We start from the raw sequence: 114,720 nt of genomic DNA, 5'->3' as shown, positions 1-114,720 counted from the left end.
CCTTCTTCTACTATTTCCCGCACAAAGTGAAATTATACTCCAATGTGTTTAGTCCTGGAATGAAAGGCTGGATTCCTTGCGATGTGCAAGGCACTCTGACTGTCACAAAACAAAGGAATATTCTCTTGTTTGTGCCCGATCTCCTCCAACAACCTTTTAATCCATATTGCCTCCTTGCAAGCTTGAGTAGCTGCCATATATTCTGCCTCCGTTGTAGATAACGCCACAACTGTCTGCAGTTTTGAAACCCAGTTTACTGCTCCTCCTGCAAGTGTAAACACATAGCCAGTAGTAGATTTCCTCTTATCAGGATCACCTGCATAATCTGAATCGACATAGCCCATGAGTGTAAAATCCGATCCTCCATAACATAATGCAGCATTCGAGGTACCCTTAATGTATCTAAGGATCCTCTTAACAGTGCTCCAATGCTCTCGTCCAGGATTCGCCATATACTGACTAACTGCTCCCACTGCTTGAGCAATGTCCGGTCTTGTACATATCATGGCGAACATCAAACTTCCCACTGCTGATGCATAGGGTACTCGAGACATCTCCATCCTCTTTGCTTCACTGCTAGGACACATCTCGGAGGATAACTTGAAGTTAACAGGAAGAGGGGTCGAAATTGGCTTACTATCTTGCATGTTGAAGCGTTGCAAGATTTTCTTCAAATAATTTTTCTGAGAAAGCCAAATCTTTCTGTTACTTCTATCTCGGTGAACTTGCATCCCTAGAATCTTGTTTGCTGGTCCCAAGTCCTTCATATCAAATTCCCTAGCCAACTGTGCCTTCAATCCTTGGACCTGATCTTTGTTGGGGCCTGCTACCAACATGTCGTCCACATACAACAGCAAAATGATATAATCATCACCAGACCTCTTGAAATACGTACAAGGGTCTGCACTCAGTCTGTTGTATCCAAGGCTCATGATATAGGAATCAAATCTCTTGTACCAACACCTCGGCGCCTGTTTGAGACCGTACAGAGATTTCTTCAACCTGCAAACCAAGTTCTCTTTGCCTTTTTCCGCAAAACCTTCTGGCTGGAGCATATAGATTTCTTCTTCAAGATCTCCATGAAGAAATGTCGTTTTCACATTTAGCTGTTCTAGATGTAGGTCAAACACCGCACACAATGCCAACACCACTCTGACTGTTGTAAGCCGAACCATAGGAGAAAATATCTCATTGAAGTCAATGCCTTCTTTCTGAGCATATCCTTTTACCACCAATCTAGCACGATACCGCTCCACTTGGTTGTTGCTATCACGCTTGATCTTATAGACCCATCTGTTTCCAATGGCTTTCCTTCCTCGTGGTAGTGTAACAAGATCCCAAGTTTTATTCCTGTCTAAAGCCTCCAACTCTTCTTGCATTGCTATCATCCATAAGGATACATCCGAGCTTTGAGTAGCCTCGTGGAAACTCGATGGCTCACCATCTTCTGATAATAGACAATATGCAATGTTGCTTTCAGTGACATAATCTGAAAGCCAACCTGGTGGTCTTTTGTCTCGAGTTGACTGCCTCACATTGGAAACCTCAGACTCAACATGTTCTTGTTCTTCGTGCTCTGGTACTGCTTCACAAGAAACTTGACCTTCGTCCGTCTTATTTTCCACTTGAAAAATAGTAGTTTCTGAATTCGGTGTGCCTTTGTCTCCCTTTACTTTATCTTCCTCGAAGATAACATCCCTGCTGATGACAAGCTTGTGAACAGTAGGATCCCACAAGCGAAACCCCTTTACTCCATCAGCATAACCCAAGAAGATACATTTTCTGGATTTCGAATCCAACTTCGATCTATCTTGCTCATTGTACAGAACGTACACCGGACTTCCAAATGTATGCAAATGAGAATAATCTGTCGGCTTCCCGGTCCACATCTCCATCGGAGTCTTCAGATCAATCGCCATTGAAGGAGAACGATTGATAATATAACAAGCGGTTTTGACTGCTTCCGCCCAAAATGATTTTTCTAGACCCGCAGTCCTCAACATAGCTCTTGTTCTATCCAACAAGGTCCTGTTCATCCGCTCCGCCACTCCATTCTGTTGAGGTGTGTAAGCCGTCGTGAACTGTCTCTTGATGCCCTCATGTTGACAAAATGCATCAAACTCGTCACTGGTATATTCTCCTCCATTGTTAGTCCTCAGACACTTGATTTTCTTTTCTGAATCAAGTTCAACCCGCGCTTTGAAATCTTTGAAGATCTGGAAAAAGTCTGATTTTTTCTTGATTGGATACACCCAACATCTCCTAGAGAAATCATCAATGAACGAGACAAAGTATCTCGCTCCTCCTAGGGATACAACCGGTGCTTGCCAAACATCCGAATGAATCAGCTCCAATATACTTTTGCTCCTGGCAGTAGAAATGCCAAACTTTAATCTGTGTTGTTTACTGGTAACACAGTGCTCACAAAAGGGTAGTGACACTTTTGTAAGTCCCGGCAGCAGCTTCCGTTCTGAGAGAATTTTCAACCCCCGTTCTGACATATGCCCGAGCTTTCTATGCCATAACACTGTTAATTCTTCTCTTGAACCAATTGTTGCAACAGCTAGTTCTGCCTCTTTGTGTGTTTCTCCCAAAAGTACATACAGATTTGAAGAAACCTTTTCCGCCTTCATAACCACAAGCGCGCCTTTTACGATTTTCATGATCCCGTTCTCGATACGAGTTTTGCACCCGATGTCATCCAATTGCCCCAAGGACAAAATATTTTTCGTCAGTCCTTTCACATGTCGTACCTCCTGTATGGTGCGAATGGTGCCATCAAACATTTTAATTTTGATAGTGCCGACCCCAGCGATTTCCAAGGCATGATCATTTCCCATGAATACAGATCCTCCTGAGATTGGTTCATAATGATCGAACCATTCTCTCCGAGACGTCATGTGCCACGTCGCTCCTGAATCCATAATCCATGTGTCACAAAATTTGTGTCTGCCTTCCGCAACAGTTGCTGCTTCGCTGAATAATATTTCACCACTGCCTGAAGTACTTGCCACATTTCCTTGAGAGCTTTTATCGATACTCGTACACTCTCTCTTGAAGTGATCTTTACCGCCACATTTGAAGCAGTAAATATTTTTCTTCTTACTTCTGGACTTTGATCTACCTCGTCTTTGGCTCCCACTGGAGTCACGGTCCACAAATCTTCCTCTTATCATCGGTAACGCCTCTGCCTGCTTCGAGGATACCAACCTATCTTCCTTATTCTTGCGCCGGCTTTCTTCTCCGAGAACCGCAGTTAAGACATCGTCGAATCTTAGAAAGCCCATAAGAATATTGTTGGTAATGTTGATGATAAGTTGATCATATGAATCTGGTAGACTTTGAAGTAGAAGCTCCGCACGTTCATTTTCCCCTATTTTATGCCCCATGGAAGTGAGTTGGGCAAATAGAGTATTTAGTGTATTGATATGGTCGGTCATCGATGAGGATTCCGCCATCCGAAGAGTATAAAGCCTTCTCTTTAGGAAAATCATATTGTGTAGCGACTTGACCTCGTACATCTTTGTCAGAGTATCCCAGATAACTTTTGCTGTTTTTATCTCAGAGATACTTGACAAAACTTCGTCTGCTATTGCCAAGTGTAAATTGGCAACGGCATTGTCATTCATCTTGTTCCACTTTCCATCATCTGTAATCTCCACCGGTCTATCTCCAATAGCCGCCAAGCAATTTTCTTTTCTTAAAACTGCTTGTAACTTTATTTTCCACAGCATAAAATTGTTTCCATTGAACTTTGCTATCTCGTATCTTTCCGTCATTATGTCTACAACAATTTTAGTAGACCGGACAAAATAATCCCGCCTTAAATAAAAAATCTCGAAAAATCTTTTCTGATGTGGAAGATCAGTCTAGGCTGCAACCACAGAGCATACTCAGAATTTTAAGAAATTTTAAACCAATGCTCTGATACCACTTGTTGGTCCCACGTGCGGAATTTGAGATAATAAAACCCGAAAATAAAGAATAAACTGGACACCGAGATTTACGTGGAAAACCCCTAAAAATTATTAGGGTAAAAATCACGGGCAAGATGAAAAGAATTTCCACTATAATATTTTGTGGTGTACAACTCACTCACTGTGTTTCCAAAGAGAACACACACTCTCTTAATACAGGAGAACAAAACACCTCATAAATATTATAATACTCATATGAGAGAAGAAAGAACTCAAGATGCTACTTGAGATTGGGATGCTTCTGAATTGCAAAATAAGCACCTATTTATAGGTGCATGGCTATGTGTGAACCTCAGCTGCCGTGTTCTAATTTTCTTCAAAGAAGGCTGCCCCAATTGCATCAAACGTTTTTTAAAACGTTTCTTATAATTGGTCCCCCCGACATGCATTTATTGCATGTCGGCTACCTACAGCCCATCCCCAGACCCACCGGTCGCTCTACCACCATATCAAAATTGAAAGGAAGGTGGATGGGTCGAGCGAGCTTGTGAGTTTCTCGAGCCACCTCGATTATTTTTGGCCGTAGTTCAAACTTTTCAGTGATAACCTTCCAGTGCCTCGTACACGTCAGATCTTGTAACTACTATTATTAAATAAATTAAAACCACCACAAAAATATTATTTTCCAGTTCATTGTCTGATCATATCGGATTTGAATGGATACTTTTTTCTAGCAATTTTATTCTAAAACAAATGTTTCTCTTAAATAAAGAAACTTTTGCACTGAAATCATCTTAAGATTTATAATGAAGTATATTAGTTTTCGAACAGAATTACGTATTTTTGGTTGTTTTATTGTCACCACAAGAATCTAGACAATACGTGCACATCGGGGCCAAGCGGACGTGGAATGGAAGGAAAATCGGAATGGGAAGAAGTGAATATGGGGATGAAGCAGCTGCGCGAAAGCCCTGGAATTAAGCCCTTGAGACAAAGCGAATCGCGCTCCCGCATGGGAGACAACAAAGAGAATCGAGACAGTTGACGCCCGAGCATGTTTTTTCATTCGCTTCATTGTTTTCCTTAATTTATTAATGACCAACATGTTTCGTCTTGAATATTAATGTTTCGTTGTGAGCTAATTCTAGTTTTAGATAACAGTGTAGCTTGGTCGAAACTATGTTTTTGAATTATTGAGACACATGAATTAATTCATTGTCGTTTATTTGTGTTTGCCTATTATTAGTTCTTTCGAATTACTGTCAATTATTTGATTGAACAAATAATTGATATCTGAAAGTTCTGTTTCCACAGTGTATGTGTGAGTTGAGGGTGATTGTTGTGTGTATCAGAAAGTAGGTGTTGTGCGTGGATGTTGTAACACTCACGACAACATGCAGCGGAAGTTTCAGTTTAAGAAGTTAACACACAACTTGAATTATAATAAAAATAAGAGAGACGAGATATAAATTATGCACAAGTATCAAATACTTGTGTGGTGCCTCAGGGCAAAATAATTCACTAGAAAAACTTGTAAGTTTACAAAAAAAACCAATACTAGTGAAAGAATCAAACAACTCCCTTATAAAGGCGAGTAACAAATTGCATCCTACACCTCTAACAAACCGTATAACAAAACTATATCGGATGTATCAACCGAGAAGTGACAAAAATCTTCAACACTCAACACACTAATCAACACCGTGATTAGGTGTTGTCTTCGGATGTTGGCAGCACTTCACAGCAACACGTTATCAATCACGAGATGGCTACAGTCTCGAAAAGCTCTTCAAACTCCTTCGTATGTCGCACACTCCTCTTTTACTCCCTTGCCCTATTAAAACACCCACAGAGTTTTATTAGAAAAAAACTCCTTAAAAAATAAAGATCTCATATCTTAAAGATATAAGATTCCATATATTAAAGATATTATGGCTCCCAAATCTACACGAGATCGCATCATAAATTAGAGATTATTCTCAAGTCTAGAAAGGCAAAACATTAGAGATATTAATAAGGAAATTATATCAAGGAATTTAATTCCTTTCAATATCCATCACTTTGGAGGGGAGATATAAATTAATATTGTTCGGAATGCGTATATCCCTATTGAAATCTTGATAAAAACATCACGTTGATTTATTATTTGATATTATAGAAAATCAGTAGTAAACAACACACTTCTATGTGTTTACTGATTAATAAACGAATTTGGTTTTAATCACATAATTATTAATAATAATTTCATATAATGGAGACCGAGTAAAATCATATCTCTAGATTCATTCTCTCATTGAATTTAATTGTTGTGCACCTAGAATTATTTTATTTAATATGTTCATAATCGACATCTCTTTTTTTTTATTTTTTTTTAAAAATAAAGTGAGATTGTTTTAATTACGGTATATAGTATAACATTAAATATACACTGTTTGTGGAAATAATATCTTTAGTCAATCATATAATAAAACTGGACATCATATACTTTCGATAAGAAAAAGTGTAACATGGTTTGACTTATTTTTTTTAAAAATATATATATTTGTTTTAGTTAGTCTCAATTTGAAATAAAAAAATTGTTTTTACTATTACATACAAGCATAAAATTGTCTTTAGTAAGTACCTAAGAAGCCATTTTTGTTCAATTTTTACCAATAAAAAACACAAGCCCATTCTGCAAATAGAAAATTCATCCAACGAATGTCAAATTTAACTTATATATTATACAAAAAAATTTGTATCTTTGGTCTTACATATTTTTATACGATTTTATTATTCTATATTATCAAATTTAAATTTTAGTTAAGCATATTTCAATTTGGGAAAATTTTAGTTATTTTTTATTTAGAGTGTTGATATGATATTACACACGTCAGTGTCATATTGATATTGCATTAATATCACAATATAGAAGAATAAAATTACAATTAATTAGTCAATTATACATGATTAAAAATGCAAAGTTTTAAATGATTATTGATTGTATACTATAGTTTTTTGATGATTTTGTAAATTTTCAAAGTAGTGGTAAATATGATGTGTCGTCCACTCACGGGTCATTGCAATGAGATGGAATTTCTTGTGAATCTTGAATTTATGTTGAAAACGAGAATCTGAACAAAAACAAATCTTAAAAGAAATCCCAAGTAGGAAAATTCCAAACAAAATAACCTATAATGGACAGATTACTAGGTTTCTTTCAAAGATTCACAAAAGATCTACTTCTACAAAATATTTCACATTATTAATTTAGTACAAAGTACGATTTTAAATATTTGTCATAATTGTGTCATATATATTAACTCGTTTGCTAATATTATATTATATTATTTGATCAATATTTTCTCTTATATTTCATCTAATTTTTTTACAAAACAGAAAGGAAAAATTTATCTAAACCTAACCTAACTAACTAATTAAACATCTTCTTGTCTACTTCTTCTATACTTCATGAATGCTTAACATTCCAACTTTTATCAGTATTTAGTAATATCCTTAGCTAGCTAGCTGGAACTCTTAAAAATAGTAGGTCTTTTGTGAGACGATCTCACGAATCTTTATCTGTGACACGGGTCAACTCTATCGATATTCACAATAAAAAGTATACTCTTAGCATAAAAAGTAATATTTTTTCATAGATGACCCAAATAAGAGATCTGTCTCACAAAATACGACTCGTGAAACCGTCTCACGTACGTTTTTGCCCTTATAAAACTGGGGCACAAGAACTTTTGGCAGCCGTTAATAACCGCGCTCTTGACGCTAAAACCGCCGATGGACGTTGCTAGCTAGAACCTTGTTTCCTTTGAGGTGGTATCAAATTGCATTGTATCATATGTTGAACGAACCTGCTGGTGTATATAATACAAACTAATGTTGGGAACAAACGTACAATCTTAAATGATTGAAGCAAGGATTGCAGGAAGACGTACTCAATTAAAAGAATTAAAAAAGGTTCTTGCATGGCACGATACCAACACATACGCAACAAATGGAGAGAACTGTGCATGGCAGTAGTGAGAATATTATTCATATATACTAGCTGTCAATAATCATTCTACCAACGAAATTCTCTTGTAACTTTAAATCTCCAGGTGGGGACTGGTTCCTTGCGAGTCGCACGTGGTCCTCAGCTTTCATAATTCATTTGAAGAATATATATGCATAGGATCTACAATCTGCAGCAGCACTGCTTCAAGAGTGGGATCGATTGATCGACCGGATCGTCCGTGAATAGCTAACTAGCTAGTTTCTGTGTTTTTTACCCCAACATGTAACATGATTCTCATTGATTAGTGTTTCGATTTCGAGAGTCTATTGTTTTATTAAATTCTTAAGTAAATTTTCGAATTGATCGATTTATTATATCAAGGGCCGTAACCAGAAGTTAACTTAATTATATTCGGTTTAAATCATTTACTGTCAATGGGGTGTTTTACTAAAAAAGGGAAGACTTCATCCTACTTTGTGGGGCACTTGCCCCATGAAAAGATCAAATGCCCAGATTTATACACATATATGGGGTCTACTAATTTCTTTAAAATCAATGGCCCAGATCCTAGGACAATTCTATCCTACTCCGGGAGATTTACTCCCTGTCACTAAATAATATATACATGTGTAGCATTTAAAAATAGCTACAATAATTTTATTAGCGTTTGTAAATGGGTAGAACATAGAATTTCTTATAATAATTAAATTTTAAAATATTGATTTTTTTACATTTCATATGATTCTACCACAAAAATAAGAATAATAAAAATGAAAATTTCAAACCCAAACCTAAAAGTTTTACTATCAAACAAAAATTTCACGTAATTTTTAAATATAAAATATTAAATTTTAAATTTAGAGAATAATAATATAATGATATAACACATGTTATATACATTAAACGAAATTAGTTTAATGATTAGTTTGGTTGATTTTGGTTAAAGTAGTGTGAAATGTAATAATAATAATAAAAAAAAAGACACGCGTAAGAAAAAAAGTAAAGAGGAATACCTCACCTGGTGTAGGATAGCATTGGCCCAGATCCTATCGGGGTGTCGAACCTTCCCTAAAAAAGCTGCAATAAAGACATCCAAGTTGCAAGAGCTTAACAGAAAAATTCATGTATACATTTTATTGTGAACTTTTCGATCATTCATCACTCAACAAATATTCACACTAAAATAAAAATCCTTTTAAACCAATCGATTTAACCACATTCAAGATAAAAATAAAATAAAAAAAGCTACAAAATCAAATATTATCTATCAAGATCAAATTCAAAATTACAAAAATTAAAAGCATGCATGAAAATGAAATATATCACCAAGAAAAGGAGGGAAGACTGCTTGAAATTGAAAAATAATTAAAAATACCAACATGTTTGTTAGGGCATCTCCAACCCCTTTTGGCACAGGGGCCTTCAATCTCTCCAATAGTAGCGCAGCTTCAATTCCCTCATTATTTTATAATTAAATATTTAACACACAAATTTATTGAATAATATTTATACATTCAAGCATATAGTTAAAATAAAAATACGAATTCGAATTCAGATAATTTAAATGTAAATATAATAAAGATTGATAAACATTTTAATAATATTATCGCAATTATTAATAATATAATAATACTTATATCAAATATAAAATTAAATTATATCACTAAATTTAAAAAATACACATTTAATATCTAATAAGAAAAAAGTTAAATAAATCAAATAAAAAAGAATATTTCGAAAATATTCTTTTTTTGGAGTAAGATTTGAAATAGATGGGTTGCAGATGAATATTCTATTTGGTGCAGAAACTGTACTATTTTAAAATAGAGTTGTTTTAAAATAGAGTTTTGGGTTAAAGATGACCTTATTAGATTAGAATTTTATAATTCCTACTTGGATATATTTTTGTTTGGCTAGACTACCTAAATATTTTGGTCAAAATTCCTTCCGGGAAATTGTCTACCTTTGCCCATACTTCTCTTCCGCCACTGATTATATTTCAAGTGTGCATAAGCACAATCTGTTCATCAATGGATAATAATGATGGATTGATGAAGAATGCAATTGATTTTTGTTCCAATATTTCTTGGCAAATCCGAAACTTGTCTTGCCTACGTTGTTACAAGCTTTATTGAACAGAAAATCGAGCAACTCAACTATTTCAATTTGATAGAGTCTATTCATCAGCGTGATTGAACAAAGCTATTCGAGAAGAAAATATCAACTCGAAGACCATTCTCTCAACATTTTCTCAAGAAAATTACCTGACCATCTCCGAGTTTATAATAAAGTTGTCAGTAAGAACAAAATAAAAGATATGTTGGTCACCCTTTCAGCTAGTGTACATGAAATTGGAATTGTCCATTACTATATTCGGCAACACGATAAGGACACGTGGTAATGTTTGCATAATTATCGGCTACCACATCTGTGAGTACAATATATATTTATTAATGTTGGGGACCAACACCTATAAATAAGAAATGCATCAAGACTGAAGACCTCTCTCGCAACTGCTATTGTTTTATCAATCTACATCAAGCATCCAAATCACATAACATCTCTCAAAATATTCATCTTTAAGCTATTCTCGCACACCACTAATTTTTCATCAGATCGATTAAGGATCAATATTGTGCACTTCATATTCTCATTTATTTTTTATACATGAGAGGTGTTGCATTTTGATAACCAATTGTAACTATTAGAAACATGTTTCTAAATATATAAAGTTGAAGTAGAGAGTGCTAGAAGTTTCAGCTCATTAGGGTTGTTGAACAGAGCTGAAGTGAGTTCGGATAAGTTGTTGTAAAGATCAAATCTTCTAGTGGAATCATTTTGGCAACGGAATAATGAGAGACGTAGAAGCTTACCCTCGAACATCCATAAACAAATTTTTGCTTCCTTACTTACTTTTACTTGTGGTGTTATTTACTGTTACTTGTGGTGTTGATATTGTTATATGTGGCGATAAGTCAACTCAGATAAACTGAGTTGTTGGAAACTCGTCACCAATTAAGGAGAAGGCTAGAACTTGTTGGAAACTCGTCACAGCTCCATGCCAAGGTGGTTTCCAATGTATCCGCTCGATTGGCAACACACTCATTCACCAACAGTTACGCATGCACCAGCCACTCGGTCGCCAACTCCCCCCCTTCTAATTTTTTCTCATTTCTCTAGAAAATTCGAATGTGTAACACCCGTCGTAGAATTCGATATTTGTAATTCGAATATCTCGAAACGCCGGTCGTTACGTCTTGTCAAGATCCACAAGCACTATAGCAAGGCCAAAGAAATTCAAACTCATGTCTTGAATCTTGATTAATGAAGTAAATTGCGAGTCCATCCATTATCGGAGGGGGTCACTTCACTCTTGACCACTCTCAACTCTTTCCAATACAAATTCTAGTATTTGAAATTAAAAAGGGGTTCGAAATCAACTATTTGTCAACATCAGGCACGGTACAACTGCAGGGCGCAGCCGTTTGATCAACTCTAGATTCCATGGGATGTGATCCCCGATGTCATCCTACGGCTGAGATTCGCCCAAGACTACGACCAGCATTGATGTTGGACCCCCACAGTCAAAATTTTCCAAAACGGGAAACTAATCAGCAATATGGTTTTCGACACGTGTCCCTTTCTTCACCTAAAAACGCACGCGACTGTCCAATCTTTTTTCACTCGAGCCATGTTTTGTACAAAGGAAATTTGCAAGAGATCACCACCAAATTCATGTAATAATTCCGGTTAAATTTGTTTCTCTACACATTGGCGGAGTCAGAAATATGACTCTATCCGAGATAAAATTTTAAACTGTAACATTTTTTAATATTTTAAATTGATTTACTCGGACTAATATCATATTAATTCAAAATTATACAAAATGTACATATAAATTTTTTAAAAAAATTTGGACCACTCGAGCTAAAACCTGAGTATAATTGCATGTATCTCCGCCTCTGTCTCTACATATACATTTTGCATGATTATATACAATAAAATGTCTTATTGCATATACTAAATTTAGGCAGAGACGGTCTCTTGTGAGGCGGTCTCACGGATCTTTATTTGTGAGATGGGTCAACCCTACCCATATTCACAATAAAAAGTAATACTTGTAGCATAAAATGTAATACTTTTTCATAAATGAACCAAATAGATTATCCGTCTCACAAAATATGACCCGTGAGATCGTCTCACGCAAGTTTTTGTCATTTAGACAAATATGTTCATACCAATCAAATCCTTCCATTAAAAACAAACTTAATTTTATATTATACATTTATCACATAAATTATATTAAAATTTTACCCTTGCAAAAAAAAAAAAATTAAAATATGATATGATAGGGCTTGAAATCCAATGGAATAGGTAATAGGTGGAGTGGAAGAGAATCTTGAAATGGAAAATGGTAGATTCTGAAGTCAGAGAGTGGGCACGTGACTTGCAGTGTGGGTGACGGCAGGATGATGTCACGTGACATAAATTTGGAATTCCAACTCCAACTTCGTGTGCGTCCAAACTGACGCTAACTTCACTTCGCCTTAATTCTCCCCCAACCCCCCACCCTACACAACTTCTCTGCATGCCTAATCTATCTCTCTCACTGTACTCTCTCTACTTAAATATTGATTGATTTCTTGTCCAATCTTTCTGTTTTGCAATATCCAAGTAGTTAAATTATTTTTTTGTTAAACATGGATGCAGTTGAAAATATGTCATGAAAAAAGATTCATTAATATTGATATTCACAAGAAATTTAGGGTTCGATTTCAACAATTGTCACTAGTCCAGACACAGATTTCGAAATTGTCCTGAGCCTGAAATTACGAATAAGACCGTTAGTAGAGGGCCAGGAGGATGTCCCAACGTAGCCCCTCCGACGTTCAAGTCAGAGACTGAGGATAAAGTGGAGAACAACTAGGGTGTTGCTGAAAAATAACATATTGAATGCACTGAACACTCAAACATGATATTTATAGGAGAATACACGAACTCATGATGAGCTTTCTATCTTGGCATGGCCTTGGCTGGGATGAGCCACATATCCCAAATCTGGCTTGAGCCTAATTATAGGGTATCAAATATTTTTAAATATTGAACATGCAGATTCATGTATGTGTATGTTTTAAAAAATATGTGTACTTAACAAAGTTTTCTAAAATATCGATATGTCGTATAAGTTGTGTATATAACTATCCCTAAGAATAATGATGTTTTTTGTGGCTTACATTAAATTTGGCAATTCGTCGAGTAGTTGAATTATTAGAAGTTTAATCCTAACATGGTATTTGCCAAAAGAGTATGTTTATATTGGATAAATTTTGCTCTGTCCCACTTTCATTGGGAGTTGCTTATAATAGGACTCTTCAAAATAGTATTAGAAAAGGTTAAGGTTGTTTTATTAATGAGTAAAATATCTGTTAGGACATTTTTTTTTTCCAGATATTTAGGACTCGTTGTAAGCCTTAAAATTTTGATTGGGCAAACTCTATAAAGAACAAGATTAGGACTTTCATAAGACAATCTTACATATCTTTATTCGTGAGACGAATTAATTCTGTCCATATTTACAATAAAAATTAATATATTTGACATAAAAAGTAATACTTTTTCGTGGATGACCCATATAGAATATTCGTTTCACAAAATTGACTCGTGAGACCGTCTTACTGGAGTTTTTGTGAAGGAACACTAATAATGTAATTGAACATTGCAATCCCATGCATGTTTATTACATAATTGATAATTAAAGTGTACTTGTAAGCAATATTCAAGTAATTTAAGTTATTATTATATATTTTATATAATATTGAATTATGTATCAAAGGTAATAAGATTTAACAAACTGATTTTACAAAAAAATTAAAATTCCATTAATTAAAAATACTTTGTACAAGCGAGTGAAGAGTATCGAAAAGTGAGAGGGTGGGTTACAAAGTAAAATCTGAAGCTCTTCGTCACAACTCCAGCCCTATAAATTCTTGAGACAGTAAACTCATAAATGCATTAATGTTTTCTCTTTGCATCCCATTTGTCAATTGCCATTAAATCTGCAGAAACAAGAAGAAGAACCTCGAGAAACTGAAGCAAATATCAAATCATTTTCTTAACCTTCACGCCTCCATTCTCCTATAAAACTCTCTGTTTTCCCTCTGGACTCCACCCACCATGCATTGAAATTGCACCAAACAACCAGTCTGATTCTTTAAATGCACAGCGTCAATCTTTCTCAGGTGAAAAAACACAGCGTTTCACAGTGTAGAAACAGAGCAACTCGGAAATAATACCGAGTCTCATCTTTTTCCACTTGTTTGACTCTTTTTCATACATGGGTTCTCGCAAAGAAGACGATACAGGAGAGGGTTTACGCTGGCAATGGGTTCCGGGACCTGTCATTGTAGGCGCAGGGCCCTCGGGCCTAGCCGTTGCAGCCTGCCTCCAAGATAATGGCGTCCCTTGTGTGATACTTGAAAGAAGCGATTGTATAGCTTCGTTATGGCAGCGAAGAACTTACGATAGACTCAAGGTTCATCTTCCCAAACAATTCTGCCAGCTCCCGCTGCTGAATTTCCCCGATGATTTCCCCAAATATCCCACTAAGATCCAGTTCATTTCGTACCTGGAGTCCTACGCGAAGCACTTCTCGATCGAGCCGAAATTCAAACAGGCCGTTTTGAGCGCGGATTTTGATTCCGCGAATGGGTTTTGGAGGGTTCGAACTCAAGACTCTCTGTACTTGTCGAGATGGATGATTGTTGCGACGGGGGAAAATGCCGAGCCCAATGTACCGGAGATTCATGGGATCGAGAGGTTTCTGGGGCCCGTTTTGCACACCAGCGTGTATAAATCAGGCGCCGAGTTTCAAAACCAGAGGGTTTTGGTGGTGGGCTGTGGAAATTCAGGCATGGAAGTTAGCTTAGACCTCTGTAGGCTCAATGCAAGTCCTCACATGGTGGTCAGAAATTCAGTAAGTACAAAGGTTTTACGGCCCGAGTTCAATAATTTAGTCCGACAATACAATATAATTTTTCCATTTCATAAATTTATATTTTTAAAAAAATTAGTTCTATGAAAATAATTATTTGTGAGTTTTCTTATTAAATTCAATTTTCAGCTCAATATGATATGTCGTTATGGCCGGTAATGTAGGTTCACATTCTACCGAGGGAGATGTTTGGGATATCTACGTTTACAATAGCTATGACTCTAAACAAATGGCTTCCCTTAAAAATGGTGGACAAGTTCCTCTTAGTAGTAGCAAACTTCACTCTAGGTAACACAGATAGATTAGGCCTTCGGCGACCGAAAACCGGTCCAATCGAGCTCAAAAACGCCACTGGGAAAACTCCGGTACTCGATGTTGGAGCATTGTCGTACATCAAATCCGGCAAGATTAAGGTAAATTTCTTAGGAAAATAAAGTTCGTGTCATGATGTAAACTTTTTTAACTCTTGAATTTGACTGGAAAACAAATATTAACTTTGTAGGTGATGGAAGGTGTAAAGGAGGTAACAAAAAATGGGGCCAAATTTATGAATGGGCAAGAAAAAGAATTTGATTCAATAATATTAGCAACTGGTTACAAGAGCAATGTTCCTAGCTGGCTAGAGGTAATTCATACGACATTCTTCAACTTTTATTTTATTTTTCATCATTTTTCGCTATCATGCATACATAACGTTGCTTAAATTCGCTACACAAATCGAGGAAATCTCTATGGATTCATTCAATTTTCCTTTAGCGACGATTTTTTTCGGTTTTATGCGACGATTCTCCTTTTAGGTTCATCAAGAATTAACTATGTTCTTTTGTTATGCTCTAGGGTAGTGATTTTTTCACAAAAGATGGGATGCCTAAGACCCCTTTCCCTGATGGTTGGAAAGGAGAGAACGGGTTGTATGTGGTAGGCTTCACCAAAAGAGGCCTGCTCGGGGCTTCATCGGACGCCACTAAAGTCGCTCGCGATATTTCCGATCAATGGAGGATGATCAACGGCTGGGAAAGATATAGCTCCGGACAAGTAAGAAAATGAAGTAGTTGTTAACACGATGGGGGACCAAAGATGAAAGCATCAATTTTTGGGGACTGAAAATGCGAAGAATGGAATCGTGGAGGGCTAAACTGCAAGGACTACCCTGACATTTCCTCTTTTTTTCCGTCTATTTATTTATTTTTCCCTTTTTTTTAGGAATTTATATTTCTCTTTTTTGGGTTGTAAATTTGTTGTTTTATCTGTTTTTTTTCACCCCTCGGACAGTATCTTTGTTAATTTTGTATCATACAATGTCTAATGTAGAGTGTTTTCTTATTTGTCATTTATTCTTAATTTCTGATTGTTCGCTAACAATTACTTACATAAATATTCATTTATCAATTTTGTGATATGAATCTAATATATAATTCGATTAATGAAAAAATATTATTTTTTATATTTAAATAATTATTTTATTTATGAATCTGGTCGATTTATCTCACATATATATTATTTTAGGACAAAAATTTGTGTGAGAGGTCTCAGGAGTTGTATTATTTTAGGACAAAAACTTGTGTGAGAGGTTCTCACGGGTCATATTTTATGAACTCTTATTTGGATCATTTATGAAAAAATTATTTTTTATGTTGAGATGATTATTTTTTATTGTGAATATCGGTAATATTGATTCATCTTACAAATAAAGATTCGTGAGACCGTCGCACAAGAGACCTACTTTTATTTTAGACATGATTCTATTTTTATGATATGTATCAACTATCAAGTTCGTGCTCAAATTCAAAATATAGTCATGGTAATTTAAAATTAGCATTAATTTAATTTTTTATTTTTCGTATAACATGAATATTTTGTACATAATAACCATCGCTACAGAAAGAGACGTACGAGTTTTCGCGCAAAAAAGAGAGTAAATGGAAATCCTATTTTCTGAGTTAATGATTGGAGAACGATTACACAGTCAGAAACTCCAATCCCTAAACTGGCAAAAGGCCATTTTATCTGCTCTTTGAGTCACTTTTTTATTTATTTATTTTTTAATAATCTTCTATTTATTTTTTAATTTTTTGTTCACTGTAGTAACATTTGAAATTTTAATATACTGCTCATTTAGGAAACATTAAACACAAATTTGTTGAAATTTGAAATAAAAACATTTGGGATGGATTAATATAAGACTGAACGTTGGTCATTTATTAAAAGTTATAATTTGTATTTACAATACAACTAAAATATTATAAATTATATCACAGCTCAAACAATAAATTTCAATTGATTAAATATGTTGTGACAATTATCGCACTCAATCATTAATATAAGAGTTCTTTTGTTGTATTGTTATTTCTAGATGACTTTATTTTGTTTATAAATTTCTTCACCGATTTAGAAAAGGAAGAGTGCAAAAACTAGTCATGAAATAAAGATTGCACGATTAGTTATATTGAATATCTAGAGGAAAATCTAAAAGATTTGCATCATTTAATGTTGAAATGATGTCCGAATCTTAGCACAATTCTATGAAATCTTCATTGTTCATACGTGTTCTTTGTAAGGTTATAGTCTCAGCATTCAATACATTCTTAGTTTGGATATTGTCCCGTATAATAAATAAATATATATAATAATAATAATAATAATAATAATAAATTAAACATACATAAATGAAAGTGATACTGAAATAAGTGAAAGAGTTAAGTAAGATCATAATAGATAATATTGTCTCTGTTAAGGACATGATCGACGGTAGAGAAATGACAAGATTGATCTCTAAGAGAAATGAGACAACATCGACAAATAAACACGCAGCCTCCCAGAAATATCTACTACGTACTAAACTACTAAATTTTTTTGTATTTTTTAAAACCATCACTATTGCTGACCGAAAATACATACACAAAAATTAACCAACTCTTATATAAAATTGACTGCAGTTTAAATATTGAAAATGTGACTGATGGAAACGTTTACTTTTTAAAATAAAAATCAACATATTACTAAAAATCTGCCAATCCTCAAAACATAAAAATCATGAACGTTTTGCAATACTGTTTAACCATAACTTTCATAAAATCATATAATGTGCGGAAAAATACAAGGTCCTAGGGTTTCCCGTGCACCCCCAACTCAGTCTACTCAGTCCTCAGCACCTCCAGTCTCCTCATCAACATGATCATCTGCATCAATCACACATAGTGAGTCTAAAAACTCAACACACCTGAACCGTTATAAGTTATAACAAAGTACATATACATATCATGCAACAGTGAAAAGTACTGTAATTAAAGTAACTTCCATGATCTTCAAAAGCATGAACATAAACATAAACACATTCATATCTTGTCATTGTAAACATATACATTTTTTCTTTATTGAATTCAGATCATTAATTGTGACTTTCGTATCAGCTGTGGTCGATGGATTCATCTACATATAACCATGGTATCAGGCGGCGGGGACATCAACGACACTCTCACCGTCAGTTGAACCTTGGCCTTACATGTTTCATGTTCGTATTAGTCACAACCAAGTCACCTCCTTCAAACATGTCATCATATTTATCACTTATAAAAATTCATATATATATATATATATATATATATATATATATATATATATATATATTTTCTTGAAACTAAGCGTACAACATATTTTCAGCATTTTCATTAAAAAAATCCATATTCAAATAAAATAAAAATTTTAAACATGAATTTTCAGTTGTAAGGGCACTACCAGGACCACTAATTTGACTCAGGTGCAAAATGACTATTTTGTCTATGGAACCTCAATTTGACTATTTTACCCATGGACCTTAAATTTTCGACCCGAATCCACCCAAACTTATTAAAACACCGTAAAACATACTTATAATAATTTCTTAGATATAAACTCGAGCTCATGCATTAAATTCTATAATTCGTTTTAAAACTTGGGCCCGAGTCCCGGTTTTAACCCGAATCAAATCAAAACTCATCCAAACTTTCCCAAACTTAAAGCATGACTTAATGACACCTAACTAAGCCTAGAACAACCATGTATAGACCATAATAGTCCCTCGAAAACCCCCTGAAAGCTGCTGGTATTATTTGCACCAACAACCCGAAACCCTAACTTCATGTTCAAGCCAAAAATTCGACTCTACATCAAACCAGTCTGGACCAGACCCAAACCACACCTTCCTAGACCACAATTGGACTGTCCTAGACTGACCTAACCATGTTACCCAGCCCCATGCATGAGAACATGCGCGGCCACCCGAACAAGCCAAAAACGCAACCATTCTTTACCCCTAAGCTCACGATCTGCACATGGACCGCTTCCTGCCGTGCACCGACCCCCTAGGACACTGACTCAGACCCACTAGGGCCTGAACCATGGCCTGGAACAACCTGTGCACAGCCGCCCCAACCCTAAGCCTGTTCGAAACAAAACCAAGCCAAAACATGGACATCCGACCGGCCACCTACAAGGACTTGTTCCAGATCTGATCTTATCATCTAAACCCTCTCTACACCTCCTTCAGAATATCTTCCTCTAACCATCAACCGGAGGCCCTTCATCCATGTCAAAAAAACGTGAGAATAATATGAGATGTTTGCAATGAAAAGTCGATCCATACGTGCATATATCAGTAGTTCGGTCACATATCACGCACAACACACATATAAACGTATAATATTGGTATGAATGATGAGAAAAACTAAGGTATAAGACGTGCCTTTGCGACTAAACGCTCGGAAAATCAAACCAACGGAGCGAGAGATGAACACTGGAGGGACGAGACATTGAACCTACTGAATTCCCCTTGAAAACGAGACAAAGATGTTTCTGATGTGCATGTGTGAGGGTGCGGCCGAAAGCGAGTGGGGGAGGCTAGGGTTTGGGGGATAAATAAAATGGAATGGTGATGGGATAATGAGTCTAGATTTTAAAATATTAAAAGTTAGAGATCTTGCCCTAAAATCATACTAAAACAATCCAATTAGGCCCACTAACACCCACGTAAAATATTTTGTTTAGGTACGTTTTCAAAAATAATCCTCGAGCCCTCAAAAGTCCTTTATTTTGCTAGAAATCGAACATCGGTTTAAAAATATGACTATGCATATAAAAATATCCTAAAACTACTCATTTTCAAAAATTTCAATATAATATACTATATATTAAATAATTAAAAGTAATTCTTTAATAAAACATTTTTATTTAAACTGTCCCCGGTCTCCGTTCCTCGTTTGCATGTTGTCAGGTTACGTCGCTTGAATTTCTAGATCTTATACTCCCAGACTAATATGCGTAACAGTCCGATCCATATCATTCAAATAGGTTCACTCTACAATGTCACGAATATAAAAAAAATAAAATTGTGCATTTGCTGACAACTATAACTTTTGGCATCATGATATGTGCTTGATCCTAACAGTTTCATGCATATATATTTTTATATATGTGGAATCTATACATATATATACATGTATAGTATCTAGCTATTAACATGCAATGCCCAAAAAATGTTTTGATGTGAAAAATTTGGAAACTAGATGAGCATGACACCAAATTTTGTTTTTGTTAGGTCCTCGGGTCTAATAATATATTAGTACTTGAGCACACACAAGTGTATGCAACATAAAATAAAATGAACAATTTAAACATAATTTCAAAAATAATTACTTATCTTATCCCTTAATAATAGGATTGAACAATTTAAAATAAAATTTGCTTTAGGATAATAAAATAATACAATGATAGTTATATTTGAAAATTCAGTTTCGTGTCATAAAGTTACACCAAATTCAATTAGTAAGATGCGCACACACAAATGTGTATGTTTGTAATATATATTTTTGTTAGAGATTTAAACAAGCCGAGCCGAACAAAATCAGGTTCTTTAAAGTATATATAGAATCAAGCTCGGCTCAAGGTCGATTCGACTTTGTATCATGAGGCTAGAGCTGGCCGGGTTTTTTTAAAAAATAATTTCATTTTAAAAAAAATCATTTTTTTTTTAAATTGTTAAACTACTGCAATCGACGGAATATTTTAGCGACACAATATATATCAAAACCGTCGCTAAACTTGAATCAGCGACGATTCACAAACCGTCGCTAAAATTGAATCAACGACGGCTAAACAACCATCGCTGATTCAATTTTAGTGACGGTTTGTGAATCGTTGCTGATCAATATGAGCGACGGGTTGTGAACCGGATGGAGGACTTCTCAAGTTCAAAGGGCCTAATTTATTGTAAATTTTTATTTTTATTTTTATTTGTATATAAACAAAATATAAATATGATTTGTCAACCAATTGTCTGCATTATTTTTGGACAAAAATTTGTGTGAGACGGTCTCACTTGTCGTATTTTGTGAGACGGATCTCTTATATATGTCATCCATGTAAAAGTATTACTTTTTATGCTAAGAAGATTACTTTTTATTGTGAATATTGATATGGTTGACCCGTCTCACAGATAAAGATTCGTGAGACCGTCTCACAAGAGACTTACTTTCATTTTTTAAGGAATTGCATTGGGCTTTGAGATTGAATAAGTCTAGAGGTCATTTAATGGCGGGTTGCGGCGGGTTTGACATGTCTAGCTAGTCTTACAAAAGACTTAATTGTCTAGTCTTACAGAAGGCTTAATTGTTAAAATAAGAATAAACACGAATTTTTGATGAATAAATTTATGAAAAACTTATTTCTTGACGAATTTTTTGTCTGTTTTTTTCTCAGTCTTCACTAAAAAAAATGACTTTTCACAGCGCGCAAATTCTCTTTCCGCAGCGCACATTGCACGCTGCAAAGATGCAAGCCGTTGAAAGTTTAAGATTATCTGCGGCGTACATGTGCACGTTGTTAATACTATTATCCGCGGCACGCCATTAATACAATTATCCGCAGCGTGCAGCTCTCCCATCAGTTAGACATATGCGATTGTTATTGTTAGATATTCAACTATTTAGCGACGGTTTCTACACCGTCGCTAAAATGAGCGACGGTTTTGAAACCGGCGCTGATTCAATTTTAGCGGCGGTTTTGATATATATTATGTCGCTAAAATATTCTGTCGGAGCGGGGACGCTCCTACGTGGAGCAAAGTCCACGCTTGGTAAGCGCGGACGCTGCTCCATGTGAGCACCGTCTGCGCTTACCAAACGCGGATTGCAGTAGTTTTGCAATTTTTTTAAAAAAAATTATTTTTGATTTTTTTTAAAAAAATTAAATTATTTTTAGAAAAAGAGCTCGCCTCGTTTTAAAATTATGAAGCTTGTGAATAAGCTCGAGCTTGGCTCGTTAATATATAGCTTGTTTATCATGTTTAACAAGTTTGGCTCGAGATCGGCTCATTAAACGGGCTCGTTTTCGATCTCGTTAAACAATCTCATTTTCAAGCTCGTTAAACAAGCTCGTTTTAAGTTGTTTGAGCATTCTAACATATGAGAATATAATGTGTTAGACTTCTTATTTTATAGTTTTTCAATCACATTCTTACACTCCATTTTCGATATGGGACAATACAATTTTTTATTGCACAATCAAGGCCTGACAAACTAGTCGAGCTCGAGCCACATAAACAAGACGAGCACGAGGTCGCGAATTACTCGCGGGCTTATGAGCCGAATAATCTTAAGTTCGAGCTGGTTAGATAAAATAGTCGAGCTTGGAATCGAGATTGAGCTCAATAAGCTTAATGAACTACCTCGAACGAGTTTTTTAACGAGCCGAGATCCGAATAGCTTGCAAGCGGTTTTGGTTCATTTACGTCACTAATCATTGTGGATAATACATTGTACTTTTTTTTGGAGTAACGGAAAAATTAATTAAAATTTCAAATAAAGAAGTGAAACGAAGTGTTGATAGTGTTTGCGGTTTCTAAAAAATAATTTTTTTATATAATTTTTTTAAAAAATATAAAAATCACTTTTGATAATAATTTATTTTTATTTAAAATAATAACAAATATCTCCCTTAAAAAATATTTGTTTCCTTGGGTTAATTAGTGGTGACATAAGAACATGTTTAAGGGTGAGATGACATGCTTATGTCCACATTGTTAACTTCATTATATGTTCAATTTAATAATTTTTCATTTATAAAACAAATAATTAAAAAATACAATCACATAATTAATTTTGAAACATAATTAAAAATTACATATGATTAGAAAAATACACATAATTTAAAAACTTAAACACAATTAAACATTAAAAATAATTAAATATAACAAACTATGAACTAAATAGATTACTAACTGAATAATTTACTACGACTTTTTTCTCGTGTTTTCATGCGACACTTACGTTGAACATCACTCATGTTTGAATCGTTATATTTTTTTCATGTTTAGATTTTCTTGTTTCATTTCATTTCTTTCTTGTTCTCTCAACTTCATTTCTCACTTTTTTCCATATTTTGTTCAACTTTTGAAAAAAACTTTTCTGCTAGAGCAACATTCGCATATTCATTTTTCATAATATAATATCAACCATTCTTTTATTTCTTGGAGAAAATCCACAACATTTGAAGCATTTGGTCCTTTTCATTTCATGGTCTTTTTTTAAGTCTTTCATTCTCATTGGTGTAATGGTATTACCCAATTCATGTGCTTCGTTTCCTTCATCGGCGGTGGGTGTATCGGAACATGTGGAGAAGTAATATGGCGAGGATTCACCATAAATATTCTTCAGTTTCTTGATAGTATTATTTGAACTCTGAATTTTATGAAGGACCTTATGGTCCTTATCTTCCAACACTAACCAAGTTTTGTCATTGGAGCATGAACTCTCATAATTTTGCTCGAGTATTATTTGAGTTTAAGCATATTAAAAATATATATATAATTAATAATTTCCTAAATTTCAATAATAAAAAAATATTTCACAATGAATAGATTCATATCAAATGACGACCCGTTTTGGTTGAATGCTTCTATTTCACTTATTTTATTTTGGAAATCAAACATTCGTTTCGCAACATATGTGAAATGTATCCACATGTTGTCCTATATATGTACTTTCCATATATTTAGCAAATAATTGCTATATTCCTTCAAAACCAATCTTCAGAAACTGGTGTTGCTTTGATCATGGTCAATGTTAGATTGGTGGAAGCGTTACATTATGTCTCAGCGAGACGTTCATGTTTGATCTTCATCCAATGTTTTCTTGTGACGCTTTCACTTACAAAATATGGCTGTTAATGATGATTCATCATAATTTTTAAAAATATTTTTTTAGGAATTTTAATTTTTTTCAATTTTTTCAAATTTTTTTTTAAATTGAATTATCACCGCAAAAAGCCCAATCCAACCATCGCATGTGGAATAATCCGTGTGTTTCTTCGTTGCCCTTGGAGGGACGAGTAACCACATGGGAAAAAGAGTCCAAGAAATGAGTGAAACGAAGAATCACATTAAATGTGAGCAACACTTACTTACAAAACAAGCGTTTTGGGGAACCATTACGTCATTTGTAGGTAGGGGTGAGAAAAAATACCGAAATACCGAAATATCGAAAAATCGTGCCGAAAAAAATATCGAACTTACCGAAAAAATCGTTATACCAAAAATTTCGGTACGGTATCAAATTTTGGATATAGGTATCGGTATGAAATATTTTATTTTTCGGTATTTCGGTATATATCGAAATACCGAAAATAATTTTTTTATTATTTTTTTTAAAATTTAAGTTAGGAATACCGAAAAAATGTCGGTATACCGAAAATGTTTTCGGTATACCGAAATTTTTTCGGTATATCGACAAAATTTTCGATGTCCGTACGGTATCGGTATGAGTTTTTTTCATACCGAAAATTCGGTATACCAGATATGCGGTATACCAAATTTTCGGTATCGGTATGAAATTTTCGATACGATATACGATATCGTAGTAGTTCGATACGATATACCATACCGTACTCATCCGTATTTGTATGTGCACAGGTTTCTGATTCAATACCGAGCCTGCAAGATGCCGCATTTCACCGTACGCTTCTATTTTTGTAGTTATATTATTAATTTATCAAACAACCCCCTTCATTTAAAATATTTATATTTTAATTTAATTTTTACATAATATTTTTTTTATTATTACTAGTATTTATTCATTATCATAATTATATGACTAACATTAATTGATTTATTATTATTTTTTTACAGAATATTCTTTACTACTGTTTTATTACCAATTTTAGTATCTATTTATGATTAAATCTATATAAATATTATTATTATAAAAAATGGGAGAATTTGTATAAATGAAAAAGTTGAGTAGATAAACTCAACCAATATGGTGAGAATGGTGGATGGAAATGTTAATTCCCATTCCCAAGTGTGTACTGAAAATGAGAATATTGTGGGGTTATATTTCCACAATCTCAATTAAGCCTTGAGTTACACGATAATAATTGCTCCATCCTGTACCAAAACACACTTGACCTTAGGCACTTGGTCTCTAATCGAAAACTACTCAAACAACATGTGATATCAAATACTAGTAAAACTATAATATATAAAAACTCACGTGAGACAGTCACGCGAATCAATTTTATGAGATTGATCTTCAACCCGTATGATTCATGAAAATGTAATAGTGAAAAGATAATATATAAAAACTCACTTGAGATAGTCATACGAGTCAATTTTATAAGATTGATATTCAACCCGTCTGATTCATGAAAATGTACTAGTAAAAAGATAATATATAAAAACTAACGTGAGACGTCCCTACGATCAATTTTGTTAAATTGATCTTCAATCCGTCTATTAATTGCATCCTATAAGAAAAATTTACTTTTATTTTTTTTTTGTTAAAAATAAAAAACATTTTCTTAAAATAAAATACTATCCGGATCCTTCAAAATCTTAATGGGTTTAGAAACGCGGCCCAAATCCGATCTGTTGCGTCCAGCTATTTCGCAGCCTCTTCACCATTTAAAATTGAAAACAAAATATAAACACAAAAAGGAAGAAGAAGAACTCTCCCGATTGGATGCTGCTCTATATAACACTTATCTATCACGTTAACGGAGGTTAGTGTGGTGGTGTTGTTTTTCTGGGTTTTTTGCCAATGGGTATTTATGATTTAGGGGTATAATTTACAGGAAATGAAAGTGATAAGGGCTTGATAATGGTTGAATGATTTTCAAAGCTTGGTTTGCTGTTAGTTCTAAAAAAAATTAAATTTCCAGTTTTTTTGGTGTGAGTTTGATTTCATTTGATAATCAAATCTGATTCTTAAAAAATAAAAAGAAACTTCATTTTGCTTGTGTGCTTCAATAAATGCGATGGTTGAAATTTCTTAAAAAGCAGGGATTGATGCTCTTACGGGATTCCAAAACATTATGATCGGGATCATGGTTTGAAAGTTAGTGCATATATTTTATATTAATTATGATGGTTTCTGGAGTTTAATTTCAAGTTCTATTTTGTTATGGAACTAAAATCCGGAATTAGAATATATTAGCTAGTTTTTACAAATATAAAACTAAACTTTATTGTTTTCTGTGAACAAATAAGTTGAAATATTTGTTAATTTTAGTTGTTTAAATCAAGGTTTTATAAACCTTGAGTTGATTTGATGTTTTTAGAACGGATTTGTCGAATGTTTTCAATATGGGTATTTGTTTGATCGTGTGGATTTTGAAATCTAAAATGTTTTTGAAGTTAAATTTGAATATTGTTACTGTAGTTAGTTTTAAAAACATTTTGTTGGTTTTGAAACGTAATGTTTACTCCTGTATATGTTTCATGTTTTGCTGTAATGTTAATAATATGAATATGATTTTATAATATAAACAAAATCGAAATTCAGTAAATGCATTTTGTAGAGCTTAATGTTTTAATTGTATAATTTTAGTTACTAAATGTTTTTGGAAAATGAATAGGTTAGAAACATATCTTAGGATGTATCAGGATTGTTGTCTTGTTCAAACAACGTTGGTCTCATACTTGGAGATTTTAAGGCTGTCACCTAAGTTATACAATCTAAAAAAGCTAATGACTTGAAATACGTACTTCAATTCCGACATTATTTCACTAAGGTTCCATAATAATTAATTTTGATGCATATGTGGGTATTATGTGGATTTATCATATGATGTATGTGCATATTGTCTATGAATTTTGTTTAGTACTATATTATTTCATTCTTCATGTTGATATTTGTTCGTTGGATCGAATTCTATTTTGTTTTCTGTGATAGACGATTTTAGTATATGGTTTGAATCTTTTGATTTTAAGTACTAAGATTATGCACTCGAGATAGCAAAATGATGGTGATTGTACTAGATGGGAAAAAAAAATGAGATTGAACGAGAGTTATTGATTTCATTCCACACTGTACCATTTATATTTGGTTTCTCAATTTTTTATGTTATAGGTTTAATATTGCACATCACCTGCATTTATAGTTTGAGTAGTTGTTGTAGATATTGGGATATGAAATAGCTCGCTCTTTTTGGCTTTGTGTAATAGTAGGTAGAGTTGAGTGAAGATGGAAGAAAATAGGGTAGAGCCTTATTACTAAGCATATACCGTAGTTTTTATGATGCATTAGATTATAAAGGAATACATTTATACGTCATAGGCTTAATATATTGTGGCCTGAGTGTGTGTGTTTGCGCTGACATTGTAGTATGTTGTTCTGGCTAAGATACGTAATATATATGTTTGAGGATTCGGAAGTGTCTATTTTGGCAATAATGGGATGGTTTTTCCTTTCCTTTTTTGTTTTTGTTTCTTTTATTAGGACCTGTGATGAGTTGGATTAGTTAGATATCTGTCAAGAACTTGTCCTTTTATTGTTTGATTCACTTTTCTTTTGATTTTAATTAGAAAGGGTTAGTTGTATGTATCTGGTAAGAGATTAACCCCAATACTTGACAGGGGCTTCACGTAAATTTTTTTTGTCTCCCTCTCACTTTTTTGTTTGTGATTTCCAGGTCATTGTGGTTCAGAAAATTGCTGTACCCTAGTTTCGTCAACCAAAATCGCTGAACTCCGAATAAGCATCCACATGGATTGTCCTAGTTTTGAATCACATTTACTAACAGGGTAGATTAAACCCTACAACTTAAAAGAATTGGTTAAATAGCTTCTTCAAAACAATTGTAGTGTGGTCAATCTATTTTAAGTATACAAGATTGAAATATCTGACTTCAACCCAAAAAAAGGTACAAAAATAGGGACACCGATGACAACCAAACTCCAAAGTCGTCAGATAGGTGGTCCCATTGTGCACCACCTTCGAACCACCGTAACCCACCTTCACCGCCTCTTACACAACGGACCCGACACTCTAGACGAACTCCTTGACAGGCACATTCTCAAAAACGAGAAAAAACGCGACGATGAGGAGAACGAACTCTGTAATCAGCAAAGACTTACCAGCACAAGGCGGGAGGTGCTGAGTCTGTATAGAGATATCATCCGAGCTACCCGATTCTTTGTTTGGCCAGACTCTCGAGGCATTTTGTGGCGAGATGTTTTGAGAGAAAATGCCCGGAAGGAATTCGAGGATGCACGGTTTGAGAATGACCCAGAAATCATAACGAGGTTGATTATTGGAGGAAGGGATGCTGTGCAGGCGGCAATTGATAAGGTGGTTGAGAAGCAAAAAGGGCAAATCGGCAAGGAGAGGGATGATTTCCGCCGGTGATGAATTTGGGTAATGATTTTCAATTGAATTCAAAGTTGAACTGCACTTAAATCAATTTTCTGTTCATTGAGTTTTAATAGGGTTAATACGATTATCTTTTTTCATTTCATTTCTTGTTCTAGGATCATTAGTTAATTGCGCACTCAGATTTACTATTTTTTTATGTGTTTTTCCTTCATTATGGCCTCGTTCAAATGTAAACTATATTAGTTAATGATTTGGGGATTGGAAATTTTTGAACACGTGCAGGAGGTAAGAATTTAGAAATGATCTCAGGTGTGGTGAGATACTATTTAGCTGTTGTTTCTCTTTACAACCTTCTGGATTTGGATTCCTGATGTGTGGCAAATAAAAAAATTCCAGACGTTGAAATGGGCCGGGCTTGTAACAATAGTACAAGGAGGGGCAAGCTACCTTATTCATAAATAAGAATGTAAATGAACCGAGTTGAGCCCAGTATCACAAAAAATATAAGGCTCGAATAAGTAGCTTGATTCGAAGCTTGAATAGTTAGTTACTCTTAGCTCAAATTCAGCTCAAATGTTGTGTTATCCTGTGATATCAATGGAATACTTGATTTTGTTATTATTTTAGAATGTTCCGCTTTTGCTTCGAGGTTAACAAAAAGTACGTATGCATCAAAATTTTGGAAGTCCCTTAATAATTTCATCTTGACCTGTCTGAACCTATTAGATTTGTTTCAGATTCGTTCTTGCTGTGAACTGTTATGGTATATCTCCATCGCACTTTGTTTATTAAGAAGTCTTAATTCAAACTTTATAGTAGTTTCAGTTAACATGTGGTGGCCATTACTCATTCTACACTTTTCTTTTTTGTTAATATTGACTCAGTTGCCTTCAGTGCCTTATCATTTAAACACGCTATTGAAGTAATATTTTTCCTTAAACATCGGCGTGCCATCGATTCTAAGAGTGAGAATTAGAAATATTGTTTTCCTTTTCATTACAGCAATGTTGCTATCCATTTTTAAGATAATAAAATCAGTGTTTGTGATAAATTTATGGTTTGATTACTCTTCAGGTGGGATATACTGCTGAGCTGGTGATATTTGAGGCACTCAAAGGGAAACAAACATTATTATTCTCAGCAACTGAAGCTGCCGTGATGGTTCTAACTTCTAAGGGTCGATGAAAGAGTAACTTGTTCCTTGTGATTAATGAAGGCAGAATATCAAGTGAGGTGTGGTTGGAATTTTCTTTAGAATAAATTCGGATGATTTATCCTGTATAAAGAGGTGAGAATGAACTTTGTCTCGAGGTCAGTCAATTTCAATATTGAGAAAGTTTCATTGACAATTCGTCGGTTTCTGTGCAAATTTAGGGGGTGTATTCATTCTATACTTTCAAAGACTTTTAATGACTTTTTTTAAATGATGGATTTTCGTGGAGTTGATGGATTTTTATTGACTTTTATGGAATCTCATAGAATTGTAAAACAAATTTCATAGACTCTTATACTTTTTTTCAAGATTTTTGTAGACTTTTGTAAACTTTTTCATAGAATTATGTGAATTTTGTAGTTTATAATTGTGATTTATTTTTTATTAATTTTTTTAAAATAATTATTGGACATAGATAACCTCTTCAATTTTAAATTATTATTTTTATTTATGAATGTAAATGAATTTTACTTACTTAAAAGTTAAATCAATTTAATATGTGAAAAACAACAAATAAACTATCCAATTTATTGAAATCAAAATTTCATTTGTTTATATCAATTTAACATATTAATGAATAATATTTTTATAAGTTCATAATAAAATTTTATTAAAAGAACACTCAGAACAATTGAGCTTTATTATCTAGTTCAATTTGAAATTCATCAAATTGACACTTCTTTTAAAGAAAATTGTGTAATATAACACATGCCAATATAAGTCCTGTTAGGGGTGGGAAAAAATATCGAATTTTCGGTATACCGAGATTACCGTAACAAAAAATATTGAATTTACCGAATTTTAAAAAATATACCGAAGATTTCGGTACGATACGGGAACAATACCGAATTTTTCGGTACGGTAATGATATCCAATTTGAAAATTTTGGTATATACCGAAATACCGGAAAAATATACAAAAATTTTAAAATATATAATATTTTAAAACAATAAATTATAAATTTTTATAAATGTAAGGTTTTTTTGGTTCGGTATACCGAAAATTTTGGTACAGTATCGGTATGAATTTACTTATATAATAATTTAAGATATAGATTAACTAAAATTAAAGAAAATAATTAAAAATAAAATGTTATATAATAATTAATAAAAAAAATTAAATTTTAATTATCTTTTTGAAAAGTACAAATAAAAAGAAAAATATAGATGAGAAAAGAATGAAAGTTTGTATTGAATTTGGGAGATTTCTCAATTAAATGTACATCAAAATCTTTAGGTTGAATCAAAGACTTTTGTTGACATTTTATGTTGTACCTTAGGCTATAATTCTTGTACTTAATAGAATTCTATAGAGTCATTAAAAGTCTATTGACATTTTGAATACCTATAGACTTTTGTAGAGTTTTTAAAAGTCTAGTTTGAATACCACATGACTTTTTAAAATTCTACAAAAGTTTACATGAATACCACTAAACTTTTATGGAGTATATAAAAGTCTAGTTGCTATAGTTGTTTGATGATGATTTCTTATAGAAATCAGGGGCTTTTTTCCTCCAAGTTTTGGCTGCTGATAATTGACGAGCTCGGTGCCAGTGCCACAGTGCAAGTACCTGGAATTTTGAGCAAATCAGCTTGGTCCCATTCTTGATTCTGGTGCCTCAAGCAATGTGACATCCCTCTCGATGTCAACCCGATCGTCACATCCTATGCACACTCAAGCAATTAAGCAGTACCAAAAATGTCGCCTGAGTTTGACATTTGGCTACAAGGCGTGTCTCATAACCATTTTCCCATAACTGTTTTCCATCCTACGTATTCATCTTTGCTGGTTATCGGTTGTTACCAGACAAGTCGAATATATTTTTTTTTGTAAATGATATAAATTTGCCATGAATTTTTTTCTGAAAATGAAATTACTTTCATTAATAATTGTAAAAAGATAGTACAAATACAAATACTCTGGGTATCCCCAGCGAGAGTCAATAACCGTAAAATCACCTACTACATAGCATCTATAACAGAAATCGCATTAGGAATATACCGAAAGCTCAGAATCTTAATCTTATCGATAATATCTTCCACCACCGGCTTCTCATTTAACGTAGCTATGTTTTTTGCATTTCACACGCTATGAACTGTTGCTGCCAGTGCAACACATCTCATCTTGTTCATGGTCGAATTTTCTCGATAGACACTTCTAAAAGCTTTGAGGACTGCTGTCGAAGATCTCATGATCTTTTCATTCCTAGCCATTCACGCGCATCTTGCTCATATTCTGCTCGAAACATCGCAGGCAAAAAATAGGTGTGCAAATGACTCTAATTCCGTTTTACATTACACACAAGATTGATCAAACATATATCCCAGCCTATCACGAGTTAAGAATTTGTTATGTGCAAATACCCACAATGCAAACCTGTGCTTTGGGATAATAAACGATTTCATGATTAGAGGTTTCCAAGGCCACCGTCCTACTGCCGACGAGAAGAAATGGTACGCAGGACTGAGCCCCACATTACCGCAAAACCACCCCTCCAAACACAAGATCGCCTCATCAGACCCCATGAAGTATGTATATATCACGGACAAACGCCCTTGGGAGTAATGTTTCTGAAACAAGGGTTTGTTTTATGTTCAGTCAAGGGAGCTTTGGAGCATCTCTGAAAACAAGACCATGACTCTCGCCACGCATGAAGGATTGATCGCTTCGTTGGCCGTATCAACAGTTGCAGTTTGGTTGCATCTGCTAGTCACGATAAAATAGTAAAAATATGGAAGTAGACTCTATAGATTTGTTGTGTTCCCCGCATAGCTTGAATCTTAATTTCTCGCCGGCATCATTCTGGTTTGACCATCATAACTTTATGTAGTTTCATGCAAACTCGGAATTGGGAACTTTATACTATTATTTGTTCTTTTTGGTGTCAGTTCGTCGTACAACCAATCTGCAACCAATTGAATGGATTTTGGGTTTACTTCTGATTGTTCTAAATGATATAACATACTACGACATATTAGCAAATACATTGAACTTGATACCTTATGGTTTGTAGCTGTTATTTTTCAATGAGAATACCAACGATTACCGAAATAATATTAAGAGGTAATTTGACGTATAGTCTCGACATCCCCTTTCTACAAACAATACCATATCCTCGAGGTAGTATTTTTTCGAAGATACATGTAGTGACCCGTTCCAGAATCACCTACTAATCAGAACTTAAGCATGCAAAATTTAACATTTAAACTGAATCAGGTAAACAGCGGAAAAACAGTAATACAACCCAATCGAATCTGTAAGTACAAAAATACTTAAACAACCAGATCGAACTAAATTCAAGAACAAATACCGACAACTACAAGTCAACCTCTGCCAGCTCCCTGACCACTCCCTCCTGGACCGTCCAACCTGAGACCTGCCCCATCGAATAGGGTGTCCAAAACAGAGATAAACCGATGACGTGAGCATAAAACGCTCAGCACCGAAAGCATGAGTATACAAGACTATGACATGCATGTATGCAAAATGTACTGGATACCAGGATCTGGGTATAACGAAATACTGCTCAGGTAAATGACGTCAAGGTATGTAGCACTCTGCGCCGTCGCACCAGGAGGTGGCTCCCATACCAAAATAAACCTGTGGATATACCGGTGACCTGACCACCGTCGGCCAACGGGGTCCAACCATCCACAACAAACGAGGGCTGAGCACCCTCTCAACAGGCTATCTCAAAGATAATCAGGCTCAACATGATTATGCAAATGCCGCATAATAAACCATGCATCATATGACAGATAATAATGCAACATATAAACATGCAACACATAGTAAAGCATACTCAATCCTGCTATCTCGGATAGTACTTTCGTACCTCAAATCAGTAGATCCTAGCAATCAGCCCTAGAATCAAGCCTGCGTCCGTAGTCAGCCCACTGATGCCGCTAGCTCCCAACTAGAGCACAGCTCCGCTACAAGACTAGTAGCTCCCCGCTAGTGCCTAAACCTCGGGAAAAGACTAGAAACCCATCAGAAACGACTAAAACTCTCTGGAACACTCGGAATTGGCGAGTAAAAAGTGAAACCTCGCGCCTCTATTTATAGACAACGATCGGAAGATCCGATCCACTTCGGAAGATCCGATCCGGCACACTTCGGACGATCCGAACTCTGATCGGACGATCCGAACCTTGCATGTCTTCCACGTGTCCAAACACCTGTCTTCGGACGATCCGAACCCTGATCGGACGATCCGAACCTTGCATGTGTTCCACGTGTCCAGACACCTGTCTTCGGACGATCCGAACCCTGATCGGACGATCCGAACCTTGCATGTCTTCCACGTGTCCAGACACCTGTCTTCGGACGATCCGAACCCTGATCGGACGATCCGAACCCTCTTCAGACGATCCGAACCCGGTTCGGTCCTTCCGATCCCAACGAAATATAATTAATCCAATAATTAACTCAAATTAGGCATCGGGATACAACATTCTCTCCCCCTAAAAAGGATTTCGTCCGCGAAATCGAGTCTGAAGAATGACAATTCTGAACAACAATACATTCAACTTAAGAATGAATTACAACTGAAAGCACAACTGAAATTACAATCATAACTGAAAATACTACAACTAGAACAACTCTGGATGCTCTGACCGCATGCGACTCTCTAGTTCCCAAGTAGCTTCTTCAGTACCTCGGCGCTGCCACTGCACTAAGACAAGAGGAATAGTCTTATTCCGCAGTACCTTATCCTTCCGGTCTAAGATCGAAACCGGTCTTTCCACAAAAGACAAATCCGGATTCAGCTGAACTTCTGTCGGATGCAAAACATGAGACTCATCCGCTACGTATCGTCTCAACAAGGACACATGAAACACATTGTGAACACTAGACAGATACGGTGGCAAAGCTAATCTGTAGGTCAAATCTCCCACACATTCTAAGATCTCAAAAGGACCAATGAATCTCGGAGATAGCTTACCCTTGAGTCCAAATCTCAGAATCCTCCGAAAAGGTGATACCTTGAGAAACACTTTCTCGCCTGCATCAAAATGAAGAGGTCTGCGCTTGGTGTTCGCATAACTCGCTTGTCGATCCTGAGCAGTCTTAATCCGCTGTTTGATCACAAGAACTTTGTCCATGGCCTGTTGAATCAATTCTGGACCCTCGACCTGTCGTTCTCCGACTTCCTCCCAGAACAGAGGAGTACGACAACGTCGACCATACAATGCTTCAAACGGAGACATACCAATACTCCTATGAAAACTGTTGTTGTATGCAAACTCTATCAGTGGCAGATGATCCTGCCAAGCTGGCCCGAAATCCATCACACAAGATCTCAACATATCCTCAAGAGTACGAATAGTCCTCTCTGACTGACCGTCAGTCTCTGGGTGATATGCAGTACTCAAACTCAAGGTAGTGCCCAAAGCTTGCTGAAAGCTGCCCCAAAATCTAGATGTAAATCGAGGATCTCTGTCACTAACGATACTCACGGGCACACCATGAAACCGTACAATCTCCTGAATGTACAACCGTGCCATCCGATCGAAAGTGAAATCTCTGTTATACGGAAGAAAATGGGCAGACTTAGTAAGTCGATCCACTACCACCCAGATAGCATCTCTATTCCCCACAGACATAGGCAAGTGAGTCACGAAGTCCATCGTGATATGCTCACACTTCCACTCCGGAATAGGAAGATTCTGTAACAAACCTCCGGGTCGTCGATACTCAGCCTTCACCTGCTGACAGACTAGGCACTTGGAGACATACTGATAAACATTACGTTTCATACCCTTCCACAAAAATCGAGTCCTCAAATCCTTATACATCTTGTTGCTCCCCGGATGAACACTCAACTTGCTACGATGAGCCTGGGACAAAATCTCCTCCCTCAAAGTGTCATCTTCCGGTACAACAACACGACCAGATAAGCACAAAAGACCCTCGGACTGATAGTGGAATCCAGAAGTATTATCTCTATCAGCCAACCGAGCTAATTTCTGAACCTTAGAATCAGACATCTGAGCATCTCTAATCCGAGAATACAAAACTGGCTCGGATAAAATAGTAGCTATACGGATACTCTCTGTTCCCTTCCGATGCTTACAATTGAATCCCATCGAACAGAAATCCTGAATAATCCCAGATACAGCACAAGTCTGAAGAGCAGATAACCTCACCTTGCGACTAAGAGCATCGGCCGTGAGATTCGCAGATCCTGGATGATACTTGATCTCACAATCGTAATCTTTGAGTAGATCCATCCAACGACGCTGACGCATGTTCAACTCAGCCTGAGTGAACAGATACTTCAAACTCTTATGATCGGTGAAAATCTCAAATCACTCACCATACAGATAATGGCGCCAGATTTTCAAAGCAAAAACGATCGCTGCTAATTCCAGATCATGAACAGGATAGTTTTCCTCATGAGGCTTCAACTGTCTCGATGCATAAGCAATCACATGCTCATTCTGCATCAGAACACACCCTAGTCCCTGCAAGGAGGCATCGGTGTAAACACTGAAACCACCAGATCCAGACGGTAAAGCCAAAACAGGCGCAGATGTCAAACGTCTGCGAAGTTCCAAGAAACTCTCTTCGCACTCTGATGTCCACTCAAATGAAACATCTTTCCGAGTGAGCTGAGTGAGTGGCTTAGCAATCTGAGAGAAGTTGACAATGAAACGGCGATAATACCCAGGCAATCCCAGAAAACTGCGGATCTCGGCTACTGTCGTCGGACGCGACCAGTTCAATACCGCTTCCACCTTGCTTGGGTCAACTGAAACTCCCTCGCTAGAAATGACATGACCAAGGAATACAACCCTGTCAATCCAAAACTCACATTTACTCAACTTCCATAAAGCTGATTCTCGCGAAGTGTCTGTAAAATAATCCTTAAGTGTTGTACGTGTTCTTGCTGATCATGCGAATAGATTAAGATATCATCTATAAACACCACAACAAACTTATCCAAGAAATCCCGAAATACCCGATTCATCAGGTCCATAAAAACTGCTGGTGCATTCGTCACCCCAAAAGGCATAACCAGAAACTCATAATGCCCATACCGGGTCCTGAATGCAGTCTTCGATATATCTCCCTGATGAACTCGAAGCTGATGATAACCAGACCTTAAATCAATCTTGGAATACACAGAGGTACCTTGCAGTTGATCAAATAAATCATCAATCCGTGGCAACGGATACTTATTCTTTATCGTCGCACGATTCAACTGCCGATAATCTATGCAGAGCCGCATAGAACCATCCTTCTTTTTGACAAAAAGAACTGGTGCTCCCCACGGGGACACACTGGGTCGAATATACCCCTTGTCAAGAAGATCCTGCAACTGCTGTTTCAATTCTTGCATCTCCGATGGAGCTAAACGATAAGGAGCTCTAGAGATTGGTGCCGTGCCTGGCACTAAATCAATGCCGAAATCCACTTCCCGAACGGGAGGAAAACCAGGAATCTCCTCGGGAAAAACATCCGGAAAATCGCAAACCACTGGAATGTCACTGATACCGACACTATCTGCGGACGAATCAATAGCATAGATAAGGTAGCCTTCCCCGCCCGACTCTAAAGCACGACAGGCTTTCAGAGCAGAAACCACAGGCATCGGGGGTCGCGCTCCCTCTCCATAGAAAAACCAACTGTCGCCCTCAACTGGACGAAACTGCACAAACTTCTGATAACAGTCCACAGTAGCTCTAAACACAGTCAGCACATCTATTCCCAGAATGCAATCAAAATCTTCCATCACAAGAATCATCAAATTAGCAGTTAAAACATTACCCTCAAACTCTAGAGGACAACCCAAAACTAGACGTTTAGCTAGCACCGAATGACCCATCGGCGTGGAAACAGATACCACAACGTCCAAAGAAGTGAAAGGTAACTTATGACGCTTAGCAAATCTCGCGGATATGAATGAATGTGATGCACCAGTATCAATGAGAACGTAAGCAGGTAATCCACATAATAAAAACACACCTGCGATAACTCTCTCGTTCTCCTCAGCCGCCTGATCCTGGTTAAGAGCAAAGACCTGCCCTTGAGTACGCGGTCGAAGGTTAGAACCCTGAGTAGACTGTCCCTGCTGTGGCCTCTGATGAACTGAAGCCTGAGAACCAGATCCTGATCCTCCGCCCGTCTGTGGACAATCTCTCTTCATGTGGCCCATCTCACCGCACTTGTAACAAGCACCCGCAACCTTGCGACAACGCTCCGTCGGATGATCCTTCCCGCAATGCTGACACGGGCCCTTCTTCTTCCCAAAATGGTGAATTCCTCCAGATCCAGAGGAAGAAGAAGTAGATCCAGCCTTCTTGAATGCTTGGGCGCGGGGACCCAAAGAACTAGTAGGACGAGCAGACTGCATGGCTCGACCTCTCAGCAAACTGCCCTCAGCCTGGCGACAACGATTCACAAGGCCCTCATACGATGTCGGATCATCGCAGACAACAACCCGATCATAAATCTCCTGATTGAGGCCCTGAAGAAAATGGTTATACTTGGCACTAGCATTGTCACTGACATGTGGAACATACGGAAGCAACTCAAAGAAACTTCTGCTGATACTCATCAACAGACAAACTTCCCTGTTTCAGATTGATCAACTCAATCGCCTTGGTCTGCAGAAGAGCTGGCGGAAAGTAAAGCAGCATGAAAGCGGCTCGGAAATCGGCCCAAAGAACTCGACCCTGTCGCTGAACTATCGGTGCAGAGGTAGACCTCCACCACTTACGCGCACCACCCTCCAGCAAGAAATCAAGGGTATCAATCTGCTGCTCCGCCGAGCACTGAAAAGTCTTGAAGCAGCTCTCCATCCTCTCGAGCCAGTTCTCCGCAACATCCGGAGTCTCACCGCCCGAAAGAGGTTTCGGCCCCATCTGCAAGAACCGATGCATACTAAAACTCCGAGACTCATCACGACGGTGTTGACGACGTTCTCGATGTTCTCGGCGACGCTCCCGATCGTCGCGGTCTCCCCAGCGTCCAATGCTGCCATGACTACTAGCATCGTCGTCAAAACCAGACATCGCTAGCTACAAAAGTTACTAGAGATTAAACCCAAAAGAACAGTTCCTAATCCCAAAATCTTAATGCATGCTCTGATACCATAAATGTAGTGACCCGTTCCAGAATCACCTACTAATCAGAACTTAAGCATGCAAAATTTAACATTTAAACTGAATCAGGTAAACAGCGGAAAAACAGTAATACAACCCAATCGAATCTGTAAGTACAAAAATACTTAAACAACCAGATCGAACTAAATTCAAGAACAAATACCGACAACTACAAGTCAACCTCTGCCAGCTCCCTGACCACTCCCTCCTGGACCGTCCAACCTGAGACCTGCCCCATCGAATAGGGTGTCCAAAACAGAGATAAACCGAGGACGTGAGCATAAAACGCTCAGCACCGAAAGCATGAGTATACAAGACTATGACATGCATGTATGCAAAATGTACTGGATACCAGGATCTGGGTATAATGAAATACTGCTCAGGTAAATGACGTCAAGGTATGTAGCACTCTGCGCCGTCGCACCAGGAGGTGGCTCCCATACCAAAATAAACATGTGGATATACCGGTGACCTGACCACCGTCGGCCAACGGGGTCCAACCATCCACAACAAACGAGGGCTGAGCACCCTCTCAACAGGCTATCTCAAAGATAATCAGGCTCAACATGATTATGCAAATGCCGCATAATAAACCATGCATCATATGACAGATAATAATGCAACATATAAACATGCAACACATAGTAAAGCATACTCAATCCTGCTATCTCGGATAGTACTTTCGTACCTCAAATCAGTAGATCCTAGCAATCAGCCCTAGAATCAAGCCTGCGTCCGTAGTCAGCCCACTGATGCCGCTAGCTCCCAACTAGAGCACAGCTCCGCTACAAGACTAGTAGCTCCCCGCTAGTGCCTAAACCTCGGGAAAAGACTAGAAACCCATCAGAAACGACTAAAACGCTCTGGAACACTCGGAATTGGCGAGTAAAAAGTGAAACCTCGCGCCTCTATTTATAGACAACGATCGGAAGATCCGATCCACTTCGGAAGATCCGATCCGGCACACTTCGGACGATCCGAACTCTGATCGGACGATCCGAACCTTGCATGTCTTCCACGTGTCCAGACACCTGTCTTCGGACGATCCGAACCCTGATCGGACGATCCGAACCTTGCATGTCTTCCACGTGTCCAGACACCTGTCTTCGGACGATCCGAACCCTGATCGGACGATCCGAACCTTGCATGTCTTCCACGTGTCCAGACACCTGTCTTCGGACGATCCGAACCCTGATCGGACGATCCGAACCCTCTTCAGACGATCCAAACCCGGTTCGGTCCTTCCGATCCCAACGAAATATAATTAATCCAATAATTAACTCAAATTAGGCATCGGGATACTACAATACATTTTTGAGAATGGATTCTATCAAACTAAACGCAGGGCACCGAGATGGATTTGGAGATGGAGGCCATATATACCCTCTCGGTATTCACTCGTAGATCACTTGACCCTGAATCAATGGGCAAAAAGCAAATAAACAGCAAACTGAAATTTAATAAAACAGCGCCTCAAATAAGACCTAATTCTAACCCGAAAAAGCATATACCGGTGATCTAGAAAACGGGCAATCCTACTTTTATAGCAAGATGTACAAAAGCCTATTGTCTCCTCATTCCCCATCCACGAACACGGAAAGCAGCTCCACCTCTCCCTCTGCCACCCACGGCACTGGCAGCAGCATCTCCTTGAGCACTCTTGGACTGCGTTGAAGGATTAAAATTTAAAAGTGTAACAAAAGATCGTATCATCCAAGGGACAATATCAAGAGATGGGCACCATATTCAAATTACCTTGGGGTTTTTCACCGTGTCGTCAACGCTTAAGATCAAGCAAGCTGCTTCAGTCGCAGCATTTATAGCATTAATCTATGGAATGGAAAGGTGAAGAAAAAATCAAGTACCTCGAAATATAATGCACATATTAAACAGAGGGAACCATACCATTTCACAAATTAAAGAAAGCTGAACACACCTTCACAACTGCTGGTTCCCATACAAATTTGGCAAAAGAATCAGCTATTCCACCAGTATTGATGTCTACACCATAAGGTACACCCTCACCTGTTTACAAGCTCAAAAGTAAAAACAAAAAAACAAAATGCATTTTACATAAGAAGGAAGCAGTTTTTTATTTTTATTTTGGGACCAGATGGTAAAGCATGTTTCTGTCTCAGCTTGTTCAGAACATCAGTTGCATCAAAACCAGCATTATCACACAGTTGGTGGGGTATAGCCTGCAACAACCATATGATAAGAAAAAAGATAGAGATTCTTGCAGTGCAGTGTCGGGAACTGCAGTAAAATTTGGCATATAAGTATTATTGTCCTATTCATACTGCTTTGCCTGATTATCCTATGTCTTGTTTTTCACAAGGATCAGCTCAGCTATCTATACCGCTTTATCTTATCATCCTCCTAATAAGAACTAAACAGATGCATCTTCGTAATCATTTGCATAAAATGCATAAATCTTCCAAAATATCTACCTCAAGGGATTGTGCATATGAATTTATAAACAGTTGGGACTTCCCAGGAATTGTGCGAGCATGTTGTCTCAAACATCGGCTTATTTCCATCTGCAGATGCCAGAAAACCTTAGAAAATCAAACCACGATGATCTTCAGAGGCAAATTTTTTTCCTCAAACGGAAAAAGTAAGGATGTTCTCAAAGATGATCGAGAATACATACATCAATAGCACCCCCACCAGCAACTACAGTTGAATTTCTCAAGGCCCTTCTAACGATCATAATTGCATCATGCAAACTTCGCTCAGCCTCCTCGATAAACTAAAATTATTGAGACTAACAATTTGTAACTGGTGGTTGAATCATGTATAGTTAGTGGGGATCAGAATAATCACAAAACCTGGTCTGCTCCACCACGAAGAACAATTGTAGCAGTCTGGCCAGATGGGCATCCACTAAATATGTTAACCCGCTCATTTCCAACTTGCCTCTCCTCAAATAGGTCACAAGATCCCAGAACCTTTTGAACAGGAAAAAAATCAGTGGTCACTTGGAGGGAGATTCGCTCGAAAGCTTGAAGACCCGTTTCTCGGGGGACAAAAACAAGGTAAGAATGATTTGTCTTCCATTATCGGGCTTGAATCTGAAGGTTTTTGGAGGATGTGAAAATAATTTTTGTTTATGGATTTCCTGATATTGGTGTCCTTTATCGATTACATTTTCATTTTTCAAACGATAGGTCAATATATTATTTTCCTAGCATTTTCTTGTCTACCCTTCTTCTTATGCTGGTTTGATTTGGAAAAAAGTTTACATTTTGATTTGGATTCTGTATCTTACTCAGGATATGCATCTGTGAGGAAGAATAGCCCGGAAGATTTTTATTTATGGTGTATTAGAAGAGGGTTAATTTAAGTTTTGCGCTTTGGAGACAAGAAGATTTCTTCTTTGAAGTGGCATAACTAAGCAAAAGAACATATTGTTTACTTGTGGCTTTCCTTGTTTATTGATGAAATTACAGCTAATCGCCATTTTGAAATTGTCGGGATGTAAAAATTTCTTGATTGCAAGGCTGGTTTTTGCATTGATATTGTTTGGTTCGGTCCTGAAAAAATCCAATTGGAGAATCGGTGAATCTTGATGTACCCTTGTTTTATTTTGCTGTAAGATGTTTGAGGAAATTGGATTTTAGTTGAGGAATTGTGATGGCGTCTATTAGAAGAACATTTCCCCAGTGCCTCGTCCTGGAGCTTTAATAAATGCGGAAGCCTGTCAAGTTGCATCCCTTTTGTCTAAGTCATCCTCAAACAGTCAAAACTACACGATTAACGATTGGCTATTGGCTTCTTCAACAGGTTCACTCGATTATGCACTGCACAAAGCTCAAATTTTTGTAGTAGCTAGGTTTATTCTCAAAGCGATGATTGATCAAAGCCAAAGGGACATGTTTGGTGGAGAGCTTTTTTCCATTTCTCGATGTGTTTCATTACTGATGTTTTTGTTGGACTCACCCCATTTGCTTCACTTCATTCGTCTCCAAACATCATGTCAGTAAACCGAGCTTTTAACTTCAATTTGCTTCAACCAGTAATGAACGAGTTTAATGAATGGGACAAAAATGTAACATCAGTAGTTTGGAGATTGTCGACAAATGAGAAATCTACGTCAGAGGCGCCGCGAACAAATTTTGAATTAAAAGATGAAAACCTTGCCAAGATTCTTATAAACAATTCACTCGATCAAGATTTAGATTCAATGTTTCATAAACTTCTGATCATAGTGGCACCATCATATTCATCATAACATCAGACTTGTTATCCGAATTGTCTGGAGAACGCGCTAAAACTTGTACCACATCCTCTTATGTGGATTATTGTGGAGATGAACTCCCAGTCCATAGAAACGACTGAGTTATTGAGGAACACGAGAATAACATACAGACATCTTGTGATACCCCTTGTCCTACATCTAAAAATTAAAGATTAAAATGAGTTTATAATGGGCTTACAATGGACTTCTATAGCAACTTGGGTTAATCATTTTCGTAAAGTAAGGACGAATACGAAGTAGTTGTTATAGGGGTCCATTGTGCAATCATGCAGGCACGGGCCCGAGCTCGGGACGTGATAAAATGGTATCAGAGACGGTCACCAGCAAAGAACACCAGGAAATAAGTGATATGCGGGACAAAGTGATACGTGCATGAGAGCCACCTCTTGAACCTGTGGAGCAAAGTGCTATATGATGGGAGCTGTCACGCCCCCACACCGAGGTTAGTCGATACTGGCATTATTCAACAAACACATATTTGCTAAACAACAAGCCTCGTACTACAGTATAAACCAAAACCAGTTTATATCATACATACAATAAAAATGGAATCGCCTTTACAATAGTAACTCTGAAAACGATAAAAATGTGCAGAAGAGTTTATAACTTGAATTAAAAGAACATATTCTTAATTAAAATTCTTCATGCATCCACTATCAGTCCAAAATTGGTGTCTGGTTCTTCTTTCTCTATTTCTTCTTCTTATTTATCTGGGGAGGGTAGAGTAAATGGTGAGTGATATGGTCGTCACTCAGCAAGTGGGGGCCGTTCAAAACACATACCATGCATAACATGACTCATACCATATGCATATCATTAATCAGGCACTAAAATTCCTCTACTTTATATGGTTTACTGATATCAGTCCTTAATTTTTTACTCCTCTGAGGGGCGAGGCTATATAGCGGTTACATCTCCATCACGTAAGGATCATATCATATTTGAGATTTCCTCACATATCAAGTTGAATCCTTACAGTTCCAACACATACATCATGCGAAATCGTAACCAGAAGGGGGTAGAAGAAGAATTTGCACTCGATCGAATTTTCAAAAACAAAATGCATATAACCGAAATTAAATCTTTAAAACAAGCCCACTTACCTTAGACTTGAAATAAAACGTGAAGAATTCGAAAATCATAGAAGAATCGTGCAACCGAAACTTCTAAAACACAGAAGCACATCGCCCGAAAAATCAGTCATCTCGAAAAAAAATTTGTGCCTTATTGAACCGTTGGACCGGGCTCAAAATTTAATAGTATGTTTAAAAGTACGTCAAAATACTTATGAACGGTGGAGATTGGGTTTGAAAGTTGTTTTATCCTATTTATGGATGCAAAACCGTATGTATGCTATTCTCGCCTAGAATATGAGCAGTTTTCTTGCGAAAGCTATAAAAGAAAAACTAATCGTTGGATTTTTCCGAAATTTGGATATGTTATTTGAAACATATGGAATCATATTCAGAACAGTGGATATCGGATTCAAGGTACCTGAATGAGAGAAACGAATTTTTGAAATGGACAGAATTTGATTACTCGTGCAAAATTTTTGGGAGGAAATTTTGTAAATTGAAGAGGAAACTCGAAAATTTCAGTGTAAATTCTGAATGGGAGCTTCTCCTATTTATAGAGTGGTGGATGATATCATGATCGTGTATTATCCTCGCATTTGAACTTTTGAATCAAACATTAAATTTAGGATAATTATCGTTCTTTATCCATGATACTAGATACTTGAACTTTATTGATAAACATAAAAATTGTACATTAATTAAATGTTTTATAATATAAATATATAGTTTTTGTTTTATTAAATTTTTAAATATTATATGTTTTATAATAAATTGTATAAAATATAAGTTGTTGTGTAATTATAAGTTTTTACTATTTTTACAGGTTCGATAAAACAAGAATAACCTTGGCGTTGCAAATGGGATTAAGATGATTCTTGGACCTGTAGAAAGTTGATGTTAATATCTACAATATTGATGGCAAGCATGAGATAAAAATCCTCTCACAATTGGGATCAAATTAAGCAACAATTAAAGTTACCGAAGGAGTGGCAGTTTTACCATGCTCTAGTATTTTGACCATATCTCTCAAACTACTTGGTCAAATATTCTGAAAAAAATACCACAACTAGACAACTCAATTATCCACATGTTTCATTTTATGTGAAGAAGAAAATTCGGAGAAGATTCTTGTCAAAAGTGATGTGCAATATAATATTAATTTCTTGGAACACCAATGAAGACTTATGTGTAAAAAATAATATTTTATTTGTGGTTGTCTCCCCAAATTTGGCTATAAATAGGGGTGCATTGTAATGTATTGAGATATCCCTCATTCTATGAACAAATCTTTGAGTTCATAATATTTCTCTCTATATTTTTCTTTTATTTCTTCATTTAAATATAATTAGCATGTTAATTTCATATTCAAAGTTTTACACTTTGAATAATGAATAGCTAACTTCCTAAAGTTGAGATGATAAGGTGAAGCTCTTGGCATGATAATAAGGTTATTATAAGGTAAGAATCTATGTTTTATATTATTTAATCATTATTTATTGTTTATGTTATATTTATTTCTTTAAGCATTTTTATACCCTACTTATAAGTGGGAGTTTTGATTTATTGTTGCTATATGTTACACTAAATTCTTGGAACCATTTAAATGTTAGTTTGGTATTACCAACCATTTAAAATGGATGCCTTGAATTATTATATATAAATATATTATAATATTAAATTCTTGGAACCATTTAAATGTTAGTTTGGTTTTACCAACCATTTAAAGTGGGAACCTTGATTTAGTGTTTACAAATATATATAGCACAATAAATACTTGACCACATTTATAAGTTTTGGTATATATTATGTACTTATAAGATTATAATTTATAACATAATATAAATATGATTATTTAATATATTGGAACCATTTTATTAAGTGGATTTCAATATTGTTCGTTAATGTTAACTTTATTAAAATACCAAGAGTGGATCCTTTAATCTCAACTACTTAAATTTAAATTTGAACAATTAAAATTTACCCATTAAAGATTCAATTAAAATTAAAAAGAAACAAAAACAAAAACAAAAAGACATTGTAGTGGACTTGTAATTACCTTAGCTTCCCTGTGGATACGATATTCGGACTCACCGAATTATACTACTTGTGGACAACCTGCTCTTGGGAGTGCAACAATCAAAGTCGCAACAAGTTTTTGGCGCCGTTGCCGGGGAAGTATAATTTAATTTCAAGTCTATTTAATATTGTTTAAAGTTTATTTTTCTTTTTATTGCTTTTGTGTGTTTTTTTTTTTCTTTTTGTTTTGCATTTGCATGAGCATTTGGTCACGTACACTTAGTGGTCGACTCATTCGAAATAACCCTTTATTTTTACAAAACATGGCGGAAGAACCCATCCAAGAAAATGAAGATGAAATTCAATCTCAACATGATCATGATAGACGAAGAACACTTAGAGATCACATGAATCCTACACGTACTAGTGCACCTTCATGTCTAGTTTTTCCCCCTGATGCATCTCATTTCAATTTTAAGCCTGGTATTATCCAACTTTTACCCAACTTTCATGGCTTAGATTCTGAAAATCCATACATGCATTTACGAGAGTTTGAAGAAGTGTGCAACACATATAATGATCTAAATTGTAGCATGAACACCATTCGCCTTAAGCTTTTTCCTTTTTCTTTAAAAGATAAAGCTAAAACTTGGCTACAAAATCTTAGATCGGGATCCATTCGAACTTGGGATGAATTGCAACAACAATTTTTGAAAAAGTTTTTTCCATCTCATAGAACAAATTCTTTCAAAAGGCAAATCATCACTTTCACTCAAAAACAAGGAGAAACTTTTTATCAGTGTTGGGATAGATACAAAGAATTGCTTAATCTTTGTCCACATCATGGTTTTGAAATTTGGAGAGTTGTTTCTCAATTTTATGAAGGCTTAACACCTAAAGATAGGCAAATGGTTGAATTTATGTGTAATGGAACATTTGAAGATAAAGATCCGAACGAGGCAATTGAGTATCTCGATTCATTAGCTGAAAATGCTCAAAATTGGGACACTATAGGTACAATCGAACCATCAAACAAGATTCAATCTCCTACATCTGGTGGAGGTATGTACACTCTCAAAGATGAACATGATCTTCAAGCTAGATTTACCTCTTTGGCAAGAAAAGTTGAGGCACTTGAATTGAAAAAGAATGGTCAATTAAAATCTGTTCAAGAAATTGTGTGTCACATCTGTGATACAAGTGATCATTTTACAAAAGATTGTCCCACTTTGCCCTCTTTTAAAGAATGTCTCCATGAGCAAGCCAATGTTTTGAACAATTTCAAAAGGCCAAATTTTGAACCATTTTCTCAAAATTACAATCCAGGTTGGCGAAATCATCCAAATTTTAGTTGGAGGAATGATAATGCTGCACAATTTCCGCAACCACATTTTCAAAATCAACAAAATTTTCAAAATTATGCACCTTATGTTCCTCCGCCGAAAAGAAATTTGGAAGATACATTGAATTCTTTCATTGCAAAGCAAGAGTCTATCAATACTCAAACTGCTCAAACCATGACAGACTTGAAAGATACTCTTGCTAAATTTGCATCTGCACTTAATGTTCATGAAAAAGGTAAATTTCCTTCACAACCTCTGCCTAATCCCAAGGATCATCATACACAAATTGGAACTTCTGGAACTCAACCGATGGATCAGGTAAAATCTGTTATTACCCTTCGAAGTGGTAAGGTTGTGGAAAAATCCATTCTTGAACCTTGTGAAGATGATGATAAATCAACTCCAAAGGGTAAGGAAGTGGAACCCATAACTTGCGAAGAGGAGGTTCAACAGACAGTGTCACCACCATTCCCTCATGCATTGAAAAATACAAGAAAATCAAATTTGAATTCTGATATATATGATATTTTTAAACAAGTAAAAGTTAATATTCCTTTATTAGATGCAATAAAACAGGTACCATCATATGCCAAATTTTTGAAAGACTTGTGCACTGTGAAAAGAAAATTGAATGTGAAAAAGAAAGCATTTTTAGCCGAACAAGTAAGTGCAATCATTCAAAATAATAATGCTTTGAAATACAAAGACCCTGGTTGTCCTACTATTTCGTGTATTATTGGAGAACGAAAGATTAAAAAAGCCTTGCTTGACCTTGGAGCTAGTGTGAATTTACTTCCATATTCAGTTTATCAAGAACTCAATCTAGGCGAGTTAAAACCTACTTCGGTAACACTTTTACTTGCTGATAGATCTGTTAAAGTGCCAAGAGGTATGGTAGAAGACGTGTTGGTCCAAGTTGATAACTTTGTATATCCTGTCGATTTCATAGTTTTAGATACACAACCTATTGAAGCTTGTAATGCAATTCCTGTAATTTTAGGTCGTCCATTTTTAGCAACTTCTAATGCTCTTATAAATTGCAGGAATGGAATAATGAAGTTGTCATTTGGTAACATGACCTTGGAGCTCAATGTTTTTAATCTTTGTAAGCAACCACATGACAAAGGAGATGAAAGTGAAGATGAAAATCTTATTGAAACTCTTGTGGAAGAAAACATTCAAGAAGGGAGTACTCGTGATCAATTAGATATTTGTTCAATTGAAACTGTTAAAGAAAATATTGAAATTGATCTTGACGATTTTTTCAGGTATCACTCGTTACCAGGATCAGAGAAAGAATTTGATGAAAAATATGAGAACAAAGACGAACCACCAGTATTGGAGTTAAAACCCTTGCCAGAAGAATTGAAGTATGCATTTCTTGGAGAAGATGAAACATATCCGGTGGTAATTTCTTCCAAACTCTCAAGTAATCAAGAAGGTAAATTAGTTGATATGCTTAAAAGACATAAAAATGCAATTGGTTGGACACTAAAAGATCTTAAGGGCATTAATCCACTAATTTGCACACACAAAATTCACTTAGAAGAAAATGCAAAAACATCTCAACAACCACAAAGGAGATTAAATCCACACATGAAAGATGTTGTGAAAACTGAAGTTCTCAAACTACTTGATGTTGGAATTATCTACCCTATTTCTGATAGTAAGTGGGTAAGCCCAACACAAGTAGTTCCAAAAAAATCTGGCATCACAGTGATAAAAAATGAAAAAGGTGAATTGTTAACAAGTCGAGTCCCATCTAGTTGGCGGATGTGTATTGATTATAGAAAATTAAATGACGCCACTAGAAAAGATCATTTTCCATTACCATTTTTGGATCAAATTTTAGAAAGAGTAGCAGGTCATCCCTACTACTGTTTTCTTGACGGATATTCAGGCTATTATCAAATTCCCATTGCACTCGAAGATCAAGAAAAAACTACATTCACATGTCCTTTTGGAACATTTGCATTCAGAAGGATGCCATTTGGTTTATGCAATGCCCCAGCAACATTTCAAAGATGTATGCTAAGCATTTTCTGCGACATGGTTGAAAATTGTTTGGAAATTTTTATGGATGATTTAACTGTTTTTGGGAATACATTTGATAATTGTCTTGAAAATTTGGAAAAAGTTTTAAAAAGATGCGAGGAAAAAGGTCTTATTTTAAATTGGGAAAAATGTCATTACATGATTACTTCTGGAATTGTTTTGGGACATGTCGTGTCATCTCATGGAATTGAAGTCGATAAAGCAAAAGTTGATGTCATTGCCAATTTACCCCCTCCAAAAACCATTAAAGAAATTCGCTCATTTTTGGGACATGCTGGATTTTATAGGAGGTTTATAAAGGACTTTAGTTTAATCTCTAAACCCATTTGTAACCTCTTAACAAAAGACAGTGCATTTGAGTGGACTCAAGAATGTCAAAATGCTTTTGATAAAATCATTCGACATTTAACATCAGCTCCTATCATGCAACCTCCTGATTGGTCTTTACCATTTGAAATCATGTGCGATGCGAGTGATTATGCAGTCGGTGCAGTATTGGGTCAAAGAAGAAACGGTAAGCCTTATGTGATATATTATGCAAGTAGAACTTTAAACAATGCTCAAATGAATTACTCCACAACTGAAAAAGAGCTACTTGCTGTAATATTTGCATTAGATAAATTTCGTTCTTATTTGATTGGATCAACAACTATCGTGTTTACTGATCATTCTGCTATTAGATATTTGTTGACCAAACAGGATGCAAAGCCACGACTGATACGATGGATTTTGTTGCTCCAAGAATTTGACATTGTAATCAAAGATAAAAAAGGAACCGAGAATGTCGTAGCCGATCATTTATCGAGACTAGTAACAGGATCATCTTTTGAAATGACACCAATTAACGATAATTTTCCTGATGAACATCTATTTTCAGTTACTACTACACCTTGGTTTGCTAACATAGTAAATTTTCTTGTGACAGGAAAAATGCCACCGCAATGGAGTTCCCAAGATAAAAGAAAATTTTTGAATGAGGTAAAAAACTTTTATTGGGATGATCCGTATCTGTTCAAGTATTGTCCGGATCAAATTTTTCGACGTTGCATACCCGACAATGAGGTAAGTAGTGTCATTAAATTTTGTCATTCAGAAGCATGCGGGGGACATTTTTCTTCAAAGAAAACAGCTGCAAAAATCTTGCAGTGTGGATTTTATTGGCCCACTTTGTTTAAAGACACCCACGAAATCTGCAAGATCTGTGAAAATTGTCAAAAATTGGGTGCGATTTCAAAAAGAAACATGATGCCTTTGAATCCTATCATTGAAATTGAAATATTTGATTGTTGGGGAATAGATTTTATGGGACCTTTTCCACCGTCGTTTGGATACTTGTATATTTTAGTTGCAGTTGATTATGTTTCCAAATGGATAGAGGCAATTCCATGTCGAACAAATGATCATAAAATCGTCATCAAATTTTTGAAAGAAAATATTTTTAGTAGATTCGGAATTCCTCGAGCTATGATAAGTGATGGGGGAACTCACTTTGTTAATAAACCATTTGCTTCATTAATGAAAAAATATGGTATTACTCACAAAGTAACAACTCCTTATCATCCTCAAACAAATGGACAAGTTGAATTAGCTAATAGGGAGATAAAGCAAATTTTGGAAAAAACTGTTAACTCAAATAGAAAAGACTGGTCTCTGCGACTTAATGATGCACTGTGGGCATATCGAACAGCTTTTAAAACATCATTGAATATGTCTCCCTATAGGTTGGTTTATGGAAAACATTGTCATTTGCCTGTGGAATTGGAACATAAAGCTTATTGGGCGATAAAAACTTTAAATTCAAGCATGGATGATGCCAACAAATTGCGTAAATTGCAACTTAATGAACTTGATGAACTCAGAAATGATGCGTATGAGAATTCAAGGATTTATAAAGCAAAAATCAAATCATTTCATGATAAAACAATTCTTAGAAAATCTTTTGAGATTGGTAAAAAAGTTTTGCTTTATAATTCTCGACTTCACATATTCCCAGGAAAATTACGATCAAGATGGACAGGCCCATATGTTATAAAGCATGTGTATCCTTATGGAGCTGTGGATATTGAAAATCCTAAAAATGGTGATGTTTTTAAAGTGAATGGACAAAGGCTTAAACCATTTTTGGAAAATGAAATATTTCAAGAAGAGTTTATTTCCCTTTCCGATCCTTGATTTTTTTTTTGTGTTGCATTTGATTATTGTTTGTTTTTATTTCAGGTTTTCTTAATATTTTTATTTTCCCGGTTAAATGGCGGATAACGGTACTCCGTGACTCTCATAGTCGGTTAAATCAGTTTCCCACAATTGCTGATACAAAAATTTTAAAAAAAAAAAATCATTTCTTTTCTTTTCAAAATGGATGAAATTCTCTCAAAAATTTGTAAATATTTTCCCTCTGTTTCTGAAAATGTTCTAAGAAAAATTTATGCAGGAAGGTGTGAAAGATTGAGATTACTAATGCAAAAAGGAATTCCAGAAGATATTCGTCTTGTAATAGAAGCTAAGGTCCGATTAGGAGGAGAAGTTCCACAATCATTGCTTATTCGGTATTTGCCTGGATTAGGAAAAAGCACTTATGCGAAAAAACGAAGGGCCAAAAGTTTAGGGGTTTGTCATAAGTGTGCAAGATGGACTTGTGACAAACGATGCAGATCTTTGGGATGTGTTTCCAATAACAGAGAAGATAAAATTGATTTCATTAAGAATGGGCTGAGTAAGGAGTCTTTAGATAACATCTTATTGACTCTTGAGACGCATTCTAGTGGACATGTGCATATTGAACTTCTCCGTTTATGGAAACAATTTCAAGATGAGCGTCATAGTCTTGGGAATCTGACTAAAAAAGACCCTGTTTGCCAATTTATAAGAAAATTGGATGGGAAGCATATCCTCGACTCATAGAAGGCGTTGAAGCCGTTTCTGGACGTAAAACCAGAGGAAAATTGTGAGCCACAATCACACTACTGTTTATAAGCATGTGTGTCATTATTTTTTTACTATTTATTCTGTTTACAGCTGTGACCCATAGTTTTGTCATGATAACATATTACCCCTATAAAATCTCTCATCTTTCTTTCTACTTTCGCAGAAAAAAAAAAAGGAAAGTAAAAACATGACTGGATCCTCTGCACAAACATTGAAAAATATTTGTGTATTTTGTGGGTCGAGTCCTGGAAAAAATGAAGTGTTTGTAGAAGCAGCGAATAATCTTGGAAAGATATTGGCTGAGAGAAAAATTCACTTGGTATATGGGGGAGGTAATATTGGGTTAATGGGATCTGTTTCAACATCTGCTCATCTTGGAGGTAGTCAGGTATTGGGTATTATTCCTATAGCTTTAGCTGAAGGAAATATTACAGGTGTTACGATTGGGGAGGAATTAAAAGTTTCTTCTATGTATGAAAGAATCACTCAAATGATTGAAAATTCTGATGCTTTTATCGCACTACCAGGTGGTTTTGGTACATTAGAAGAAATTTTTCACACTGTTTCTTGGGCACAACTTAATATCCATAATAAACCCGTGGGCTTGTTGAATATCAATAATTATTATGACAGTTTGTTGACATTTCTTGATAAAGCTGTGGAACAGAATTTCATTTCAGAAAATTCACGACGGATGCTCATCTGTGCTTCGACTGCCGATCAATTAATTGATGATTTGGAAGCTTTTGTTCATAAGCCTGATCCGATGATAACAAAGATCAATTGGTCGCAATCAAGCAGTAAGAAAAGGAAGTTGGATCATTGATTCAAAAGTCGTGGATTGGTTTGCGTTTGTTTCAGTTTGTTATCTTCAATAAAGTTCCAGGTGATATCTCTTTCATTATGTACTCTTTATTAATAGCTATTTTGACATTAGGGACAATGTCATATTCTGATTGGGGGGAGAACACATATAAAAAAAAAAAAAAACAAATTTAAAAAAAAATTAAATATTATTTTAAAATAAAACCATGTTTATTGTTTGTACCTTAGTAATTTTTTGCAAAAATGTCATACATTACATATTTGAAAGATTTAAATTAGAACATGCATTAATCTATTTAAGAATGTTTAAATTTTATTTGAAAAAAGGTCATTTTTAATATTCTGATCAATATAAAAATATGATTTATGAAATCTTTTTGAGTGATTAACCATTGTGATAAAATTAGGTAGTAAAGTATATGGCCCAAGATATACCTTATAAGAGTGCCTAAAATTTTTGAACTCACACATATTTTGTGAGTGAGTGGAGAGGACTGAGAAAACAGCTTTCGAGCCTTTATTGATCATGAGAGAGACTATCTATTGTTTAGATCTTGAGTTCTTATTTTGAAAAAAAAAAAATATATATATTTCCTGAAAAAAAAAAAGAAAAAAAAAGAAAAATACAAAAAGAAAGATGTTGAAGATCTATGTAATTTTTAAGTTATATGCTGCGACCCATTTTTCTCTCATAAGAATAAAAAAATAAAAAAAAAATAAAAAAAAGAAAGAGAGAAATACATTGTACAAATTAAATAAATATGTGGTCAAAAAGCATAAACTTAGTCTGATTCCATGATGTAAAAAAAAAAAAAAATCAGGAAAAAAAAATATAATAAGAACAACTGGATTTTAAATCAATTGATTTTCTATCTTTTGATTAGTTTGGCTCGTTTGTCTGTCTGCATTCTGTAAACCATTTTTCTGAGCATTTATCTGTATTCCAACTCCATGAGAGAAATCGTTGCCATAAATTGAAACATTTATTAACCTGTGAGGATATGGAGTTGAGACTCTTACTAGGAATTTCTGAAGGCCGTGTACATTTAACTACCTAAAATAAGCTTTGAATTAATCATCTCAAATTATTTCATAAATTATAATTATGATGATCTTGATATAACTTTGACAGTTTTCAAATTTTATTTAAACACTTAGATAGTTCTGATTACATTTCTATTTAAATTAATCAATATGTTTTGTATTGCTATTAACGCTTAAATTGCTAGGGACTAGCAATAAGCTGGTTGGGAGGTGTGATAAACATAAAAATTGTACATTAATTAAATGTTTTATAATATAAATATATAGTTTTTGTTTTATTAAATTTTTAAATATTATATGTTTTATAATAAATTGTATAAAATATAAGTTGTTGTGTAATTATAAGTTTTTACTATTTTTACAGGTTCGATAAAACAAGAATAACCTTGGCGTTGCAAATGGGATTAAGATGATTCTTGGACCTGTAGAAAGTTGATGTTAATATCTACAATATTGATGGCAAGCATGAGATAAAAATCCTCTCACAATTGGGATCAAATTAAGCAACAATTAAAGTTACCGAAGGAGTGGCAGTTTTACCATGCTCTAGTATTTTGACCATATCTCTCAAACTACTTGGTCAAATATTCTGAAAAAAATACCACAACTAGACAACTCAATTATCCACATGTTTCATTTTATGTGAAGAAGAAAATTCGGAGAAGATTCTTGTCAAAAGTGATGTGCAATATAATATTAATTTCTTGGAACACCAATGAAGACTTATGTGTAAAAAATAATATTTTATTTGTGGTTGTCTCCCCAAATTTGGCTATAAATAGGGGTGCATTGTAATGTATTGAGATATCCCTCATTCTATGAACAAATCTTTGAGTTCATAATATTTCTCTCTATATTTTTCTTTTATTTCTTCATTTAAATATAATTAGCATGTTAATTTCATATTCAAAGTTTTACACTTTGAATAATGAATAGCTAACTTCCTAAAGTTGAGATGATAAGGTGAAGCTCTTGGCATGATAATAAGGTTATTATAAGGTAAGAATCTATGTTTTATATTATTTAATCATTATTTATTGTTTATGTTATATTTATTTCTTTAAGCATTTTTATACCCTACTTATAAGTGGGAGTTTTGATTTATTGTTGCTATATGTTACACTAAATTCTTGGAACCATTTAAATGTTAGTTTGGTATTACCAACCATTTAAAATGGATGCCTTGAATTATTATATATAAATATATTATAATATTAAATTCTTGGAACCATTTAAATGTTAGTTTGGTTTTACCAACCATTTAACTTGGATTCCTTGATTTATTATATATGAATATATTATAGTATTAATTTATTGGTACCATTTAAATGTTTGTTTGGTTTTACCAACCATTTAAAGTGGGAACCTTGATTTAGTGTTTACAAATATATATAGCACAATAAATACTTGACCACATTTATAAGTTTTGGTATATATTATGTACTTATAAGATTATAATTTATAACATAATATAAATATGATTATTTAATATATTGGAACCATTTTATTAAGTGGATTTCAATATTGTTCGTTAATGTTAACTTTATTAAAATACCAAGAGTGGATCCTTTAATCTCAACTACTTAAATTTAAATTTGAACAATTAAAATTTACCCATTAAAGATTCAATTAAAATTAAAAAGAAACAAAAACAAAAACAAAAAGACATTGTAGTGGACTTGTAATTACCTTAGCTTCCCTGTGGATACGATATTCGGACTCACCGAATTATACTACTTGTGGACAACCTGCTCTTGGGAGTGCAACAATCAAAGTCGCAACATTTATCCAGGTATATCAAATCATCTCAAATCTTATATCTATGTTTGGTATAATATTTCAAACTTTGAATTTATATCTCAAAAATTTACTTGTTTATATCCAGAAATTTCTTATTTAATTTCTTAGATCATGATCTATTTATTTATCTCAAGTTCAAAATATATATACAATATTATCTTAAATTTCGAGTTCCAAAAATATTGTACATGATATAATTATCCACATAACTTTAGATAAAATTGCAAATCTTATATTTTAAATAAAATAATGAAATAGATACCCAAAGAATGAATAATCCTAGCACACTTGAATTATAAAAATATTATCACGATTACAAAATCTTGGATTTTATAGGAGCTACCTCTTGAACCTATAAGAGCCACTTCTTGATTCTCGGCGCTGGTGGATCGAATGGTCAGGCCGCGATGAGGACGCCGCGTTCTGAAGGAGGAGTGATTGTGATATCCCTTGTCCTACATTTTAAAAATTAAGAGATTTAAAATGAGTTTATAATTGGCTTATTATACACTTCTATAGAAACTTGGGATAATAATTTTCGTAAAGCGAGAACGAATACAAAGTAGCTGCTATAGGGGCCTATTGTGCAGTCACGCAGGCATAGGCCCGGGTTCGGGTGTGACAGAATGGTATCAGAGACAGTCATCGACAAGGAACACCGGAAAATAAGTGTTATGCGGGCCAAAGTACTACGTGCATGAGAGCCACATCTTGAACCTACGGGGCAATGTACTATATGAAAGGAGCCACCTCTTGAACTTGTAGGAGTCACCTCTAGATTCTCGGTGCTGGTGGATCGAGTGGTCAGTCAGCAACGAGGACGTAAGGTTCTAAAATAAGGGTGATTGTGATATCCCTTGTCTCATATCTTAAAAATTAAAGGTTTAAAATGAGTTTATAATGGGCTTACAATAGACTTCTATAGCAACCTGGGTTAATTATTTTCGTAAAGCGAGGACGAATATAAAGCAGTTGCCATAGCCCCTTGTACAATCACGTAAGTGGGGGCCTAGGGTCGGGGCGTGATAGAATGGTACAAGAGCCGGTCATCGGCAAGGAATACCGAGAAATAAGAGCTATGCGGGGCAAAGTGCTACGTGCATGAGAGCCACCTCTTGAACATGTGGGGCAAAATGCTATATGACGGGAGCCACCTCTTGAATCTGTAGGAGCCACCTCTAGATTCTCGATGCTTGTGGATCAAGTGGTCAGGCCACGACGAGGACATCGCGTTCTGAAGGAGGGGTGATTGGGATACGCTTGAAAAATTAAGATTTAACTTGAGTTTATAATGGGCTTACAATGAACTTCTATATCAACTTGGGTTAATCGGTTTCGTAAAGCGAGAACGAATACGAAGTAAGTGCTATAGGGGCTCATTGTGCAGTCACACAGGCGTGAGCCCGAGCTCGAGGCATGACATAATGGTATCAGAGACTGCCACCGACAAGGAACATCGAGAAATAAGTGTAATGCGTGGCAATGTGCTAAGTGCATAGGAGTCTTGAACCTGAGACATATAAAGTACTTTTCGTAGTATTACGTAACCTCATTTAGTGTCTGCAATTGTTTTTTCACTCATGAAATATGAAACAAAAAAGTTTTATTGCTATTTTTACATGGAATTTTCATTGTTCCAATAGGAAAATAAGAATTGCTTGAAGTCCAGTGGCTGTGTTGCTTGTATCTTAATCTATTATGCTTAATGTTGCTTGTCATTTCTCTTTCTTGTTGATTTTCCTCGTCTTTCTGATGAAGCATGTTGCATTTATAAATATTTTATTTTGTACATCTGAAACTTCAAGTATAGAAAATTATATAGGGTAAACCAAAATTTGACATATTCTAATGTATATCGGTGTCGCGCTACACATTATGTCATGTAACCATCCATAGTAAATAAACAAATTTGTTAGACGTGTTCTCTTCACGCATTATGGCACGACTGATTACACTTAGAATTGATTATTTTGTTCACTTTTATAAAGAGTTTGAATTAAATTCCTCACTAGCACAAACAACAATTATCATTTTAAAATTTCACCACAATTATATTCAAGAGCAAAAAAAAAAAAAGAAGGGGAAGAGCAATTGTATTCTAAATCTCACAGCGAGGATCATGAGACTTGAAGAGTAGGAAAACTGGCGGGATGGATTTGAAAAGGAAGGGGAGCTGGGATGTGAGGTTTGATAATATAAATGATCCTTTCATGAATTTATTTCCTATTGAAATTAATTATTGCTTTTGATTAGAATGGATTTGTGTGAGCTTATGGTATGAGATTTTAATTGGATGTGAGATTTGATAATATGATTGTTGCTAGAATGTCGTCTTTTTCATGAATTTTTTTCCTCTTGAAATTAATTATTGCTTTTGATCGGATTGGAGTTGTGTGAGCTTCCGATATGATATTTTTGATTGGATGTGAGATTTGATAGTATCATTGTTGTTAGAATGTCGTCATTTTCATGAATTTATTTTCTTTTGAAATTAATTATTTCTTTTGATTTGGTATCACAATCACTCCTCCTTCAGAACGCGACGTCCTCTTCGCTGCCTGACCACTCGATCCACCAGCTCCGAGTATCTAGAGCTGGATCCTACAGGTTCAAGATGTGGCTACCGTCATGTAGCACTTTTCCCCGCAAGTTCAAGAGGTGGCTCTCATGCACGTAGCAATTTGCCCCGCATATCACTTATTTCCCGGCGTTGCTTGCTCCCGCAGTACGGGAACTGTGTTATTCCAATATAAGAACTTTGATTGATTAGAGATTAGTTAAATGACAGTTAGTTGGTTAATTTTCCGAATGTATAAATAGTGGATCGTACACCAGTTTACTTCTTCTTGGATCAATAAAGAATGAATTATGCTCCGTGTAATAAGAATTGTGCCTCACTTGTGTTGGATTTGAGTTATTTTTCTACTTGAATGAAATTGTGTTATCGGATGTGAGATAGGTTTGGATGTGAGGTTTGATAATATAATTGTTGTTTCTGATAGGTTTTAGAATTGAATTTCAATTTTATTGTATTGGATTCATATTTTCTTCTCGAATATAATTGTCAGAAAACTGAATCGGTAGTGGACATAGCATGTCCAAGTACCTGCGATGAGCAGACCAAGATCGCGGTCGCACAGATATGTTACAACCAGTGCACTCTGTATTTTTCACAACCACCAAAACAAGAGAAAAACATCAACTTTCTGTGCAGGAGTTTGGAAGTATCGGTATGACGCTTTCTGCTGTTTGGAGTTTGTTTCTACGCCATCGGTGCGTGCGCCAGAAATCATACTCAATCTATAATTCTTAAGATGGGGGATAAGGGGTATCACAATCACTCCTCCTTCAGAACGCGACGTCCTATTCGCTGCCTGACCACTCGATCCACCAGCTCCGAGTATCTAGAGCTGGATCCTACAGGTTCAAGATGTGGCTACCGTCATGTATCATTTTTCCCCGCAGGTTCAAAAGATGGCTCCCTTGCACGTAGCAATTTGCCCCGCATATCACTTATTTCCCGGCGTTGTTTGCTCATGCAGTACGGGAACTATGTTATTCCAATATAAGAACTTTGATTGATTAGAGATTAGTTAAATGACAGTTAGTTGGTTAATTTTCCGAATGTATAAATAGTGGATCGTACACCAGTTTACTTCTTCTTGGATCAATAAAGAATGAATTATGCTCCGTGTAATAAGAATTGTGCCTCACTTGTGTTGGATTTGAGTTATTTTTCTACTTGAATGAAATTGTGTTATCGGATGTGAGATAGGTTTGGATGTGAGATTTGATAATATAATTGTTGTTTCTGATAGGTTTTAGAATTGAATTTCAATTTTATTGTATTGGATTCATATTTTCTTCTCGAATATAATTGTCAGAAAACTGAATCGGTAGTGGACATAGCATGCCCAATTACTTGCGAGGAGCAGACCAAGATCGTGGTCGCACAGATATGTTACAACCAGTGCACTCTGTATTTTTCACAACCACCAAAACAAGAGAAAAACATCCACTTTCTGTGCAGGAGTTTGGAAGTATCGGTATGACGCTTTCTCCTGTTTGGAGTTTGTTGCTACGCCATCGGTGCGTGCGCCAGAAATCAGACTCAATCTATAATTCTTAAGATGAAGGACAAGGGGTATCACAATCACTCCTCCTTCAGAACGCGACGTCCTCTTCGCTGCCTGACCACTCGATCCACTAGCTCCGAGTATCTAGAGGTGGCTCCTACAGGTTCAAGATGTGGCTACCGTAATATGTCACTTTGTACCGCAAGTTCAAGAGGTGGCTCCCATGCACGTAGCAATTTGCCCCGCATATATTTCCCGGTGTTGCTTGCTCCCGCAGTACGGGAACTGTGTTCTTCCAATATAAGAACTTTGATTGATTAGCGATGAATTAAATGACAGTTAGTTGTTAATTTTCCGAATTTATAAATAGTCGATCGTACACCAGTTTACTTCTTTTTGGATCAATAAAGAATGAATTATTCTCCGTGTAATAAGAATTGTGCCTCACTTGTGTTGGATTTGAGTTATTTTTCTACTTGAATGAAATTGTGTTATCGGATGTGAGATAGGTTTGGATGTGAGATTTGATAATATAATTGTTGTTTCTGATTGCTTTTAGAATTGAATTTCAATTTTTTGTATTGGATTCATATTTTATTCTCGAATATAACTGTCAGAAAACTAGATCGGTAGTGGACATAGCATGCCCCAGTACCTGCGATGAGCACACTAAGATCGTGGTCGCACAGATATTTTACAACCAGTGCACTCTGTATTTTTCACAACCACCAAAACAAGAGAAAAACATCCACTTTCTGCGCAGGAGTTTGGAATAATCGGTATGACGCTTTCTGCTGTTTGAAGTTTGTTGCTACGCCATCGGTGCGTGCGCCAGAAATCAAATTCAATCTATAATTCTTAAGATGGGGGACAAGGGGTATCACAATCACTCCTCCTTCAGAAAGCGACGTCCTCTTCGTTGCCTGACCACTAGATCCACCAGCTCCGAGTATCTAGAGGTGGCTCCTACAGGTTCAAGATGTGGCTACCGTAATGTAGCACTTTGTCCCGCAGGTTCAAGAGGTGGCTCCCATGCACGTAGCAATTTGACCCGCATATATTTTCCGTCGTTGCTTGCTCCCGCAGTACGGGAACTGTGTTCTTCCAATATAAGAACCTTGATTGATTAGCGATTAGTTAAATGACAGTTAGTTGGTTAATTTTCCGAATATATAAATAGTCGATCGTACACCAGTTTACTTCTTCTTGAATCAATAAAGAATGAATTATTCTCCGTGTAATAAGAATTTTGTGCCTCAATTGTGTTGGATTCGAGTTATTTTTCTACTTGAATGATATTGTGTTATTGGATGTGAGATAGGTTTGGATGTGATATTTGATAATATAATTGTTGTTTCTGATCGGTTTTAGAATTGAATTTCAATTTTGTTGTATTGGATTCAAATTTTATTCTCGAATATAATTGTCAGAAAACTGGATCGGTAGTGGACATAGCATGCCCCAGTACCTGCGATGAGCAGACCAAGATCGTGGCCGCACAGATATGTTACAACCAGTGCACTCTGTATTTTTCACAACCACCAAAACAAGAGAAAAACATCCACTTTCTGCGTAGGAGTTTGGAAGTATCGGTATGACGCTTTCTGCTGTTTGGAGTTTGTTGCTACGCCATCGGTGCGTGCGCCAGAAATCAGACTCAATCTATAATTCTTAAGATGGGTGACAAGGGGTATCACAATCACTCCTCCTTCAGAACGCGACGTCCTCTTCGCTGCCTGACCACTCGATCCACCAGCTCCGAGTATCTAGAAGTGGCTACTACAGGTTCAAGATGTGGCTACTGTCATGTAGCACTTTGCCCCGCAGGTTCAAGAGATGTCTCTCATGCACGTAGCAATTTGCCCCGCATATCACTTATTTCCCGGCGTTGCTTGCTCCCGCAGTACGAGAACTGTGTTCTTCCATTATAAGAACTTTGATTGATTAGCGATTAGTTAAAAGACAGTTAGTTGGTTAATTTTTCGAATGTATAAATAGTCCATCGTACACCAGTTTACTTTTTCTTGGATCAATAAAGAATGAATTATTCTCCGTGTAATAAGAATTGTGCCTCAATTGTGTTGGATTTGAGTTATTTTTCTATTTGAATGAAATTGTGTTATCGGATGTGAGATTTGATAATTAATTGTTGTTTCTGATAGGTTTTAGAATGGAATTTCAATTTTGTTGTATTGGATTCATATTTTCTTCTCGAATATAATTGTCAGAAAACTGGATCGGTAGTGGACATAGCATGCCCCAGTACCTGCGATGAGTAGACCAAGATCGTGGTCGCACAGATATGTTACAACCAGTGCACTCTATATTTTTCACAACCACCAAAACAAGAGAAAAGCATCCACTTTCTGTGCAGGAGTTTGGAAGTATTGGTATGACGCTTTCTGTTGTTTGGAGTTTATTGCTACACCATCGGTGCGTGCGCCAGAAATCAAATTCAATCTATAATTCTTAAGATGGGGTACAAAGGGTATCACAATCACTCCTCCTTCATAACGCGACGTCCTCTTCGCCGCCTGACTACTCGATGCACCAGCTCCGAGTATCTAGAGGTGGCTCCTACAGGTTCAAGATGTGGCTATCGTCATGTAGCACTTTGCCCCGTAGGTTCAAGAGGTGGCTCTCATGCACGTAGCAATTTGCCCCGCATATCACTTATTTCCCGGCGTTGCTTGCTTCCGCAGTACGGGAACTGTGTTCTTCCAATATAAGAACTTTGATCGATTAGTGATTAGTTAAATGATTGTTAGTTGGTTAATTTTCCGAATGTATAAATAGTTCATCGTACACCAGTTTACTTCTTCTTATATCAATAAAGAATGAATTATTCACCGTGTAATAAGAATTGTGCCTCAATTGTGTTTGATTTGAGTTATTTTTCTATTTGAATGAAATTGTGTTATCGGATGTGATATATGTTTGGATGTGAGATTTGATAATATAATTGTTGTTTCTGATGGATTTAGAATTGATTTTCAATTGTGCTGTATTGGATTCATTTTTCTTCTCGAATGTAATTGTGTCTTCTATTATGTTTTTGTTTTCAGATGGAAGGACATGATCATGTTCATAAGGAAAAACCACTTCACCTCAAATATTTACTCATCGTCCAGTCGGTGAAGGTCTCTATGGTCCTTGTCAAAAAAATTGGATCGGTAAAGGAAATAGCATGCCCCAGTACCTGCGATGAGCAGACCAAGATCCTGATCGAACAAATTTGTGAGAACCAGTGCACTCTCAATTTTTCACAACCACCAAAACAATAGAAAAACATACACTTTCTGTGCAGGAGTTTGGAAGTATCGGTGCCACAGTGCAAGTACCTGGAATTTTGAGCAAATCAGCTTGGTCCAATTCTTGATTCTGGTGCCTCAAGCAATGTGACATCCCTCTCGATGTCAACACGATCGTCACATCCTATGCTCACTCGAGCAATTAAGCAGTACCCAAAATGTCGCCTGGGTTTGATATTTGGCTACGAGGTGTATCTCATAACCTTTTTCCCAGAACTATCATTCCCTCCATGAATACAAGAACTCATTACTTCCAAGGAGTCATCTTTCCTCCATGTGGTCAAATACTTCAAAACCTAAAGCCTTGCTAGTCCAAGTTTTCACATCTTTGCTCTTCGTACTATCAAAAACATCACTTGCTTGGATGAATCCTACATCCTTTCTGAATGGGCCGAGCTGGTTTGTACTTTGGTGGAGTTTAAAACTACTGAGCCTGAACCCAACAATTCAATCCAAAGTTGGGTATGGCCCAATAATTAATATGTCATGTTTCCGCATTATGGCACGAATTGTTACACTTAGCATTGAATATTTTGTTCACTTATAAAGAGTTTGAATTAAATTCTTCACTTGCACAAATGAGATAATGTTGACTACTTCCTTAAATAATATGACGATTTCTGGAGAGCAAAAAATTATAATAGCTTCACAATATATGCTTTGTGAGCTGATGAGATAATAGTGGAAATTAAATTAATTCGCCTAATGAGGAGTTGAATCCCCCGATTGTTTGTAACACGACCAAAGAATCTGGGTGGGAGAATGAAAATATTGATACTCTCACTAATTATTAAAAATATAATAATAAATTATTATTAATTATGATTTTTTTTTAAATTATTATTATTATTATTACTACCATACCACCTCCCTTTCCTTTTCAAATCCATCCCGCCTGTTTTCCTGCTCCAACAATCTTCAAGTCTCGTGCTCCAACAGTCTTCAAGTCTCACGATCTTCACTGTGAGATTTAGAATACAATTGCTCTTTTCATTCCTTGATTTTTTTGCCCTTGAATATAATTGTTGTATGATTTTAAAATAATAATTGTTGTTTGCTTCCAATAGGTTTTGGATTAGATTTGAGTACAGGAACCGTGAGCTTCTGATGTGATTGGATGTGAAGTTTTAGTGCTTCCAATAGGTTTTTTATTGGATTTGAGATTTGTTTAGTATGAGATTTTTGATTGGATATTAGATTTGATAATATAAATTGTCTTTTTCATGAATTTATTTCATCTTGAATTATTTATTGCTTTTGATTGGATTGGAGTTGTGAAATTTAAAATATAATTGTTGCTGCAGTACGTGAATGTTTTCTTCCCATATAAGAACAGTGATTGATCGAGGATTAGTTAAATGATAGTTGGTTAATTTTCCAAGTGCATAAATACTCCATTCCCGTATTCTTCCATTAGGTAAGAACTGTGATTAATTAGGATTAGTTAAATGACAATTGGTTGATTTTCCTACGTTTACTTAGAACTGTGATTGATTAGAGATTAGTTAAATGACAATTGTTTGATTTTCCTACGTTTACTTAGAACTGTGATTGATTAGAGATTAGTTAAATGACAATTGGTTGTATGTAATTGTGTCTTCCAGTAGGTTATTGTTTTCACATGTTAGAACTGTGATTGATTAGATATTAGTTAAATGACAATTGGTTGAATGTAATTGTGTCTTCCAGTAGGTTATTGTTTTCACATGGAAGGACGTGCTGATGATCAGATGGAAGAACCACTTGGCCTCAGGTATCTACTCATCGTCCAGTCGGTGGAGGTCTCTAGGGTCCTGGTAAGAAAAAAGCTGGATCGGTAGTGGAGGTTGGTATATGTTTCCTAACATTATTGGGCCTAGCTTATTGGGTTATTATCTACTAGATGATCACGAAGTTTTGGGCCCATTTGATACATCGTCAAGTGTCGTCAGCGAACTAGAGTATGTGGCTTTCATATGCCTGTGTATAGACACGTGTTTTCAACTCTTTGTATTAACAAGAGTTGTCGGATGGAGAGAAGTACATGTGGTTTTCAACTCTCGTATAAATGTCAGAAATGCTGAAGATTATTCACATGTGTTTTTCAACTCTCGTATTTATGAGATATAAATGTCAGAAATGCTGAAAATTAATCACAAATACAAGCTATGTCTCAACACCATCGTTGTAACAGCGCTCAGCTACCCATGGCTTCCCCAATATCTTTCATGCCTTTACAAACTTCAGCAATAGCAGACAGCGTCTCCTTCATGTTCAGGAGAGGTTCCGTTGGAATCTTCTTTCCGGAGCACGCACCGATGACACAACAACATACTCCAAATAGCAAGAAGCGCCATACCGGTACTTGAAAAGACCAGACCAAGACCGTGGTCTCACATATATGTGAGAACCACGGTGTTCTCAATCTTGCACAACCACAAAAAGAAGAGAAAAACATCCACTTTTTGTGCAGGAGTGTGGAAGTACGGGTATGGCGCGTTCTGCTGTTTGGAGTATGTTGTTGTGCCATCGGTGCGTGCGTCGGAAAGAAGATTCCAACGGAACCTCTCCTGAACATGAAGGAGACGTTGTCTGCTATTGCTGAAGTTTGTAAAGGCATGAAAGATATGGTGGAAGCCATGGGTAGCTGAGCGCTGTTGGAACGATGGTGTTGAGATATAACTTGTGTTTGTGATTAATTTTCAGCATTTCTGACATTTATATCTCATAAATACAAGAGTTGAAAAACACATGTACTTCTCTCCACCCGACAACTCTTTATAATACAAAGAGTTGAAAACACGTGTCTATACACAGGCATATGAAAAGACACATACTCTAGTTAGCTGAACGATTCGCAAAGGTATCAAATGGGCCCAAAACTTGGTGATCATCTAGTAGATAATAACCCAATAAGCCAGGCTCAATAATGTGAGGAAACATATAGTTAATATGGTTGGTGAAATACTTGTCCAAAGTAATCAACTTATTATTTGCAATTTATTTTTACATAATATTATTATATTTTATTTTATATAACAATAAAATATATGTTTCAAAGGACAATATTAAGCATTTACTATATCCCTGACTTAGTATTTGAAACATACTATTAATTTTGAGAGATAGGCAAGGTAAAACAAAACATTTTCATGGTTTATGTTATTATTTATTAAACCATATTATGTGTTTTTTTTTAAAAAAAGTAATTTAGTTTATTTCTTTTAACAATAAATCGATAATTAGTTACTCTAATCAATATACACACCTAACTTGGACCAACTACGAGTGTCTTTTGTCAGTGTGTTTTGGTTGGACAAGTCAACAGACAAAAATCGCCTTTTTTTTGAAATAATATAAAAAAATTGTTTTCTTAAAAAAATATATTGTCTGGTTACAAATGTTATTTTAAAAAAATTTATTTAAGTGCGTGCTTTTGTAGAGGTCAGAATTGAGTTCCTGTTTCTATTTCTATTTAAAAATAAAACAAAAACATTTTTTTAACACTTATTCAAACGTAAAAACCATTTTTCTTTTCTTTTTTTAATAAAAGAATTTTAAAATGTGGACTTCTTTAAGGGGTTTTTTAATTTACAATTTATGTATCTAAACTCGGCATGCACGTACTTATATTTATGTTATTTAATTTCCTAGCAACTTTTTTTCTTAAATGCTCTTTTGTTCATGTAAAATTTTCTTTCAAATTTTACGTTTTATGTAAGATTTAGTTTTGAAACTTTACTAAATGTTGCATATAAATTTGTATCTTGCAAATCACAAATGAAATTGAAGGCACACAAATATTTTTGTAGTGAGCCCATAATGGGTGAATGAACTAAAAACAACAGGATTGGATACATAAATATTTTGCTCGAATATTGTTTGAGTTTAAGCATGACGATCCGCTTCAGTTGAATGCTTCTATTTCACTTATTTTATTTTAGAAATCAAACATTCGTTTCGCAACATCGGTTAAATGTATCCACGTGTTTTCATGTATACGTACTGTTCCATATTTTTGGCAAATAATTGATATATTCATTCCAAACGACGTTGTTTTGATCATTGTCAGATGTTAGATTTGTGAAAATGTTGCACCATGTCTTTGCGAGACGTTCATGTTCGGTCTTCATCCAATGTTTCCTTGTGACGCCTTCACTCGCAACAAAATATGGCTATTGGAAATCTTCATAATTTTTTTTTTTAAAAAATATTTTATTTTTTATTCAAAATTTTCCACTTTTTTTATATATATATAAAAAATTTGATTAACACCGAACGGGCCCAATCCAACCATCGCATGCGGAATAATCCGTGTGTTTCTTCCTCTCCCTTGGAGGGGCGAGTAACCACATGGAAGAAAGAGTCTAAGAATTGAGTGAAGGAAGAATCACATTAAATGTAAACAATGCTTACTTACAAAAGACGCGTTTCGGGGAACCATTACGTCATTTGCAGGTGCGGGGGTTTGTTTCGAATTCGATACTGTTTCGTACTGTTTTATTACCAATTTTAGTATCTTTTGTTATTAAATCTATATAAATATTATTGTTATTAAAATATGATTAAAAAAAATATGAGAGAATTTGTATAAATGAAAAAGTTGAGTAGATAAACTGAACCGATATGGTGAGAATGGCGGATGGAAATGTTCATTCCCATTCCCAAGTGTGTACTGAAAATGAGAATATTGTGGGTTAAATTTCCACAATCTCAATTAAGCCTTAAGTCACATGATAATAATTGCTCCATCTTGTACCAAAACATACTTGGCCTTAGGCACTTGGTCTCTAATCGAAAACTACTCAAACATGTGATCTCAAACATTAGTAAAAATATAATATATAAAAACTCAAGTGAGACAGTCACACGAATCAATTCTGTGAGATTGATCTTCAACCGTCTGACATGAAAATGTAATAGTAAGAAGATAATATATAAAAACTCACTCGAGATAGTCACACAAGTCAATTTTATGAGATTGATCTTCAACCCGTCCGATTCATGAAAATGTATTAGTAAAAAGATAATATATAAAAACTAACGTGAGGTATCCCACGATCAATTTTGTGAAATTGAAATTCAATCCGCTATTAATTGAATCCTATAAGAAAAACTTTACTTTTAATTTTTTTTTTTTAAATAAAATACATTATTCTTAAAATAAAATACTATCCGGATCCTTCAAAGTCTTAATGGGTTTAGAAATGTGGCCCAAATCTGACCTGTTGAAATTGAAAACAAAATATAAACACAAAAAAGAAGAAGACGAAGAAGAAGAACTCTCCCGATTGGATGCTGCTCTGTATAACACCTTCTTTATCACGTTAATAAAGGAATACATTTATATGTCATAGGCTTAATATATTGTGGCCTGAGTGTGTGGTTTGCGCTGAAATTGTAGTATGTTGTTCTGGCTAAGATACATAATATTTATGTTCTGAGGATTCGGAAGTGTTTGTTTTGGCAATTGTGGGATGGTTTTTCCTTTCCTTTTTTTTGTTTTTGTTTCTTTTATTAGGACCTGTGATGAGTTGGTTTGGTTTAGATATCTGTAAAGAACTTGGCCTTTTATTGTTTGATTCACTTTTCTTTTGATTTTAATTAGAAATGGTTAGTTGTATGTCTCTGGTAAGAGATTAACCCTAATACTCGACAGGGGCTTCACGTAATTTTTTTTTTTTGTCTCCCTCTCACTTGTTTGTTTGTGTTTTCCAGGTCATTGTGGTTCAGAAAATCGCTGTAGCCTAGTTTCGGTCTAGAGTTTGGGCTGATCAGGCTAAAGTTGGGCCTTTTTTGACTAACCCTAACAGAACATATACAAAACACCGATTGTCTGGTTCGGTCATAAACATTATCCTCCGCAAAGATGCACAATGGTAAGTTTAGTTTTCTAATTTGTTCCCTTCGTTTCTGATCTCGGTTATGATTCCTTTCGGTTTTTTTACCTATTATTTTGTTGGATGAATGGTCTTTTATACAAATTTGTTTACTTTTTCTGTTTTTAGTTTGTGGGAACGCTGCTGCTTTGCCACTTCTTGCAGGAGTGGCATGTTTTGCACTTGTATGTGTGGGTTTTTGTGTTTTAAATCCTCAAACGATACGTTATCCGGCGATTTCTCGAACGAGACGTTATCCGGCGAAGGTATGAAGATTCAGAAGTTTTTTTTTTTTTTGTTATGATTGCACTGACTAACGTGCTGTGATAAGGGCAACTACATTGATATGTTAATGGGTGTTATTAACATCCATTAACATTAAAGTATCAATGTGGGTGGAAGTGTTATTAATTTTTTGTGCCAAGTCAGCAGAAAAATTCATCAAATCCGAAATTTGCGACGGTTTTTGAAAAACCGTCGCAAATTCAAAAGCGTCACTTTTTTTAAAAAAAATCGCAACTTGCGACGGTTTTGTAAAAACCGTCGTTATTGGCGACGGTTTTATTAAAAACCGTCGCTAATAGCGACAGTGTTTGAAAAACCGTCGCTAATAGCGACAGTGTTTGAAAAACCGTCGCTAACATTATTCACCAACTGTTCTTTCATAAATTAAATACTACATATCATATTTAGCAAACTATAACGGCTAGTTTTTAAATAATATTATAAAATACAAAGTACAACGGCTAGTTAAATAAAATAATAATAAAAAATCACTATAAATACAAATCAATTTCTACAAATTTATTCATTCATCCAACATATTGCTACTCATCAACCACACTCAATATATATTCTCTACCATTCTCATACTTCTATTTGTAGGTTCAATATTTATTTCTTTAATCCTTATTTGTATACAATGTCTCATTCTTCGAGCAGCTCGAACTCCAGCTCCAGCTCTAGCCCAACAAGCGAAGACGAAGTACAAGTTGAAGTTAATGACGAAATTGGTCTAACGACGAAGGTGACGAACCCGCACAACCTGTCCAAGGCTCAAACCGAGGATTTCATGATTATCTCCGTAGAAATTCCGAACTACGTGACTCTGAAGTACATCACCAACTTCGTGCCGACTTAGTTGAGCATATTTGGACAGAGTACAACAACAATTAGTGAAGTCAGTTTATTACAAATTTCAAAATGTTTGATTTATATGTTGTTTTTCATTATGTTCAACTGTTGTTTCCTATGTGTACGCTTTCAGTCAAATTTGTAATAAATTTTTAAATTGAAATATTGGAATTAAGTTATTTTTTAATGTCTTAATAATATTTTAATGAATATTGGAAATAAGTTATTTTTAAAATAATAATACTATTTATTTTCAGTAATATTTGTTGTAAAATGTTAAAAATATTAGAAAGATATTGAAATATTAAAAATATAAAAAAATGAGTAAGTGGACAGTGGGACTCATAAATAATGAAAGTTGAAATTAAATGAATGTGGGGGTGTGTTAATAATGGGGAAGTGTTAATGTAATGAATATGTGGCTCGTGGACCCCATCATTTTGATGAGATGGAGAGTTATTAACATGAATTAATTCCGACGGATGCGGATGCCCTAAGCAGCGTTTTGATATTAATACTCAAGCAGCGGAGACGAGGGAAGATAGAATTAGTCAATTGCCAGACGATGTCATATCTATATAATACTATTAGTGACGTTAACTTCAATTGGAAAAAAAATTATACAAAGATATATATGTTAATTATTATTTTTTTCATATTCATAATTGTAATTTCTTATTGATATTACACGACCGAAAATAATCATTTTCATTATCATTAAAACAATTTTGAATCGAAGCAAATTGTCTATCTAAAAACACGAAAAATAGAAAACAAAAAAAGCGTTAAAATACTTTTACTTTTATAAAAAGATAAACTACATATTTCGAAATTAACTCTTCAATATTTTAAATTATTATCTTCATATAATATATATATCTTAACAGCAAACCAACCCGATGGATCGATTCTACAACACAATAATCATAGGAGATAAGAAATGGGGAAAACGTATATTTAAAATTTTTAAAGGACTCAATTATAAATGCGCTAAAAGACAAGCCCCGCATCGGAAATATTGTTCAAAAAGCTAGAGCCTGAGTGGAATGACATTTCAACCACAATCCAGTCAACCAGTTGATGCACACCTGTCACAAATGTAGAGGTTAATTGCGTCATTTCACAAGATACCCCATGCAGCAGAAGTCCTAATACGAAAATTCGGGGAACCGAGAGGGGTTAACCTCAAATCCACACTGTGATATTATATTATTATTATAATTAGGAAAATATCTGCAACAGCTTCTTCAATACGCCACTAAAGTTAGTCATCAGAAGAAGAAAAAGGAAGGAATTTCTTCATTCCTCTGTAAATTAAATTATCTACAAATCTGTTTTTCTTTCTGGGTTTTTGGTATTCTCAAATCTCTCTATTATCTTTCGGTCATTATATTCATGAAATTGTACAAAGATTCATCTTTTTTCCCTTTGAAATACCTGAGTTGGGGTACAGGTTAGTTTGTATTGCTTACACATTTGTTCTTTCTCTGTGCGTTTGTTCTATGAGGAGTTCTTGGTCTTCCCTTCTGAATCTATATGGTGTTGTATTCGAGTGACTTGGGCTTTTATGTTATTGCCTGCTGTTATGTGGATATCGAGAACTATTTTTTGTTACTATTTTTTTTTCCTGATTTGTGCGTGTTTTTAATCAAACTTTTTACAGAGCCCGAAGCGTTGGAAATAAAAGGAAAATTTGTTTATTGAAGATCTGAGTTTTGTATTCTGTACTGCTGGACGGCCAAACATGTCTCAGACCAACTGGAAAGCTGATATAATGTAAGTGTTTTTGTTTCTTGAGTTCAAGTAATCTTTTTTTGCGACATTCTTTTTTACCTGTTCTTTTCATGTCTTTTTTTTAAGGGCTTTCTTCTTTCTTTAAAAAATTATTCATATAAAAGGTTTATGTTCTTAAGTAGTCTTGGGTTGCTTGCTGAATTTGGTAAGCTTTTTGGTACTTGTGTGCCTTTGACCTTTAGTGTGTATTACTGGGTTTGTGCGTGTGTAGAGCTGTGAATGTGATGATTGTTGAGGTTTTGGTTTATAGGAGAGGGATATCAATGTCTGTCTTCTATATTGTCTATTTGGGAATTTAGGATAGTGTTACTTCAGAAGTTGCTGTTGCATTGTTCTCCTTCGAGTTTTATGTCTCCTCCCTGTTTCTTATGCTTTATGGTGATTTTTTGAATATCTTATTACAGGTTGGATGTGTACATTCACAAATACGATTATTTGGTAAAGAGAGATTTGAAGGCATCTGCTCAGGCTGAAGGAAAAGTTTCATCTGATCCCGTTGGTGAGCATAACGAAAGATGAGCGAAAAGAGTGTGTGTTCTAGGTGTTCGATTTCTTCTAACTAATTGATGTTTCTTGGTGTGTTTCAGCAATTGATGCTCCTGGTGGTTTTCTCTTTGAGTGGTGGGGTGGTCTGTGTTTTGGGATATATTCATTGCTCGGACAAATGAGAAGCACTCTGAGGTTGCTGCATCTTACATTGAGGTTTGCAAAATGTTTGTCCTGCCAAGATGCATTTACTTTCTCCTCTTGTCTGAATCTATTAGAAGCTAACTGTTTCTAATGTCAACTTTAAATATTAAGAGTTGTTAGACGTGTTCTCTTCACGCATTATGGCACGAATTGTTACACTTAGCATTGAATATTTTGTTCACTTATAAAGAGTTTGAATTAAATTCCTCACTAGCACAAATGAGATAATGTTGACTACTTCCTTAAATAATATGACGATTTCTGGAGGGCAAAAAATTATAATAGCTTCACAATATATGCTTTGTGAGCTATTGAGATAATGGTGGAAATTAAATTAATTTACCTAATGAGGAGTTGAATCCCCCGATTGTTTGTAACACGACCAAAGAATCTGGGTGGGAGAATGAAAATATTGATACTCTCACTAATTATTAAAAATATAATAATAAATTATTATTAATTATGATTTATTTTTTTTAAATTATTATTATTATTATTATTACTACCATACCACCTCCCTTTCCTTTTCAAATCCATCCCGCCTGTTTTCCTGCTCCAACTGTCTTCAAGTCTCGTGCTCCAACAGTCTTCAAGTCTCACGATCTTCACTGTGAGATTTAGAATACAATTGCTCTTTCCATTCCTTGATTTTTTTGCTCTTGAATATAATTGTTGTATGATTTTAAAATAATAATTGTTGTTTGCTTCCAATAGGTTTTGGATTAGCTTTGAGTACAGGAACCGTGAGCTTCTGATGTAATTGGATGTGAAGTTTTAGTGCTTCCAATAGGTTTTTTATCGGATTTGAGATTTTTTTAGTATGAGATTTTTGATTGGATATTAGATTTGATAATATAAATTGTCTTTTTCATGAATTTATTTCATCTTGAATTATTTATTGCTTTTGATTGGATTGGAGTCGTGAAATTTAAAATATAATTGTTGCGGCAGTACGTGAATGTGTTCTTCCCGAACAGTGATTGATCGAGGATTAGTTAAATGACAGTTGTTTAATTTTCCAAATGCATAAATACTCCATTCCCATATTCTTCCATTAGGTAAGAAATGTGATTAATTAGGATTAGTTGAATGACAATTGGTTGATTTTCCTACGTTTACTTAGAACTGTGATTGATTAGAGATTAGTTAAATGACAATTGTTTGATTTTCCTACGTTTACTTAGAACTGTGATTGATTAGAGAGTGGTTAAATGACAATTGGTTGTATGTAATTGTGTGTTCCAGTAGGTTATTGTTTTCACACGTTAGAACTGTGATTGATTAGATATTAGTTAAATGACAATTGGTTGAATGTAATTGTGTCTTCCAGTAGGTTATTGTTTTCACATGGAAGGACATGCTGATGATCAGATGGAAGAACCATTTGGCCTCAGGTATCTACTCATCGTGCAGTCGGTCGAGGTCTCTAGGGTCCTGGTAAGAAAAAAGCTGGATCGATAGTGGAGGTTGGTATATGTTTCCTTACATTATTGGGCCTGGCTTATTGGGTTTTTATCTACTAGATGATCACGAAGTTTTGGGCCCATTTGATACATCGTCAAGTGTCGTCAGCGAACTAGAGTATGTGACTTTTCATATGCCTGTGTATAGACACGTGTTTTCAACTCTTTGTATTAACAAGAGTTGTCGGATGGAGAGAAGTACATGTGGTTTTCAACTCTCGTATAAATGTCAGAAATGCTGAAGATTAATCACATGTGTTTTTCAACTCTCGTATTTATGAGATATAAATGTCAGAAATGTTGAAAATTAATCACAAACACAAGCTATGTCTCAACACCATCGTTCCACTTCCAACAGTGCTCAGCTACCCATGGCTTCCACCATATCTTTCATGCCTTTACAAACTTCAGCAATAGCAGACAGCGTCTCCTTCATGTTCAGGAGAGGTTACGTTGGAATCTTCTTTCCGGAGCACGCACCGATGGCACAACAACATACTCTAAACAGCAAGAAGTGCCATACCGGTACTTCCAAACTCCTGCACAGAAAGTGGACGTCTTTCTTTTGTTTTGGTGGTTGTGCAAGATTGAGAGCACGGTAGTCCTCACATGTCTGTGAGGCCACGATCTTGGTCTGCTCATCGCAGGTAGTGGCACAGGCTATGTCCACTACCGATCCAGCTTTTCTTTCCAGGACCTTAGAGACCTCCACCAACTGGATGATGAGTAGATACAACCAAGTACCTCCATCGACTGGACGATGAAGTCGGTGGAGGTCTCGAGGGTCCTTGTAAGAAAAGCTGGATCGATAGTGGATATAGCATGCGCCAGTACTTGCGATGCGCCAGTTGCCCAGTATGTGAGAACCACGGTGTTCTCAATCTTGCACAACCACCAAAAGAAGAGAAAAACATCCACTTTTTGTGCAGGAGTGTGGAAGTACGGGTATGGCGCGTTCTGCTGTTGGGAGTATGTTGTTGTGCCATCGGTGCGTGCTCCGTAAAGAAGATTCCAACGGAACCTCTCCTGAACATGAAGGAGACGATGTCTGCTATTGCTGAAGTTTGTAAAGGCATGAAAGATATGGTGGAAGCCATGGGTAGCTAAGCGTTGTTGGAACTATGGTGTTGAGACATAGCTTGTGTTTGTGATTAATTTTCAGCATTTCTGACATTTATATATCATAAATATGAGAGTTGAAAAACACACGTGATTAATCTTCAGCATTTCTGACATTTATACGAGAGTTGAAAACCACATGTACTTCTCTCCATCCCGACAACTCTTGTTAATACAAAGAGTTGAAAACACGTGTCTATACACAGGCATATAAAAAGCCACATACTCGAGTTCGCTGACGACACTTGACGATGTATCAAATGGGCCCAAAACTTCGTGATCATCTAGTAGATAATAAGCCAGGCCCAATAATGTAAGGAAACATATACCAACCTCCACTATCGATCCGGCTTTTTTTCTTACCAGGACCCTAGAGACCTCCACCGACTGGACGATGAGTAGTTGCCTGAGGCCAAGTGGTTCTTCCATCTAATCATCAGCATGTCCTTCCATGTGAAAACAATAACCTACTGGAAGACACAATTACATTCAACCAATTGTCATTTAACTAAAATCTAACCAATCACAGTTCTAACATGTGAAAACAATAACCTACTGGAAGACACAATTACATACAACCAATTGTCATTTAACCAATCTCTAATCAATCATAGTTCTAAGTAAATGTAGGAAAATCAAAGTATTGAGTTCTATGGCAGCAAAGTAGCTCATTATGTATTTGGAAAAATTGCCGAAGATGTACCTCATCTTGAATCCATGACTTTTACGTGCCAGCTTCTTTGAGGTGTGAGAAATCTCTTTTCGCTATTTATCCATTCTTTATTTCCTTGCAAAATATTTGGTTTAGTTCTTGCATTTGTCTCAGGGATGCAAACTGGATCAAGTGATTAGCAAGCTTAGCAACCTCAGACATTTAGTTTTGGTATTAGAATACTACAATAAGCTCGATCTGCTAGAACTTGCTGTATTCCTGGATTCATGCCCCCTTCTACGCAAATTCCAATTATCAATGGTATTCATCACATTGCACCTACACCTTACTCTGCCATGATAATGTGTTTTGACTTTGTGATCTGTGGCGTATATTTCTATTGGTTCTTGTGCGTGTAGGTGGAAATGTCAACATTTAATCTAAAACGATCACGGGAGAGAATGGTCAGGCGTGACACTCAACTGAAAGAAGTGGAACTTAATGGATTTAGTGGGACGAAATGTGAGTATAATTTTATTTTGTATATCCTTAAAAATGTTAGTCTCCCTCGAACGATTGGTACTCTCCCCGGGTACTGTATCCTACTACATATGTCATAGACGTTGGATGGCTCAAATTACTGATCCAAGGAATGCCGAGAGGAGACGTCAAATTATTCGTGAACGGTTGCAAGGACAGTCCATTTCTAAGAATGTTGAGATTATTACCTTATAAAGTAAGCAATTTGAAATCATAGATAATCTAAAAGTTAGTTTCAACCTTCATTTAAAATAGATTTATGAACTTTTATTGTATTTTGCGGTGATTTTAATTTATTATACTTTGTTGAAAAAGGAATTTTTTTTTGAATGATGTAATTTGTACTATTCAAGAGTAAAAACTCGAGCCAGATTAAATCTTATTTTCCACTCAATGTTGTTTTGTCCCAGTATTCAAAAAGACAAGTATGTCTTCAAACCAAGTATAGCATTATTGGGTAGATGCGGTCATGAAAGATATTAAAGAGAAACATGGTTGCACGGCTATAGAAAGATCTCATTCAACTATGTAAACCAAGAAATTAACAAAACTAAATCTGGATATCTTATTCTCTGATGCATTAAGCTACATTATTCTAGGATTACTACAGCAGAGAATAAACTTTACATCCTCTAAGATTCTAACAAACAAGAATTCCATACTCGTTGGGTGTAACAATGCTGCACTCTGGTACTAAAATTTTTTGCCGATTCTTCTATCCAACGATGCTCGATTAATGCGAAAATTGTCCTCATCTCTATCATGGCACCCCGTATTGAATTTCTGGTAATTTTGTCTGCTTTATTATGTTCAAGATTTTCCTTTTCTCCCATTTTTATTCACTGGAGAGAATGGATATTTAAGTAAAAACTCTGGTGTCATTATGCAATCGATGGATGTACTAATATGTGATTGATACTGTACTATCGATGACCAAAACAATCTTGACCACCAAATAACAAAAAGGGCTTTTGTATGTACGCAAACATTTCTTGAAACAATGACATCTGAACATTATCCAATCACCTAGGAAGCCATCTCCATAGCTCCATTCATATGCAAGAGAGTTTCCAACTGTCTCTATCTAGTAAACTAGGGGAAACCGTGCTCTGAACTACTCGAATCAGTATGCGACTTCAGTATCGACTCAGATGCATTGAAAAATACACATAGTCATCCATCTTTTGCAATTCAAAGGACTGTGGCGCCTGCACCAGAAGTGCCTCGTTGCCATGCCACCATACAGGGTCGAATTTACATCCTGCTTTCAATCTTCAACATAGGAGAGCTGAACCTTCTTTTGCAATTCAAGATTTCCTTCCTTGTTGAGTATTCAACACGATACCCAACCCAATCATCAAGCTTCAATACAGAAGAAACGGTACCATTAATTAGTCTAAATGCTGAATCAATTTTTACCAAAATTATCAGAGAACGATGAGGAAAATTCATGTGCAAGATTAGTACCCGCACAACCACTAATAAAAAAAATGGGCTGAAAAAACTGTGGTTCACACTGAAGTGCTCAAAACTCGAATCGGAACCTAAGGCTCATTATCAGAATCACACGAGAGAGAGATGTCATCACAGTCACACGAGAGAGAGACATCGATCCTGTACTCTCCCTTGAGCCTTGAAAAAGCATTATCTTCATCCATATTATAAAACAGTCTTCCTTTCCAATATACGAAACATGTTTACAACGGTGAAATATGGTTCTATCCTGATCTGTGAACTTTTCCCAAAAAATTGTATCCAGCAGGCTGCTGCATCGTGTAGAGGATGTAAGCTATTGGTGGCAGAGAACGAAAGGCAGAAATAAGAATGGCAATAAATGACAAACATTTACCATATCTTTAAATGCAAACAAACTGTTTGTACAGATGTTTTGATACGAGAGTGTGTCAGGTGCAAAGATGAACCAATTTATGTGAAAATGATAAAATCTTAACTTCTAGAAAACACAACGATTGTAAGTCCTAAATTATAATGCAGTTTTCAAAGTGCTCTTAAGCTGGTTTCATTGGTTATGATGGTTGGAGGGGTAGGGTTATCAAACCTCTTTTACTTCTTCTTCCTTTCAATCTTCTCTATAATTACTTTTGACCATACATAGTTATTACAAAATGCATGGTTTGCGATGCCTTTAAGAACAAACTTTTTCATCTCAATCAACATTGACCCCTTGCCTGAATGATGTTCTATCGTATAATTTACCATTTCTTTGTGGAGAGGTCTAAGGTTGTATCATGTATGACATGGACAATTCACCTTTCTGCTTCGAGGCTCTTAATTTGTTTAATTACATTTCCATTAGGTTTTGTTCAATGAGAGTCAATAAACTCTTTTAAATCTTTATTTTTGAAGGTAGGAACATGCATTAAAAATCCCTTTTGCAGATTCAAACATTCGTCAATTGCCTTTTGTCCCAAGTCTTTTGTCTGCATATCTCTTAGTTTTCTTCCATTCGGCAGGGTCTTGATCATCTTCGCTCTGGACTTCTCCGGCAGTCAAAGTCATTTATGCAGGGGCCTCAACCGTTTCATCAGTTTCAGATGCTAACACCTCAGCATCAACAACAGCTTCTGCTTGAACAGCAGAATTTAACTTCATTTTCTACCAATGATGCAGAGAGCTGAAGACTGAGAATGCTTTTAAACAATAGAAGTATGTCTATGGGGAAAAATGTCCTTCCTGATTCTGTCGGTGATGTAGTTCCTAATATTGGGTCTCCTCTGCAAGCTGGCATTTTACCTCGTACAGATCCAGATATGCTAATGAGGGTGACTTCTAAGTTTGCTGCCATGTTTTCTTTTTGGTTGACTTACTCCTCTCACAGAATCTCACTCGAAAAATCAAGCCTTGTGACTGATCTCATGAATTGTATAGCGAATGAAATCTTTCATTTGTTGTGCAGTTGAAATTGGCCCAACTACAGCAGCAGCCATAGAACAATGATCAAACGCTGCAGCAACTTCAACAACTTGCTCTCTCGGGTCAGCAACCTCAGAGTTCGAATTACAATCTCCAGCAAGCTGGAAGTGTTGCTCCTTTTTAAATGTTTTCTGTATTTTTTAATCCCTTGCATTTTTTTATTCTTTTCTTGGATTACTTATCTGTTGGAGTTAATTAGCACTTTATTGAACTATTATCAATAATGATTTATGTTTGGTGGCTATGAAATATTTTCTGACTAACTATTGGATTGAAAATTTTACTTTCAGAAATGTTATAAAGTTTAAGCAATGAGCATAACGATATATATTATCTACTTAGACTACAGAATTTTTTTTTGGAAAAACAAAAATTAGGAAGGATGGTAAAACTGAACCTGAGGGTTTCCAAAGTGTCATTGTGCACGTTGGACAGTGAACTCAATGGTGGAGCATTGTGCTTGGGCTGTTGGGCTTTCTCCTATTCTGCTAAAGTTGGACTGAGAATACTTCAAGTTGCATAAAAAAAGAAACATACAGTGATACTAACAATACAATTATCTGCAAAGTTATGCTATCATGTACAAGGGGCTGGTGAATCGATGGTGCTCGGTGATCATGTATGCTAGTACGGGTGATATCGGAACTAGACACGTGAAATATATGGCTAACCCAAAAATAGAAAGGCCTTCTTTTTGCCATTCAAATATTTCGAGCCTTCATTCTGATTTATTGGAAATTTGTGATTAGTAAGCATTTCGGAGTTGATTTTTGCCCTATCGGTTTGAAGTTTTCTATTTCGTAAGTCTGTTGATATATGTGCCCTTGCCTGCTGATGCTCCTTTTTGAGACAAATAATTTCATGTAGATTTCTAAATTATTTCCCAAAGAGTTATTGTTTGCGATTGATTTTGAGCCCTTCTTAAGGTTGCTGGTGTGGCCGGATTATAGTTAGAAGCTATAGGAGTCTATAGCTCTTAAAGGAAATAACAAAGTTTGAATCTTGGAGAGAAATTTGAGTTCTAGTGCTTGCTTGGATTTTCGTATGGTCTGATACAGACTTTATGATATTTAGGTTTCACATTTATGGAAGCGAGTTCTCTGTTCACGCCAGTCTTAGTAAAGTTGTCTGTTGCCACTTCTCATCAGATGGGAAGCTGCTTGCTAGTGGCGGGCATGATAAGAAGGTGAGTGTCAAGAGTTCATGAAGTTTGGGGATTCAAGTAACAAAATTTTTGTGGTCTTTTAACTAGGGAAGCTCAAGGAGCATTTTGCTGTCGCAAATTTTCTTGCTCATGAAAGTAATCCAAAATGAACCAAATTGTTGCAGGCCGTTTTGTGGTACACGGACACTTTGAAGCCAAAATCTACTCTTGAAGAACACTCGTCACTTATTACCAATGTGCTCTTCAGTCCAAGCAGGGCACGCCTCGCCACATCTTCTTTTGACAAAACTGTCAGCGTGTGGGATGCGGACAATGTTAGTTGATGATTACTGTTACTATACCTTGACAAGTTATCGTGTCTGAAACTTCTTATTAGACATTATCATCCTGTCATTACTAGAAGTCCAATGATTAGATAATGTTATATCATTTATGAGATGTTCTTTTCATTCCGTTGATTTTTTTTCCCACTTCTTAATGTTGAGTTGTGTTGCAGCCTAGCTATTCACTTCGTACCTTCACCGGTCATACTGCGGGTGTAATGTCGCTGAACTTTCATCCCAACAAAGAAGATCTTATATGCTTTTGTGATGGTGATGGTGAGATACTGGAATATTACTAATGGTAGCTGTACAAGAGTTTTCAAGGTAAAAATAAATTAATTAAATTGAACTTGTAGAGTCAACGTATTAGAGGAAAATTGTTTAGCTGGAATTTCGATTCTCTGACTCGATAGGGTGGCAAGGCCCAAGTCAGATTTCAACCCCGTCTTGGAAGATATCTCGCTGCTGCAGCAGAAAATGTTGTATCAATACTGGATGCAGAGACTCAGGCTTGCCGGCATTCGCTAAAGGTCCGTTATTTCCCATCATGAGATTTGGTGATTTTATACACTATTTGCCCTTGATCATTCACAAATGAATTTGCATCTGTTGATTTTATTTTAGGGTCACACGAAACCTATACATTCCGTTAGTTGGGACCCGTCTGGAGAGCTCTTGGCCTCAGTCAGCGAGAATTCAGTGAGAGTATGGGCTTTGAGGTCTGGAAGTGAAGGCGATTGTTTACACGACCTCGGCTGTAACGGCAACAAATTTCATTCCTGTGTTTTCCATCCTACGTATTCATCTTTGCTGGTTATCGGCTGTTACCAGGCAAGTCGAATATATTTTTTTTGTAAATGATATAAATTTGCCATGAAGCATATATATATCATGGCCAAATGCCCTCAGGATTAACGTTCTGAATAAGGGTATGTTTATGTGCAGTCATTGGAGCTTTGGAACATGTCTGAAAACAAGACCATGACTCTCGCCACGCATGAAGGATTGATCGCTTCATTGGCCGTATCAGCAGTCGCAGATTTGGTTGCGTCTGCTAGTCACGACAAAATCTTGAGGTTATGGAAGTAGAATCTAGATTGTTGTGTTCCCGGCATAGATTGTGTCTTAGTTTCTTGCCGGCGTTCTAATTTGATCATCGTAACTTTATGTAGTTTCATGAAAACTCAGAATTAGGAACTTCGTACTGTTATTTGTTGTTTTTAAAGTTTCTGGTGTCAGTTCTTGGTACAACCAATCTGCAACAATTGAATGGATTTTGGGTTTTACTTCTGACTGATTGTTCTAAATGATATAATATACTACGGCACACCAGCGAACACGTCGAACTTGATACCATATGGTTTGTAACTGTTACTTTTCATTGAAAAAATAAACGATTATCAAAATGATATAAGAGTTAATTTGACGCATAATCTCGAAATCCCCAATCTACAAACAATGCTTTCTTTGGCCAAGAACCAGAAGAATGTTGTACATTTTAACTCAAAGTGGGCTAAGGTGGTATTTTTGAAAGAAATTTTTGAGAATGAACTCAAACAATTAAACACGGGGCACCGAGCTGGATTTGGAGATTGAGGCCATGTATAACCTCTCGTTGTTCAGTTACTAGAATCAATGGGCAAAAACAAATAAACAGCGAACTGAGATTTAATAAAACTGCGCCTTAAATAAGATGTATGTGAAAATCCTGATTCTGACCCGAAAAAGAATATCCCGGTAATCTAGAAAACGAAGGACCAATCAAAATTCGGCAATCTTGCTTTCAGAGCCCAAGATGTACAAAAGCTCTATCGTCTCCTCATTCCCCGTCCACGACCACGAAAAGCAGCTCCACCTCTCCCTCTGCCACCCATGGCACTAGCAGCAGCATCACCTTGAGCACTCTCGGACTGCGTTGAAGGATTAAAAGTTTAACAAAACATCATATCATACAAGGACATGATCAAGAGATGGGCACAACATATAAATTACCTTGGGGTTTTTCACCGTTTCATCGACACTTAAGATCAAGCAAGCTGCTTCAGTCGCAGCATTTATAGCATTAATCTATGGAATGGCAAGGTTAAGAAAAAATCAAGGACCTCGAAATATGATGCGCATATTAAATAGAGGGAACCATTTCACAAATTAAAGAAAGCTGAACATACCTTCACAACTGCTGGTTCCCATACAAAGTTGGCAAACGAATCAGCTATTCCACCAGTATTGATGTCTACACCATAAGCTCCACCCTCACCTGTTTACAAGCTCAAGTGTTAAAAAAAACAAACTGTAATGCCATCTTACATAAAAAAACAATATTTTTTTTTTGGGGGGGTGGGGGGGGGGGGGTGTGGGTGGGTGGGGAGGAAGAACAGTGATATGCACCGCATAATCCGTATCTCATTCACCTAACAGGTCAATACAACAATTAAAGCGTGCCATCCAGTATTAAAAACATATAAGAAGCTAACCAGATGGTAAAGCATGTTTCTGTCTCAGCTTGTTCAGAACATCAGTTGCATCAAAACCAGCATTATCACAGAGTTGGCGGGGTATAACCTGCAACAACCATATGATAAGAAAGATAGAGATTATTGCAGTGCAGTGTCGGGCACCGCAGTGAAATTTGACATACGAGTATTATTGTCCTATTCATGGTGCTTTGTCTGATCACCTCAGCTGTTCATACTGCTTTATCTTATTATCCTCCTAATAAGAACTAAACAGATGCATCTTAGTTGTCATTTGCATAAAATGCATAAATCTTCCAAAATATCTACCTCAAGGGCTTTTGCATATGAATTTATAAATAGCTGAGACTTCCCAGCAATTGTGCGAGCATGTTGTCTCAAACATCGGCTTATTTCCATCTGCAGATGCCATAAAACTTTAGAAAATCAAACCGCAATCATCTTCAGAGGCGAATGTTTTTCCTAAAACGGAAAAAGTAAGGATGCTCTCGTAGATGATAGAGAATTCATACATCAATAGCACCCCCACCAGCAACTACAGTTGAGTTTCTCAAGGCCCTTCTAACAATCATAATTGCATCATGCAAACTTCGCTCAGCCTCCTCGATAAACTAAAATTATTGAGACTAACAATTAGTGACCGCCGACCGGTGGTTGAATCATGTAGAGTTAGCAAGGATAAGAATAATCACAAAACCTGGTCTGCTCCACCACGAAGAACAATTGTTGCAGTCAGACCAGATGGACATCCACTAAATATGTTAAACCGCTCGTTTCCAACTTGCCTCTCCTCAAATAGGTCACAAGATCCCAGAACCTTTTGAACAGGTAAAAAACAGTGGTCAGCTGAATTATAAATATCATAAAAATGTACGGTTGAAAGGTGCTATATACATGCAAATGTTATCAAATTAGATCAATCTAGAGTAGGCATGACAACTGGTAGGTTAGAATTAGTGCGACCAAATGCAAGGAAAAACAACCTCATCAATGACGTTGTTCACGGTAGTCTGCACGGTTCCACCAGTTGCTGCTGCAACCCGCTGCAAATCTTCTTCAGCAACACGACCCGCACAAAATATATCACGATCTGCAAAATACTACATTCCAAACAAAAACTTTTGTGTGGGTACTTGATTATATAGTTCCTTTCACAAAGTTGATAATAGATATCAAATCAGAGCAAATAATGAAATGGAAAAAAACTCATCATTACACTAGAATAAAATTTCACCAACTAAAAAAAAATCACACGGAAACAAATTTAATATACTTCTACGCAGATCGTACAAACTCTTTATGCTCGAACAATACATATGTATCATTAAAAAAACTCACTCCATTATTAAGAGATCTAGCAGATGCAATATCACTCATCTTCCATTATCCTTAAAAACATAGAATACTAAAAAGTAAACATAAACCAATACCTGTGTCCCAAGATCCCCAATAGCGAGCCGTGACAGCACAATTTTAGCTCCACTCTTCACACAATTGTCCAACTTGTCATAGATGATATTCCATTCTGCATCTACAATTGATTGATATTGTAATGGATCTGACAACCTATGGAAGATTGTCCAGGAAAAGTGAGCATCCCCAAGACTTGGGCGGGAGATGGAATAAATTCAAAAGATGCAAATTTCCTAACCTTATCTCTGCATTTTCTTTCTCTGATTTTAGCTCTAATTCTATGTTTAGCAAAAGTATCTTGGGATTTACAAATTTTTTTGGTTGCTGCTCAAACCCAGCATATGAAAATGTCTTTTTGAAGGCAACACCATTCACAAGAAAAGAATCTCTCATTGTACCTCCAGGGACCTGCAGACGGAATTCATGCGGAAAAATCAATATTTAAGAAAAGATGATCATCATACTCTCTCACACAACATGGTTAACAATTATTCAATCTAGCAAATAAACTAACGGAAAATATTTAATACAAACAGTACAATCCTTAACAACTAACAAGCAAGACTGACAATTTTAGAGTAATATAAAAAATACCTTTTTGATTCCTATCATATTTAGCCTGTCTTCATTCCCAATGGCGAGGACGGCATCTACCACCATGGATGCGAAAAATTCCTTTTCACCGCCAATGAGCTTAGAGGATAGTGTTGTGGCAGCACATTTGGCCAGTAAACTCTTCTTTTCTTCTAAACTTTTTCCCTCTATGCTAACAGCTAATTCTTTTATCTTCTCAATTGCCTGTTGAGTCCACAAAACACCAGTAAGCCTAGGCTTATGTCCAAATCAATAAGAGGGAAAACAGATTTCTAATGCTCACCAAGTGAGCAGCTGTGCGGTAACTCCGGATAAGGTTTTGAGAATGAACTCCATCATCAATAAAAGGCTTGGCTTCCTTCAAAAATTCTCCTGCAAGCAAAACTACTGTGGTGGTCCCATCACCAACCTGCAAAACAGGAATCACATATGCAACAATGTCATAAGGAAGCCAACTACAGAGGTGAGCAATTATGGAAAACAAAAACTATTTTTTCAATTGTCTTTCACTTTCGAATTTTTTTTATGAATAGTTGTTGAGACAAAACACAACACTCCAAGTCAAAATAAAATTTATACTTTAAATCTTACGACTCATTTGTACTGAAGAAGGGGTTGTGCTTGTTCCTTGAAACAATATTAGCAAGGGTATAAATAAAGGGAAACAGACTCCAACGGCCAACAAACAATAAACTAATACCTCAGAATCTTGAGACTTAGCAATATCTACAAGGATCTTTGCAGCTGGATGTACAATATCAAGAAGCTTCATTATGGTGGCTCCATCATTTGAGATGGTGGTGTTCCCTTTCTCATCATGGATCAACTTGTCCATGCCTCTTGGACCAAGAGTAGTCCTGACAACATCTGCAACAGCCATACATGCATTAATGTTGCTTATTAATTGTGGCTTCCCCTGAGATGTATCAGTCCCTTCCTTAAGCAGTATGATTTGGGGTTGCTGTTATTGATCACCATCATCACCAAATAAAATAAGCTTTAGTGCAATGAAAATGATGAATATAGACAACAAAATGACATCTCTTAGATAATCAGAGAAACAAGCAGGAATTTGGAAATTTATCTCCTGTTTACACAAATGCACCTTAAAGGCTTAAACATAAATTAAAAACGTTACAAACTTGAGTACCAAAAAATGAATTATTTACTAAAAACCTTAAGAATAATTTTCCATCATTTAATTTTGTTCTATGTTTGTTTAAAGATGAACAAAAGCAATATGATTTTACAATGCAACTGTATCAAATTTTGCAACTTCTTTAGTCAGTAGAAAAGCAGATTGATCATCGTGTTTAAATCACTCCACCTACTTATAATGTGAAGCCAGCTTCTGAGAACATTATGAAGACGAAAAATTTATCTTCGTCCAAGCACCGAAAATGAATCAAGTTCAATTCCCTTGCAGAAAATAAAAAACCATCCCAGAAAAACAAATTTGAAACCCGAGTGACAAGCAGCACGAGGTATTTACCAAAATGCTAAACACCCAAATAAGCTAGAAGAACAGAAGAAGTGAACATAATAGCAAACATTCTCAGCGGAAAAAAGAAGCTTAACATCAGGATTCAAAATCAACAAACTGGGAAAACAGATAACCCATCCAAAGCATCAAGAGAAGAATATGCAGCTGGACGCAATGCAAAGTAACATCCATCAAGAGAGAACATTTCACTCGATACACGCAGATAATGTATGCTCTTTAGTGAGAGTAGGAACGATCGATCTTACCATCATGGCTGCCATTGTCGGATGCGAATTTCTGCGCGAAGGAGAGTAAGATTCAAGTATAGAGGAATTTCTAGTCTAGGGTTTATGAAAACAAGTATTTTTCTGGCTTTTCTTTCCTAACCCGCTTCTTCGTTTTTGCTATTTCGGGGAGCGCACCATGCAAGATTCATAAATTACATTAGACCTCTAATGTTTGGAGAATTTTATTTTTAACCCTTAATCACTTTGCCCCACAGAAAATACTTAAATCTGTCTTTTTCGAGTCACACAAAAACATTCTGATTCATATAAAGTTAATGAATTTGAATTGAGCTCAAACATATTCAATTTTTTGAGTCGATTTATATACAAATTATTTTATTCGATAGTACACAAATTACTCTCAAATTTTTAAATATTATTAATATAATATAATTATATTAAATAAACATAATTCAAACCTTTATTTTTTTAGCAATAGTTCTAGTAATATGCAAATACGTTAAAATTTCCGATTTAAATTCATACTTAAGTTCTAGTTCAGAAAAAATTCAAATCAAATATATTTTTAACTGTCCGAGCTTGCATCCAGAGCTTAAAGTTTTCTCGATATCTGACTCGGTTCGCTTCGTTTCAGTTAGTAGTCTAGATGATACTCTTGTATTCGTTCACTTTGTGTTGCAATTTATTCGTTTTATATACCTTGATTCCACCGTTTCTAAACAGATTGAGTTTGTTTCACCAAATTTCATTTGTAATATAAAAAATACACGCTTATCTCTTATGAAAATTAAATAGACATCCTAGACCTTAATCTTTTGTAAAAGTTGTATGAACACTCCCTGCACAAGCTGGAAAGCTAGCGAGCAGAAGTATTTTGATGATATCTCATAAAATAGTGATCAAAATGACCAAATAACAAAACAGTTAGAAATACAACTCAATTTATTACAAGTCATATTTCAGGTCGTCAATATTAGTTCAGACGTTATTTATACCAACCGGACGTTGTAAGATCGAGTTGAATAATACAAATACAACAACCGGCTTCATCCTGCTAGCATAGGTAACGATCAAACTAGTTTAGCTGGTATAAAATGACTTATAGTAAATTGAGTTTTCTTTTTAATCGTTTAGCTGATAATTTTATTCACATGTCTATAAGATAACAACAAAATAATCCAGCTTGTTATATTTTAGTTGGTAAAATATTTAGATTATGGTGTTTATTTAATTTTTACAATGGAGAACTGTTCATTTTCAATGTAAAAAACTTGTTATTTTGTTTTAATATTTTGTTCTAAATCCATCAAAAAGTTACCTGATTTACTCAGCTAGAATAATTATTATTTACCAAACCAACTTCATCGACAATCAAATCAGTTGAAAGAGAACTCTACCTTAATTTTTATTTCTTTTTCAGAATTCACAAAAATTCTCATGACACGGTTTCACGGATTAATTTCGTCAGTCGAATATTTTATTTGAGTCACACATAAAAATATATTATTTTTTAGTTTATCTGAGTAACTATGGCATCACTTGAAATTTTTTGCTTTATTTTTGACATGTTACGTTCAAGATTTGGGTTATAAGTACTTTTTTTAGAACTCTTAATCATTGCATTAAAAAAAAAAAAACCATTGTTTTAAACATAAAAAAAATTACGCAACAAAAAAAGACATTTTTTACAAAAAATTAAATTTTTTGAAAGAACAAAAAATGTAAGAAATTTTGCTCTATCATTAAACTACTGGTTTTGTTGAAATCTATGCTTTAGTAATTTCAACTTTAAAGTCGAGCCAAATTGTAAGAAAAAATAAAAAAAATCTGTGCTTGCAAGAGAATGTGTGAGGTCTACCATCCGAAGAATGAAGTCACGCAAAAAACTTATGATATCATATTGATGTGGGTCAAATCCAAATCCCTCAAAATTGACTATTCTCATCTTTCCTCGAAGTCTGAAGTTTTCAGCATAGATGAAAAGGCAGGGTTCATTTCACTACAAATCTGCTCGCATGATTTCTCACCAATCTATCTTGATTCTTACAGTTCCAAATTTCCTTTTGGTGGCAAGTCCGGGAAATTGTTTCATCCATTCTTTTGTATGAAAAAAGAAACGGAAAATTCACATAAACATAAGACCAAGTTTTGGTTATATATGGCATGCACGTGGATTTGGTAGATATCATAACAAGTTCATCTGATCATAAAAAACTAGAGGAGGGAGATCCAGTTACTAACTACATTTTAAAATATCAATCTATATCTGTAAGTAGGTCGATCTGCAATCGTCTCTTCATCGTGTCGGCTGCTGATTGAAATGGTTCTTTTCTTTCTTCTTTGCACAGCAAGTTTTGCACTCCTTGCAGCAGCCTCCTCCACACAAGCAGCTGCTTCAATCTCTTCACTGGACTTCTTTTTCCCTATATAATAATGATTCACTCTTTACACATATTCTCACAGCACGAGCAGATGAGCCTCTTAATCTGTGCTGGTAAATGCAGCCACCAATCTACAATATCTAGCAGCTGCATCAATCTCTTTCTTGGACTTCTTCTTTTTATCAGTAGATAATGGTTTCCTTAGCTGTACTTTCAGTTTTGCAGCAGCAGCCGCAGATGTGTCTTCCTTCACTTGTTTGGTTTCAGGGGTTTCCTCTGCTCCGTCAGGGGAATATGAACTCTTGAGAAGTAGGATTCCTTCACTTCTTTTCGAGCTTTATCCTTCCCTTTCTTCTTTTTCGCACTTTTAGATTCTGCCGAGGGAGGATCCTTGTTTTCGGAATCTCCATTCATCCCTTAATTTTTATTTTCTTTGACGACGTCTTCGGGTGAATACAATAATAGCAATAGGTAAGCAAATAGAGAAAGTAGAAAACCAGATTGAAGACAAGGATAATACCACAGTTGGGATCTGTATATTTACATCACTAGAAACAAACAATCAATTTTTGCTGGTAAAATTATCATAAAAGACAATTTTCTGACCAGATGGCTCCTCTTCATCTTTCTCCTTAAGGATAACTCCAAAATTAGCCAAAATCTCTTCGATACTGCATTGACTACTTTTCCGTCGTCTCATGCATGTGTATATGTTCAACATGGGACCAAACATTGAATGAAAAGTTAATGTACCAACAAAACTCAAAATTGAACAAGTTAATGAATCAAAAATTATATTTCCTAAATATAATATGTCTCACGTATAATATTAATTTCGATTAACGAAATATCTATACTATCAATGATTAACGTGTGTTTATGAGCTTCATTAGTACTGCATTGGCTACTTTTCCGTCGTCTCATGACTGTGTATATGTTCAACATGGGGTGGAGATGATCAATTCCAGGTTATTTCTTCATCCTTCGTCATTCATGTTCATGTTCCTTGATTCTTGATTTCGCGTCCCTCTTATGCAGTATTTCGCGTTCAAGCAGATGTTATATTTAGCCTCACCTTGTTCATCTTTTATATTTTGTCTACGTATATTTATTGTTCGTGCGATTTTGCAATATTGTCTACTTTTCATGTGTCGTGGTTGATGTCGTCGGCCTTTATCTTCGTTGATTTTCCTCTATTTGTTGTTCATACCTTTTTCTTTGTGGCTTTTTGTTTGTATTATGTTTGCTCTCTTGAACCTAACATACAACTTACTTTCTTCTATTTTTTTCTTACTATCACACCACTGGAACATGGTAGACAAGACTTAATATTCATTCTATGTTCATGTGGAATGAGCTAGAATGTTATGGAAATGGTTGAATTTAGAAGCTTCCAAGGCTATCTAATGAAAGCTTGGAGAAAGATCTAATAATTCTATATCATTCTTGTATTTTGTAGAATTTAATTGTATATAAAGATCTAGAATATTCTATCGTGTAGGGACTAAGAAGCTTGTATATAAAGAGGTAAAAGCTCCTATGTAATACAACTCAAGAACTCCACAATTCACTACTTACTTATCTAAGTGTGATACTCTCTCTACAAATTCTCAACTTACTTGTGTTACTTTTACATTTAACCACCCATGGACATTTACTCTCGCATGGCAGAGTCGAGGGCAAAAGCTGCATTTGAGCTTAGTAATGTCTGAGTCTGTGACAAATTGTAGAACTAAATAATTTTATTTGATGTTAATTAGTTGGATTTTCGGGTTTTTAGAGGGCCAATTGTTGAAGTTCCAAGCAACATTTATACAAAATGTAGAATTTGAAAAATGATATATAATTATGCAACATAACAATCCGAATGTATGAAAAACTCAATATAGGAAATAAAATCTAGACACATGCTACAAAGCAAAATAACATTCAGAATATATCAGAAACCTATGTATCAAATAACCTTGACACTACTTTATGGCTTTCACAATCTCTCTCACTCCCTTGCAAAGTTCAACAATCGCAGTCTACATCCCTTTTATGTTGTGCGTTGATTCTTTTTGAGTTGGCTTTCATGTGCTTGCACCGATAACGTAGCAAGAGAACTCCAAATTGACAAAACTATTACCATATTATCAGTTTTTGGTTGTAAGATTAGAAACATTTAAAATCATGAACACAAATTCAATACAACAAAAATAGTCAGTTAATAGTATTATTAACAGCGTGCGTTTTTATGTGCGCTGTTAATAGTATAATTTTTTTTAAAAAAAATCGTGTTTAGTTATTAACGGCGTACATTAATCGCATATCGTCAATATTATTATTCACGGCATGCATATTAATGCACGTCGTGGAAGAAAAATACGCGCACATTACTTTCTAAGCGTGCTCAATTTTCATTCCCGCAAGCCCCAATTTCTTTTCTTCTTTTCTGAGCCCCAATTTCTTCTTTGCCAAAACCTTTGTCGCCGCCTCTAACTTTTTGCCATCTTCGCCGCCACGTCCTCCTCACCGGTGCCGCTTGTGTCTGTTAGTGTTGATTTCAGTCATATGCCCTAATCTGAAAAGTAAAGGACCTTCCTTGCACGATTCTGTAATATTTAGGAACCATCACTGGTTTTCATTACTTCAGGTGCTTTGCAAGTATCATTCCGATCTCATCACTGTGAATGAGAGAAGCTCGTCGCAATATTAACCTTATATAGGTGGATAGTTTTGTATTGTAAAATTAAGTTCTCATTTATATTTGTTGTACCAAAAGCTAGAAAGGTGGAGAGAAATCAGAGAATACACAAATCCCCCATTTATTTTTTCGTTTGATTTTCGTTTTTAACTTCTAAAACCCAGAAATTGTTTCAGTGCATCCAAGGCTAGAAATTGTAAGAAGCATTTGAATTCATGAATGAAATAGCTTGATTTTCTGTGTGTTATGGTCCCAAGGTTTTGTTATCATTTTGAGTCGATTTGAGATTTGATCATGATTCATGATGTTTTAAATTCGAGGCTCGTTAGAGAGAATCTCTTTATTTTTGATTTTAAGGTTTATTGACAGAGAACCTTAGATCTTGTAACAAAATGTTGTGAATAATTTTTCTGATAATTTTATTAATAAAATTTCACTCTATTTATAATATATTACAATTATTCAAATAAAGAAAATCAAATCCTAACATAAATAAAATTATCCCTCTAATATTATTTGTTTAGAACTTAAATAAATGATAAGATAACAACAAACCCTATAAAAGTTATAGCAGAATAAACTCTTGGGATTTAAACATCGTCTACACTTTTCCTCTATTTGTTTTCAATATTTTTATCTTCATGGTTTTTTTGTTGGGTGTAAATTGAAATGAAAAATTGGTCAAAATTTTGAGATTTATCTATTTCATAACTACAATATTGTACGACCACTTAAAGTCACGTTTCAAACTCTCAATTTTTGCAACAAATATTTCTTAATATGTAAAGTAAAGTCTGTTGGTGAATCGCTTTCTCGCACCCAAGACACATAATAAGTTAAAAATTAATTTTTGACATTCAAAATACTTGGGTGTCGTATGCTTCTAATCCCAACAATATGATATTTATCGAATGATTACGTTTAAGCGTTTAGACGCTTGGTTCCAACTATTTTGAGGTTAGCAGATATAGTTCTTTTTTTTTAAATTCTTACAAACAATCAATTTGTTATAAGTATGGATTACTCCGTTCTTCAATTGCCAATAATGAAGTCTACGATTGTTTGTTGTTTTTCTTTTCTAGGGCGCACTACAGAAAGTAAAAAAATTTGCGTTGAGAATAAAATGAACGATAACGCGACATGGCGGCAAGCACGGTGTTGCGGTGGCGGTCGGTGGTGGTGGTGGTGAGAACTGTTGGCCGAAATTCACAAGAATATGGAGGTGGCCTAATTTGAGATATATTAAAGTTGTTATTATTATTATTATTATTATTATATATTAAAAAAGTATAAGATTACTACCACCCAAACAAACGAAATGAACGAGAAGCAAGCCGAAGTTTGTATGAAGTACAATGTCTTTAAAACAGATTTATCTCATCCGGTGTGTGCTCAAGGACTAAGTTAGACTGACTGTTTCCCAATATATAACAGGAAAACAAATAGTAACCAAGCACGAAGATATTACGTTGGCGAACTGAAGAAGTACCTGAATTTTATCACGAGTTGGTGCAGAGCAGCAGTAGGCAGAGACAAGAAAAGAAATGAAAGTAATATGCGAGTGTGAGAGTTGTTTGAATGACTCGAGACTGCCTCTATATGTAAGCACTTGGGTTCCATATAGACAGTCATAGACTAGCCATCCGAAAGGTCAAAGGTTGCTCAGTTGGAGCACTAGGAGTCATCCATATGGAGCACCAACAGTTAGATAGATTGAAGATCACATCCAGAAAGATCTGAAGTGAATTTTCAAAAATAAAAATTCAGGAAAATAGCAAAATACAAATGAACATTGGTGGGCAGTTTTTCCTTGATCGATCTTGACATTCGACGTACTCAGATCGCGCTTGTACGCTTGCACACAAGTCAAGCCTTTTTAGTACAAATTAGGTCTTGATTTGCACCCCACCTACGTAGACGCGCGCGAGAGATATCCTCTTGACACTTTTACAAAATCTAACTCAATATAAGTTCACTCATGAAAATATTATTTTCCTATGTAGGACACTCTTCATGCCACACTTAATCATCCACTTAACAAGCTTATAAGGTACTTATCCAATTTCCATTCAAAAATGAAAAAAGACCAATGGTCCAAGTATTCCAACAATCCCATACATGAATGAAAATTGAAAGATATTCGACGACTCTTATGATAAAATTCAACAGTTAAATTTTGCATAGGATAAGTAAGTATTATCTTTTGAACATTCCATTGTGAAAGCACAATAATTCCCTAGTTGACAGTACACATGATGTTTTTAACTGTACAACAGTTTGTGTAAATTAAAATATACTTCATAAAAGACTTTCCTGATACTATTCAGTTCTCATGATTAATTTTGTTTTGGCCATGAACACATTACTGGTTCTGCAAGATAGTCTATAATTGAGCTTTGCAATTCATTCGAAGCGGCCTCATTTCTCTCTCACATAGGTGATTCTCTATTGTTTCTCATCAAAATCATTAAAATATGTATGTGTATCCTCAACATTCACTATTTCACAATAGAAATGAGCTAGAGATAACCCACACGGTGATCCATGCAATTAGGTTGTCCCATTAAACCTAGTTCTTGGGACTTTCAGTCAGCGTATGTTGGGTTTTCCTTAGCACCAATTTATTCTATTGGCTTAAGCCTCATTCCCCTTGACGATTTCGTAACTAACTCTCTATTTAATCCTTTGGATAGCGGATCCCCTATATTATCCTTTGACTTTACGTAGTCAACAACAATAATTCATGTTGAGAGTAGTTGTCTAATGGTATTGTGTCTACAATGTATATGCCTAAACTTACCATTTTACATATTATTTTGTGTCCTTCATATTGCATATTGACTATCATAATGTATATATATAGTCGGCACATATTTTCCATCATAGAACATCTTTTAAGAATTGACGCAGCCGTTCAGCTTCTTCAGCACATTTTTCAAGAGCTATAAACTTAGATATCATCGTGGATCTGCCTATTACAGTTTGTTTAGAATATTTTCACGCAATTGCTGAATCTTTTAAAGTGAATACATATACACTTGTAGACTATGAGTATTTCATATCAGATATCCAGTTTTCATTAATATATAATTCAATAACACCAGGATATCTTTTATAGTATAGTTCATGGTCACGAGTGTACCTTAGCAATCTGATAATTTATTCGAGTATTTAACTACTAGATTACTCGTGAATCTACTGAATTTTCTTACTGCATAAGTTATGTCTGGTCTGTACAACTCATTAAGTACATAATATTTCCAATTACTCGAGAGTATTCTAATTGAGAGATATTCTCACCTCGATTCTTTGATGATGTTGACATGTATCTATCGGGTTCTAGACAATGCAGATCATCCTTATTGAATTTCTCAAGGATTTTGTCCACATAATGTGACTGGTTTAGAACTAGTCATTATGATGTTATATGAATTTTAATTTTAAGGATCACATTGGCTAAGCCCAAATCTTTCATGTTGAATCTTGAGTTCAACAGCTTCTTGGTGGATTTAATAATTTATCGTTGTTACCAATGATAAGTATGTCATCTACGTAAAGACATAAAATGATAGCCATTTTCAGTATCCTTTACGTATACATTTTTCGTATTCACTGAATTTAAATCCACTTTCTATTATGGCTATATTTCATGTCATTGTTTTGATGTTTGTTTCAAGTCATATAGAAATTTCACAAGTTTACATACCTTATTTTCTTGTCTAGTCGTAGAAAATCCCTTAGGTTATTCCGTGTAAATTTTCTCTTCTAAATCTCCATTAGAAAATATGTCTTTACATCTATTTGGTGTACTTCAAAATTCCACAAGGCGACAATCGCAAGTATTACTTGAATAGAGGTTATTCTCGTTACAAGAGAATAAGTGTCAAAATAATTAAGCTCTTCACTTTGATGGTAACCCTTGATTACGAATATGGCTTTATACTTATCTATGGCTTCATCAGAAATCATTTTCGATTTAAAATCCATTTGCACACTAGTGGTTTGATTTTTAGAGGAAGATCATCTAATTCCTATGTATGGTTTTGTAAAATGGATTCCATTTCAGAATTGATAGTCTCTTTCCATCGAGACCCCTCAGATGAATTACTGCTTCTTTGAAGCTTTGATATTCACTTTCCATCATGAAAGTAATGAAATCCGAACCAAATGATTTCTCTGTTCTAGCTCTCTTACTATGTCTAGGTTCAACCTCATGGTTAATCTTTTGTTCTTTTCCAATTGTCACATGTGATGTTTTGGATGAACTTGATTCTTCATTAGATTTTCATGAAAACACATGTTTAAAGAACAAAGCATTTCTTGATTCCATTATCTTATTCTTGTTAATATTAGGTATTTGAGATTCATGCACAAGAAAACGATAAACAATATTATTTTATGATTATCCAATGAAAATGCAATCAACGGTTTTTGTTTTATCTTTACTTTTTTTCAGAATGAGTACCGGTATCTTGGAAAGACACCCTCACGCTCACAAGTGTTAGTAGGAAGTAGTTCTTCTTTTCCATAACTTTTATAGACATTTATCTTGCTTCTTTCAGAGCACTTTAATTTTCTTGCCAAGTTGGTTTTCAATTTCACTTTTGTAGTGGAAAAATTTTCCATGGCTTCATCTTTGTTTTTAAAAAGATATACAAAACAAAATTTTGTGTTTTCGTTAACAAAATTAATGAAGTATTTACTTTCATTACGTGTTTGCACTCCTTTTAAATCTCATATATCACTGTGAATTGGATCAAGAGGTTCACTATTTCTTTCAATTGTTCGAAAAGACGATCTTGTTAGTTTTACCTCAACACAAGTTTCACATTTATGTTGTTTATCAATTTGGAATGCATGAATGCTTTTCATGTTAAGTAGTCTACGAATTGTATCATAATTAAAGTGTCAATGTCTATCATGCCACAAACAAAAAGACTCAAGCAAGTAAGCAAACATATTAGCTTTATTAATCATAAGCTCAACAGTCATTACATCGAGTTCGAACGGAACATTACTTACATAGTCTTTGCCAACAAACATTCCACTTTTAGACAAAACAACCATATCTGACTCGAAGAAAATGAGAAAACCATGATTGTTAAGAAGTGATCAGGACAACAAGTTCTTGCGGATGTCTGACACACACAACACATTGTTCAGAGTCAGCTCTTTTCTGTATCTCATCTTTAGAACAACTTTTCTTTGAATCTTGATTTCAGAAGTAGCTGAATTTCTTATGAATAGCTTTTCTCAATTCCCAGATTCCTCAAGATTTACGAACATCTTCTTGTAAGAGCAAACATGGCGAGTGGCACCGGTGTCTATCCACCACTCCCTTGGTTTGAACCCATCAGATTAACTTCATATATTACAGCACAGAAATTCGTGTTCGAAACCTCATGAGATATGTTCTCTACCATATTAACCTCTTGATTTTTCTTCGGCTTCTTAAACTTAGAGGCCTTGTGACCATTACCATCATAGTTATAGCATTTTCCAGATAACTTCTTTTTCGAAATGCATCCTTTGGTTCCCTGGTTCATCATTTTGTTAGAAAGAGAAAAGTTTCTCATTTTTTAGATTTGGTAATGCTCGACAACATTTTCTTGGTAGCAAATAATCTTCTTTCAGAACTTTTGTTGTCTTACTCGATGCGAAGTCGAACAATGAGATCTTCGACATTCATCTCCTTGCGCTTATGGTTCAAATAGTTTTTGAAATTCTTCCAAGCTGGTGGTAGCTTCTCAACAATAGCAGTCACTTAGAAATATTCGCTCAAAGTTATCCCCTCAACGTGAATCTCGTGAAGAATCATTTGGATTTCTTGAAATTTGCTGATAACCGAATTAAAATCCACCTTTTTAAAATCAAGAAAGCGGCCTACAAGAAAATTCTTGGCTCTAACATCTTCGTTTTTACATTCTGTCAAAGGATTTTCATAGCTCTTTAGCCGATATCTTTTCTCAAAATACATTGTAAAGCTAATCGGCCAATCCATTCAGTATATAATTTTGGCACAGGAAATCAGAATTATTCCACGCCTTCAAAGCACTAATGGATTCCATACCAGTGAACTTATCTTGTTTTACTTTGTGACCGGCTGACATAACAATTGCAGCAACACGTGGGGCAATGGGAAAAACGACTCAGGGGGGTAACAAGAACAGTGACATGAGGGACAACATGATCAGTTTCCCTTTACACGTACGTTTCAGAAGTCATATCTTAAAACAAATCATGTAATGAGTATACATAATATGTTTTAAAATTGTAAGCCAACATCGTAGTTCTCGAAAAGTGAATAGAGTAGTGTAAAGTTTTAACAGATACAGAAAGTCGAACATGAACAAATGAACAAAAACAGAAAACAAACCGAGACCTATATGAAATACAGTGGCCTAAAAACATATTTTTCCCTTCCAGCATATGCTTCGAGAACCAAGTTGGACGACCTAGCACGAAGGTACCACGTCGACAAATTGAAGAAGGCATACCAATAGTCAGGCAGGTGGGAGTGAATTTGAAATTAAAAATTCAAGAAAATAGCAAAAGCCAAGTGAGCAGTTTTGCTTTGATCGGTTTGACATTCAACACACTCAGATCGTGCTTGAACACAAGTCAAGCTCATGAGATGCTTATCCAATTTTTATTCAAAATAGAAAATGTCCAATAGTCCAACAACTACAATAGTAAATATAGTTCAAATTTGATAACTAAAATCAATATTTGTATTGAACATGTATAAAAACAATTATAATTTAATTAAAATATAAACATTATTGATTATAATGGATACTGATATTTCTTATTAAAAATTTTTAATTAGAAATATAAATAAAATCTCGCATACGTCAAATTTCAATTTCTTGTGAAAGTATTAAAAAAATTATATTAAAATTACTTCTACTTTTTAGGGAAAAAAAATCAAGAAAGTAATTTTCTTTAACGTGCTTCTATCGATTATCACAAATGCAAATATATTTAAGCCAAAAGCGAGCAGAGTACATATTAATTTAGATAATTTTGTATAGAATATTTGTATTTCACATGTGTCCTATATTGCTTGGTATCCATTACAGTCAAATTTTACTTGGAATATTTTATGAGTGAGTCTCATGTGAGACGGGTCAACTATACCCATATTCACAATAAAAAGTAATACTTTTAGCATAAAAAATTATACTTTTTCATGGATGATCCAAATAAGAGATCCGTCTCACAAATTCGACCCGTGAGACCATCTCACACAAGTTTTTGCCATATTTTATTATACTACAATTGTTTTTATACATGTTCAATACAAATTTTGGTACCAAGTATCAAATTTTTTTTAAAAAAAATCGTTATTGTAGACATTGTAGTCTTATATTTTTTATATTAAAATAAAATTTAAAACAACAAATTTTGAATAAATATTTTTTTACTATAGTAAAGAAAAGTAGTGCAATAATCATTGGTAATTAATTTAAATGTTAATTAATTTAAGATATTTACGTAGTAAATTAAATGTGCGTAGCTCACTTTGTAGGAGAAAGATTTCACTTGTAAAACTAGATACAAACATCAAAAGATCCAAGTGTAGGAGTTTAAAGCGCATTCCATAGAGAAAATAAGAACCAAGAAACAAATTTTGAATACCAGTACTTTGAAGTGACCATCACAAAACTTTCTTCTCAGCATCCAACATTTTACATGACAATACACATGAATCCACGAATCCCCCGAGCAATTACAGTTGCCATACACAGGAGAGAACAGTATGCAAAAGTTTTGTAAAATCTTAAGACCATCTCCAAAATATAAACAGCATTTTCCGATATAAACATACGAAATTATGAGTACACCAAGTCGTCTCACTGTATTTCGTGGCACGGCCGTCTTGACATTATTCATCATGCCACGAAGAAAAGGAATATCATCAGAAAGAAAATCAATACAAAGAATATTTTGATCATCAGCCATCTATTTGATGAGATGCTATTGAGATACTTGAGCAGAGCTCCTTGAGCGCCCTCCACGTTTGCCACTGTGTCATCCATGTTTTCATCAATCCTACAAACATTTCCACCCCAAGATTTAAATACGCAATCAGAGGAAACAACTGAACAATTCAAATTGAGACAATTCTTAAAATATATGGATGTAATCCCAATCCAATGGGGAATGAAATGTGCTAGTTCACAAATGAGAGAAAGTGATGGAACAGTGCTAATCATCTACAAATTAACAAACCATTTCATCATCTTTTCTCATCATTTATCCTACATTCATATTCGAAATGCATTTCACACATATGAGCACACAGTGTTTGAAAGTGAATTTAAGCTTCACCAAAACCCAAAATATGATGTGATTACGTTCTGTCTACTCTGAATAAAATTCAATGATTAACGTTCATTAACAAGACTACAATGCCAATGATATCTAATCAAAACAGTTATTATGAAAGCTGAAAACAGCTAAATAACGTTGTTTAGACTTAGAAGCCATGATGATTTATGCCAGAATGTTGCGAGTATATGATAAGAAAATGGCCCTTATGTCAACCTGATAGCAATCTCTCCTTGCTGAGAAACTAAAGTAGCCAGCTGATTGAAGATATTGCCCAGCTCGTGAATTGTTGATTCTACATTTTGAAGAGCCTCTGCTCTACTCTGCATGTAGCTGTCTTGTAATGGAACCATCTGCTGTTGCTGTTGGTTCTGTTGCTGCTGCAACAATGGCTGAGCCTCCCCATCCACTTGATTCCTGTTACAGGAATGTCAGGAATCACAATACAAAAAAATTCAGCCCTGCAAATAAATCTGTTCATATCTGGGTATGTTATGACGCTTTTTCGTCGGAATCATAAAATATTTGACCCTGACCTACATTCAAGTCCTTGAAAAAACTATTGCGGCACTTAAACTGTTAATAAAATAATCGTCAATCTCACCGTTTTTTCAATTAAAGGTGAAAGCAAAGAAAGTAAAAAGCAAACCAAGAATCCTTGAAACCAACTGACTCGAAATACACATTGTAGACTTACTTTGGGAATAGTTGAGTTGTAGATTGTGTCCCGCTAGCCCAAGGAAGAGGGGGAGCAGAGGTACTGGCAGCAGACTTTGCAGCCAAAGGACGCTGGCGAACAAAAGGATTTGCAGGGTTCTTGGAAGCAGAAGAAGAAAATAACTGCCTTCTGTTTTCATGAACCTTCAAGTTCTGCAAAAATACCCCACAAAATGTAATTTGATTCAGAGAGTGGGACAAACAATATTTGAGTAAATGTTCGCCAACTAAAAAAGGAATAGAGAAACACATTCATGGATACAAATGTTGGCCGCAATTTCTCAGCTCACCTCTGTTCGCATGGTCAAAACTTCCTTGAATTCCTTCGTGGTGCTCATTAATCGATTTTTCAAGTCATCTACGACTGTGGTAGAATGACTGGTGGTATCACTGGATGTATTCCCCGTTTCATTATGTGAATTGCTTAGAAGCTGGAGTTCTACTACAGCAGAGTTAAGTGCAGTTATATCTTGCTTAATAACAGATGTTATCTCCTGGATTTCCAAGGTGGGATCATCAAAAACTGAAGTCCTCTTCGCCACTGGGGTAAAAAGGATGAAATCGTCAATTTGATCACACCACTCCATAAAGATAAAGCAACGTCACAAACTAGAAATACAGGATTTTCAAGCATAATATGAAAAACAGGATAGAGTACGATTGCTCATATAGAAGTGTGCCAGGCGAGGATATTTATATTCAGCTTGATTGATTTTTAAAACCTCGACAACAATATTACATTGACTTGATTTTTGTTAGCTTAAAGCAAGATCATCGAAGCAAGACATAAAACTTTGCACTTGAATTAGTTCTTTCAAATCATCATCGAGAAATTAAAATTTGTGGGGGAACCAAGACATAATGATCCAATTGGCATCCCCACAACTTCGTATTCTTCAACCGCACCACCAAATTTAAGATGCAAAATAAAAAAACAAGCAGTAACAATGCATATAATTTATAAATCAAATGGAGCTCTAAGTCATGTACAAAAGTATGCATGAATAACCATAACGAGTATATCCATAAATCGCAGTCATACACGTTCAAAACAGAATCCCAATAGTTAAAAATAACCATTGTTGATAGGGGAAAGAAACCCAAAATTCACTCGCTCACATTTTGCCAGTTTAGATAGCTTTTGCGAGGTCTGATGAATCCCGAGCCCAATCTTCGACGCTCTCCGATTGAATTCCGACTGCATAGCCACCACGGACCGCGGTTCCTCGAGCTTCGATCCGCTGCTGCTCGGCCCATTCTGCGACGATGGTGACTTCTTTACCCTTTGCGCTATCCCCAAAAACTCCTGCGTCCGATCCCGGATCGACGCATTCCCACTCTTCACCGGCATTTTCGCAACACAATAATATCAAAATTCCAAGACCAAGATAAACATAAACATTAATTAACAAAGAAATGCCCCGGAAATTCAAGCAAGCAACTTTGGATGATAACTGACAGATCTTAAACCGTCCGATTCGGTAAAACCTCCGATGCAACTGGAAAAGAATCTACGATCCAAATGAGAAGATTACGGCGAAAAATTGATCCCAATTGCCATTCATTCGTGCTCTGTGTTAAATGTTGATGATAATGCCAGATCAATTTCCATATTGGCAGATCGTAAATTAGTGAAACGCCAATTATACCCTCAGCTTTGTTGTTTTCCCATTTTTTACACGTGTACAACGCATGGAGTCTGCGGAGTAACGACGGCACTTTGCATTTTGCCACTGCTGTAACAGTAAATTCATTTTTAAAAAGAAATCATATTGAAAATATATTATATTATTCCTTCAAAAAGAAATACAGTGATTTTTCCTTAAATAAAGAATTTATTTTTATTTTAATACAGATCAATTAATTAAATTAATGTACAAACAACATTAGAATATATATTAAATTTTTTTTACTTTAAATAATATTTATATCAACTTATGTATTTATATCTACTAGTATTTAACCCGTGCGATGTACGGGATGATATTTTTAAAAATTAGTGAAAAATGAATAGATATTTAAATCGAAAAAAATATTATAATTATAAAAAATAAAAACTATTTTTCGCTAATTTTAAATAACTTTATTAAATACAACGCCTGTCGATTAAATTTTTTTTTTTGCTAATAATCACTATCATATATCAAAGTTTAGATTGTGATAGTCTAAGACAATGACATGATGCTTATCATGTTTAGTATATTGATGTCGGCCACCAATCTTAATACATATTTAATTCTTTAATTTTCGAGAAACAGTATATTTTTATTTTTTTAACATGTGATAAAAAAATATTTTTAAATCACATTCAATAAAATTAATGAAATTTTTTTTTTCAAAATTCAGTAATGCGTCTAAATCTACATTCACAAGCAATTTTGTGACATGACACGTGTTCGACACATTTGAATGATAACAATAATTGTTTCATCAATATATTTACCCAAATGAGCTATGATTTTATTTACAAAATATCTTCATAATATACACAACAACCTATTGTTTCGAAAGAAAAATGAAACATATAATCATAAGTAAATTATGTATAAATCAGAAAAGTTATTTTATTAACATTTACTATGTGTATTCCAAAACAATGTCGATAAATTTTATAATGTATCTTCTAATAAGATGTTTACTTTCTTTAGAATTGGTTTAATCATTTCCATTACGGGACATTTTATACTATTATATATACATGAACTTTATAATATAGAAGAAAGTTATCACATTAATAATACGTAATAATTAAAATTTTGTACTAATATAAGAATTATATTTTTTACTTCTCGATCATGAAAGACATATTTCAAACTCAATATCTCTTGTTCTCGTTGTTTCCATATGTAGGTAGTTCATAACCACGAACAGATCTAAATTTAAACGAACATTACATCTTGGAATGATTCAACTCATATATGGTGCTAAAAAGAGGATTCATTTCAGAATTCAATTTTGGAATAGATAAATTTAGTAAGATAAATATAATATACATGATTTCTAATATAATATGTAATATTACATTATTTATAATTTAAAATTCAAATAAGACATCTTAAAAGACAGAAATTATACATTGGATGCTTTTGACATAATTATACCATACATTAACTCTTTCAAATTATGAAATTTCGAATGGCATGCATTGAGTGTCAAACATTCTGATTATTGAGGGTAATATACATGTTTATTGATAGTAGTTTAATGTCCATTTGAAAATTTTCTGAATCTATCTCTTTAATTTTCTTATGCTTTCTTATTTGAATTTTTAAGAAGACGATTAAAGATATACAAAATACGTATGGTTTTGGAAGAAAAATTCAATGTATTAATTCTTTCAAATTAAGGTAATTTCGAAATAATATGTATCTGAGATAAAAAAATTTATGATTATTAAATGGTAAATTAATGTCCATTGAAAAACTTTGATGTAGTGATAACTCTTAACACTCAACCAATTTTTTTTTGAAAAATTAAATAAACTAATTAATTATCGTATTTCTTTTTTAGTAAGTAATTTTGGCAGAAAATTACTTAAAATAGTAAAATTTATTTTTGAATTATTTACTTCATGAGTGATACTGATCATTGTCATCATTTGTATTTTAAATTTATTTATACAGGTTTTTATTAAACTGATTGATATAATCAATACAAAATTTTTAATATAGTTTACGTTTTCAATAGAGTTTAGTTTTAATTTGAGTAAAAAAATAAAAAATATATAATACATAAATTACATTTGAATTAATATAAATTTAATTGTAATGCCCGGAAATTAATCACTGTTATTGATGATTGATTGATTTATAATGTCATGTGATTATGAATGGACCAATCGGGATACCGAGAAGAGTATTTAAAATGAAAGTAGGGATTTTTGGTGCGAACCAAGACCGCACCCGCGGTCCCTACGACACAGCACCCGCGGTGTAGATGATGAAAAATGGATAGGATTGCCGTGGGGTGACCGCACCCGCGGTGCTTACGAGACCGCACCCGCGGCGCAGCAACGACCGCACCCGCGGTGTTGCGTGTTGCGCGGAAAATGAGCCACCTCTTAGCATGCATGCAAGGATATATATAAACCGTTCTTTCCTTCGAAATTAGTAGGAAAAGAATAGGAAAGCTCAGGGGAGGTTTGCGAAATCCTTACGCCTTTATATTTCAATCCGTCCATCTGATTTTGATTCCGACTTCGGTATTGAGTTCCTAGCGACGTAGGCTACAACTTGACGTAAGTTTTGCTACGTTTTGACATGCTTTGAAATTATGCTATTGTCAGAATTGAATGGAATTCATATATGGTGTTCTTGATATGTTAGACATCGTAGAATCGAAGTCAGATTAAGAAATAGACTGATTATGGAATTGTTATGATTTTCTGATTATAATCAGTTGATACCGGACAGATTTGGATTATGGATTGATTATAGATTGTATTGGATATGAGTTATGGATTGTAACTGTTATCTGGTGATATGGTATTGACGGGAATATGGAGATTGTACCGTTATGCCGTTGATTTTGAATTAAATCAAGATTTATCAGATTGTTAGTGATTCGAGTGGTATATTGACATAAGATTATTGATATTGTCATTGCCAGACAGGCTGTGAGTTCAGGATTCGACTGAGCCAGACACCGACGAAAGAAAGGTATAAGTCAATGTGGTATTGGGAGATGGACTCGAGTCGGTTTGGACTTGGGTTTCCCTAAATCACATACTTTACTTTATTGCATTGATATTTGCATTGAATTGATGATATACTTGTTCTCTTGATTTTAGATGACAGGTAGTAGACGATTTATCTTGTGACAGAAGTGCCGGATAGTGGTGGTATCGCCACGGCACATTGCACGATGTCTCAAGATAGGATATTAAAGATAGAACTGCAGTCCATGACGGATAGGTCAGGACACCGGATGTTTGGTTATATCGAGTAATAGGAAATGGGAATTCGTCTATTACGGAATTCGATATAGGAATACCAGGATATTGGTTATATCGAGTAATAGGAACACGGTTCCTTCTATTACGAAATTCGATATAGGAATACCACATCTGGAAACCGGGATCCCTAGACTAGGATGGAGTCTAGTCTGAATTATGAGTTATGTCGACTGATTGACATTGATTTTGTTTCAGATTTTGATACATATATCTGTTACCTGATTACATGCTTTATATTGTTTTATATGATTGCATGTTTCATTGATTTATACTGGGATTATATTCTCACCGGTATATCCGGCTGTTGTCTTGTCTGTATGTGTACTTGACAACAGGTGGGACAGGATCAGGGTCCAGGAGATGAGGAGAGATCGTGATTAGAGTGGAGGCTCCGGACTTGGATTAGAGATAGGGTTGAACACTTGACATTAGTTGTTAAACCTTAGTTTATTTTGAATGCATGCAGTACAGGACTCGTATTGTATTTTATACGGATATGTATATGAGTTTGATTTCACTACGTTCCGCATTTTAAAAAAAAAATTAGACCCTGTTTTTAATTGATTAATTAGTCCCAATTATGATTAAGAACTTGATTAGCGTCCGGGTCCCCACAACAGGTGGTATCAGAGCGATAGATCCTTGAGATTGAGATAGGAGCTAGTGAGCGGGGTAGAATGAGATTTTCTTTCCTTGCTTTTGATTGCTAGCATGATTTACTGCTTTATAATGCATGTTTATCTGTTTATTTGATTTGATTTGAAAACATGTATTATTGAGAACGAATCAGAGCCGATTCTGGATCAGCAGTAAGATGATCGGAGGAGGACTGAAATAGAACTTTGGGTTGGGATTGCTAATCCTTTTGATTTCAGATATGCCTCCGAGAAGAATGCCAGAACAGGGAAGTACCTCGAATCCTCCCATGGATGTGACACCTACAGCAATGGAGAAATTGCTGAAAAGGTTTCAGTCATTTCATCCACCGACTTTGAAAGGAACGGAGAACTCCGTGGAATGTGAAAGTTGGTTGGACGACATTGAATCACTGTTTGAATCTTTGGAGTACACTGAGGAAAAGAGGGTGAAACTGATAATACACCAGTTGCATGACGTTGCTAAACACTGGTGGATCACGACTAGAAGGGCATTGGAACAGCGAGGTACGGCCATTACCTGGAATGTGTTCAAATCTGAATTTTATCTACGGTTCTTTCCAGTTTCTTATAGGAAGGACAAAGGAGCGGAATTTGCAAACTTGAAACAAGGCCAGTTAAACATTGAGGACTATGTGGCTAAGTTTTCGACATTGCTCCGATTTGCTCCTCGTGTGGCTGGGAGTGATGAGGCCGTTGCAGACCAGTTTATAAATGGCCTAAATCCTGAGATTTTTACGCTAGTGAATACTAGGAGGCCTAACAATTTCACCGATGCCCTGAACAGAGCCAAGGGAGCCGAGGCAGGCCTGATGAGGCAGAAAGAGGCTTCTTTTGTGCTTCCAGCACCGGGACAGCAACCACCTCCTAGATTTGAAGGTGGCAGCAGCGGTAGCGGAAAGAAGGATTTCTTGAAGGCTAGAGGGAAGCAATTCAAGAAATCAGGGACTACCTCGTCCAGCTCAAGTGGCTCTCGACAGACCGGTCAGGGCCAGAGTTATACTGGACCGTACTGTGGTACTTGTGGAGGAAGGCATTCCACAGATCAGTGCCGAGGAGTGATTGGGAGCTGTCGTATCTGTAGACAGCAGGGACACTTTGCTCGAGTGTGTCCCCAGAGGAGTGTCCAAGGATCACAGGCAGCGGAGTCATCGGGATCAGTAGCTCAGGCAGGTAGACGACCATCTGCCGTTCATACTTTTCAGTTAGCACCGCCTACTCAGTCACAGCAGAGGCCAGGAGGGGGCCAGACTGCGAGCCAGCCTCCTAGACAGCAGGCCCGATTGTTTGCTTTGACCGAGGAGCAGACACATGATGCACCTGATGATGTTGTGGCAGGTAACTGTTTTATTTCGGGTTATCCTGCATATGTATTGATTGATACTGGTGCATCGCATACTTTTATTTCTGAGAGGTTTGCATTGAGTCGTGCATTACCAGTTGAGTCATTGTCTGCGGTAGTGTCTGTTTCTTCCCCGTTAGGAACAGGTTTGATATCAGTGAAATCTGTGAAACCTTGCATACTGCAGTACGATGGACATACGATTGAGCTAGACTGTATTGTGCTTGGTTTATCTGATTTTGATTGCATTATCGGTATCGATATGTTAACCAAGTACAGAGCTACAGTCGATTGTTTCCACAAGATTGTTCGATTCAGACCTGAAATGGCTGAGGAGTGGAAATTTTATGGTAAGGGTTCTCGTGCCAGAATTCCTTTGATATCTGCAATGAATATGACTCGATTATTGTAGAAGGGAGCGGAGGGATTCCTGGTATATTCAGTTGACTTACTGAAAACGAGCCCATCATTGGCGGATTTGCCAGTGGTGTGTGAGTTTGCTGATGTCTTTCCAGATGAGATTCCTGGATTGCCTCCGATTCGAGAGATAGACTTCAGCATTGAGTTAATGCCAGGAAAAGTTCCTATTTCGAGAGCTCCTTACAGGATGGCACCGATCGAATTGAAAGAATTGAAAGAACAGTTGGAGGATTTACTGGCCAAGGGATATATCAGACCGAGTGTATCTCCTTGGGGTGCTCCAGTACTGTTCGTGAGGAAGAAAGATGGGTCGATGAGACTTTGTATCGACTACCGGCAACTGAACAAGGCAACGGTAAAGAATAAATATCCATTGCCTCGTATTGATGATTTGTTTGATCAGTTGCAAGGTTCATCCGTGTATTCCAAGATCGATTTGAGATCTGGATACCATCAATTGAGAGTCAGGGACTCTGATATCTCAAAGACAGCATTCAGAACGAGGTATGGACATTATGAGTTTATTGTCATGCCTTTTGGTTTGACGAATGCACCGGCGGTATTTATGGGATTGATGAACCGCGTCTTTCAGAAATACTTGGATGATTTTGTTATCACATTCATTGATGATATATTGATTTATTCAAAGAATATGATTGAGCATGCTAATCATCTGAGGAATGTGTTGAAAATTTTGAGGGCAGAGAAACTGTATGCTAAATTGTCGAAATGCGAGTTTTGGCTGAAACAGGTTGTGTTTTTGGGTCACATTATATCGGGAGACGGTATATCAGTTGATCCTAGTAAGGTTGAAGCCGTGATGAGTTGGCCGAGACCTATATCTGTACCAGAAATTCGCAGTTTTATGGGTTTGGCAGGATATTATCGACGATTTATTAAAGATTTCTCGAGTATTGCCAAACCGATTACGCAGTTAACTCAGAAGAATGCTCCATTCGTGTGGACAGAAGACTGTGAATCCAGTTTTCTTGAGTTGAAAAAGAGACTGACCAGTGCGCCTGTGTTGACGATTCCTTCAGGCACTGGTGGATTTGTTGTTTATTGTGATGCATCTCACCGAGGATTGGGTTGTGTTTTGATGCAGCGAGGGCATGTGATTGCTTATGCCTCAAGACAGTTGAAACCCCATGAAACTCGTTACCCAATTCATGATCTTGAATTGGCAGCCATAGTCTTTGCATTGAAGATATGTCGGCATTATCTGTACGGTGAAAAATTTGAGATATATTCTGATCACAAAAGCTTGAAATATATGTTTTCACAATCAGAGTTGAATATGAGACAGCGGAGGTGGCTGGATTTATTGAAAGACTTCGATTGTGAAATCAAGTATTATCCAGGGAAGTCCAATGCAGCAGCAGATGCACTGAGTCGAAAGGTATGTCCACTATCCTTATCGACGATTGGTGTATCGAATTTGATTGAAAACTGCTGTTTGTCTGGATTAATATTTGAAACAGATTATCAGCCTTTGAGATTGTGTGTGATTCGAGCTGAACCAGAGCTACTGTTGAAAATTAAAACAGCTCAGAAAGTTGATCAGAATGTACAGAATTCGATTGCGATGGTTAGAACTGGACATCAATCGGAATATCAGGTTCGTGACAATGTCTTGTATGTGAATAATCGTATTGTTGTGCCAAATGTTTCAGATTTGAGACAGCGAATACTGTCAGAAGCGCACAACAGTCGTTTTAGCATTCATCTTGGTGGCAGGAAGATGTATAATGATTTAAAGACACAGTATTGGTGGAAACAGATGAAATCTGATGTGACTGAATTTGTTTCCAAGTGTCTGAATTGCCAACAGGTGAAAGCTGAGAGGAAGAAACCAGGAGGATTGTTACAGAGTTTGTCCATTCCTGAATGGAAATGGGATCACATTTCCATGGATTTTGTGACGCAGTTACCGAGATCCTCCCGAGGTTGTGATGCTGTAGTGACCCGTTCCAGAATCACCTACTAATCAAGAACTAAGCATGCGATTAACTTAATTAGAAACAATCAGAAATAAAGGCGGAAAACTGTCACCAAAAGATAGTTATACAACCCAATCGAAAATCCAGGACAACTAAACTAAAAGGAAATATACGGTACAACCATATCGAATCAAAAAGATACCGAAGAACTAAATCAACCAGCTACTCAACGTCCTCCTCCTCCTCCTCCTGAGCTGTCCAACCTGAGGCCTGCCCCGTGGGAATGGGGTGTCCAAGATAAACAAAACCGAGGACGTGAGCGATAAGAACGCCCAGTACAAAAGCATGAGTATACAAACCTATATGAAATGCACATGCTATGATATGATACCAGGGTAGTCAAGAAACAGGAGTAACAAAGGATCTCAATATGCTCAGTCTAGAGGCGCCAAGTGGATAGTGCCGCGCGGTACTCCTCTGGGTCACTGCATCCACTACAAGATCAGACGTGGACCTAAAATGTCCCGGATCACCGAAGCCCTCCGGACCCGTCGGCCACTGTGTACTCTCGGTGTCCATGCGTCCACAAGATAGGGCTGAGCGGCCCCACAAGATATAGCTTATCTCGAAAGAGATACAGCTCAACAGTAAAGGCTATCTCGAAGGAGATACGGCTCAACATGAAATGCAACATGCATCATAAACGTGACATAATAGCATGCATCATATGACATATATCAATGCACCACATAATCATGCAACACATATAAGGATGTATACTCGACCAGGATATCTCGGATAGTACTTTCGTACCTCTATCACAGCAAGCCTAGCCTTACGCAACACCGCTAATCAGGTCTAGAACAAGCCTACGCATCAAAAGCATACCCAATGAACAATACTACCATGCTCGACTAGCAAAACCAGTACTACCAAAGGTTTAGGGTTTACCTTCGTCCGTCGACAGCCCTTTGATGTCGATTGCCTCGTAACTCAGGCGTCGCTACGCTACCAATCCTGGCAGCTCTTGGCTATCGCTCGACCAACAACTAACCCTAGAAACCTTCCAAACCTCTCAACTAGGAGACACAACTTCAAGAATTTGCAATCCAAAATGAGGAATTCCGAGCACTATTTATAGGCTATGTTCGGATCCACCGAACACACTTCGGAACGTCCGAACTCCTACGTGTCCATCGGCTCTTGACACCTCATGATCGGATCCACCGAACCTACACTTCGGATCATCCGAACTTGCATGCAAACTGACGTGTCGATCAACTCTTGACACCTCATGATCGGATCCACCGAACCCACTTCGGATCGTCCGAACTCTTCGGTGCTACCGAACCATCTTCGGTCCGTCCGATCATGACCATGGTCAAAATTACACATTAAACCTTCTTAATCACCATTAATCCGTTAATTACCCAATTTGGAATTCAGGCTACTACATTCTCCCCCCCTTAAAAAGATTTCGTCCTCGAAATCAAGTTTAGAGGATGAACAAAAAGGAAGTAACAACCTTGTTATTATATCTCAATTGTTGCTAAACACAACTGATATTTAGATTACAACGGAAAACACACACACATCCATATTACAACCATAGTACAACTCAAAAGAGCTCTGGATGCTCCGAACGCATACGACTCTCTAGCTCCCAAGTGGCTTCTTCAGTGCCTCTGCGCTGCCACTGAACTAAGACAAGAGGAATGATCTTATTCCGCAACACCTTGTCTTTGCGATCGAGGATCCGCACTGGTCGTTCCACGTAAGACAAATCCGTATTTAGTTGAACTTCAGATGGATGCAAGATGTGAGACTCATCTGCTACATATCGTCTCAACAAAGATACGTGGAACACATCATGAATCCCAGACAGATACGGAGGTAATGCTAAGTCTGTAAGCCAAATCTCCCACACATTCCAGAATCTCAAATGGACCAATAAATCTCGGAGATAGCTTACCCTTGAGACCAAATCTCAAAATCCTGCGAAAAGGCGAAACTCGGAGAAACACTTTCTCACCTGGCTGAAAATAAAGAGGTCGCCGCTTGGTGTTCGCATAACTAGCCTGTCGATCCTGAGCGATCTTAATCCGTTTCTTGATTACTTGCAACCTTATCAATAGCCTGCTGGACTAACTCCGGTCCCTCAACATGTCGTTCCCCAACTTCATCCCAAAATAATGGAGTACGACAACGTCGCCCATACAACGCCTCAAATGGTGCCATACCAATACTACGATGATAGCTGTTGTTGTACGCGAACTCAATCAAAGGCAAATGATCCTGCCAAGCGGTTCCGAAATCCATAACACAAGCTCGCAATCATATCCTCAAGTGTACGGATAGTCCTCTCTGTCTGACCGTCGGTCTCTGGATGATAAGCCGTACTTAAACTTAGTGAAGTACCCAATGCCGACTGGAAACTACCCCAAAATCGTGAGGTAAAACGAGGATCTCTGTCACTAACAATACTGACTGGCACCCCATGCAAACGTACAATCTCTTGAATGTACAATCGAGCCATACGATCGAAAGTGAAATCACGGTTATATGGCAGAAAATGAGCAGACTTGGTGAGTCGATCCACCACTACCCAAATAGCATCACTATTCCTCGAAGACAATGGTAAGTGAGTAATGAAATCCATCGCGATATGCTCCCACTTCCATTCGGGAATAGGTAAGTTCAACAATAATCCTCCCGGTCGACGGTGCTCTGCCTTAACCTGCTGACAAACAAGACACTTGGAAACAAACTGATAAACGCTGCGCTTCATCCCTTTCCACCAAAATCGTGTCCTCAAATCTTTATACATCTTGTTGCTTCCCGGATGGACACTCAACTTGCTTCGATGAGCCTGAGCCAAGATCTCTTCCCTCAAAGTATCATCCTCTGGTACCACAACCCGATTAGACAAACACAGAAGACCATTAGACTGATAATGGAAATTGCTATCTCCACCAACCAACCGAGCTAATCTCTGAGTCTTGAGATCAGACATCTGAGCATCTCGAATCCGAGCGAACAAAGCTGGCTCAGATAAAATGGTAGCAACACGAATGCTCTCCATACCTTTCCGATGTTTGAAATTAAATCCCAATGAACAACAATCCTGGATAGTACTAATCATAGCACTGGTCTGAAGTGCAGAGACTCTCACCTTGCGACTAAGAGCATCGGCTGTGAGATTCGCAGAACCTGGATGGTATTTGATCTCGCAGTCATAATCTTTAAGTAGATCCATCCAACGACGTTGTCTCATGTTCAACTCAGCCTGAGTGAACAGATACTTCAGACTCTTATGATCAGTAAAAATTTCAAACTTAACCCCGTACAAGTAATGACGCCAGATCTTCAGCGCGAACACAATAGCAGCTAATTCTAGATCATGAATAGGATACTTCTCCTCGTGAGGTTTCAACTGCCTGGATGCGTAAGCGATCACATGACCATTCTGCGTCAACACACACCCTAAGCCTTGAAAAGAGGCATCGGTGTAAACACTGAAACCATCAGATCCTGACGGTAACGCCAAAACAGGTGCAGAAGTCAGAAGTCGACGAAGCTCTCTGAAACTATCTTCGCACTCAGATGACCACTCAAATGGAACATCCTTCCGAGTAAGCTTGCGTCAATGGTCTAGCTACCTGAGAGAAATTCACGATGAAGCGACGATAATACCCTGCCAGACCTAGAAAACTACGGATCTCAGCCACCGTCGTAGGACGTGACCAATTCAGCACTGCCTCAATCTTGCTAGGATCCACAGAAATTCCTTCCTTGGAAATCACATGACCAAGGAATACTACACGATCAAT

General features: G+C 35.9%; 4 protein-coding genes, 1 long non-coding RNA gene and 1 pseudogene across 9 annotated transcripts; 3 read left to right on the top strand and 3 right to left on the bottom strand.

Moving 5' to 3' along the window:
• The first annotated feature begins 13,953 nt into the window (after positions 1–13,953).
• LOC140812473 (probable indole-3-pyruvate monooxygenase YUCCA4) lies at positions 13,954–16,198 on the top strand. Its single transcript, XM_073170739.1, has 4 exons — positions 13,954–14,881; positions 15,064–15,312; positions 15,402–15,524; positions 15,737–16,198. The coding sequence occupies exons 1-4, from the start codon at positions 14,243–14,245 to the stop codon at positions 15,944–15,946; spliced, it is 1,221 nt and encodes a 406-aa protein (XP_073026840.1). The 5' UTR covers positions 13,954–14,242; the 3' UTR covers positions 15,947–16,198.
• An 11,230-nt stretch (positions 16,199–27,428) lies between these two features.
• Positions 27,429–29,832, top strand: LOC140812442 (uncharacterized). 4 transcript variants are annotated; one of them, XR_012113670.1, is made up of 3 exons: positions 27,429–28,563; positions 29,406–29,486; positions 29,596–29,832. XR_012113670.1 is itself a non-coding variant. In XM_073170710.1 (3 exons), exon 1 carries the CDS (start codon positions 28,090–28,092, stop codon positions 28,552–28,554), a length of 465 nt encoding a protein of 154 aa, XP_073026811.1. In that variant the 5' UTR covers positions 27,429–28,089; the 3' UTR covers positions 28,555–28,563; positions 28,804–28,835; positions 28,918–29,393. The 4 variants fall into 4 exon arrangements, 3 of the variants coding, with proteins under 3 accessions (XP_073026811.1, XP_073026810.1, XP_073026809.1); XM_073170710.1 differs by lacking the exons at positions 29,406–29,486; positions 29,596–29,832 and adding exons at positions 28,804–28,835; positions 28,918–29,393; XM_073170709.1 differs by lacking the exons at positions 29,406–29,486; positions 29,596–29,832 and adding an exon at positions 28,804–29,394.
• Positions 29,833–40,392: 10,560 nt separating this feature from the next.
• Positions 40,393–87,674, bottom strand: LOC140812441 (T-complex protein 1 subunit eta). 2 transcript variants are annotated; one of them, XM_073170707.1, is made up of 14 exons: positions 87,479–87,674; positions 86,430–86,690; positions 86,013–86,138; positions 85,730–85,933; positions 85,374–85,543; positions 85,153–85,288; positions 84,706–84,822; positions 41,676–41,795; positions 41,498–41,596; positions 41,295–41,384; positions 40,955–41,042; positions 40,781–40,869; positions 40,600–40,674; positions 40,393–40,509 (listed from the first exon to the last, which is right to left on the bottom strand). In XM_073170707.1, exons 1-14 carry the CDS (start codon positions 87,491–87,493, stop codon positions 40,408–40,410), a joined length of 1,692 nt encoding a protein of 563 aa, XP_073026808.1. In that variant the 5' UTR covers positions 87,494–87,674; the 3' UTR covers positions 40,393–40,407. The 2 variants fall into 2 exon arrangements, with proteins under 2 accessions (XP_073026808.1, XP_073026807.1); XM_073170706.1 differs by lacking the exons at positions 40,393–40,509; positions 40,600–40,674; positions 40,781–40,869; ... (2 more) ...; positions 41,498–41,596; positions 41,676–41,795 and adding exons at positions 82,804–83,158; positions 83,241–83,315; positions 83,417–83,505; ... (2 more) ...; positions 84,235–84,333; positions 84,420–84,539 and having other exon boundaries at positions 87,479–87,673.
• Positions 64,386–65,185, bottom strand: LOC140812443 (uncharacterized). The gene is made up of 2 exons (XR_012113671.1): positions 65,116–65,185; positions 64,386–65,053 (listed from the first exon to the last, which is right to left on the bottom strand). It is a non-coding gene; the product is annotated as an uncharacterized lncRNA (long non-coding RNA).
• Positions 65,920–82,538, top strand: LOC140811541 (transcriptional corepressor LEUNIG-like; annotated as a pseudogene).
• Positions 87,675–100,109: 12,435 nt separating the features above from the next.
• On the bottom strand, positions 100,110–103,143 carry LOC140812874 (syntaxin-32-like). Its single transcript, XM_073171244.1, has 5 exons — positions 102,698–103,143; positions 101,869–102,119; positions 101,559–101,731; positions 101,078–101,278; positions 100,110–100,582 (listed from the first exon to the last, which is right to left on the bottom strand). The coding sequence occupies exons 1-5, from the start codon at positions 102,927–102,929 to the stop codon at positions 100,423–100,425; spliced, it is 1,017 nt and encodes a 338-aa protein (XP_073027345.1). The 5' UTR covers positions 102,930–103,143; the 3' UTR covers positions 100,110–100,422.
• Positions 103,144–114,720: the final 11,577 nt, after the last annotated feature.

Source organism: Primulina eburnea, chromosome 14, assembly GCF_022965805.1.
Source record: "Primulina eburnea isolate SZY01 chromosome 14, ASM2296580v1, whole genome shotgun sequence".
Lineage (NCBI taxonomy): Eukaryota > Viridiplantae > Streptophyta > Magnoliopsida > Lamiales > Gesneriaceae > Primulina > Primulina eburnea.
Note: the sequence above shows the minus strand (reverse complement) of the source record. Positions and strands in the feature narration are given on the sequence as shown.

Excerpts from the sequence above, each read along its gene's own strand:
- LOC140812473 (XM_073170739.1), top strand. The coding sequence starts at position 14,243 with ATGGGTTCTCGCAAAGAAGACGATACAGGAGAGGGTTTACGCTGGCAA. Across the intron at positions 14,882-15,063 it reads ACATGGTGGTCAGAAATTCA|GTTCACATTCTACCGAGGGA; the intron begins GTAAGTACAAAG and ends CCGGTAATGTAG. Across the intron at positions 15,313-15,401 it reads TCAAATCCGGCAAGATTAAG|GTGATGGAAGGTGTAAAGGA; the intron begins GTAAATTTCTTA and ends TTAACTTTGTAG.
- LOC140812442 (XM_073170708.1), top strand. The coding sequence starts at position 28,090 with ATGACAACCAAACTCCAAAGTCGTCAGATAGGTGGTCCCATTGTGCAC.
- LOC140812441 (XM_073170707.1), bottom strand. Across the intron at positions 86,139-86,429 it reads CTAAGTCTCAAGATTCTGAG|GTTGGTGATGGGACCACCAC; the intron begins GTATTAGTTTAT and ends CCTGTTTTGCAG. Across the intron at positions 41,385-41,497 it reads CTGGTGGGGGTGCTATTGAT|ATGGAAATAAGCCGATGTTT; the intron begins GTATGTATTCTC and ends TGGCATCTGCAG.
- LOC140812874 (XM_073171244.1), bottom strand. The coding sequence starts at position 102,929 with ATGCCGGTGAAGAGTGGGAATGCGTCGATCCGGGATCGGACGCAGGAG. Across the intron at positions 101,732-101,868 it reads TTTTGACCATGCGAACAGAG|AACTTGAAGGTTCATGAAAA; the intron begins GTGAGCTGAGAA and ends GTATTTTTGCAG. Across the intron at positions 100,583-101,077 it reads CAAGGAGAGATTGCTATCAG|GATTGATGAAAACATGGATG; the intron begins GTTGACATAAGG and ends AAATGTTTGTAG.